We start from the raw sequence: 144,179 nt of genomic DNA, 5'->3' as shown, positions 1-144,179 counted from the left end.
GTTCTGTCATTTCATTGATATTAAGCATTGAGTTTACAAAAAGTGAGATGTCCATCGTTACAAAAAGATATGGAATCGAAGAGTCCGAAGGAGCCCTAGTTAAACGCCTCAGTACCAGCAGCATCCTGGTTGTGCCGACCCGCCTCCTCGGCCCCATCAGCCGTCTCACCTTCACGAGGTGGGGAATCAAGATGAATGACTGAATCGTTCGGCTGGGGCTCAGCGTCAGCAGTGGCTATGGAAGGTACCACAGTTGACGATTGAGGAGCGGTCAGAGTCAGAGCGGTAGGAGGAGCTGTGATGATCCTTGAGGAAGCAATGTCCTGGCACTCATCGAATATGCGCTCCGCTTCGGTGGGTTCTGGGTCGACATAGACCCCCAGAGGTTCAATCCCTAGATCCTTGTCGACCTCATCTGGAGTGGAACTGGTCTGTCCCTCATCCGGAACTCGGTCGGCGAAACCTTCCCGGAATCCTTGAGCATATCTAAGAGCACCGACCTTTGAGAACCGAGCGTGAAGAGCCAGCATCCCACCGCTCACTCTGCTGATCGCATCGATCAGAGCGGTACGCTCGTCCAGAGCTCTCTTCTCAAAAGCCATCCGAGCAGACTGTTCATCAGCCAGAAGGTGCTGGAGTTCTGCCCTTTCGTCTCTGATTGAGTCACGCTCAGTCTGCCAGACGCACTTTTCAAGCTGGAGGGCATCCTTCTCATCCTGAAGAGAGTCATTCTCCTTCTTCAGGACATCTCTCTCTTGTTCAGTTTTTTCAAGCCGAGCCAGTACCTCGGTATTCTTCATGGCGAGAAGGTCGTTTTCTTTATTAGCCACCTCTAGGCTATCAGAAAACTTACGAGCCCTGGCGTTCCCCATCTCCACCTGCTTCTGCATAGCCATCATTCCGAACAATGTCTGCATAGGTGGACATTAAGAACGGTTAAATCAATAGTCAGGTCGGGCGAAGGCAAGACCAAATAATATGAGAGAATTCATGAGTTGGAAAATAAAAGTCACCTCCATAGCAGATTGGGGGAAGCGGCTGAACACATCCTTCTGGGATAGGCCCTTTGCCGCCTCATAAGAAGGACCCGGGTCTCCGGGCCAACCAGAACGCGTCTCCCCAAACATCCTGACAGTGAAGTCGATCCTGAGGAGGAGCCTCTCATAAGAAGGACCCGGGTCTCCGGGCCGGGTGCTCTCTTGCACCGTGCGATCAGAGCTCCTGCTCCCTCTGGGCCTACTGCAGCTGGTGGCTCCGCTTCTGCTTCAGGCCCCCCTTCTATCCCCACCTTACCGCCATGGGCCCCTCGGTACACCCGAACGGATGGGACGTTCGTGAAACCAAACGAGACCATGCTGAAGGATGGCCAGACCGCCATGGCCTACTATAGGAGCATGTGGACTCCAAAGGACCTTGAGGCGGCGAAGGGCCTATCCCAGAAGGATGTGTTCAGCCGCTTTCCCCAATCTGCTATGGAGGTGACTTTTATTTTCCAACTCATGAATTCTCTCATATTATTTGGTCTTGCCTTCGCCCGACCTGACTATTGGCTTAACCGTTTTTAATGTGCACCTATGCAGACATTGTTCGGAATGATGGCCATGCAGAAGCAGGTGGAGATGGGGAACGCCAGGGCTCGTAAGTTTTCTGATAGCCTGGAGGTGGCTAATAAAGAAAACGACCTCCTCGCCATGAAGAATACCGAGGTACTGGCTCGGCTTGACAAAGTTGAACAAGAGAGAGATGTCCTAAAGAAGGAGAATGACTCCCTTCAGGATGGGCAGAACTCCAGCGCCTTCTAGCTGATGAACAGTCTGCTCGGATGGCTTTTGAAAAAAGAGCTCTGGACGAGCGTACCGCTCTGATCGATGCGATCAGCAGAGTGAGTGGTGGGATGCTGGCTCTTCACGCTCGGTTCTCAAGGGTCGGTGCTCTTAGGTATGCTCAAGGATTCCGGGAAGGTTTCGCCGACCGGGTTCCGGATGAGGGACAGACCAGTTCCACTCCGGATGAGGTCGACAAGGATCTGGGGATCGAACCTCTGGGGGTCTATGTCGACCCGGAACCCACCGAAGCGGAGCGCATATTCGATGAGTGCCAGGACATTGCTTCCTCAAGGATCATCACAGCTCCTCCTACCGCTCTGCCTCTGACCGCTCCTCAATCGTCAACCGTGGTACCTTCCATAGCCACTGCTGACGCTGAGCCCCAGCCGAACGATTCAGTCATTCACCTTGATTCCCCACCTCGTGAAGGTGAGACGGCTGATGGGGCCGAGGAGGCGAGTCGGCACGACCAGGATGCTGTTGGTACTGAGGCGTCTAGCTAGGGCTCCTTTGGACTCTTCCATTCCATATCTTTTTGTAATGATGGACATCTCTCTTTTGTAAACTCAATGCTCAATATTAATGAAACGAGAGAACTCTTTTTCCCTATGTGTTGTGCTCTATTCAACTTATTTTCAATACATACATATCTTTTCTCTCTTTTTCTTTTATATTAGTTTTGCCGTGTGTTTGTTTATGGCAAGTGCCTGGCGCTCGGCTAGAATGCCACTTGCCACTTGGCTTTAAATTTTTAGCAAGTGTCTGGCGTTCGGCTCATGGTGCCAGCTGCCACTTGTCTTGCTTAAGTGCCTGGCGCTCGGCTAGAATGCCACTTGCCACTTGGCTTTAAATTTTTAGCAAGTGTCTGGCGTTCGGCTTATAGTGCCAGCTGCCACTTATCTTGCTTAAGTGCCTGGCGCTCGGCTAGAATGCCACTTGCCACTTGGCTTTAAGTTTTTAGCAAGTGTCTGGCGTTCGGCTCATGGTGCCAGCTGCCACTTGTCTTGCTTAAGTGCCTGGCGCTCGGCTAGAATGCCACTTGCCACTTGGCTTTAAATTTTTAGCAAGTGTCTGGCGTTCGGCTTATAGTGCCAGCTGCCACTTATCTTGCTTAAGTGCCTGGCGCTCGGCTAGAATGCCACTTGCCACTTGGCTTTAAGTTTTTAGTAAGTGTCTGGCGTTCGGCTTATGGTGCCAGCTGCCACTTGTCTTGCTTAAGTGCCTGGCGCTCGGCTAGAATGCCACTTGCCACTTGGCTTTAAATTTTTAGCAAGTGTCTGGCGTTCGGCTTATAGTGCCAGCTGCCACTTATCTTGCTTAAGTGCCTGGCGCTCGGCTAGAATGCCACTTGCCACTTGGCTTTAGGTTTTTAGCAAGTGTCTGGCGTCCGGCTTATAGTGCCAGCTGCCACTTATCTTGCTTAAGTGCCTGGCGCTCGGCTAGAATGCCACTTGCCACTTGGCTTTAAATTTTTATAGTAGGCCGTTGGAAAAGAAAGTTATTTTTTGTAAATTTCAGTAACTTGCTCATTCATACGTATTTGATTGACAACAAACAACATCCAATTAACGCCGGAACTTAGCTTTTATTGGTAGTACCTCTTCAGAGACGTGGCATTCCAGGGCTTGCTGACCAACCTTCCCGCCATGGTTTCCAACGTATATGCCCCCTTGCCAATGACTTCTGCAATTCTGTATGGGCCTTCCCATGGTGGCATCATTTTTTTGACCGTCCCCACCTTTCTTTTCAGAACCAGATCGCCAGGGGCAAAATCCCTGTGTTTTACTCTCTTGTTGTGACTATTCGCCAACACTTGCTGATACGATGCTAACCTTATAGCCGCTGCGTCCCTCCTTTCGTCTATCATATCGAGGTTCAATCTTAACATCTTGTCGTTCTGATCTCGACTCCATGCTAAGCTTCTGATAGTGGGGACTAAATGCTCAACCGGTATAACTGCCTCGGTACCATACGCCATTGCGAACGGGCTCTCCCCAGTCGGCCGCCTTGGGGTGGTTCTGTAAGCCCATAGAACGTTCGGGAGTTCATCCAACCACTTCCCTTTATGATCTTCCAGCTTCTTCTTAATGCAGGCGAAAATGGTTCTGTTTGTGATTTCTGCTTGTCCGTTGGCCTGAGGATGACTTACTGCAGCCAACTTCTGGTTGATTCCATACTCCTCCAGCAGCTTTCTTACTTGCCTGCTGTCGAGGTTTGTGCCATTGTCCATGACTATTGATCTGGGAACACCGAAACGGCAGATAATATTGTTCCAAATAAATCGTCTCACATGAGTCTGAGTCACGCTAGGATATGGTTCTGCTTCTACCCATTTAGTGAAGTAATCCGTGGCCAGTAACACATACTTGTTCTGAGCTCTTGCAGTTGGCAGAGGACCGACCACATCCATCCCCCATTGCGCGAAAGGCCATGGCGAGGCCATTACGTGCAATTCCTCAGGTGGTTGGTGGATCAATGGTCCATATCGTTGGCATTTATCGCACCTTCGAGAGAACTCCTCCGCATCTCTTGACATGTTTGGCCAGAAATACCCTTGTGTCATTGCTTTATGCGCTAACGATCGCCCCCCAGAATGATTGCCACACACACCCTCATGAATAGCTCGCAATACCTGCTGCGACTCCGCGGGGGTGACACATTTCAAGTATGGGCCAGAGTAGGACCTTCTGTACAGCTGGTTACGCACGATGGCGTACTTTGCAGCATTCTTTTTGAGTCTCCTAGCTTCATCCCTTTGCATAGGCAAAACGCCATCTCGAATATAGGTAATGATGGGGTCAATCCAACTCGGTTCATACGGTATGACGTTGACTTGCCAAGGGTCAGAGTCCAACGGTTCTTCGAAAATAGATGGCTGGGTCAATATTCCTACTGGAATCACCCTCGCCAATGTTTCACCGCAACTCGAAGCACTACATGCTAACCGGTCTGCATCTGCATTCTGTTCCCTCGGCAGCTGTATGAATTCAATCTTTGCAAAGTCCTTGGCTTTATGCAGAACGGCAGAACGATATGCCCCCATCGTGTCATCCTTGGTCGCGTACTCACCATTTACCTGCCGAACAATCAGCTGCGAGTCACTATACACTGTCAAACTTTTGATCTGTAGCTCTCTGGCCAACTTTAATCCATTTAGCAACGCCTCGTATTCCGCTTCATTATTGGTGGCTCGGAACTCAAGTCTGAGTGCTTGGCTCAAGGAAGTACCCTCTGGGGTTTGCAGTTTGATCCCAATTCCAGCCCCCATCTGGTTAGAGGAGCCATCCACAAAAAGTTTCCAAGAGCCGCATCTAAGGTCTTCTTCCGTATCTTCGGCGTCACATTCTAGCAGGAAATCGGCCACCGCTTGCCCTTTAACAGCTGTTCTCGGCTCATACGTTATGTCAAATGAACTCAACTCTATGGCCCACTTTGTCATTCTGCCCAAGAGCTCTGGCTTGTGCATAAGCGTTCTGATTGGGAAAGTTGTTAGAACAGCTATGGGGTGGGATTCGAAATAATGCCTCAACTTTCTTTTTGCATTTACAAGTGCAAGTACCACCCGTTCGGCCTTTGAATATCTTTTTTCTGCCTCCGTCAGTGTTTTGCTTACATAAAATACCGGGTATTGCACCCCTTCCTTGCAACGAATCAGAACGGCACTCGTCGCGACACCAGATACCCCAAGATATAGAAATAACTTTTCTTCCGGATCTGGGGCTGACAGGACTGGTGGATTCTGCATATATTCCTTCAAATGAGTCAATGCTTGTCGTTGCTCATCCCCCCAGACCTGCCTTCCATGGCTCCGAATCGTGTCAAAGAACGGTTTGCAGTGATCTGACAATTTTGAAATAAATCGACTTAATGCAGCTATTCGTCCTGTGAGGGTTTGCACCTCTCTGATCGTCTTTGGCTCGGCATTCTTTAATCAAAGCCTCTGCTTGAGCGGGGCTAACTTCGATGCCTCTGCGGTTGACCACGTGTCCCAGAAACTGTCCGTAACTCACACCGAACGAGCACTTGGTTGGATTGAGCCTCATCCCATATCGCTTTAGTACATCAAATACATCTTGCAGATGCTTCAGATGATCATCCTTCTTCCTACTCTTTACCACCATATCATCAATATAGGCTTCCACAATCTTACCCATTTGATTCTTAAAAACTTTGCTAACAAGTCTTTGATAAGTTGCTCCCGCATTCTTTAGTCCGAAAGGCATAACTTTGTAGCAGTATGTTCCTCGCTCGGTGACAAAAGAAGTTTTTTCTTCATCTGCGGGGTCCATAGGAATCTTATTATAACCTGAATAAGCGTCCAGAAAGGTTAAACGCTCATACCCAGTGGTGGCATCCACCATTTGATCAATCTTAGGCAGCGGGAAGCTGTCCTTCGGACAGGCTTTGTTCAAATTAGTGAAATCAATGCATACTCGCCATTTCCCATTCTTCTTCTGCACAACAACGACGTTGGACAACCAATCAGGGTAGTGCACTTCTCTGATAAATCCCGCATCAAGCAGCCTATCGACTTCTTCCGCTATGATCTGATTACGTTCTGGAGCAAATCTTCGCTGCTTCTGTTTCACTGGTTTGAAATTGGGATTGACATTTAGGGAATGACAGGATACGGAGGGACTAATTCCAGGCATGTCTAGGTGACTCCATGCAAATACGTCGGCATTGTGGGACAAGAAATCCACTAGCTCTTGCTGCTCTTCTCTGGTCAGTCTTATACCTACTCTGGTAGTTCGTTCTGGCCTGGACTGATCGATCTGCACATCCAGAAGGGGCTCCTCGGTCAAGTCGACTGACTCCTCCACCCTATTCTGCTCGGGCGGAGGTTCCTGTAATTGCTATCTGGGGCTTGCCGAACGGACGGGCGCCTTTCCTTTCCCAGCATGCTTTAGTGTGACGGAATAACACTCTTTGGCTGCAACCTGATCCCCCCGAATGTCTATCACTTTATCTCCATCGGGTCCGAGGCACCTCATGACCTGTTGCAGAGTTGATGGTACACCTTGGACTCTGTGAATCCATCCTCTTCCCATCAGGAGATTATACGAGGGGTGAATTTCCACAACCACAAAAGTTTCCATAAGAGCTCGTTCTGCAGCTTGAACTTCCACTTCCACCATCCCGACGGGCTCCACCCTCTTCCCATCGAACCCTAACAAGGGATTTCCAGTGGGCTTGAGCCTCTCTGGTTTAATCTCGAGCCTGTCAAATGTGTCCCTCGGCATGACATTCGCGCTGCTCCCAGGATCGATCAGAACTCTGCGCACCAAGCAGTCTGCCACTGTCAAACTGACTACCAACGGGTCTTCATGAGGCAGTTGAACACGCTGCAGGTCTGTCCAGTCGAACTTTATCTGCATCGACGGGCTCTGCTGGTGTAGAGTATTCATACTGCCGACCCTTTTCTTCATCTGCGCCTGCCGCAGGCGCGCCCGGAGCAGTTCATCTGACTCTTCACTAGGCTCGGGTCGACCATGGATAGCATTGATTATACGAACTGGTTGTGAATTGTGGGAGCTTTGTTTATGACTCCTTTTTATTTGTTCCACCGGTCGATTCTGCTCCATCGTCGAACCTTGAACATAACTCGCGAACTCCCCTCTAGCTATCAACATCTCCACTTGCCTCCTCAGGTTCCTGCATTCGTTAGTCTGATGACCGAAATCAGAACGAAAAGCACAATGTTTAGTTTGATCCCTCTGTTCGAGGGGTTGCCTAATTGGCAGTGGTGGATGAAACTTATCTTTGTTCTCCTGATACAGCCTCGCCAGAGTGACCTTCAGCGGAGTAATCAGCTCTTCCTCCCTGGACCTTTTTTCTGCCTTCCAAGAGGTCTGACGTTGCGGCTGAGCCTGCTTCTGCCTGATCTTTGCCTTGGACTTTTCCTCGGTCGACACAAGCGACGTTGTCCGAGCATTAGCTGCCTCCTCTTCTTCTAGGCGCACAAAGCCATCGGCTCTTTCATTGAGTTCATCCATAGTAGTCGGCGTGTTCACTACCAGACTGGTGTGAAACGGAGTTCCGCGTGTCATGGCTAACTTGAAGGCTTGAACTGCTGTAGAAGGGTGGCATTCGATCACCATACTCTTAGTGAGATTAAACCTGGTAAGAAAAGCCTGGAGACGTTCATCCTTGTGCTGCCTCATCGTGAATAGGCTCGAGATGTCCTTCGGCGGGCGCTTGTTCCCATAGTACTGGCTTATGAACCGATCGCACAGGTTTCTGAAGCTACCAATGGAGCTCCTAGGCAAGTTTTTGAACCAGCTGAGCGCCGGTCCGGCTAGGCTTGTAGGGAAACATTTGCACATTAAAGAGTCGTTTTTCGTATTCAGGGCCATTTTCAACTGGATATGATACACATGATCGATCGGATCGGTCGTTCCGTCGAACAGAATAAAGACTGGCATAGTAAACTTCCTTGGATGCGGGGCATTCAAGATTTCGTCGGTGAATGGTGAATCCACCATCCGAGCTGCGGATCGGAGAGCTTCATTCTCTCTCTGGAGTCCAGCAGTAGCTCTGTGAGTTACGGTTCTGCCCTCCGAACCGCGATGAGTGATAGTAACCATGGAGGGCCGGTAAGACGGATCGAACGACCGTTCCTCTATGAACTCTCTTTGCCAAGGCGACGCTACTCGACGGCGATCAACCTCTATCACTTCCTCTCGATCGAACCTTTCCCGATGCGGATCAACGTGATTCGATCCTTCGTGATCTTCAACCCGACGAACATTTGGCGGCAAATTGTCCATCATCCTTTCATCACGGTGGTGAGTTGACTGATTGTTCTCGTCCTGTTCGCCTTGACGCGCGATATTAGATTGAACACCTCCTTCACCGACCGGAAGTGGATGCGAAACCGTAGGTATTTGCCGATGTTGCATTCCAGCTTTCAATTCTGCATTCTCTTTTTTGAGAGCTTCAATCAAGTTCATCAACTCCTCAAGCTTCGCTTGCTGGACAGCCTCCATCGGATTGGAGCTTTCACCTATCATTATTCCTGAACGGAGTAAAGGCATTAATCTCAAGTTCGCGAGTAGATCCGAGCTTCGTGAGTGGGAATTTTTCAGATCTGGCTTCGAATTCTCCGAATTATGCTCACTGTTTACGAGATCTGAATTGCCTGAACTCGAAATCCGTCAGATCCTGCCACAATCGAACAACTCGTTGTTGCGTAGATCTGAAGCCACTCCTGCCAAAGCTTCAAGAATTGTAATTCCTCCAGAGTAGGTCACAATCGCTCAGATCTGGATCCAAATCCCAAAGATCGAGTCTCGATCAACCGAATCGGTTTGAATCCACTCGATATTTCTCATTGATCAACCAAACTTCCATGCGCTTCCCACAGACGGCGCCAATTGAAGATGCAAGAAATTTGTTCCCCTCTTTCTCTCTCTAGAATTCTTACACTTCAACCAAAAAGATCCCCCTTCCCTTTCATTCATTCCCTTATTTATAGATATTTACAAGATATTTACAAATATTGACTGATTGCTGGATCTGGGCCTATTCCTCCATAAGTCCTGGTCACCTTTGATGGGCTTACTCGCATTCGGCCCATATGGCAGTGTCTTTATATGGGCCGACCCAGCTGTACGGACCGAATGTAATGCTTGCAAGTCGGATCCGGCCCATGTCGTCCTGCGCCTCCTCAATCTATTGAGTCGTCTTTTCTTTCTTTTTCTCCTCCCCCACCCAACATGACAGTCGCACAAACACACCCTTATGTAATTGTTAATTCCTTTCCCGATGACTCCTTCAAACTCCTATAGAACAAGATTATATGCTATTCCTGGACCCATCTTATCAGGATGAGGACAAGTTTGGTCCAGCCTCAGTCCTCCATCTCAAATGGTCCTGGCTGAGCGATCTGATATCATGAGATGAACTCAGCACTATGCATCTTTTTTATAAATTCTGTTTTCAAATATTCTTGACACGCAATATATTGAAAATTTACAAAAATGTGATTAATATCTAATGTCGTGTGACATTTAAAATTTACATTAATTTCATGCATATGGCATTATTTTGGTTCACTGGCCAACTTGTTTGGTCAATTCTGCATGCTGTAACATTTCCTACCTGTATCTGCCCTTTGTCAGATGAGTCAAATAGTACGTACTTTAGTTGCTTAATTTCTCACTTTAATTCATTCTTCTCCGAAAAAATTGTTTATTGGTAAGAAGAATAGGATGCAATGGAACATGTTTATATTGTTGGGGCGCAGAGGCATGATTTCTAAGCTATGGCTTCTCTGTGGTGAGCCCAGGAAGCTCCATCTGAGGTGAGAATGCAATGTCCAAGTCACGACAGCCTTTCTTTGATAAACAGGCCTCTATAATTCTGGTGATGTTTTGAGGTTTATTTCCTTTGCCACATTAACATATTCTCTAAAAACTATAGAGACTGAAATGCACATTTTTGTGATCTGTTGTGCCTCTTTTGTAATTCCAATAATGTCTTGAACCAAACATTATTCAATGCTGTATTATTTTGAGATATATGAATATGACAGGGAACAAGATGGAAAGGGCATCGACTGTTTAACTTGGAAAAAGAACTGCGAGAACAATCCTAGATTCCCATGGATTAATAAATTAAGTGCCTTCTGCTCTTTAGGGTTTAAATTTTCTGTAGGACAAAACCGGAAAGGCGAGCTTGGGGGACTCGAGTGATATTTACTAGACCAGACAATTCATTCTTTGATATCACACATCAGCCTGTAATCTTATAAAATTAATTGTATTTATCTGACTGGTTCAACTTTTTATCATTACTTTTTATTTTTGTTATTTATTTATAGAAATAATATTTTTATTAATTTTATGACATTGCAACATTTTGGGTCAAAGACCAAAAGGCTTTAGCCTAATGGTTACTGGCAAAAAAGTGTGTGTTTGTTTTAGCAACCAAAAAAAAAAAAAAAATTATTTATTGTGACTAACTCCTCCTGCATGTTGAATGAGATTAGGTAGTCTGGAACCAATAAGTATGATGAAATCGAAATTTAATCTACCTATATATTGTTGTCACTTGTTCCCTTTTAAAACTTTTCTCTGGTTATCAAAGTCATAAAATTCGAATCTTGATATTAAATAATCCTATGATTTGATTTGATGATAAGTTATTTAAATCTGTGCCTAGTGAAGTATTGGTTTAATGTCGACTCTTTTTAAATATAAAATAATTCTTTGACTTACATGAAAGGAGTGATATTTTATACTATGCTTCGGGATTAGTAAGGCAAAGTCCCAAATACCCCTTACCCATTTTATTAGGAAAAGAAAGATAGCATGTCAAATATGTATGTTTAGGACCTGGTCCTTGAGAGTTAACGTAGCGTGAGTGATAAGAGATTTGGGCTTTCTTTTTCTTTCTTTAATAACCCCATTTGCATGCATAATCCTTGACTTTATAGAATAAACAAAATCATAACAATTCAATTAGGTTGATAATTGGCCGTTGACTTAATTATTAAGCAATTTCATCAAAACACAATCCTAATTGCTTTGAAGGATCTTCAAATATTAATGATTAATGGGAATAATCTGGAATGGCGGGCTCACACCCAAAACGTTTGTTTCATATATTATTCACATCATAACCATCACTTACAAAACTCTAACATTATACAAAATAACTTAAATACCTACCCTTTGACTTGTCAAAGAGATCTTTTAACCTAAGTAATTACTATAGATTAAAAGTCTAAAATATCTTAAATACTTTACAAATTTGTAATTTTATTTTATACACATATATATATATATATATATATATATATATATATATATATTATATTCTTATTATACTATATTCATACGTCGCAAGAGAATTACCGCTGTCGGAGATGACAAAGTTTTCCAATCATACTCCGACAGAGCAAGCCTCAAAACAGCCCAATAAATATAGCGATTTTGTTATTCTACACAATCTAAATCTGATGGTGAAATTTTTTTTATTTGAGATTGAGTTTTGTGAATTATGAGTGTATATATACAAATATATAGACTCCTTGACCACCGGCGAGAATCTCTGAACCTCAAGCAAGAACTGTAAGGAGCTTTCGATGAAGAATTCATCAAAGGCAACAAGTGTAGTTGCAGCTTCAGGCAATGCGATTATTGTTGTTGTTGGGGTTCCTGGCTTAGGTTTTGAAGGTAAGGGTGAGATGGGTAGAGAGCTTGGGCTTACGATGGGTTGTATTAGGGTTTCATGGTTGCAATCATTCAGACGTCAGGTAATTGAGGAAATTAACATCTGCAATTATCTGTAATTTTTAAGTGACAATATAAAAACATGGGGAAATTAACCAATATTTTACTAACATTATTCTTTACATTTTTGTCTGTCCCAAAATAATTGACCACTTTCCTTTTTCAAATAATACATTTCACATCATTCCAAAAATATTCTTTGAGTTTAAATTTCAAAGTTCAATATTTAAAACTTAAAAGGGCAACATAGTAATTACAACTAAAAATTACTACTCCCATAAGTGACACTTATATTGGGACGGAAGGAGTATCATTTTCACGCTCCGTGCACGTTCTCGCTCAAATTCTTACTATTTATAATATAATTTTACCGCTTTTACACTCTCACTTGACGTGACTTAAAACTTACCCATTCAACAAAAATAAATAATAATTATCATTATTGAATAGATCTTTAAAAAATAAGATTTATATTTAGTAGGACCGTAGAGCATTACAATTGTATCAAAACAAAATACAGTCTAGTCTACCAGTGCTGTCACTTACCCAATTTCAAGACTTTTCTTTGGTTGCCCAATCACCATGCATATCAAATCAATTACTTGAAAGAAATATCAATTCGTGGAATTTAAATTTTAATGGACTATAGACTCAGAAAGTTGTGTAGGGACGAAGATAAAAGTAAATTTTTATTTATAATTTCAAGGGGCAACATAAAATTTTCATAAATATATAATTAAAAAAATAAAAAATGAGTGGTATATAATAGTTCAAAAAAATAAAATAAAATAAAATAAAATTCAGTTGGACTCCTACTGAGTATAAACAAGTGATTGCTTACAAATAAATAAATATGGAGTAATAATAAATTCACAAGGGACAGACTCAATGTATACTCAGTAGGAGTCCAACTGAATTTTATTTTATTTTATTTTATTTTTTTGAACTATTATATATCACTCATTTTTTATTTTTTTAATTATATATTTATGAAAATTCTAATAAACAATTGAGATATTGAATTACATTTGTCAAATCAACTGCCTTAGTTATGATCATGTGATTTTTTTCTATATGCACAAATTAAAATCATTGACTGTAGAATAGTAAACAAATAAAAAGAAGCCCAAATCCCTTTTATCATTTACGTTAATTCTTTATTGTATTACTGTAGAATTGTTGACCGTAGAATAATTATGATCATGTAATTTTTTTCTTTTGGTCTATGTATCTCTTCATTGGCAGAACTTCTCTTGTCCCTCACGATCCCATTCCCATAATATATAAATTTTTGTACTCTTTATATGTCTCTCTCTTTTAATTTTATTTTAAAGTATTTTGGGTTTCTTTTATTTTCATTTAAAAAAAAAATAAGATCATTTGGACAATTATTAACAATAATATAATATAATAAGAGATTTTGAACCAAAATAATAAATAGCAAAACAAGGTCGTCCAAATTTTGATTCATTGCCGATGGTTAATAACTCAGTGGATTAGTGTAGACACATATCTATTATGTACCCGCTGGGGGCAATTCCCCCACTGATTTTTTTTTCTTTTTTGGTAGTATTATACCCTAATATTTTTAGAATTTTAATATATATACTTATAAAATTATACTATAGACCCCCGAAATTAGTAAAAAATTTCACATTGCCCCCCGAAATTATGTTTCTGAGTTCGTCCCGTGAATCTTGGAGTATTACGCTTCGACTATTTGCATCTACTAATCAACATCTAACACTTTTTCCTAAAAAAAAAAAAAATAAAAAAAAAAAAAATAAAAGAAGAAGATTATATTCGTTAAAATTTTGTTGTACCACCCAAATTGGAAATACATCTTCTTCTCAAAGAATTGAAACTACTATGTAGTAAACTAGTGTAGTGAATTAAAAAGTGAGGGGTCTTCTTGAATTTTGAAATTTTTTAAAGAATTATTTGTTAAGGCTGCTAATATTCACACTCCACAAAAATTCTAGGACTTTACTATTATCTTAAAATCAAATTACAAAAACATCCCTGGACGGAAAAAGTATGTTCTAATATTATGTTTTCCCTCCTGTATATATTGGTTCGGGATTCATTTCCTCTAGTCCCATCTCACGTTCTCTCTCTCCCTGACCACATCTTATTATATGAAAAAGAGAGATATAGGACTCCAAAACATTCCTATGATCTCTAACTTGTCGCTAAAAATGTATGGAATACTTGCAATCTGACCAGACTAATCAAAACTGATATTTGCAATAAAAAGTTAAATAAATGTTCTAATTCTATCTCTCCAACCCATATAAACACTTCATTCTTCACTTCTTTGGTAATCCACAAATATTTCAATCATAACCTTCAGTCTTACAATTTTTTTTTGTCCAAGTAATCTCGTGGTGGTAATTATTTTGATTAAGATATGTATGTATATATAATATATACATCTCTTCAAAGCCAACTCGAGAACTTGGTCGGTGGTTTCTCGAAAGCCACGGCCGCCGGTGGGAATTGGGAGAGTAAGAATTCTGGCTAACTTGTCAGAGCACTTTGAAGGATACATATCTTGTTCCGCTTCGGTGTCCTGCCAGTGATTTCTTCGATTTGATTCTGGATCCAAATCCAATTTTCCTATTCTTCTCACACATCAATTCTTGCAAATTGTTGATATTAATTTTTTTTTTTTTTTTTTTTTTTTTTTTTTTTTTATTTTATTTTAATTTCAGATCATACCATCAACTAAAGAATTTAAAGTGGTTTAAGATCGATCATAACACTCTTTGTGAATTTTCTCTTTCTCCACTCTCTTAGGCCTGTTTGAGCATTGTTCTACCATGTTCTACTCCCTTCCCTGCAGTGCAAAATTCTACTGTTATGGCACAAAACATGTTTGACATGGCTTGTATTGTTTTAAACAGTGCTGGAACATTTGGCAAAAATGGGCCAATTGTTGGAACAAAAAATAGATGTTCTTGCTTGTTCCCAAACTGTATCGGCCCACACAATACTGTAGCGGGAAGAACAAACACCAAAACTGTTGGGATTTATATGCCCTGGCATAGCAAATTCCTGTTTGGATTAAAGTGACATATGTTCCTAACGTTTCTGAAATATTTATGTTTTGTACAATTGGTGAATTCAATGTATTATGTTTCGATTCATTATAGAATTGATAGTGTCCTCTTGATTACAAGAAATATTTATATATGTATGTGATGGCGATCAATACATTAATATAAATAGTAATCATAAATTGTTTATAGTCGGTAATTATGAATGGAATCATAATTAATTAAGACTTGAACTGAATCCGCGTTAGGTTGAGATATATTGCGAGAGCCGTCGTATGCAATTGCTTCCTATCACCGTCATGGCATTTGACTCTTAAGCATGAGAAAATTATAGACTCTTTTTTTAATTAATAATGACTTTGAGTTGTTCGGCGGATTCTTCGGGATCCTTAGACCGACACTTTGGGTAGTTATGTAATTAATAGTTAGAGGGTTATATTTTCAATATTTGCATCATTGCTAGTTGTATTTATTTTGTATTGATTATGGTTGATCATAAAGTAAATTCGAAGGCCTTCGTATGTTTTTAGACAAAATGATTTATTATATATTTATTTATTTAAATTATTATTTTTGTCAAACAAATATTTTATTGTGATCGAGCCAGAAATAATCAAAGGTACCAAAATAAATATATTAATTAAGTAGTCGGATTGATGGCATTATTTATCCGATAACTAATTATGTATAGAGGGGTCAAAGTACAACATTGACTTAGAGGTTATTTATTATTTAATTGGAGTTCAATTAATTTCTTTTAGTGGAGTAGAAATTAATTAATGAATTAATTTAATTGGGTCCATGGATCGGGCCAATTATTAATTCATTGTAACTAATAAAAATAATAAGCCCAAAGGATTCTCATTCATAGCCCAACTTGATATTGGAATCATATTAAATCTGAGATATGTGAAGTAGAGATTGAGAAGGATTTATAGTTTCCTTTTCCAAATCTTTATGTTGCCTATATATATACATGGTCTATGTATATTTTGGGTGTGATTTTTTATGAGAAGGAAAAATGAATATATTTTCTCTCTCTAGAAAATTAGGGTTAGTATTTTCATCTAATAGAGGCTTCCACAAGCCTAATTTTTCAAGGTCATTCATGGAGGCTTATGAGTGATTCCTAAAGGCAAGACCATTACCAAGAAGATGAAGATCCATGGAAAAGGTGTCTAACCAAAAGGATCTACAATAAGTGAGAACATTCACTTTAGATGAGTGATTTAAGATTTACTCAAACCTTGATGTAAGTATTCAATCTTTTAATTGAATGATACATCATGTTTTATTTTTTATTTTTGCATAAAACTTGTCTCTGTGTAATGAATCAAGATCTATGAATTTAAATCCCTCGAAAAGTTTTTAAAATTAACACGTTTCCTAACAGTGGTATCAGAGCATGGTTTGATTCATTACTAGAGATCATGTTTTTATTAAAAATTCATCATTCATGGATCCAATTTTGATATGCATATATATTTATTTATTAATGTATGTTGATGTATGAATTAATATATTGATATATAATGATGTATGTATAATTGTGAATGAATGATGATGTGTGTTTGGGCCATGGATGAAGCTTATAGGATAATTGAATGTAATTTTATCTTTGGATGAATGTAATTAAGGCTTTGATTTAGCTGTTTGAAAATTCAATGATATAATTTAATTTTTTCCATTGTATTTCAAGTTGTAAATATTTTTAAAGTCATGTAATATTCATCAAAGGTTACTATGAAGCTTCAAGAAGGTCCAAGAGGGTTAAATTAGGCTTCAAGAATTTTCTGGAATTTTTTCAGAATTTTTCGAAATTTTTCTAGAATTTTTGGGGCTTAATTTATAGTTTTTGGAATTTTTAAATGATTTTCTGGAAAAATCGGCGATTTTCCGGCAACCGGAGTCTCGCCGGCGGCAAAAAGAGGCATCAGAAGAGGCTGGGATCAAGTGTATCTCACCAAGGGTGAGCCTGGCGCGTGAGGAATACGCGCCAGGAGATGGAGGCCTTGAGGAGATGCTGGCGCGTGAGATGCACGCGCCAGCACTAACATATGTTCTCCACACGCGTGAAGGCGCGTGGAGGTACTTCCATTGGTGTGCCACACGCCACAACGCGCCCCAGGCGCGTGCCAGCGCGTGGGGGCGCGTGCCTTGACCTGCAAGCTTCCCTAGGCGCGTGGGAGCGCGTGGGGGGTCCTTCGGGCTTGTTCCAAGCTGCGTTTTGCTTCTCCTAATGCGTACAAGTTTCCTATAGGTGTTTACAGACTGTTAAAGGACGCCCGTACAGCAAGAATAGTATTTAAATGTTAAAAGCTGAATCCATTGACCATTTAAATTACTTTTGTCTGTTATTTATTTATTTGTTTGATACATGAAATAGATAATTGTTTATTAATTATTATTCATGCATTGGATCCATGATATTTAATTAAATGACTTGATTTATATTAATTAAATTATGAAAATTAATTGGATTTGATTACTAATTAATTTGAGGGGCACTTATTGGGAAACGAAAAATTATTTTTGTAAGTTATTTTTAAAGTGTGCTTCAAATTAAATATTAATGAATCATTTAAAGTCCAAATATTTTCTAAATTTAATTGGATTAAAATTAAGGCGTTTTGCATGTATTATATCATGTAAATGAATAAATTCAAAACCCTAATTTTTAATAATTAAAAATTAAGTGGGAGCGGGAATTTTTATACATTGCCCCATGGCCTTCGTTATTAAAACCATTGTAATTAGGTCTTCAAAAATAAGGCCCCAAGCATGATTTGAACAGTCTTAATATTACAAGAATGGTTGCCTCATGAAAATTAAAATATTAAATGTTTATTGTAATTAGATCTTTAAAAATAAGGCCCTACGCATGATTTAAAGAGTCTAGATTATAATGACAAGATATTTAATATTTTATTTTTCATTAGAGCATTAATAACGTTATACACTTAATCTAAAATCAATAGTGTTAGCTCCCCAACGGAGTGGTCTACACTAGGTGATTTTAGAAAGGCTAAACATAATCGGGAATCATTTCATATAGATAGACAAGGCATTGTTTTAAGAAATATGGAAATGATGAGATTTGCCCGCCAATAGTAATAATGAATTTCGCCAATCGAATAAGTTATTGGCGTATTGGTTATCCGATTTTTCATGTAGTGGTTAAGGGACCCACATACTATTTTAATGGAAGTGCTCGCCTAATAGCAAATGAATCTCAACAATAGTAATAATGAACTCCTCCAACAGGATAAGTTATTGACATATTGATTGGTTGATTTATTGTGCTACAGGGTTGAGGGACCCGCATTAATTATAAGCGATTGTTTACCAATAATGATAATGATCTCTTGTTCGATTGAGATTTATTATATTATGTGGTTAACAAACTCATTTTAATTTTAAATATGCATGACAGTATTAATAATTCACCTTGCATATTGTATGAATGCATTTTTATTCAGATTAATTATGTCTAATCCATGTTATCTGTCTGCTAACATATTCAATGTATGTGGATCTCATTTATAATAACTGGAAAAGGAACTTAGATATTTTATTTACAACATAAGGATACAAAATGTATTTAATACTCCTATACCTAATTCCTTTACTTTAAGATATTTAATGAGATGTTCTAGTGAGATTAGATAGAGAGTATGCCAAAGTACTATGTCAGACTTGAATACCATCAAGATAGTCTAAGGAACTCCAGTATGAGATCAAATTTTGGAAAATGATTGTTTATTATTTAAAAATTAGCTGGAGATCAATAGGGCTGACTTGGGTGGTAAGTTTCAAATTGACATGATTATTGCCTTGTTACCAAACTCGTTCGATTATGTTAGAGTGAACTAAATAAGGAATCAGTTTGAGTTCACACTCGCTGATATTCTTATAGAATTGGTAACAGATGAAAGGATGATCAAGAGTATGGGCGTTCCTATCAATCTAACCTAGTCTATACCATCTTCTTCTAGGCCCAAGTGGACGGGCAAAGCAAAGAAGAAGGATGATAATAGGACTAGGCTAGCACAAAACATGGGTATCCAAAAGGTTAAAGGGAATAAGGCAGTGTATGTTAAGGGCAAATTAAATTGTTTCTTTTGCTGCTAACGAAGACACTAAAGGACGAACTGTCTAAGCAATGACGTGGCATAGGAAAATATATATTTAATCATTGAGCCATGTTATGTGGTTGTTTTCATTAATTCCTGATGGATAGATTCTGGAGCCACTAAACATTTTTGTAATTCGTTGCAAGGATTTCAGGAATCCAGAAGCCTCGATGATATAGAATATATTTGTACTTGACCTGATGTCAAAGTTGTAGCTAAGTCAGTGGGAGTATTACATCTGAAATTAGAGAGTATAAGGATATTAGTATTAGAGAACTATCTTTATGCACAGAAGTTAGACGCTATCTAATTCTTGTTTCACTTGTGGTTTATAAAAACTGTGTTGTTATTTTGTAAAACTGGTTTTATAAAATTGAATAGATATGTGATTGTTTCTGGTGCATTGAAAGATGGTTAATATACTATAATCACAAGCTCTTAAAATTTGTAGGATGTAGATACTAATGTTGCATTTTCTAAGATTGAATGTTAAGAGAAAATTTTTTATTCCTGACTCATTGTATTTTTAGTGTCTATTTTTGGGTTGTAATCAGTCAAAATGAGATTCAAAGATTGGTCAAAGAAAGTTTATTACCTAGTGAGGCAGAGGAGCCTAATCCAAACTTGTGAATCCTGTTTTGAAGGATAGATAACTCTAAGGGCTTAATCAGACAGATGAAATAGACATAAAGGACAATTGGAGTCGGTACACACTGACACGTGTGGTCTTATGAACATCCAAGTAAGATTACTCACGTTTTGGATAAGTTTATCTGATGCAACACAAGTCTTAAACTATTGGTATATTCTGAGAAGGTCAAGACTGATGTGGAGCACAGATTAGGTAAACTTATCAAGATACTTCGATCTGATCGAGGAAATGAGTATTTCTTGGGATAGTGCAAAGACTATATGGTCAATGAGGGTGTTGTGTACCAGTTTTCCGCAATTGACGCTAAATGCATTTAGGTGTCAAATAGGAATAACAGAATTCCACTTAACATGGTTAGATCTATGATCAGTTATGCCACATTATCTCTTTCATTTAAGAGTTTAGCGTTAATGACATTGATGCGCATTATGAACTGCATTCCATCTTAGTCTGTCTCAAGGATACCGTTTGAGCTATGTTTTTGACTAAATATTAGTTTGAATCACATGCACATATATGGTAGTCTTGCACATGTGCGCTTGATATGGACAAGTAAGTTGGAAGCAGATTATAGGCATGCTAGATTTGATAGCTACTCTAAAGTCACTAGGATGGATTATTTTATGATCTTAAAGATAAAAGTTGATTGTTTTTACTCACTGTTTATCTATAGGAGAATCATATTATGAATTACATACCTAGTAGCATAATGTTAGAGAATTTGGTATGAGTACCAGATGTACCACATGTGAACACACTTATTATAGAGATTGAGAATAATATATTCCCTATTGATGCGTTAGCATCATCTAGTACACAGATTCTTGCATCGGTACATTGATGTAGTGGGGGGATTATCATTCAATCCGACAGAATCATGTTTTTAAGTGAGACCATTATGGACATCCCTGTTAAACATGAGTTGGACCCAGTAAGCTATACGGAAGCGTAAATCGATATGGATACAGATCGTTTTAGCGAGTTACTATGAAATCAGAGTTGGAATCTATGTATTCTAATAAATTCTGGGATCTTGTAGAACTTTCTAGTAGGGTGATTCCTATGGAAGACAAGTTAATCTACAAAAAGATATCAGAAGATTTCTTAGTGAATAAATTATGAGTGTATAAGGGAATGTCATTATTTTTTCTTAATTCTATATATTTATGACATCCTACTCATTTATAACGACGTGGAAGTTTTGTCATCAATAAAAAGGTAGTTGTTCAATTACTTTTAAATGAAGGATCTTCAAGATATAAGCTATATTTCTAGGATCAAGCTTTTGCAAGATCAGGTTAAAAGGAAAATAGGCTTATCTTAATAATCCTACATTAATAAAGTTTTGACCAGGTTTGGTATGCATAACTTAAAGAATGAGTTCTTACTTTATTGATATGGATTGCTCTCTCTAGTAAGTAGTTTTCCAAGACTAGCAGAGGAGATTGAGCAAATGAGACTGGAACTAAATGCTTTAGCATATGGGAGTCTCATATATGCCATGGTCTATACCAAACAGGACATCCGCTACATGGTAGGGATAGTCAGATGATATCAGTCCAATCCTGGACTTTATAACTGGTCTGTTGTGAAAAATATCATTAAGTACCTAAGGAGAACCAATGATATCATACTCATTTATGGATGTGATGATATGGTCCTAGTCAGGTATGCTAGTTCTGATTTTCAATCAGAAGTAGATACCATGAGGTTCATGACTTAGTGTATGTTCACTTAATGGAAAGGAAGTCAGTTGGTAGATTGTTAAGCAGATTTCAACTGCTGACTCAAACCTGCAGGTGGAGTACATTGCAGCCTTAAAGGCGGCAAAGGAAGCCTATTGGTTTGATCTCACTGATTTAGAGGTTGTGGAGTATACTAGCCTGCCTATTGAGCTATGTTGCGACAATAGTGCAGAAGTAGTCCAAACCAATGACCTAAGGTTCCATAGAGGAACAAGATACACTGAGAGGAAGTATCATGTTCTACATGATATTGTCCGGCAAGAAAATGTACTTGTAGCTAGAACATTGCATTGGAACACAACTTTATTGATTAATTATCAAAGGTGTCATTGATCAATAGTTTTGATCAACACCTGGATAACATTGGAGTTAGATGCAATTTGAATTAGCTATGAGGGCAAGTGGGAGTTGTTGGGATTTATATGCCCTGGCATAGCAAATTCCTGTTTGGATTAAAGTGACATATGTTCCTAACGTTTCTGAAATATTTATGTTTTGTACAATTGGTGAATTCAATGTATTATGTTTCGATTCATTATAGAATTGATAGTGTCCTCTTGATTACAAGAAATATTTATATATGTATGTGATGGCGATCAATACATTAATATAAATAGTAATCATAAATTGTTTATAGTCGGTAATTATGGATGGAATCATAATTAATTAAGACTTGAACTGAATCCGCGTTAGGTTGAGATATATTGCGAGAGCCGTCGTATGCAATTGCTCCCTATCACTGTCATGGCATTTGACTCTTAAGCATGAGAAAATTATAGACTCTTTTATTAATTAATAATGACTTTGAGTTGTTCGGCGGATTCTTTGGGATCCTTAGACCGACACTTTGGGTAGTTATGTAATTAATAGATAGAGGGTTATATTTTCAATATTTGCATCATTGCTACTTGTATTTATTTTGTATTGATTATGGTTGATCATAAAGTAAATTCGAAGGCCTTCGTATGTTTTTAGACAAAATGATTTATTATATATTTATTTATTTAAATTATTATTTTTGTCAAACAAATATTTTATTGTGATCGAGCCAGAAATAATCAAATGTACCAAAATAAATATATTAATTAAGTAGTCGGATTGATGACATTATTTATCCGATAACTAATTATGCATAGAGGGGTCAAAGTACAACATTGACTTAGAGGTTATTTATTATTTAATTGGAGTTCAATTAATTTCTTTTAGTGGAGTAGAAATTAATTAATGAATTAATTTAATTGGGTCCATGGACCTGGCCAATTATTAATTCATTGTAGCCAATAAAAATAATAAGCCCAAAGGATTCTCACTCATAGCCCAACTTGATATTGGAATCATATTAGATCTGAGATATGTGAAGTAGAGATTGAGAAGGATTTATAGTTTCCTTTTCCTTATCTTTATGTTGCCTATATATATACATGGTCTATGTATATTTTGGGTGTGATTTTTTATGAGAAGGAAAAATGAATATATTTTCTCTCTCTAGAAAATTAGGGTTAGTATTTTCATCTAATGGAGGCTCCAACAAGCCTAATTTTCCAAGGTCATTCATGGAGGCTTATGAGTGATTTCTAAAGGCAAGACCATTACCAAGAAGATGGAGATCCATGGAAAAGGTGTCTAACCAAAGGGATCTACAATAAGTGAGAACATTCACTTTAGAGGAGCGATTTAAGGTTTACTCAAATCTTGATGTAAGTATTCAATCTTTTAATTGAATGATACATCATGTTTTATTTTTTATTTTTTGCATAAAACTTGTCTCTATGTGATGAATCAAGATCTATGAATTTAAATCCCTCGAAAAGTTTTTAAAATTAACACGTTTCCTAACAAAAACTTGTACTCACTTTTGACCTCAACTATAAAAAATCGCAGAACACTTTCTAGGGTATTATTAAATTTATTTTGAAAATTATTAAATTGGTATTATTATTTTCTTTCATCAGTTTTCCTATTTTAAAAAATATGGAGTGATTATTAAGCATTTGTCTATACTCTGTCTATCTTTTGGTTTCTAATTTTTTTGGAAAAATGTGCCTTTTCTAATTACCAAGTTATCTATTGAGAATTATATAGATATATATGAAAAGAGAAAGCCAAAAAGACAGAGTTAAAAAAAAAAAAGTGTAATAATCACACAAACAGGAAATTATAAACTCTCCTAAATTTGAAGGGTGAGAACAAAAGAAAATAATCACAAACTTGTTTCCGTGTTCCATAAATCTAAATTTATAAATTTAAAATTCCTAAAACTATACAGTTTGAATATATCAAATCATTTTAATAGTCAAAACTTCCCTAATTACTTATTTTAACAAAACAAATACACTAGTATCTATATATCTCTTATATATTGCGATTTAAGATTTTGGTAATGGGGAAGATGGAGAGTTTTAGATGTCCAGCTTGGGAGGTATACATTTTTCTTGGAATTAAATTTTTTTTTTTTAACTACATGTGTGTGTCACAAGTGTACTCTAATAATATACAAGTCTTTGTCTGATTTAGTCACATGCTCGTGCATTTATATGGGTGGATAATATGCACCAACATCTGCAAGTGGGTGGTCTTGTGGAGGAAGAGTTGGAGGATGTAATTGCTGTTATGCAAGCTCAACAAAATCGGCAAAATTACATTATCTATGGTTGTTGTTGTTGTCTTACTATAACTATATTCTAGGTTGCTTATTTCTCATGTTGTTGTTGTTGATTATTGTGGCTGTTGCATGTTGACAAATGATGTAATATTTATGAAACTAATGTCTGTAATATATACAATTTTATGTAATGTGTAATATATTGAAAGTTTATTTCAGTTCGATATTGAAATAATGCTGTCAAAATAATATGCAACATTAGTAGATTTTAAAATTTAGAATATATTTTATTGGTTTTTATAATAAATTAAGATAAAATTTTAACAATATATATATATATATATATATATATATATATTAAATGTTATATTAATTGTATATTAAAATAATACAATAATTAATTTTTACTTTATATTTAACAAAGTTATAAAAAATGTATTGATTAAAACATTATTTAAAAACACTCTTTATCAGACATATTTAATAATATTTTTTTATTAATTTTGGTTATACTTTCACTTTGTCAAACATATTTTGTTCTCATAATTCTTAGAACGAAACACATTACCAAACATGCTCTACCATATTTTTGTTCCAAAATTCTCAAAGCAATTGTAACGCGCCAAACATGTTTTGTTCTCATTTCAGAACACCACACTACAAAACACTTGTTCTGTTCTAAGCTAGAGCACTACATCACACCACACTACAAACTCCAAACAGGCCCTTAATGTGTCTCTATTTCCATGTTAGATGCAAATCACGTGAGCGATCGGGTCTGGGAGAGATTATGTGAATAGCAAAGGACAATTATGAGATTAAAAAATATAGAACTTTTGTGGAGCGCCAACATCATAGCCTTTGTTAATTTTAAAAAGTGTAATTGTGGAACAATTATAACTATTTATTTATTTATTTGTATAAAAATATAATTAAATGAAATGTCGAGTGGGGCCGTAATCGACCTATATGTATATATATAGCCATATTGGAAAATTACATATACGTGAACATTGGGGAAGTCAAAACTCTGAAAATTTCAAATAGATAAAAATTTCAAATTGATGATAAATAATGTGAATGAAAAAATACTGCATTTTAAACTGATGTCCTAAAGCTCTAAAGGACGTAATTACAATTTATGTGGACCTACATAATATTAATTTTGCCATCAGGTACGATATCACCTTACGTCCAAATCATCTTGAAGGTACTTTTAATATAGTGAGTGTTACTTTTAATATGTTTCACTGGGAAAAGAGATTTAAAAATTTATTCAGTCTAAGTACTAATTTTGTTCATATAAATACAACTTATGTCCTTAGTAGAATCTTTTGTACATAGTATATTTTGACAAACTCAATTTAAAAGGATAGTTTGGACATCACCTTAAAATGTTATTTAATTTTTCATGTCTACGCACATGCATCATCATTTTTAAGAATTATATCTAGCTATTTGAAAATTAAAAACTTGTATTTCATGTGCCCTTTGCATTACATTTTGGTATATATAGGAGATCATAGCTAGTAATATTCACAGAAATTAGCAAAAGAGGGCAATAGGGAAGAGGAGAGAAACCAAAAAAAATGGAAGCAGTTGCAGTTGTTGTTTCTGTAGTATTGTTAATGTTTTGCAGTATTTGCTTGTTTCTGTATAACCTTATGTGGGTTAAGCCTCAAAGGCTTCGGTCAAAGCTTAGTAGGCAAGGGATCAATGGTCCTTCACCTTCCTTTCCACTAGGTAACGTCGTGGAGATGATGAGGATGGCAACCGAGCAGCAGAGCAAGACTCCGTCCACAACAACAGGTGCTGACAATATTTCACATGATATCCTTCAATCTCTCTTCCCATACCTCAAGCACTGGACTCATCAATATGGTACGTATACATATACATATACATATATATATATAAAGATAGAGAGTGAATTTTGTTTAGCTAGGATGCAAGAGATTTATGAAGTTTTAAGCCGATTCATATATATATGTGAGTGGTTAATTTGTTGTGTAACGTACAGGACGGAACATCATGTTATCATTGGCAAATTTTCAAGTATTGTATGTGACAGATCCATATCTGGCTAAGGAGATGAGCCTCTGCACATCAGCAAACTTAGGAAGGCAGGATTTTCAAAGGAAAGTATTGAGACCGTTACTTGGAGAGGGCATTCTTAACTCAGACGGCCCCTTGTGGGCTCACCAGAGAAGAACCATAGCTCCTCAGTTTTACATGGATAATATTAAGGTACGTATAGGTATAACTTAATTAATAAAGAAGGTTTTTCCCACCGTGTACTCCTACATATTTTAGTTAGCTTGCACACTCATTAGTTGTATTACAACTCATATCAATTAAATTTGGAAAAATGATTAAAAAAAATGGACTTTGGGAGGTTTTATTACTCATAGATGGAGTCAAAGTCAACACTTTTTAAATTTATGGATTTTAACCAAAATCTTATGTGAACATGAAAAAATACTGTTCATTTGCCCAAATTACCCTTAGTATCTTTGGACACTACTTTTGTGTACAGAGGTATCGCTCTTGTACACACAGGTTCTATTTTTGTGCAAATCAAGTAATCAAAATTCTCTGCACAAAAAGTGATACCTTTGTGCACAAAAGTGGTATATACTTGCATGCACAAACGTGGCACCTCTGTACAAAAGTGGCACTTACCTAAATAAAAATGGTACCTCTGATCACAAGAGTGATATCTTTGATCACAAAAGCAGTACTTACATGCACAAAATTGTTACTTGAAGATATTAAGAGTAGTTTGGGCAAATGAATAGTGTTTTTTCATATCCACAGATTTTGGTCAGAGTTAATGAATTTGAAAAGTGTTGACTTTGACTCCATCTCCAAATAATAAAACCTTCCAAAGTCCCCTTTTTTTTTGTTTGTTTTTTTTTTTTTTTTTTAAAAAAAAAAAATTTCCCATTAAATATTGTAAGAGATATGAAAACGTACTTTTTTTTTTCTTTTTTTTCTTTTTGTTAACTAAGTTTTGAAAAAAAAATTCTTACAAACAGTCAACCAAACAGATTTTTGTATAATTTTTTAATTTTCATATATCAGAAAATAAAAACTTTTCTCCAAAAACTGAACCAAGCAAGGCTAGTCTAGAACTCCATTGAACGGGTGGTATCGCTAATTAGTTGTTGAGATGTAGTGATAAAACTTACTGAAATATATATATTTAATTTTACTTACATGATATAACCTAACTGTTTGATATATGGTTGCATGTAGGGCAAGGTGGAGCTAATGGTGGAGGCTGCAACCAAATTGGTATTGACATGGCAAACTGAAATAGAAAGACAAGGGGGAGTAGCAGAGATAAACCCTAATGAAGACATGAAAACCTTTTCTTCATCCATCATCGCAAAATCCTTACTTGGAAAAAGCCATTTTGAGGGGGCGGAGATTTTTCTTAAGTTTAGGGACATTCAAAAGACCTTTGCGGACCAAAGTTGGTTGAAAGCAATTGTTGGGTTATCGTATGTTGTTATTAACAATGTTATTGTTGTTTTTCTTTTTTAATTTTCTCATGCCCTAATTATGTTTGTCATCTCCTAAAAATAACATAAATATTAATTCCATCATTATGTTAATTAATTAGGAAATTTCCATCCAAGAACAACAGATGGAGGTGGAGATTAGAGGAGGAGTTACATTCAATGATTTTAAAGATTGCAAAGGACCATATGGCAGATTCATCTGAGACCGACATTTTACATAAGATTATTGAAGGAGCTAGAAATGATGCAGATGCAGAAGCAGAAGAGAAGTTTATAGTGGACAACTGCAAGAATGTGTATTTTGCAGGGTATGAGAGCACTGCAGTTTCAGCACTTTGGACATTGATGCTGTTGGCATTGCATCCAGAATGGCAAGCTCATGCTCGTGCTGAAGTGTTAAAACTTTTTGGACAAGATAACGGCAGTGTCCCTGATTTCAATATGCTTGGCCAAATGAAAGTGGTATGTGTGTGTGTGTGTGTGTGTACTGTGTATACATATATATATATATATATATATGTGCTAAGACTAATTAACTGATCTAGTTCTAATATTGCATGAATGCAGTTGACAATGATAGTCCAAGAGGTTCTACGTCTGTACCCTCCGGGAAATTTTATTCCGAGGAAAGCATCGGAAGATATGAAGTTCGGAAACATTACGATCCCGAAAGATGTGAATATATGGATTTCAGCAATGGCATTGCACCAAGATCCTGAAATATGGGGAGGTGATGCAAAGATGTTCAATCCTGAGAGATTTGCCAATGGTGTCCTTAGTGCATGCAAGGTTCCTCAAGTGTATATGCCATTCGGTGTTGGGCAGCATATTTGTGTTGGACAACATTTTGCTTTGCTAGAATTGAAGGTTGTTCTATCCCTCATTCTATCCAACTTCTCTTTCGCTCTCTCTCCTAATTATGTCCACTCCCCCGTGTTTGAGACTATCGTCAAACCTCAACATGGAATCAACCTCATTGTAAAGAGGTTGTAAACCAAATAATTATGCATGCATTTTTATCTTTGAGTGTGTGTCAGCGTGTGTTATCATACATAGTATTGTCTAAATCTACTTCAAACTGACGATATTTTTTTAATGTAAGAGAAAGAAAGTTGACTTTGTCATCCTCCCATTGTGCCATGTTAGTAATGTGGAGGAGGTTGTTACTCTGACGTGGTGGTAATATTTTTTTAATGTAAGAGAAAGAAAGTTGACTTTGTCACCCTACCATTGTGCCATATTAGTAATGTGGAGGAGGTTGTTCCTCTGACGTGGTGGTAAGTATTGATCGAAAAATACTTTTAATAATATAGTGTGATTTATGGGTGCCACTCCCCTGCGCCTGCGTGCTTTGTATTATTATTCATGTTGTTCTTGATTGTAGAAAAAATAATGAAACTTTTTTGTTGTTTTGTGATTCATATATACTTGTTCATCTCTTAAATGTATTTGGCTTTGATTTGGCATTGGCACGGTAATGAAACTTTTTGTAGATGATAATAATAGATAAATAAATAGCTTTACTTAGTATTTGTCCGATAATTTTGTATTCCAATCTGATTAAAGTTTCTCTAAAGTCCAAACCTTCTATTGGAATCTTTTTTAAATTATTATTATTATTTTTTTTGGATGGTCTCTATTGGAATCTTTAAATTAGCGTTCCCCGGTACGGTGATTCTTAGGTTTAAAAGATAAAAAGGTAAAAGAAATTTACATTTAATTTTAGTAAAAATTACATATACATGAACTTTAATTTAGAAAGTTATTGACTACTTCGTATTTTTTAAAGCTTGAAATACTATTTATTTTAAGGTGATACTCAAATACTTTTGACTATTTTGAAAACTGACCCATCTCATTGGTATGATGCACAAAAAATAATAATTTTATAGATAAAACAAAACGTGATACCTACCTATACGTATAACAAAACGTGATACCTACCTATACCTACATGGATAAAATTAGCACTAGACAAAAACAAATGTATGGAGGTCATAAAATTGTTCTTTTATTAAAAAAAAGGTATAATAATAATAATAATAGGAAATAACAATATCAAAGTAGTAAAAAACAATAATAATAGGATGTCGATATCAAATAAGAGGACAAAAGAAAAGAAAAGAAAAAAAAAAGCAAAACAAAACAAAAGATTCTCAAAGAATGATTCTAACTTCTCATTTCTTTTTATTAGAATTAGTCCACGCTTGCATTTTATATTTTTATCTATAACTGTGAGTTTTGATATAATAATAATGCGTTTGAAAATCATACTTCTCACAAGCCTGGTCTCACCTATATATATATTTACATCTACATCGGCAAGAATTACAATTCACAAACTCAATCTTGTATTTTTTTAATTGAAAATATAAAACTTGAGGAAATTAACTAATATTTTACTAACATTATTCTTTACAGGTAGTACCTATTCAAATGACTGAATAGATAGCTTACCCATTCAACAAAAAATAATAATAATTGAATAGATTTTATTTTTATATATAAAAAAAAATAGGTTTTATATTTAGTAGGGCCGTAGAGCACTATAATTGTATCAAAACAAAATACAGAGTCTAGTCTGCCCAGTGCTGTCACTTGCCCAATTTCAAGACTTTTCTTTGGTCGCACAATCACCATGCATATTAGGAGGAAACATAAAATTTTCATAAATATATAATTTAAAAAATATAAAATGAGTGGTATATAATAGTAAAGAATAAAAACTCAGTTGGACTACGTATTTATTTATCAGTGGTATGTGTGAGAGTGATACCTGTTAAGGAAGATTGTGTGACTCAGTATGGATGTCATAAAATTGTTCTTTTATAAAATAAAAATAAAAAAAAGTATTGGCAACCGGGAGCATTAGAGCAGCAAAATTAAGCCATAAGTAATGAGAATTTGAACTAGAACACACGCGGAGCATGAGGGTAGGAGCGCGCTCGGAGCGTGAGAGCGAGACCTGTTAAGAAGAATTATGTGACTCAGTATGAAGGTCATAAAATTATTCTTTTATAAAAATAAAAAAAAAAAGTATTGGCAATATCAAAGTAGTAAAAAATAATAATAGTAGGTAGGATGTTGACATCAAAGAAGAGGAAAAAAAAAAAAAAAAAAACAGATTCTCAAAGAACAAAATATGGATGAATCTAACTTATTCAGATTTGCATCCTAATTCTCATTTATTTTTATTAGAATTAGTCCACGCTTGCATTTTATATTTTTATCTATAACTATGAGTTTTGATATAATAATGTGTTTGAAAATCATACTTTCTCACAAGCCTGGTCTCACCTATAGGCTATATATATATATATATATATATGAAGTATACATATATATATATTATTTACATCTACATCGGCAAGAATTACAATTCACACCCTCAAGCTTGAATTCTTCCGCTTATAGTCCGGATATGGAGGAGACTTATTATTATTATTATTATTATTATTATTATTATTATTATTTCAGACAGTGAGAAAGAAAAGTAAGACAAGAAAGAAAGATGAAGATGGAAAGAGCATGTGGGGGCAACAGTCCCAGTAAAAATTTGAATAAATGTTTGTGACCCATTAGCAGACGAACGAGGGGCCCAAAAAAGCTTGAAATCATCAGAATGGACCTTCAAGATGATGGACAGCAGAGGGCTCATTTGTTGGGGAGAGATTGGTGAGCCACGCTGATAATAAATGTGATTGGTTCATTGGACTTGGGGTCCAGTCTAAGGCCCAAACCAATCAAAACGGAGGACACACAGGACACACATGCCCACTTACATTTTATATTTTTATCTATAACTATGAGTTTTGATATAATAATACGTTTGAAAATCATACTTTCTCACAAGCCTGGTCTCATATATATATATATATATATATACACATACATACATCTACATCTACATCTACATCTGCATTGGCAAGAATTACCATTCACACACTCAAGCTTGAATTCTTCCTCTCATAGTCCGGATATGGAGAATTATTATTATTATTATTATTATTATTTCTGAGAGTGAGAGAAAAGTAAGACGGGAAAGAAATATGAATATATATATATATATATACACATCTACATCTACATCTGCATTGGCAAGAATTACAATTCACACACTCAAGCTTGAATTCTTCCTCTCATAGTCCGGATATGGAGAATTATTATTATTATTATTATTTCTGAGAGTGAGAGAAAAGTAAGACGGGAAAGAAATATGAAGATGGAAGGGCATGTGGGGCAACAGTCCCACTAAAAATTTGAATAAATGTTTCTTACAGCCTATTAGCAGAGGAACGAGGGGCCCAAAATAGGTTGAAATCATCAGGATGGGCCTTGAAGATGATCGACAGCAGAGGGGTCATTTGTTGGAGAGAGATGAGCCACGTTGATAATACAAGTGATTGGACTTGGGTCCAGTCTAAGGCCCAAACCAATCAAAACAGAGGACACACATGCCCACATACATTTTCATAGGTGAGCTATAAGTCACAGTAAATCGTGACTCTCAAGTCTCTGATCCGCATTTGGTGACAACAATTGGTTTCATGTCATCATTAGCTGCCCGAGTTTTTGTGCTAAGGTATTAGAAAACAGACTAAGGGTTAATTTGCCAAAGTTGGTTGACAGCAATTGTTGGGTTGGGTTATGGTATGTTGTTATTAATGTTATTGTTTGTTATTTGTGTCATGCATCTATCTTTAATTTTCACCGCCTAAAAATAATAGGGTGAAGTGCAAAAAAACACCCTTTAAGCATGTTTATAGTGCATATCACACCCTTTCCGTACAAAAAATACTCCTCAAGTTTCAATTTGGTGCAATCAAGTCCCTCTTGCAAATTTAAAATCAAATTTGACTAAAGTACCCTTAGTCAATAATTTTATAAAATATATAAAAATACAAAAGTTTGTAAAAAAACCAAAAAGGACAATAAACAGCCTCTGCCTCTCACGCGACAGCCGGCACCGGCAAGCAAGGAGAAGACGGGCTCCGCCATCGTTGCACAGCCATCAGTCCAGCCGAGCTTCATCACAGCCGAAGCCACTGCCGAACCGAAACCATCTCACCGGCCGTCCATCTCCGCCGGTCCACTGATCCAAAGCTCACTACGGCACTCCATCCTAAGTCGCCTTTTCAGCCATCTAGTCTGCTTCTGTCATTGCCGAAGAGGTTGTGATTTTTGTCGGCATTGTGAATCTGGCCGTAAAGAAGAAGCTCGGTGGATGGAGAAGAACCCACCGGCGACTATTGATCCACGGATGGGCGGGCGGCCAACGAGATCTCATAGAGGTTATGAGCAAGGGGCAGTGGAATCGGCTGGACTGAACTCAGCCGTGATGAAAACGGTGGCTCGCGGCGTGATGGCAGTGATGATTAATATTGATGGCGATGATGGATGTGCACGGCTAGAAAGGTGATATTGTGAAATAGGGTTTGAATTGGGTTAATGGGATCGACGTATAACAGAGAACCCATCATCAATTGCTTCGTCGCTGACGACAGTGGCAAAACAGTGGAAGAAAACCCTATCTTAGCAGACCTAAAATCAGAGATTGCAATTGAGCATTTCTTTGGAAGCTTTGATGCCCACAGGCGAACTTCGATACCCATCGTTGTCGTCACTGCCACCGGTGCTTTCTCTCCACCCTCCTCTACGACCTTGTCCCCGACGCCTCTTTTCCTGTGACATTGCCCTCCGCTTTGCTACCGTCGCCGACCTTCCAAATCATCCATACTGTCTGTTAACTTCAGAACCTTTAATCTTGCGCCAAACCAAGAAGTGGTAAGTGTAACTAATACTCGAAAGAATAATGATTTAAGGAGGAATTCGGAATTTGGAGTCCAAGTATATCTAATGCTCCTCTTTGTTGGTACAAGTCTAAAATATGGAGATCTGGGATTGTAAGACCGGGTAGATGCAAAGAATGTTAGAACTTTTCCTGCTTTTAGCTGTGTAATTATTTGTATATTTTAGCTTTTAATTTCATGTTTTAGCTTTTAATTGGATGTCTATTGATTCGGTGATGATGATGAAGAAGAAGAGTGAAAGTAAAATTGGGTGTAGAAGAAGACAGTGGTGGGAGGAACTGGCGGCAGAGAGTAGAGAGAGAAGGAGGGGTATTTTGGGAAGACTAAAAGGGCAAAATGGATATTACAGCAATAATTTAGGGGTGTTTATTGCACAGAGGGGTAATTTTGCACAATTTCAAAAGACTACGGATGTTTATTGCACACTTTTTCAATTAGGGAGTAAAAATGCTACAAAAAGTATACTTCAAGGGTGTTTCTGCACTTCCCCCAAAATAATATAATTAATTGATCTTGATTTATGTTAAATAGGAAATATCCAACCAAGAACAATATATAGATGGAAGTGGAGATTAGAGGAGGAGTTAGGTTCAATCATTTTAAACATTGCAAAGGACCATATGGCTAGCTGCAAATTCATCTGAAACGACATTTTACATAAGATCATTGAAGTCGGCCACTACACAAGTCAAAACCATATTTAATTATTCAGTCATCAAACAACTCAAATTATTTGAGTATATTACAATTATTATGAAAGCCGGTGAGAGTAGAGAAAGAAAACGAAAAAAAGGCCAAAGATTAATGAATTGATGTCGAACAACACAACAAGGACCACAGTACCAATATCTTCTTTCCATCATTGATGTCAATCACTTGCTTTACTGCATAGTGCACAAAATCATGTACGATAAAAATATTATAAATTTGTCAAAATAGGTACCCTGATTACTTGATATTATAAATTTAAGTTCTGATGAGGGTACATGAGTGAGAACCCAACACCAGTTAAGACAGGTACCCTGATGATATGATCCCAATAAAGCTCTTTGAATTTCTCGGAAGCTCAAACTCTCAGATCTATATATTTGGATTGTAGGTTCACAATCGATGATAGAAAATCGACGCTCAATCAAAACTTAATCATCAATCCACGCTCAATCGTTTAGGGTTTTCTAGTGAAGAAGGCTGTGGAGTTATCTTTTGAAGTGATTTTCTTTCACAAGTCTTTTGAAGGAAAAAACATGAATCATGTTCGTTATAAATTTAATTTAAACTAGGAAATTAGACATTACTTAAACACGTTAATTAAACGCAGTAAATAAGAAAGAAAATGTGGTAAACCATAACATAGAATAGGCATCATATATATATTTTTGAATGAGTCATGACAACGAACTTGGATCCCATTTTGTTGCATCATCCTGTAATGGCTTCGATCGCCTAGCATTTCAATATATATATATATATATACACAAACTACTTCAGAAGAGTGCTCGATCGATCAAGTAAATCATTAACAAACATTTCTGCTTTCCTTTCATCCTTTGACAAATTCTTGAACAGCCGGCACCCAACTTCATCTCTGCCATCTCTTCTGTTTTTTTCCCGAGATGAACCCTAGAAGATCAACAAGTCTACTTATTATCTTTTCATCTATAGAGCTTGCAACTTCATCAGTAATGTTTCTGAATAGCTTTTTAACTTCTTCAGATAGACAGCTCACCAAGATTTTCAGCAAACTACTGACAATCTTCTGCTTGATTTCGTGCATCCAACGAGAAACCAGCCTCTTGATCGAGTACAACAATGCCACTATTTTTCGTATTCCAGCTTCAATCACATTTTTTAAATATAAAACAGTTTGCTTCACCTTCTCCAACAAGTAATTAAAGAAGCGCTTTGCAAGATCAACTAATTCATTGATCTTCTTGAACAGAAAATCTAGTAAAGAAGAAGCCATAAGCTTTTATTTTTGGTACTAACTTATGTTGCTTTAAATCCTTATTCCACACATATATATATAGGAGTTGTTATTGGTGTATATGAAGTCTGAAGATCAGTAAGTTGGAGAATTTGATGAGTCGATCTGATTTGGACAATTCCCAGATTCATTGCTTATTGGATTTTGTAGCTACATGTACGCATACATTGCACACGAATTTGTTTGGAAAACGTACAGTGTACCTTTAAGATTGATACATTCATACATACATATACCAGCATTCTCGTGATTGATGCATGGGGGTGTTTTAAGAAGAGCGTGAGAATGCAAAACGGTTCTGCATAGGTAGGCAAATCTAGGCTGTCCAAGTTGGAACTAAAATGCGTAGTGTCAACAATAATACCTCTGCTATGACTCTGGTGTAAACTAAATTTCCTCTCCAAACTCAAATCATAAGTAATTCGGTGATTCTAAATACCACATTAAACCAAATCAAGGTAACTCCTTTTTGAACAATGCTCCGGTCCATCTCAGGTAGTCAGGTTGGATGAACTTCATCTAACTTGCTAATGTGGTTCAATAAAAATAAAATTGGGACAAAGGTTAACATTAAATATAAAATTAAATTGGACATTGCTTAACTTTTACTTTTGGACATGTGTTTAAATCTTAACTTTTATTTTTGAACACTTGTTTTAGATCTATCCAATTCATCCACCCTGAATTGGATCTAACTATTGTTAAGTCCCAGTCTCCACACGGTATATTGTACACCGAACTTAGGTAACCCCCCAAATCATCCACCCTGAATTGAATCTAACTATTGTTAAGTCCCAGTCTCCACACGGTATATTGTACACCGAACTTAGGTAACCCTCCAAATCACGCAAGTAAATCCAGCCGCCTACCCATCCTCCTCTCTCCAGTGTCGCCCTCCCACAAATCACGCAAGTAAATCCAGCCGTTGGAAAAATCCAACGGTCGTCCCCAGCAGGCCTTCTATTTTGGCCCTCCCCAACGTCTATTTCTATTGATCACTTTCCGCTATCAACGGTCACATTTATCTCTCCACAAGCATTTTTTTATTTTGAAAAATAGACCCCTCTCTCATCTCAGTCTTAATATCCGTTGCCGCATACCACACACCGACCCAGATCAGCAAACAATAATTACATGACAACGCGGTCTAAATTCTAATAATAGACAGGCCAATCCAAATGCCAGAAGACGGCTCTTAAAGCCGGCCCCCACTCCGTCAGCATTGGGGATCCCATGCCACAACTCCCCTCTTTCTCTCTCTATATATATCTCTACTCTCTCTGTCTAGAAGAATACACCTCTATTTAGTATCCAATTCACTTTCCAAGTTTATCTCAACAAAACCCACCACAAAACCTTCATTAGTGCCAACTGCCAACCCATCTTGTTGAGGATTGTCCTTCTTTACAACCTCCTAACTAAATACAATCCTCCTCAATTTGGCCCCCAAATAGCTTATTAATTAGAACCCACCTCCCTCCTTCCCTTCTTGGCTCCAACCCCCCCAACGCACCACTCCCTCCTCCTCCACCTCCAGTATCAATTTATTTTATAAAGTACCATCTTCGAACCCTGGGTATTAGAATGGACTCCGACCAGCTACAACGCGTCTTCCAAATGTTTGATCACAATGGGGATGGCAGGATCACCAAGGAGGAGCTCAATGACTCATTGGAGAAGATGGGTATCTTTATTGCTGACACAGAGCTAATCCAGATGATCGAGAAGATTGATGTTAATGGGGATGGCTGTGTGGACATCGATGAGTTTGGAGCATTGTACCAAACGGTAATGGACCAGCAGGACGCGGAGGAGGAAGACGAGGACATGAAGGAGGCTTTCAAGGTGTTTGATCAAAATGGGGATGGCTTTATCACGGTGGAGGAGTTGAGGTCTGTTCTGGCATCCCTTGGGCTTAATCAGGGAAGGAGTGTGGAGGAGTGCAGGAGGATGATAATAAGGGTGGATATAGATGGAGATGGGATGGTCAGTTTCAGTGAGTTTAAGGAAATGATGAAAGGGGGTGGTTTTGCTGCATTGGGTTGATCTAAATGGACCTCGGGGTGTTTCCGTTTGTTCATAATTGATTGTAAATAGTTTTATTATTAATTGATATATTTCTTTAAATAGTTTCATTATTAATTGATATATATCTTTAAATAGTTTTATTATTAATTGATATATTTCCTTAAATGGGTTATACATTTTCAACAATTTTTAGAATGATTTACCATGCAAATTAGCTCACCCCACACACACGCAAAGACTTCATGCAACTCGGTTTTAGCCATCAAGGTGAACCCAATCAAATACATTGAGCAAGTCAACAATTTGTTTCTAGAAAATGATAAATGGATTTATAATAAGGGCGAGAGACAGAGGAAAAGAAAGTGAGATAGAGAGAGATGCTATGATACAAGCTGCACTTAACTCTATTATCCACTGTCTGAATCCTCCTCTGATTGTTCCTCAACTTCTTGTATGCTCTTAACTATATCAGCAACTTTTCTTGATATATGTTCTGTGTGTTTCTCCAAATCCATCAGAATCATATTCAACTGTTCTTCATATGCAGAACACCGTCGTTTACATTTTTGCCTCTCATTGTACAGCTCAAGTGATAATTCTCGAATTCTTTTATCCTTCTCATCCTGCAATAAATGAATACATAGGTCAATAATGTACTAAAGAACTAACTAAATAATTAAAAGAAACTGAGACTCAATATTATATGATGGATATACAACATCAAATTCTTAAAAAAGGAGAAATCACATTAGGGATGATATAGACTTTGCTACCCATAAAACATACAGCCACCAGCAAGCGCTAAATCACACACTTTGGCATTCCATGAGCCAAATAATTAGATCCCAGTCTTGTGAACTATTTGCTGACTAGAGCAGACTATTAGACATACCAAATATACTAGCAACATTTTAGATCGCATTTGAAGTATTCAATCCAAAATCAAATAATATGGAAAAGGGAGGAAAAGTGCAGGACAAAGTAAAAAAGTTAAGTTTTACCCACATCACAAACATAAATATCAGTTTGAGGATCAAATCAACTTTTATCTAATGTAAACAAAATGCAGATGTCAAAAGAGAAAAGTGGGGGAAAAAAAAGAAAGAAATAATTCAAAGGACATTATGTAAATGTTCATTACTTGCATGCATTGGCAGTAAATTATAGTAATACTCATAACTAATTATGAGGACATATTTAGAGATACAAGGTGAGAACACTATCCTTGCCTTTTCAAGACCAGTTGGTACATGCTACACTATCAAGGGGAAGATCCTTGCTCTCTTTAAAGGGTTGCATGACAGCCAAGGTGCTTTCTTAGTTTTGATTGAAGGAGAATTTTGGGTTGCATGAAGACAGGATGCCCTGTGTCTTGGGGAACTCTTAAAGGCTGTTATTATTCTCATAAAACTGGTTCTTGGTCTTCAGGTTTGTTTCCTTTTTGTTCTTGGTGTCGGAAGTAAACACTGTAGCTGGGGCTATGCCTATGTTATGCCATGTCAAATTTACACAAGGCATGACCAAGATTGTTAAAATTCAATCACATAGCCATAATGGTAAAACAATTTCACTTTTTGCAAAAAATGTATAAGCTCGTTAGCTGCAATAAGATTGTAACAAAACGGATTTAAAGACCATGGTATATTTTTAAAAAGAAAAAGAAAAAATAATTACCTCACTGATTAAGTGCTTCCCGGATCCGCGCCACGGAACTTTACTGGGAGACATAAGTTTATGACTGTGCTCGTTAATGAATTTGGTTACAACCCACTTCTCTCCATCTCTAAGAGCTAGCCTTATCATTGCTTGACATCCTTCTCTAGTAACTGGGGGTGGAGGAAGAATTCTGTCTTTTCTATAGACATACTTCTTTGCACGAAAACCTTCTTTTGAACAGACAAAATCCTGACCAATAACCTGATTGTTCACTCGGGAACGACGATTGTGGTGTATACGGACGGTGAAACCAGTACGCCTACCATAGGCAACATAAAATTCTCTAGCTTCGTCTCTAGAGTTGAACTCCATGCCAATGTATGGTTCCAAAGCCTCCATATTTGAGGGCAGCTCTCCAAAAGATTGATCTATCATATTATCATCTTTCCCCGCATAGAAATCCAATTTCTTTGAAAGCTCATCTCCTGGGATCTCATGTTCTCCAAAACTTTCAGATTGCATATCTAGGTCACTTTCGTCTGAATCAAAACCTTGACCAGATGTGCTATCCATTAAGCCTCTACAGAGAAAGTAGACAAATCATTCTTCACATTGTATTGTGTCTCATGATACCCACACAAAGGAAACTGCTAAAGTCAAATACACTCAATGCAAAGCCTAGGAGGCCAATTACTTTTGAAATAGATCTTTAGGGGTAAATCGATTTCATGTCTAGTATAAAAAATTGTATTCTTAGCTGAGAGAAAATGTAGACTTAAAGTAATTTTTGACAGAATGGTCATTTTGAGTGGTATTTAGATGATGCTTCCATGAGCAATTCTATATTATGTAAAGCATGAAAAACAAATGCCAAAGAGAAGAAACTAACAATATAGGTGAAATGCTAACAACAACATATGGCTCAACGGTTTACTCGTTGGACTTTGGAGCTTAGCAAGCCCAAGGTCTGGGGTTCGAGTCCCACTGGGTGTTCTTTGTGGCAAGCATCCACTGTCCCTATAGTAACTTACCCGGCCCGGGTAGGGAGGCACTCTTCTGGGTCCTCGGGGATTAATCGGATTGTTGAGGGGTCCTAAGGGTTCGTGCCATCCCGGATATCCCGGTTAATGAAAAAAAAACATAGCAATAACAAAAAGTAAGCTTGTGAAACAAAAGAGGAAGAAACATGTGAGCTTGAAGGAAACCCGGTAATGAAACAATACGCATTTAAAATAATAATTCAAAAAACGAAAAGATTCCATGAACGGTGCAAAGGAAGATGTCTCAAACCTTTGTTTGAGATAAGGCTCTTTTGGGTGCCTCTGAGGAGCTACTTATCTAAAGATAACATTTCAATAATTTATTAAATATAAATTGATCAACTACAAGTATGCTAAATATCCTTTATGGGTTGATTTACCATATGCATCAATTACATGAACTTGTATCTCGACTAAATGCACCTTTTTTTTTTTTTTTTTCCTATTTCCAGAACAATATCATACTGAGGTGCATTAAGTCGTGTTCATTCTCAGAAGTTCAAATTGACCATATTAAATACCATGTACTAACATAAGATTAACGTATCAGTCGCTATATAACATAAGCCTTTGTAGTAAACACAATAACCTACGATTTTCATACTATATAGTTCTCATGGATAATGTTGTAGCTAGTTGTAACAATATCAACAAATCACAATGACAATTTGTTTATTTAATTTTTTTTTTTTTAAAAAAAAGGGAAAAAATTTCAGTGAATAAGAAGGAAAAAAATAAAAAGTTCCAATCTAACTTAAAGTTTACACAGTAACACAAATATTCAGAATTTCAGTAAGATAAATTTTAGGGAGATGGATGAATGGAGGCTTGGGATTTGATAAACTTACCAGTGGGAAAAGGGTGGTAAGAAGCGACGGTTTCAGAATTCAAATTGGAAAACCTAGATCGATCTTTGAAGGTTTCATTTGGATACTTTTTATTCTGTTGAATTGAAGAGATGTACAGCCAAAGGAAGTGGTGCATAGTAAGTGGGTCTGGCAAGATGGTTTACCATTGCTGTGAGCTGCACAGCCCAACAGGCGGCGATTCTCGCGTTTGGTTACAAATGATAGAGGAAGAGAGGAAAGGAGGAGGGAGAGTTATTGCATGAGGGGGAGGATTTGATAGGAAGGAAAAAGAGTGTAAAAGGTGTTACTATGGTCCATTTACCTTCTTAATTTTCATTTTTATTTTTTACAATCCCTACAATAAACTAAAAATTCCATTTTGGCAACATTTTTGTTTTGTGTTTTTGTTATTAAAATATAAACAAAAATAAATTGTGAAAACATGTTTACTTTCTTTTCAACAGTTGTAGGAAGATTTTTTTAAATAAAACAATATAATGTAAAAACTATTTATTTTTAATAATCTTCCAAATATATATATATATATATATAACACAAAAGAGAAAACGGTTATTGAATGAGACCTTGCCCTTTTTCTTTTAGTAATTCATAAATTAGTGCATTACATTCGCTCTTAGACGAACCAATTTTGTCAATTTTACTGTACTACAACTATAAGTTACAGACCAATGTTAGTAAATAATATTATTCTTTCTTTTTTTCTTGTATTCATACAAAAGTAATGTTAAAAAAAAGCACAAATTTATTGCATTTATACCACAAATGTCTCACTTTCCCAAAATGGACCTTTTTTTATTTTTTTATTTTATAGATAACGTATCGTTGAGTCACTCATTAGTATTTTATAGTCTTTAAGTGCAAAAGAATGACTAGGAGGTAATTTTCTTTTTCTTTTTCTTTTTTCTCTCTTTTTCTTTTTAAAATTTTTTATTTAAATTATGTGAACTTTTAGTCTTTGTATTTTTTGTTTATGATTTTTCTTGTTTGCAATATTTTTTAAGTGATGACATATTATTAAAATATTATTATTACACCGTCGCTGCATTTTTTTTTTTCGGTTGATTGTGTTGCTACTTGCTACATTATGAAGTGAATATATATATATATATATATATATATATATGTATATATATTTTTATCATGTTCATCAAAAAGGAATGTGAATTTCAATATTTAATTTTATAACCTATCTCTATTCAACTCCTTTAACATCAATTTCCGAACAATATTTATAGCACTTCAATAATAGATTGAATTAACTTTAAAATAAGTTTTTATTTGATTTTTTTATTTTGTTTGGGATAAACATCATAAACTGTCTACTTAAACAAATAGCAATTATTATATGGTTTCTAATATTACAACAATTGTTAAGATTTTAGTTTGGTTAGATGGAAAAAAGTAAGAATAGAAAATAAATGAATAATTACTTTTTAGTATGTATTTGGTTAGCATAAAAAATTATTTAAGAAAATATAATTTGTTATTTTGAATAGCATGAAATTGGTATGTTCTATGATTTCAAATACTAATAAATAAATGAAATTGTATTTGATGTTGTCTATTTTTAACAAAGAAATAGTAAAATGATGGATTATTAAATTTAATAATATAATTATTTATATTTAAAATAAGATTTCATTATACTTTCTTAGGTAGAAATAAAACTAATTATTAGTTTAAGAGAAACAAATAAAAAAAAAAAAAAAAAAAAGCAATGACAATACATGATGACAAATACTAAATTTGTGAGAGATTTGGTTGTATCTTGTTGTTGCCGGCCAATTATATTTGAATTTGTGGAAAAACAAGAAAGAGTTGTTTGCAAATAAATCACCAATTTAAAACCAAATAAAAAAGGAAGTTGTTTTGCATTGATGAGTAAAATAGAAATGTAAAATAAAAAAAAATTGCAAAAATATTTTTTCGTATTTTGTATATGAAATTTTTTGAGAGAAAATAAACAAGTATGAAAACTAATTTTTTTTATTAAGGATGTATATATATGCCTTCAATTTTTTCATTTCTAATACCGTAAATTATCAATTCATCCATGTTCCATTTAAATGCGAATAAGAGCATCTCTAGTCTATTAAAGTTAAAATACTAAGTTATGTGGGTCCTGACATGACACATGGTTGATTGTCATTGAGAGATATATTTTTACACAAAAGATATAAAAGATCCGTTGGAATTAAAATTAAATAATTAAATTTTTTTATTTAAATTCATTGTGACAAATCAAATTTACACAAAAAAAAAAAAATATATATATATATATATATATATACATACACACACAACGGTTTAGATAATTAATATCACCGTATCACCGGACTGGTCTAGAAAAAATTCCCTTTCACATAAGGAAAAATAAAAAATACAAAATATTTTGTTCATATAAGATCCGTGCACAATACGCACTCGGCTTATTTTAAAGCTTTCAAATACCCCAAGTTCAGCGCCACCGGCTTTCAGCTTTCGTCAAGAGTTGCACTTTCGTTTCCCCAAGCTATCGTCTATGTATTTCTCTCCTCAAAGATCAGAACTCTCTCTCTTCAATTTCCAAACTCCAAAATCACGAACCACATAAAACTTCATAAAACTTCATTTCCATTACTTTCTACTATTCAAGGATTAATTTAGATCTCTTATGGTTCTCAATTTACGATTGGTACTCTGTTGATGTATATAGATGATTGTTTGATTAATAGCCACTGTAATAAGGATGGGGCATAGCTCCAAGAAGAAGAAGCGCAGTGGAGGCGGACGGCGGAGCAAGGGCAGGGCTCCGTCAAAAGATCACACTTCTCACAGCGGCGATGGCGGCGAAGTTCTCTCCGAGGAGCTAACAGCATTGTAAATAATTCTTTAGTTCGTGTATAAGTATTGCATAGCCCATCTGTATATCATATATAATATATCGAAACCCAAATGCACAGTTCTTTGTATTTTAATCGAAAATCACAGAGAGGGTATTTCATGTGATGTTTAGGTGCGCAATATTTCAGGAAGATTGCAAAGTTATCTCAGAGTCACCTCCTCAAATTAATATCAAGATCAGGTATTGAATTTTCACGAGTAATTATTGAATTCATTCAATGGCCTTAATTAATTATCTATTCAACTGAGTTTTCTGTGAAAAAAAATGAACAGTCCATACTCAAAAGATACGGGTTATGAGGCTTCAGATGTTTCTGCTATTCTCTCAGTAAGGTTAGTGGGTGGTTGTTAGTTCTGCTGTCATTTTGTGTTTAGTATACTGTCAGCATGACTCTTTCAGATTGCTCACTCCTTCATCAGGTGTTTAACTGGGTATCCTTACAAATGCCCAAAGCTGCAAATAACTCCAGAGGAAGGTTTATCACAAGCTGATGCTGATAAACTTCTGTCGTTGCTTCGTGACCAGGTAGGGGTGACTACTACTTTCTTAATATTCTATCTTGATGAATTTGTGGTAATAGGAAATGCTTTATAATGATGCTGTATATTCCATCCTAAGCCCTAAAAGTTGCTACCTTTTTAATGCTTCTTCAACTTTAGGAGCAGCCAGTTTGTACAAATATGGACAATGGTTATGTTTGTATCTAAATAACCTCCCTGAATTCCTAGATCCTAAGCTCTAAAAGTCGCTTACTTCAATCCAACAATTTTGTTCCCAGCACACAGGTTCCGAATCCTGTTTTGTCAGTCTTCTTTCTTTAGGTATCAATTAGCCTTTTCCATACATGGAGGTTATGAGTATCTCAATCATCAGTCAAATTCAAAAACAATTATGAAAGAAAAAAAAAGGGTTATGAGAATCTCATAGCTTAGCCAATTATGCACTAAAGCTATGTTTGGGATTACTAAGTCGGCGTGTTGTAATTGGAATTGAAGGGAAAATTAGTTCTAAACATTTTCCTCCACTTCCAATTCTAAATGCTGATTTGGTTATTCCAAGCACAACATAACTAGAAATTGCTCTGATATGAAGGTGTGATTATCCAGAAATTTGCATATCGCTGATGACCATTTGTAAAATGCACCTTCAAAACAAATTGGACACCAAATGCTGTCTCTGAGGGAAACAAGTTTTTTTTTGTTTGTTTGTTTGTACTCAATCAGGTTGGGTAATATAATTTAAGAGAGAACAACCCACACTACTGGGAGCCCGGCTTCTCTAATTTCATCATTACCCAATATAAAATTATTAAGCCATTCAGGGAGGTCCATCGGTCGGTAGATTAAATTCCAAGCTTGTTCGCTTCTATAAGCAGGACCACAAAAAACTATACCTTGCCATGCTATGTAGGCCTGATAATATTAGTGTAATGACATCACATCAATCATCCCCTTTAAATTTGTTGTTTTAAACATTTCGAACATCAAATTATTTCATTTTCTTAAAAATAGTAGCTATTCAAAAAATACCTTTCCCGAAGACTGCAATCATTTGGAAGGTTACTTGATGCTTTTTCCCTTCCCACAGCTTATTCCCATTCTCTTTGAATTGTCAATATCACTAACCTAGTAAATATGTGTTTGATTCCTCAGTTGGTTTTATTTCCAGGGTTCTTTGTCTTTGTAATTTGCACTCACAAGTATTCTTTTAACTCTTCTCTCTTCGTTATCAAAAATAAATCTTTCTACATCTTCTCTGTTCTCTTAAGAATTGATGAAGGGACTTAAAACTGGGATAGGTAGCTATGGGGTACTTATCTAATGATTGACTATTATAAGCTAGCTTATCACTAACAATTTAAAGTCTTAGAGGCTCACCTTAGGCCTATTAAAGCGTTCGAGTGTGCAATATTGAAGCTTAGTAGTGAATGCATTATGCTGGGCATCACAAAAGACCATTTGTCATCGATGAATTGTCAATTTCCTGGTGGTTGATCGTACCTAAAAAATAAAATTAGAATTTTTATGGAGGTCTCATTCAACTAAGCCTTCCACCAGTTCCTCTCTCATGCACGCCAGTGATTAAATTAAAGTTTCAACATTGCTACAGGATGGTGTTGTACAGTAAGGGTTTCTTTGTTTTATTATGGACTATGCTCCACACGAAGATGTTGGACAGATTATGATATGCATTTCATATGCATGTAGAGTTTAATCCTTTTCATTTTTCTTTTTATTTTCTTATTCTTATTCATTTCTGAATGAGCTTTCTATTGATAACTGTTCCAGGCAAATTCTAATGCTCGAGAAGGACGTGTAATGATATACAATTTGGTTGAGGCTGCTCAGGAGTTCTTGTCTGAAGTTGTTCCACTGGAACAATCAAGTGATTCTCTAAGTTCTGCAGCTGATCAGGTTTTTTATTTTTCCGTCAAAATTTTATTTTATTTATTTATTTTTTTGATAAGTTTAATTTTCCGTCAATTTGTTGAGATATCAATTGATATATTTAATTTTGAGCTGCGTGGGGCCTTTGACAAATATTTCAAGTGAACTTTCTTATTCTTCTGTTTCATTTATTATTATTATTATTATTATTAAAAGAAATTTTCAGAACATCCATATGGGGGGTTATTTACTGATTCATTGAGATCTAGGGGTTGCAACTTGCTGTTAGACCCATTGTTTATGAGTCTGTGACTGCAATAGTACCATAAGTCCTCCCTGTGAGGTGGAGATGACGACTGTGAGAGCCTCATCATTATGAAATATCTTCACAGATTTAACATATAGCCAACCCCAAAAAGTTGGGATAAACTTTTCGATTTTTATATTACATGTCACAGTGTGAAATATTAAGTCGCACTGATACTTTTCCTCACCATATATTTTTAATTTAAATTTTCGTCTTTGATGTTGTACAATCTACTTCTTCACAATATTTTTCCCTCTTATTGTTGGTGGTCTCTATAACACAACTTTTCGTTACCAAAGTTTTATTCTTCTAGCTTTGGCTTCCCACTTTTCATACATGTTTGCCTTACACACAAGCACATAATTGTCTTAAGTGTAGTCTTTAGTTTGTTCCATGTTATCTTGTTTTAGATTCACATAAGACCACACCGGATGCATATATGCACGTGCACATGTGAGTATAAATTTAGGCTTATTATGTGTTATCATGTGTTGGATTCATTCAATGTATATTCTTCGGATATTTTTGTTTTGATAAGTTGTCCATCATTCAGAAAATTAACATTATTTTTTATAAAGAACTAGGTATTGAATCTATCTGCTAGTCACTGAGTTGATGATTCTGTATTTGTCATTGCTTCATAGAAGATTCAAAGGGCTTTGGCTCTTTTCACTGCCTTCTGTTTTAGATTGGTCAACATGCTAACTGTCTGGAAACTGAATTTATTTTTCCTGTTAAAGGATTGAGTATTTTAGATTCTGCTTGCTTTTGGATGATTTGTTGATTGTTTTATTTCTTTCTGGAAGGTTTCCTCCCAGGCAAGAGATAGGAGCAGTCAGTTCCAAAAGGATATAACAGTTTCAGGTGACAGAACTTGGTATTCTATGGGACCTTTTGTTTATGGTTTTGTGGATCTTTTCAGTGGCTCTGGGGAGTCATGGCATTGGGGTCTTGAGGTGGAGGATAATGGTGGGATGAACTTGTCATTACGTTCCAATAAATTGGATAATTCTAGACACGGATATGAGGTTCAAGAGAAGATAATGGACCAGAATGTGAAACCATTGGTATTTCAGGATACAAAGCAAGGTCCTCTACTAACACCTGTAAAACTAGATACTCTTGAGGAAGAGAGCGAAGATGAGAGTAAGAACTTATCTGCTACTGATTCAAGTAGATCGCTGTCAGGGGAATCAACAGTAAAGGTAATGTAGGAACTGCTTTTGTTTTTGATTGAAATTTGATTGCAAAAATATGCATGGATAAGTAAACTGGTCGTTCCTTTACTATTCAAGATATTATTTACTGAGAACGTTTTGTCCTTTTCCATCATATCATGATGCAGATATTATATTTGCGGTCACATATATAGTTCAGGGTCATAAATAGTCTCTAATTTTGAGTTCAAGTTACCTATATGTCCAAGCTGCTTTATGTAATTGTTTCATGTCAACAATGCTTATTTTCTATTCTTGGAAATACCCTTTTTCTTTAATCTTTTTACTGTTCGGCCCTCTCTGTGCTTCATGAAGTACATGAAGCAGTGTAATTAGGTATGGTGGTAATATACAAAGGAGTTTTTGGTTAGAGGACCGTAATCTAGATTTTACGAATACCTAACACCACCTCAGGAAGCTCGATGCCGGTAGCATACAAGGATAGAATTGGACGGATTGTTACCAATACACACACACACACACACACACTACAGATAAACTCTATACTTTAGAAGCAGCAGGACTATGGATATAACATCACAGGTGACAGAATCAACAGGGTTGGTGATTGCTGCATTCTGCAATGGAGATCACCTTTTGCCAATGAAAGCTTAATTGGAAACCCTTGCTGCATACATTAATTTCTGTATTTTTGAAGTAATGACCTAGAAAGAGTTTCTACTGATTGAATGGATTTGGTTATCAAAAGTTCACCCAGAAATTGTCCAAAATACCAGTCTGTACTCTTTAAGCATATTCTGAGTGTGGCCTGATTGCAGATTGTCCTGCTGAGAGAAGTTCTAGATCTCTTCTCATGGTAAATTGTGATTATGAGAGAGATTATTGCGCCGACACAATCGTCAATTTAGTACCATTCTTGACTGGTCTTTTCATCAGAGTTATTTATTGAGCTGGGGTCAAAATGATGTGAGTATCACAATTAAAGATACATGTTTCTTAATGACAAATGGAACTTAATATTTGGTTTGAATATTTACTGGGGAGATCAAATCAATCTTGGTAACTATATATAAATAAGAAACAAATACAGGAATTATAAGAAGTATGATTGGCATAAAAATCACAAAAAACTAAAATAAGGTTGGAGAAGTATAAATGATCTTCCGAATATTAGTATGGACATGTCAGTCCAAAAACCGAGGACCTAAGATTTCTCATTCTTCAATGACCACCTTCTGTAATTATGAAGGATAAAAGTACAAAATGGAAAAAGTAAAGAGGACCTTAGTCTAATATAGATGCATTGCAAGTAGTTGAACAAAAAAATAAACCAAAAAAAAATGGGAAGTAAATTGAAGGATGGGCAGCAAACCCCAAAAGTTTCAAAGAGATTCTGCTAATCTTCTGTCACAGATCATTGTAGACTTTTTGTTTGTTGGGCTTCTGGAATTGTTTATGATGTTTGCTATCATATGCTCCGACTTCTGGAATTGTTTATATTCTTTCTTATCACATTATGATTGAAATATTTCACAGGAATTTTTTGTGGGACGAGATCTAGCAGAAACTGATGTTGGTGATATAGATAGTGACCCTTCAGAATCAATGACTGCTGCGTCAATGATTGATGATCAGTTATCTCACACTGTGGAAAGAGATTTGATTCTGGTAATTTTCTCTGCCTCATTTGTTCTGTTCTTGTAGAATTTAATTGTAGACATGGGATTTGTTTTGCTTTCTAGGCTCATCTGCTTCGCCTTGCTTGCACTTCTAAGGAACAACTCGCGGATGCTTTGCCAGAAATAACATCAGAGCTTTACAATTTAGGGGTATGTAATTCATGAGTTTCTGCAAGTTAAAAGACTGTCCTTTTTTTTTTATTCTTTTTCTGCCTTTTGTTTCTCCAATTTGATCCTTTATGAACTTTTGTTGCTGAATGGTGATGTGGTTCAGATCATTCCAGAAAGTGTGCGGGATCTAGTTACCAAACCATCTCCACTATTTGACAAAACTTTTAATCATGTCTTTGGACAGCATATGGTCGGTCACTCTTTCCTATCTTTTATCATCCACTAGAATCTAACCTCCATTTAATTGACAGTCTATATTCCCCTAATTCTGTTAAATAGGTTTCATCTAAAATCTCTCAATTCTGGAAAACCGCTTCTGATTCCGGACGGCAGAATACTTCATCTATCCCCAGTTCTCGATATCTCAATGACTTTGAGGAGCTCCAACCCCTTGGTTAGAGAAATTCCTTTTGTGTTACTACAACTGTTTCACTTGTATTATATTTCTCAATAGAACTTTTATATGTTGAAATCAAGTAAACCATAATCTAGTTAGTTTCTCATAATCTATTTGCATGCTGCTATGGTATTCTGGGGGTGTAGACAAATAAGCACAAAGATTTGAGATCCTCATTTTGGACAGCCTCTAAAATTTCTGCTGACGTATTAAAATTTCCTTGAGCGTTTATGAAATTGAGTTTTTAAAGAGGAAAAAGAGATTTTTTTCTAGCACTAGGAAAAATACCTTGTGATTCTTGTAGTCTGCTAACCCAATTACAGTGTACCACAACCAATTACATTGATCTGTCAAAAAAAATATCATGATGCCCCTTCTCATTTAGGCATTTCCTTTTAAATTGTTTACTTTATTTGTTAGCTGAAAAGGAAAAATATATATTCTTGCCATGGTTGACAACATGGCTCTTCGATATTACAAATGAACTCCTTGTAGTAGTCTTAAACTTCTAAAGCTACTTAGCCTACTTGATTTTAAGCCTTCAAAACTTCAGGTAGTTTTTTAAACTTTTAACTCTCAATGGAGGCTGTTCAAATCTCTTTGGATTCCAGCGGAAAAAGAGCAAGCAAATTAAATTTAGGACTCGATATGTATCTTATGATTTTTCATAAACTTTACTTACCTACTCACCCTCCCTTTAAAAAAAAGAAGAAGGAATGTGTCATATGGTTTTTCATAATTAGTGGTATTTTAGTACTTCTACACATTTTGATGACTTGCTTTCCATGTTAGCGGGCTTTAGAAATGGATTTTATCTAGTCTTATTCGTCTGAGGGACTAGTTAACTTCCATTTGATGTATAGAAATTTCTTATTTGCTAGACTTTCCTATTTGAATTTTGTTTCTTGAGTTAGAGGCATTTAGTAATATGCCTCTGCGAGAATGTTTGCATATCCTTAACTTCTATTGGTGATGATAATCCGATTTATTTTTTCTCAGTGAACTTGCAAGTAGTAAAATTCCATTCATTTCTTTCCTTCTCTTTCTATCTCCTTAGAAGTCTCCATACTACTTAGGGATGTGTGTGTTATTTCCTTTTCAGTGTAAGATGGCTTCCTATTTGGGGGTGCAACATTCTGTTTTGCTGGTAAAACTTAGTGGGCTCTTACTTTCTTTTTTAGTTTTTATGTGCATGTGTGTGTTAATGCTCAAGTTTTTGATACATGCTGACAGGTCATGGTGGATTTGGTCACGTAGTACTGTGCAAGAATAAGTTAGATGGAAGGCATTATGCTGTGAAGAAGATTCGTTTGAAGGACAAAAGTCCACCTGACCGAATATTGAGGTAGTAAGTCTGCTTGGTGTAGAACATTATTATCGTATGTTAGATTTTTAAGCTCTAATTCTATTAACATATTTCTTTTTTGGTTTTGATGGTCATTTATTGTTTTATTAATAAATTGCTTATCCAGTAGTATTTTGCAGAAATAATTGCAAAATCCAAATTTATTGAAAGGCATTATGCTGATGTGGCCCAAACCATTCAAGTCCCAACTTTATTTTCTAATTACAACTTGATTTAAGGGAGTAGGCTATGGCTTAAAGTTGGTTTCAAGTTGTAATTAAATGGTTGGATCAAAAGCTTTACAAGAAAGCTGGAAAATTAGTGATCTCTGGTAATTGATAAATCATCTCAGTTGGATCTGATGTCTTTTATTTGACGCCTTGCCTTTTTCTTGTTTCACATTAATCCTGAAGTGGTGGGGTCAAGTTTGGTCCATAACTTGTTGGGTCAAAATGTATCGAACCTGAACGTTGACCATGTATATAATATGGGTTTGATGTGTATTTGGAAAAATCGTTCTAATAAATCCCCTTTAACCTGGATCCAACCTATTCATCATCATCCTTGCCTTAATTCCACATGCATGGAGTCGGCCACATGAATTCTCTCTCCAATTTTTTCTATTACATGCCGTTTCACTTACTATATTTAACTTGTTAAAGTCATTTTAATAACCTCATCCCAATCCTGGATCCAACTTAGCAATACTGGATATTTTTCAGTCTCTATGCTGGCATTTTCTTGTATTTGGCTAAAAATTGAAGCAAAATGTCAAAAAAGCCATTGAACCTGTTTTTTACACACTTAATTTAAAATGATAATAAAATAAATTATAAAAAAACTTTGCTTTGCAAATGGAAAGATATGTGGTTTTGGCACTTCGTTTTTTGTAATTTTCTATTTCACTTAATATTTTTAATAACTGGAATGACACAAATGCCCCTTAAAAATGGACTGCAAAAGTGCTTTTTAGGATAACTGTGGAGTATGAGAGTGTTTTTGAAGGACATCTGTGTCTTTTAAAAAAAAAATGGAAGTGTAGTGTTAAAGTACCAAAATGGGAGTGCAGACGTCATTTCCTAATTGAAAAAAATGGCCTTCAAGCTTTGATGTATGAGTTATTGTTCATATTGGATTTTCTTTGTCAGTTTAGTGTTTGTTGATTCCCTCTCGATTTTTCCTGCTTCTCCCTTTCGGTTTACTTGGATATTGAAATTTAATATTTTAAATTAAATTTCTTGTTTCTTATCAGTCATAAGTTTTGTAAAGAAATAAAATTTATTGATAAGTTCTAGCAAATATTGTCGTGGTTACTTTCCTTAGTTTCTAGGTTGCAGTTTTACATCTCATTGTGTGCATGCATAAGATTTGTCCTTTTTGTATAACAATAGTTGTACAGACTAGCTTTGCAACTCATACATAGTGCGAATGGTCCAGTTATTGATACTTTATTATAATAATCTGCAGAAAAAGACTGTCGCTCATAATTTTATTTTTAACATGGAAACTTGTGTTTCAACTATTCTAGGATTTCGTAAGATTTTAATTTTAACATTTAGATGGTTAAAATTTAATTTGAAAATCAAGAATGCCTTTCTAAAAGGTTTTTCATCTTGTGATCTGTCATGTCAGTATTATAGATTGTTCATATTGGTAGTTTGCTTTTCTGTTATGGACTTCAATTTGAATTTTAATGCTGAAGAATGGTTCTTAATCATTGGATTGGGGGCAAAATGCTCTTGTTTATTGGATTATGTCCTATCTCTTGATGGGTTTCAGTTCCCTATATGAGATTGTATATTTGGTAAGTGTGATACTGATGAATTGTCTCCATAGGAAGAGGTTTTTGTTGCAAAATATGTTTTCACAATGATATTATTAGCCATATAATTTTTTATTTATTATCTCAACCTTTTCAGTAAATCTTTATTATTATTATATTTCATGTTGAATAGGACTACTTTGGGAAAGAAGTCATGATTGGGAAACTATTCCTGGCTGGCATGTGTCTTCCACTGTTTGCTTACTTGGTTCTTGGTGATGCTAGCCAAAGGTCTCCTCAATGGCCAGCAGGAGGACTCGGTTGGAGCCTTCCTCCTTGTCAGATGTATCTATAAAAACACCTTCCTCCTCTTTCTTCAGAGAATATGGATGACAAGCTCTCTCAAGGTCCATTTGCTCCAATGACACCATGGGATCCTTTGACTCCCATCCATTATGTTATTCCTTGGAAGCCATTAACTGTAGAAGCGGATGTTGATAATTTGGATGTGTTTCACATGATTCTTTTACAATATACTAAGTTGGACGGGAGGTCATCTTTGGTTATCCTAGGGGTTTGACTTTTTATGGCTGGTCAAAAGTAACCACTTATACAACATGAAGGAGCTAGACGGGGAGAAAATAGGTGGCACTCATTACCCATGTGTGGAAAATCCAACTGACCCAACTGGGCCTTGATGCTTATAAGGGTGCAAAGGAGAAGCTTCCTAACTGGATATTTTGCGTTGACTACTAACTTTTAAGAGACAATTTAGCTGCTTAAAACTGAACTTATTTTTTATTGTTACACTTTCTTTTGTTAGCTCCATGCATCCCGTCTATATTAGAGTTTTGAAGATTGACGCTCTCATTAGTTTTTACTTTCTTAAATTTTGAGACATTTTATAGTAAATTGGGTCACCATCAGCATTTGTTCTGTACATGGCATATTTATTTTTTATTATTATTATTTGGATTCACAAAGTGTGCTCATCATTATTCTTTTATTGTTCTTATTATTGGTTATCATCTTTTACATTCGTTAACGCATCCAATATTACGTGGTTCGTAGGGAAGTAGCCACACTTTCACGGTTGCAGCACCAACATGTTGTGCGTTACTATCAGGTATGAGCTTTAAAAATTGTTTTGTCTTTCCATTACATTTTCTACAGTCTATCAAATCTCCTTTACTTTGCTTTGTGATCATCATAATAGTTTACCTTGCTGTATGTCCATGGAGAATATGAACTGTTGTTGCAATTCCTAATTGCTTTAAGTTGTATCTCATTTGACATAAAGTTTAACTTTTGGCAAAAATCTACTCTGGAAAATTATTATTTGAAATTTTAGAAAATTCGACTAATCATGATGTTTGGGCTAAATTGCTCTAATTTTTTATTCTCAAAAATAATTTCAGGCATGGTTTGAAGCAGGAGTTGCTGGTTGCTATGGTGATACCACATGGGGATCGTGGACTGCAGCAAGTTCCAATTTCAGTTACAAGGGTGCAAGTTCTGCAGATATTACTGGCCAAGAGAATAAGATTGAATCAACTTATCTGTACATTCAAATGGAATATTGCCCAAGGTAAAACTTCCATTTCCTTTCCTTAAGTAACTCACTTTTTAAATTCTCTTATCATATTTTATAAGGTAACTGTTCATATTATTATATTATTCTCCCCAAATTTATTTCAGTAATTTTTTAATTACATAGTTATCTCTCTCTTAGCATTTAATTTTATTGTTACTGATTAATATTTTGACTCGTGATTTTGAAGGACTCTTCGGCAGATGTTTGATTCATACAGTCATTTTGACAAGGAATTAGCCTGGCATTTGTTTCGCCAAATTGTAGAAGGCTTGGTACACATACATGGACAGGGAATCATCCATCGTGACTTGACCCCTAATAACATCTTCTTTGGTGCTCGGAATGATATCAAGATTGGAGATTTTGGTCTTGGTATGATGCAATCTTTTTAATTTGATAAAGACAACACTACAATATCCCCACCATCCAAATCAGGCAACCGCCACATAGAAACTACATTATTACCGACCATAACTGCCACATGGAACTATTTTGTCACCCGTCTATCAAATCCATCACCAATCTGAAATCCGTACCAGATTCTCTACAGGACCTCTAATGAAATGCACCAACCACCATCTAATCACTTGACCTACCACCACTTTCAGGAAAAAGAGAGGGGGTTTTCCCACTGATATTTATTTTGAAAAGAAATTTATGAGCCTGACTACAAATACAGGATAGTTGGTGAACTGACACATTTGAAAGTGACTTTGTTGAGACAAATCGCTGTTGATGTGTGTCTATTTACATGATCTAAATTGATCAACCTCTCTTAAAAATGTATTCTGAGGTACTCTGTGTTCAATAAATTGCAATTACCTTACTACATAAATCTTATAAATTCATACTCCGATCTTAATTTCCTACATTATAAAATATATTTCGGTAACTGCTGGAGAATTTTATGGATAATTAGAGCCATCTACGAGTCCAACACAGACACATCCTATTTCTCTTAGAAATTCTCAGTTTCTGAATTGAAGTTTCTAATTTAATGTGTAATTATTTATTAGATTCTTTCAAGAAATAACTCTTTTTTTCAAAAAAAATATTTTGTGTTTCTTTTGCACTCAGTGACTGCATATTCAAATGTTGAAATGGGTGTGTGGCAAGATAAATAAAGGATAGATTTAGAGATGAATACATTGGTTTGATGGTTGAAATGGCATCTGTTTGGAGATAAAGTGAAAGAAAATCGATTGAGATGGCTTGGAAATGTGCAAAAGAGACCATTAGTTGCACCAATTAGGAAGAGTGGCACTAGCATGCTCCGCATTTGGGTAACTCTAGGGGAATGGGTCGACCAAAATTAGAGCATTCGGGTGGTGCACGTTTATGCATATTAGATGAGGCTGAATAAGCAAGACATATAAAAGGCATACAAAGTATCAGACTTATGTGTGCTTATTTTCTCTCCTCTGTTATGTTTCAGCCAAGTTCTTGAAGCTTGAGCAACTGGACCAGGATCCTGATCCTGCAGAAGCTGCTGGAGTTTCAGTTGATGGTACTGGCCAAGTTGGTACATATTTTTATACTGCACCAGAAATTGAGCAAGGGTGGCCAAAAATCGATGAAAAGGTAAATTGATATATCCTTCTTTTGGCTGTCCTTACTCCAGCCAGTATGGCTTCTACCTGATCTGCTTCATTGTTGCATCATCTTGGATGACAGGCTGACATGTACAGCTTGGGAGTTGTGTTCTTTGAGCTATGGCATCCCTTCAGTACCCAAATGGAGAGACACATAGTTCTTTCTGAACTTAAACAAAAGCGAGAACTTCCTTCTGATTGGGTTAAGGAATTTTCAGAACAGGCATCCTTACTACAGCGCTTGATGTCCCAAAGTCCATCTGATCGTCCATCGGCCACAGAACTTCTCCAACATGCTTTTCCTCCACGGATGGAATATGAAATGTTAGATAGTAAGTAATAAGATGTATCTTTGTTTGTATTTTATGTATCAGTATGTTCTTCTATACTAGGAGAACCCAGAAGTTCATTTGTGGCTTTAAAGAAATTTTCCAACAAATATGTTATTTATGGATTGTGTCAAGCAATTAAAAAATTAGCTGTGAAGCCTTTGATGCTTATAGGAACCTAGGTGGGAGTCTAGCAGTCTTTTCTACTTCTTCTCTATACTTTTGCTGTTCATTTGGCTTTATAACCCCTTGCCAAACTTTTACAGCCCCTTTTTCTATATTCAAAATCTTATATGACTAAGTTAATCCTTTCATCTTTCAAGAGTTCTATCTTAACAGCCTAATGCCTAAAAATGAAATAAATCTGCCCTTATTACTGCTCATGGAACTATTCAAAGCCCAGAGTGCCCGTGCCCGAAAGTCTGTTCGTCTACGCCTCAATCCTGCCCTTTGTTACTGCTCACAGGCACTGTTGACAGCCTTAGAAGAGTCCAATTTTTTTTTCCTCCCATGCCTACTTGTACCTCAAACGTTCACCCCTTCTTTGATTTTGTGAACCTCGAAACTCCATATTTCACTGATGTTTTACCATATAAAAAGCTTTCTTAATGCTGTCATATGTCAATCCTTTGATTATAGTAGAGAATGATTTCTTTCCAATTAACCACATCATATTCCTAATCTCTCATGTAAAGTTTCTCAATAGTTGTTTCAAAAGGAAAAGAAAAAAAAAAAGCTGAAGAAAAGCACTGCTAAAGTTCGAGAATTTAGTGCCACAAATGATCAAAAATTGGAACCAGTGCCACTGCTGGAATCATTATTGAACCTGCATTAACCTTTATGTTTCATATGTCAGCTAGGTTTTTGAAACAACTTAGTGTACACTGTGTCATGTACTTGAAATATATTTGCAATTGAAACAATTATAAACAATGTTGTTGGGCATGTAATTTTGAAAATGTTGACGATGTATGCTCCACGTCTTTATCCATCAATAGATAGTTCATAGTTCACATCCTGCAACATCTTTTAGAATATATTTTTATCCTTTTTGACATTTGATATATTTTCTTGCCAAATTTCCTGTATGTTTTTATTCAAGGAGTTCCTATATTTTTGCAAGAATCTATTATTACAACATATTGTTTATAATCATTACAAGATGAAGATGATGCTGTTGTGATGTTATTTTGTATCTTTCATTTCTTATAGTTATCATGGTTGATATGTAGCTAATCATCTGTGCCTTTGTGTGAATATTATGTCCACCTAATATGCTAATTAAAATAGAATTGAAAAGTCTCATGGGGCATTAATTTCTATTCTCGCTTATTGTTCCCTTGGCCTTCTTTTTGGTGATTTTTTTTGGCATATTTTTAAATTCAGCCTGTCCGTGGTGGGTGGCTAAAATCTTTGCTGTGTTATATTTGTTTTCTAATTCGTGCAACCTGAGATCTATTGTGTTTTCTATTTTTAAAGTTAAGTATGGAGATATGCAATGCTTAAACAACACATACTTATTTGACACATACATACTTGTCTTTATATTGTGTTGCCGTATAATATATGAGATATAGTTGTTCATTGTGATAATTTATTTAGAAAGAAATTGCAGCCTACTTCTGTAACTAAGTGTGGCAAGCACAGATGTTTTTTTCCCCTTTAAGTCGATTACCTCAAACTTAATTGATGCTCAATCTTATGTTTCAAAGTAAGGTTCTGCCCTATTGAGGCTCAAATCTTAAAGCAGAGTTAATTTTAGCCAACAGTTATATACAGTTAGTCCTTCAACTTGTTATGCCTTTGCCTCGCTACTAATGGTTAGACAGAAAGAAAGTGGAGGTGCGGGTAGCCCTCACTGCCTCCTTTTAGTCGATTGTTTGTTATAGTGGGTTTAAACTTGAAATTATCATTTCATGTTGTTTGTCCTTAAGGGCGTGTCTCGTCTGAATGCCTTGTGATCTATCTAGTTCATATTCAGTTTTCTTGCAAAATTGATCCAAGAATATTTGTTGTATCAATTTAGGTGCCTTTCCTCTGTGAGAAATGGTGCAAGTTGTGCAATCCTCAATTCTGTATACTGATGTTAACTTCGTTGATTTGGTTCATTTTTGAGCTTATGGCTTCCCTTTAGTGAAGAGTAGCGGTGAAAAGATGTCTTGTATTCCATTTCTCGCTCATTTTCACATGGCTAGGAACCAGTGTAGGCATGCATTTTCCACTTTTAGTTAGAATCCTCCTTAGGCCTAGATAATCAAAATCTTGATTGTAACTACTGATTCCCTTGTTTTTTATGATTCTTCAATTTCATTTGTCACAAGTGCAATTGTTTGCAATATTCATTATTTAACCTTCTCTTTTCTGTCATTTTCAGGGTCTAGTTATTTCTTTATTTGTTCTCTTGTTCTTTTGGCCTTTTGGTTATATGTATGTTCAGGTTCAGTCTAAATGATTTATTTGAAATTTTGACGGTGGATCTGATACATGTGGGTGTTTAGTTTGATGTATGGAACTGAAGATTCTGTGTGAGGTTATAAGGTACGGCTAGTTGTTCAGAGTCCACTTCAATTGATATGGCCTTGGCTAACAGCCGGGATGGCTTTGAATCTTTCGTTCTCTGGTAATTTGGGGTTCAACAGACAAATTTTTTCTTCTTCGTAGTCAGATAGGCCTGTTAAATTTTGGAGGGGAAAATCATTAAGATAACCTTATCCCATTAAATAGTACAGAGCCTAATGTGGGATATTCAAAACCTTCTCTTTTTGCTTGCCTATCCAAATTTGTGTGGCTGTGAAATTATTTGTTTGACTGAGATTAGCTAGTGTTAAGTTCACTGTTCTAGAAGCTGGACTTTGACTTCTTGATCTAGACCATTGATTAGTTAGCTTGAGCAAACTGTTACTCATATATGTGCAGGTATACTACGAACAATGCATACTTCAGAAGACACCAGTATTTATGATAAAGTTGTGAATGCTATCTTTGATGAGGAGTTATCAAGCACCAAAGACCACCATGAGCATGTTGAAAGATTGAGGTTGCTCAGAAACGATACTTCGTCTATCCAGTACACAGATTCAGAGACTGAAGCCCGTGATCTGGTTGTGGAGTTCACAACAGAAGTGTTCAGACAACATTGTGCAAAGCGTTTGGAAATAATACCCTTGCGACTGCTGGGTAATTGTCCAGAGCTCAATAGGTTTTGCTCCTAATCAAACTTCTTCTTGTCATTTTTTGAGTAGATTTAATACCCAAAATGTTTCTTGATACGTGCTTGAGCTGGCCGCTTTGGTTTATTGTGTGAAGGAATACCGTTAAACTTTTGACCCGCAGTGGAGACAAGATTGAGCTTTGCCGTGAGCTGCGCTCTCCCTTTGTTAATTGGGTTATTGCAAACCAGGTATTTAACATTAATTTTTTTTTATCCCATTATCGATCAAATTTATGACATTATCTAGCCAATTTTCTTAGCCTGTATCTTGCTTCTTCTGATGAAAAAATTGATTTTCTTTTTAAAATTTATTTGAGCCACACTTCTTATATTGTGGCTTGCCATTTTTCTTTTGTTGTTTTTCCTTTGGCTAGTTGCCATGCCTATGCTATGTATTTTTGGGTGTTGGGAGCCCAAGTTTTTTTCTTATATATTGTTTCTTTCTCACTAAAAGTCCTGCTATTTCACCGCCTGTTGGAATTTGTTTCCTTTTTTTTGTTGGGTGGCAAAATTTACCTTAACCTAAAGTGTGTATAATTAGATTCCTTCTGAGTTTTTGATATCAAAATCTTAACTGCCTGCTATCTTCGATCGATCTTCATCAAACTCAGGCAATCCTCAACCAACAGTATCTTGATATTCTCCCGAAGTGAAACTCACACAATCACGGATCATAGTAAAGAAATTACAACTCGATCAAACTTTTGGTTTTTGACACAATTTGCCAACTAAAATACACTAAATCCAAACACCTATGAGTGATCAATCTTGCAAGGACCATCTTTCTGCTAATAAGTCTTGCCATGAGCAGCTCCTCTCTATAGATAAACATAACATGATTCAAACTAGGGCTGCGAATGAACCGAGCCGAGCTTTAGTATCTAGGGCTTGGCTTGTTTGTTTGTGGGTTCAACTCGGGATCGTGACCAGATATAAAAGCTGAGTTCAAGCTCGGCTCGTCATTTTTTTTGAAAAGTTCGGGCTCGGTTGTTTAATAAAAAAAGGCCAACGTTGATATCATGTTCAGGCTCAGTTTGAGCTCTATTTAAGATCGCTTTGACTCATTCAGGAAGCTTATGTTCATAAACATATGCTCATAGTCTACGTTTGTGAAGCTATATAAGCCTACACAAGCCTATGTTCGTGAACACATATGAGCCTACACTAGCCTAGTGTTCATGAGTCTACCTGAGTTAAGCTTAACAATGTTCGGGGTCGGCTTGTTTACTAAATGAGCTCAAAAACCGACCCTCGAGCTTGCCTTGTTTACTTAATAAACAAGTTTGAGTGATGCTTTAAATGAGCCAATTTTGAGGTGATTCTGATTATGACTTGCTGAGAGAAGGCGGCCTCTCTCGGGAAACATGGCCCAATTTCTCTGATTTCGGGTTTCTTTCTTTTTTTCCGGGGCCCAGAACGCTTGAAAGGGGAAAGGGGGGGGGGGGGGGGGGGGGGGGTGTTAGAGACAGTATTGTATGGAGCTTGAGAGACCATGTGGTAACTTTTGACAGCTGCAAGGGAACTATCTTTACCTGGCATTTGACATAAAACACCTACCAAGCCAATCACAATTAGGATACCTCATTTCTGGAAAATACTTCACGTTCACTCTCATTACACAATTGTCACTCTTTCAGAAATTAACTCAAACTTGAGGGATAATACATCTTTATTACCGCCCCACTCTTTTCCTTGAAGTTTTCTTGCGGAAGTTTCCGCCCAAGTTAGTTTACCTTGGACACATCATATTGCAAGTAGCTCTTCCTTCATACACATCCACACTACGAACCCACAATGGGCTGTTGCAGCTCCAAGACGTTTGGAATTAACTCAACAATTGAGTTGAAGTGTATTTTTCACTAAATGTATGTAGTTCCAGTTTGGTAGAGGCGTGCATTTTCATTCTTTGTTATACATTGCAACTTTTTATTATATTTCTGCAATCAATATTTCATTTCTAATCATGCATGTATTTCCCTTGCAAAGAAAAATTATCAGTTTTCAGCACATTGAGTTTTTACTACAAGAGTATTTTTCATTCACTTAACTAAGAGAGATTTCTTCTATTTATTATTGCATTAAAAAATCAAGTATAGTTCCTAGGTTGCCCTCTTTTATAGGCTTTTTTTTTTTTTCAAAATTATGGGCATTCAGTGGAGCTGCTTCTGTATTTATATCTTGATATCCCAGCCCTGTTAGTGATTCTAAACATATTAAGTAGTGTTAGGATTTATTGGAGTTTTCATACTTATCAAAATTTACTCATTATGGGCAGAAATCATCCTTCAAACGGTTTGAAATATCATACGTTTATCGGAAAGCAATTGGTCATTCACCACCAAATCGTTACCTTCAGGTTTACATCTCATGTTACTTTTTAATATTCTGTTCCTTGATCTCTCAACTGAGTCAATGGTTTCTTCTTCTTCTTTTTTTGATAAGTAAAGATTGAATAAAAAGACAATTGTTTTTTGTAAGCTTGATAGACACTCTTGATGTGTATAGAAGGCCTCTTAACAATATAATTCTTGTCTATAGGGAGATTTTGATATTATTGGAGGTGCACCAGCACTGACAGAGGCAGAGGTCATCAAGGTATTCTTTTTATTTTTATTTTTTTTATCTGCATCTTTACTCTCCCTCTCTCTTGGACCCTTGGTAGATGCGTACACAATTATTAGTTAGACTTCTGGTTTTATAAAATACTTTGCCAAAGGCTGCATCATACTATATGTTTGGTCACATTTTGTTTGCAATTCTATCTGCAAGAACTTTTGATAATAAAATACGCACTGTTACTTTGGTTTTTTGATGGATGTTGGATGGAATCACATGACGTCTAGTGTTTTATGGATGTTAGGTAGTGCAGTTGGTATTACCATGTCCTCTCTTGGATGGTTGATTACTCTTTGTGTAATCATTAGCCAGGTTTCTTGATTTGATGAACTCTATAATAATAGGTGTTGTTAACATCAATTAGTTTTCTGAATTTTAAAGATCTACTTCTCAAGCTTAGATGCTCATCAGACTGCATCTATATTTCTTTCATTTGTTTCTATACTTGTTATTTCTTTGCTAATATTTTTATTTTGATATAATTATTTTGGAATTTATTGGTGTTGTTTAGAGTAATTACGTGATCGAGTCAAGCTTACTCCAATGTGTTGTTTTTGCTACTTGCATGGCATTTTCTTCTTAACATTGCCCCAGATCCTACTTTTGTAGTGCTGAGACTAAGCCTGACAAAGTTTATCACCCTCATCATGTGGATGCATTTCCTGCCAGTATCCACATGGCTGGAAAGATTTGCTCTGGTCAGGATTATATGAACTTAAAGAACAAGAAGAATGTCTTGAGACTTGAGATGAGATTACAGCCTTTTAGGGAACTTCTAGGAAAAACAGGAAAATCTTGTTGAGCTTGGGTTTGTAGTAAACTTACATAGGAACGAGGGTTCTACGTTGAGTGAGAAGTGGACACTGGCCTAGATCCAGCTGTTGAAGGATCAGTTTTACAGTTTGAGGCCAATTATGGCACCTAAAGTAAGCAGAGGAAGGGTGGTGCTCTATCAATAGGGAATAGGTGTTCCTTCAGATTATGTACCTTAATGTTTGTTGGTACTGGATACCACTTTGTGACACGGGTTAGCTGGTTGAAGAACTGCCTTTTGAGATTGTGCTGTTGCCTGAAGGATATTGTGAAGGACCAGTTAATCTTCATAATCTTATTTTGGGAGCAATATGAATAAAAGGCATTTTAGAATCATCAATGGGGTTTGGTATTTTTGAGTCGGTGGAGGTGTGAAGATTTTGTAGAATATTTTTCTTGAGTTGATGTATAGCAGGTTATTGGATTGGGAAAAAGGCTTGGTGGTAGTTGTAGTTTTATATTTGGAGTTAGAAAGTTTCATAAAGCTTTATGCAAAAATCCCAGCTAGATTTCCCTTTGGAAGTTGTTTGTATAATTTTAATTCAAATAACAATTTGTAGTATTTTATTTAAATTGTGTTGTATATGCTAACTACCATGTCTTTGTTGGCAGTGGTGCCAATATAATCAAGCTATATTTTTTGCCTTGTTCTCGTGGAAATGGAATGCCTATTCACTCATTTGAGCAAATGGATGGCTAATCCCACATTTGAGAAAATAGCCATTGGGTGCTTGGAGAAGGCCATTCCAAACTTTGTTTCCACATCAATCATGGAAATTGAATGATTTCAAGGATGGTCGTTTTGTCCCAAAATCCTATTTTGCAAACAATAGTATTCCTCCTTGGTTATATTGCAGTACTACGAAACATTTCTCAGCAAATGTGGAAGTAACGGCAGCTGGCAGCCCGACCGTCTGTGATTACTCTTCTGATAAGAGAGTCATTACCTAGTGTGATCCCCATTAATCTAGGATGCTAGGAGGAGTGGACTGGATACAGACCTAACCTCATCATTTGCACAAAGTGACTGCGCTCAAAATTTGGACCTGCGTTCTTACATTTGAGAGCCCGGGCAGTTTACTAGTGAAGTTTACTATTCTTACATATATATAGATATATTCCTATATAATGATACTTGGTTGACAACTGCACTCATTCTAGTTGCAACAAAAGTAATAAAAGATGGTGGTGAGAAGACATTGTGTAATTTATTGTCCCTTCAGTCTCATCTTTTGGCGCAATATGTATGTTTGATCTTGTCAATTATTTGTGCACAATAAATTTTCTGACTGCATAACTAAGGTGAACATATATATTGCAGTAGTGAGTCGAACTCATCTGTTGCTCCATTTGCAGGCTGCAACGGACGTTGTGACTCACTTTTTTCATTCAGAATCATGTGATATTCATCTAAATCATGGGGACCTATTGGAAGCAATTTGGTCATGGATAGGAATCAAGGCAGATCACAGACAGAAAGTCGCAGAGGTGTAGTTACTAATTAACATTTCAAAAGATGCTTAATATTTAGTTTGTGAACTGTGACCTTACAAATGCTTCTATTTTAAAAATGAAGCTTCTCTCTCTTTTGGGCTCTTTGCGTCCTCAATCCCCCGAAAGAAAATCAAAGTGGGTGGTAATAAGACGACAACTTCGACAGGTTTGAAAAAAATTATTAAACTAGCAGACATTTTATAAAGCATTACAAGTATTATTTGGTGGCACATTAACATCTGCAGTTCTAACTCTTTTCCATTCTTGGTGTTGTATTTATATTGAATCTTGATCAATTATAGCATGTGTTCCTATTAATCCCCATAAGAAGTGCAACACCCAATATTTTGTAAGGAGATCACATTGATTGAACAAAATCTATGATCCATCAAAAATATAACTAACAACAATACTACAACACTGTTTAATCCTCTCAAAATATATCAAGAAGAAGAACCATTTGTGTGTTTTAACCTTGGGGCTTCATTGTTTGCAGAAATTGAATTATGTACATGATTGTCTGCACATTTATGTGTGTTATAATATCAGAGAAATAACTTGTGCAGCTGGAGTTATGTCATTTTTTGTTCCTGGTTTAGTTGGAAAAATTTATAGATACGAACCATATAGTACACAAATCCTCAAGGGCATATCCTTGGCAAAACAAGAGCCATAGCCAAAAGCATACAGACTATAAAAAAAGAGAACCCTAACAAAGCAAAAATCATAAGCGTGAGGCTCACACACAATGATAAAAGCACTAGATATGTTTTTTTATCTTGCAGGTAATATGTTTCTGGTTGCTGATGTTCCAAGATTGTTTTGTGCCACTGATTATTTAGCACAATTAGTTATATGTTGTATATTTTTGTAACTCTTAGGAGAAAGACGTCTTTTGTTACCAACAGGCCAGTGGCTTAGCGGTACCAGACCCTTACTTCCCAAAGGGAGGTCAGGGGTTCAAGCCTCAGTGGAGGCATGTGTGTGTTGAGTGTTGTTGTTTTATTGTGATTCAAGTTGAACTATTTTGTCCCTTTGAATTATATTCCAGGAACTTAATCTTCCGGAAGCTGCTGTAAATAGGTTGCAGACTGTAGGACTAAGGTTTTGCGGAGTTGCAGATCAAGCCCTTCCTAGACTGAGAGGTGCACTTCCTGCTGGTATGTCGCAATATATAATTTATTTTGGATCATTCATGGGATTCATGTGAAGGAAATATATCTTATCTGGTAGATTCGGGATAATGCAGATAAACCTACACGCAAGGCACTTGATGAATTGTCAGAGCTCTTTAGCTATTTAAGAATTTGGAGAATTGATAAACATGTCTTCATAGATGCCCTTATGCCACCAACTGAGCATTATCACAGGGGTTTGTTTTTTCAGGTATCTGAACTTGTTTGTCTTTCTATTTTTATGGTACATCACATGAATCAATCTGATTCCTCTCACTTTGATATTAATACAGATGTCAGTAGGATGGTGAATGCTTGAATTCATCACTTAAAGCCTTCTCATCACTATTATATAGTAAAGCCATCCTAGGATGAAGCAGTATTTTGAATTCAATTCTACATGATGACAGAGTCATTCATGAGCAATCGTTAAGAACGAGAAGGAATTTGTCTATCAAGACTGCATAGTTTGGATAAGATTCCACACCGTGTAAATATATTATCTTATGAGCAAGTATTGGCGTAATGGTAAAGTTAGTTCCATTGTGACCTAGAGGTCACGAATTTGAGACAAGGAAACAACCTCTCTACATGTGGAGGAAAGGCTGCATACATCTTGCCCTCCCCAAACCCTGTAATGGCTGGAGCCTCGTGCACTTGGCTAGCCGCATTTTAATTTTAAATGTTTTCTAGATAGCTAGTTTGGGCCCTCCAAGCAAAAAATCTGGATTCGGGCCTGATGGAGATTTTTTATTGGCACTGGTGCGTAGGTTCTATTTGCGAAGTAGAAACTAAAATTGTTATTACACGCACTAGTTTGAAGGTTCTATTTGCGAAGTAGAAACTAAAAGAGGCAGCATGCTTGTGGTGATATATTATTGAAGATCAACTTTATGAGGCCGGCCAACCTTGTATAAACATGTGGACTAAAGATGAAGTCATTTGTAACTAGATATTCAAAAAATTAACATCTAATTTTAGTAAATTCTGAGAAAAAGGAAAACAAAAAAACAAAAAAGTATACAGAGAAAGATCAAGACTTGTTTTGCCAAGGAAAAGGAACAGTAAATGCATGGCTATTGTACTTGGGATAAAAAAAAAACTTTTTCATTGTAAAACCTTTTGTCCTGGGAGAGAAAGAAGTTACTCCTCTACCAAGAAAAGTGCCTGTGTGTAGGTCCTGTGGATTAGTCGGGGCAAAGCCCCGGACACCCGAGTTATCGGAAGAAAAGTGCCTGTGTGTTCTCGAGAAACTATTACAATGAGATTCTTTTTTCTCTAATAGATTGTTTATTGAGTTAAGAGGATGGTGTGCAGGTAGAGGTTTGTCCTTTATATGGAGGAAGCAGGTAGGAGCATATTCAAGAGTTTATATCCAAATACGAATTTCTATTACATGTTGCAACAACCTGTATCTGTGGTATTCATTGGGCATATTACATATTTGTAAACCAGGAATAATTTCTCATTTTATATCTCTATATCACATCAGTAGGTTTTTTTTTTTTTTTTTATCTTTTTCTTTTTTCCTTCTTTCTTTAGAGAAGTTCCCAGAAGGAATATCCCTTCAAAAGTAGGCGTATGCCGCATAAAGTGGCAAGCACACAGTATTCTTTGGTAATAGGCGAAAGAATAGTTGGCTTTGTGCTCACCACACGGTTCCGTATCATATTAATAAGTGCTTACGATATAGAATCAGAACTAAAATTGGTTTATGATCAAGTTGTCGTTCTCTTGACACAGATATATTTAAGGAAGGAGAATAATCCCGGTTCACTTATGGAAGGATCATTGCTTGCTGTTGGAGGTCGCTATGACTATCTGCTTAATCATATATGGGATTGTGAGTATGTAAGTTACACTTCTGTAACTCAGTTTACTGTTTTTAATATATCCTATGTGTACATCATATAAAGGCACAATCATCAGGCATGTGTAATTGCGAAATCTGGATTTTGAATATTATTGCCATGGTGGGTGTTCAAATTCATGAGAGAGAGAGAGAGAGAGAGAGAGAGAGAGAATTCTGTATCTCTATATATTGTATATTATCCTTAAGCCAAAATGAGGCTTATATAAAGGAAAAAAGTTATAACCTAATTACACAATGTTACTTAATTACACAATAATCCTAATTACTATGAGTAATTACATAATGACCCAACATAAATATATATATACATAAACATTCTAACACTCCCCCTCAAGCTGGAGAATATATATCAAATAATCCCAGCTTGAAAAAGATAGTCCTTAACCGGTTATGACCCAGTGCTTTGGTAAACATATCAACTAGTTGATCTTCAGACTTCACAAATGGAGTAGAGATGCTCCCACTTAATATTTTTTCTCGAATGAAGCGACAATCAACCTCAATATGTTTGGTCCTTATGAAATACAGGATTTGATGCAATGTGAACAGCTGTTTGATTATCACAGAACAACGGAGTAGGAGCTTTAACTGTCAACCCAATTTCTTTTAGAAAATGTTGTATCTATGTCAACTCACTAGTGGTATGGGCCATTGCCTTGTACTCAGCTTCAGCACTAGATTGAGTTACCATTGTTTGCTTTTTACTTTTCCATGTAACAAGATTTCCTCCTACAAATGTACAGTAGCCTGTAGTAGATCTCCTATCTGAAGGAGAACCAGCCGAGTCGGTATCTGTAAAACCTTTCACCCTGAGATGACCATTTGATTTGTATAGTAACCCAAAACCTGGAGATTGCTTGAGATATCGGATAATCCGAAGAACAACAATCCAATGTGGCATTCTAGGAGCTCCCATGAACTGACTTACAACACTAACTGCATATGAAATATCAGGTCGAGTGATAGTGAGATAAATTAATTTCCCAACAAGGCGACGAAATTTGCCCGGGTCATTAAATAGATTACCCTCATCAGACACAAGTTTTGTATTTGAATCCATAGGAGCATCAACCAGACGACCACCTAACATACCCGTTTCTTTTAGCAAGTCCAACACATATTTTCGTTGAGATAAACTTACACCCTCCTTGGATCTAGCAACTTCAATACCCAAGAAGTACCTAAGTTTACCCAAGTCTTTAGTGTGGAATCGATTTTGCAGAAACAACTTCGACTTAGCAATGTCTTCAGAATCATCACCTGTGATCACAATATCGTCTACATACACCACAAGAAAAATGAAGCCAACTTTAGTGCGCAGGTGAAATACCGAATGATCGATCTTGCATCTGCTAAGATCAAATTCTAATGCCGCCTCAGAGAAGTTTCCAAAGAGATTGTTTCAATCCATACAGGGCCTTTTTAAGGTGACAAATAGTGTGACGATACTCCCCCTGAGCAACAAACCCAGGTGGTTGCTTCATATAAACTTCTTCAACCAAGTCACCATGTAAGAAGGCATTTTTGACATCCAATTGAAACAACGGCCGGTTACAATTGGCAGCAATGGAAATAAGAACCCGAATAGAAGAAATCTTAGCAACAGGGGAAAAAGTCTCATCATAATCAACACCATAAGTAACAGGGGAAAAAGTCTCATCATAATCAACACCATAAGTCTGAGTGTACCCCTTTGCCACCAGACGAGCCTTTAACCGCTCAATAGACCCACTATGAAGGTATTTAACTGTGTAGATCCATTTACAACCAACCGTTTTGGAGCCTGGAGGTAAGGGAACAAGATCCCATGTTCGATTACGGTGAAGGGCATCCATTTCATCTACCATGCTTGTTGCCAACTTGAATCAGAGAGAGTATCTTGCAAAGTCTTGGGAACAAAAGTAGCAGACACTTCGGATAAAAACAAGATAAAGAGGATGAAATATGATGGTAGGAGACAAAGTTAGAAATGGGATGTGCAGTAACACACGACCGAATACCTTTAGAGAGAGCAATAGGCAAATCATCAGGTAAAGGCGTTGGATCAGAAGACTCTGAAGGAGATGGAGGGAGCGGAGTAGGCAGTTGAGGTCGTCGAGTATAAACCTGCAATGGGACAATGGAGCGAGGAGGTGCGGAAGCAGGAAACGGAGAGGGAACCGAGGGCATAGGTGGCTCAGAAGTAACATCGAGAGGAGTAGTAGAATTAGAAAAATATGGGAGAGACTCAAAAAATGTGACATCAGCACCAGTGAAATAGCGTTGAAAATGAGGACTGTAACAACGATAGCCTTTCTGAGTGCGAGAATACCCAAGAAAAACACACCTAGTGGCACGAGGGTCGAGTTTATCAAGACCGGGTCCAAGGTTATGGACATAACACACACATCCAAAGACCTGCGGAGTAAGATTAAACGATGCGGAGTCGGAAAATAGAATAGAATGAGGAGATTTACCTTTTAACACTGACGAGGACATCCGATGAATAAGATGACATGCCGTAAGAATAGCATCACTCCAAAACCGTTTGGGAACATGCATATGAAATAATAGGGCACGACAGACTTCCAGGAGATGACGATTTTTACGTTCAGCTAATCCGTTTTGTTGCGGAGTATAAGTATAAGATGATTGATGAATGATGGCTTTAGCATAAAAATAAGTCTCAAAAGTGTCTGAGAAATATTTTTTGGCATTGTCAGAACGTAAAACTTTAATTGAACACCCAAATTGAGTTTTGATTTCTTTGCGAAATATTTGGAAAATAGAGAACAACTCAGAACGATTTTTCATTAAAAACAACCAAGTCATCCGAGAATGATCGTCCACAAAAGTCACAAAATAACAAAATCCATTAATAGAAATATGTTTTATTGGTCCCCATACATCTGAATGAACTCACTGAAAAGGACTAGGAACACGATTATTAGCTCTCGGTTTGAAAGATACACGACAATGCTTACTAAGCTGACATGTTTCATAAGACATGGACTCAATACAACTAAGACCGGGGACTTGACGCTGCAAAACTAATAATGATGGGTGGCCGAGACAACAGTGCCACCGGAAAGAAGACAAAGATGATTGAAGAGCCGTGGGAGATGGTGCAAGATCGAAGTAATATAAGCCACCTACTTCATGTCCCGTACCAATCCTCTTCTTCGCCTTGAGATCCTGAAAAAGACATCATGTGGGATAAAATGTAACGGAACAGTTAAAGGATTTAGTAATTTTACTAATGGACAACAAATTAAAAGGAAATTGAAGAACATATAACACAGAGGAAAGGGACATAGAAGAGGTAAGATGAATAGTTCCCAAACCCAAAACTTTAGTTGATGATCCATTAGCAAGAGTAACACTTTGAGAGGAAGGAACAAATTGAAAATCAGATAAGAGAAGAGAACTACCAGTCATGTGATCGGATGTGGCAGAGTCAAGAATCCAGGGACTTTGACTAGAGGACAAAAGACATGCAGGGGCACTACTTGATTGGGCAAAGGACCCCATGGAAGATGAGGTGGAAGGCCGTTGTTGAGACAGAAACTGAGCATACTCATCGTGGGGAATCGTGACCATAGCAGTCTCAACAGCCACATGTGGAGCAGTGGGTGTGGCAGAGAAAGAAGAATCCCCGTCATTAGAAGTCACTTGATGTGCATAGGAAGAAGGTGACGGTTTCCCATGAAGATCCCAACAGTAATTGACAGTGTGATTAGTAAGACCGTAGTGAGTGCAAAGTTTTTAGTCTCTGCCTCTACCACGACCACGACCACGGCCACGACCACGAGTAAAACGATCACTACCCCCACGAGAAGACTGAAAGCCACCCTGGTTCACAACTAAGGTAGAACGTTCACTGCTAGGAGGAGCAATGACACTACTTGAAGCACTCCCTGAAGCGCCACTAGATAAAGTAGCATGATGGAGCCTGGATAACATATCAGGAAGAGAGGGAAGTGCAGGGCTACCCAAAATCTGTGCTTGAACAGGTTCATACTCTTGTGACAATCCTGTGAGAACCCGAACAACATTAAAATCCTCATGTTGTTGTTGCATGCTTTTCACATCAGAGGTGATGGGTTGATACAAGTTCATTTCTTCATAAAGTCCCATTGCCCGTGAGAGGTATTCTTTAAAACTGAGTCCCTTGCTGGAGGTCAAAAAATTGTCTACACACCTCATAAATTCGGGTTATATTACCAGTACTTGAATATAACTATTGGAGTCGGGTCCATATCTCCTTGGCAGTGTCCAGATATAACAAGTTGGAGCTAATATGAGGTTCAATACAATTCAACATTAAGGAGATGATCTGAGCATCCCTTTGTTCCTATGAACTGAAATCAGCATCATTGTCTTTGGGTTTATCCTTAACCAAATGAGTGCCAAAGCTTTTGGCTTTCAGGAAAATGGCTACTGACTTGGCCCATAAAATGTAATTTTTGCCATTAAGCTTGACTGAAGTCATGGGAGGATTGAAGGAGGTAAAAGATAACAGGTCTGAACTGGTAGTCATGGAGAAGATAACAAAAAACGAACTTGGGAAAAAATTGCAGAATCTGTAGTCAGGCCGGATCTGGGCAGTCAGGCCGGATCTGGGCAACCGGGTCGGATCTGGGCAGTCAGGCCAGATCTGGGCAACCGGGTCGGATTTGGGCAGCCAGGCCGGAACTGGGCTGGATCAAAATTAGGTCTCTGCTATCCCGGTTTTAGTAAACCAGGGTTGGAATAGCATAACCTCCTAGCCAAACACGGCTGTTCTTCTTCACAACCCTATTGATAGACGCCGGCAAGCACGCAGCGGTGACGGCAACCCAATCACAAGCAGCGGCCGACTCAATAATCAGCAACACCACACCGAATCAGAACCTTTGCAACTTCCGACCAAGAGAAAAGACGAATTGATGAAGCCTCACCTCTGCAAATGACGACGGTGGATGTCAGAGAGCTTGCTGACAACCAAAGCGGCAACAACACGAGCAGCCAAAGGGGCTTCAGATCTGACGATGACGACGACGAATGAGGCTCTCAACCTGCTGGCGACCAAAACTTCTGGCAACGACACCAACAACACACTCGCGATTCCGATCGCGATTCTAATTTCATACAAGAACAACACAATTGTCGTTTCCGACACCCATGAATTCATATAGCGCTGATACCATGTTCAAATTCATGAGAGAGAGAGAGAGAGAGAGAATTCTGTATCTCTATATATTGTATATTATCCTTAAGCCAAAATGAGGCTTATATAAAGGAAAAAAGTTATAACCTAATTACACAATGTTACTTAATTACACAATAATCCTAACTACTATGGGTAATTACATAATGACCCAACGTAAATACATATATACATAAACATTCTAATAGTGGGTTAATATTACCGTACCTGGAAAATTTTACAGTGCTGCTATCTCCACATGGGGTTTCTAGCTATTTCGATTTTGGTGGAGCATATAAATCTCAGCTACAAGCATTGCAGAAATTATATTCTTCGATATATTTTATAGAGTTGATACATCACTTGCGAGCCATTGCTTATGGTAAAAGTTTAAACTGCAAATATGAGAATGTGGGTTCAATTCTGAGAGAAGATGCTGCATAAAATAATACCATAGGTTTAAGACTTATATCCCTCCCAAACCCCAAAAAAATAAATAAATAAACAAATAAAAAATAAAAACCAATGCTAAGGTTGAAGTGATAATTTATGAAGAGGAAGGATATTTAAATAAAGAGGCAGATGTCTATGCAGAATTGAACACGTATATGATGGATGTATCATGGATCTCTCCCTCCCTCTCTCTCTTTTCTTTTCCTTTTGGTATGTAAGCAACTCACACACTTTTTGCCCCAAGTGAGGCTTCAACCCTCAACCTCCTCTTTGGGGAGGTGTAGGAGATACTATCCAAGCTAGGGGATTAGTGGTGGCAAAGAAAGAAGTTGCTAATATAATTGGCTTGCATCTCGCATAGGATATATTGTTAATGCAGACAGTGTTTTAGTTCATGGAATAATTCAAAATAAATTAATTAGAGAAATGGAATCATGAATATTAACTGTGAAGACACCCTAGAACAAGTAGGGGATATTGGAGGGACAAAGTAGCAAGGTGCTTTTGGTGCCCTAGTTTGGTGGCTATGGCAGAAGCTCCATCCTACGGCATATGCTGAAAGATAGACCATGTGTACTGTTATTCTTATGTGTTTCCAAATTATAACACGAATGTGTTGCAGTTCACAGTTGGAATTTTTTGAGAGAAGATCACTTTTTTCGGGTTTCTAGGATGCAGACGATTTTCTTGGATTTTTATGATTGAAGATATCCTTCGAGGGGATTTCTTATATTTTTACCAAATGTATTTGTGTGCAATCATAGTAATAACGATGTGCAGTGGAACAAATACGCCATATAGTTATATCATTTATGTGCTTTCTTCATCAATTCCTGGACCACTGACATGTCTCTTCCCATTTACCAACATGTGTAGGAAGTTCAAATGCGACATTTGCTGACATGTTTCTGCCCATCTACTTGTATGCTTTATAATCTGTGGACATCATGTTATTGCACCTGTGTAATTCTAGTGACCATCTCTACTTTGATTTTACCAGAAATCAAATCCTCCAGGTGCTGTTGGGACTAGCCTTGCTCTAGAGACAATAATTTCACATTCTTCTCTAGATATCAAACCTTTTAGGTGCAATATTTTTTGCATATTTTGCTTTCCCTTTTTTATTTAAAAGCTGCGAAAACTTGGCCATTATTTTTTCATTCTAAATCATTTCCATGTTGCCACAATTAATGCAGAAATGATATTAGCATTAATGTTCTTGTTTGTTCAAGAGGAGGGGGTGGCTTATTGAAAGAGCGCATGGAACTAGTTGCTGAGTTATGGGATGAGAGCATCAAGGTTTGTGACTGATTTTCTATGAATTTGGGCTGCAATATTAGAGTGACTAAGAATCCAACATACTTACATGCTCACTTAATATCTAACAGGCTGAGTTCGTCCCCACGTCTGATCCAAGCTTTACAGAACAGTATGAATATGCAAATGAGCATGACATTAAGTGTCTTGTCATCATAACAGACACCGGTGTGTCTCAAAAAGATTCTGTTAAGGTATTAATACTAATTCTAGAAGTTTCTATCTTTTACTTCTGTGCTGTTTGTGAACTTCACCAAAATGACCATAATAGGTTGCTTGTGAATTTTTAAAGGAACTCCGTATATCTTATTCATCTATGTTGTGTGTCAATCCTGTCTTCTAATGGTCCTAAATCAAAATCCTTTAAACTTAGCATTCTGATGCGTGTCTTTTTTCTTTTTTCATTTCTTTCTGTTGAAAAAGAGATATTTGGTTTTAATAAGACCATATTTTAGGGGATATGATAGGCGTGTAAATATAGATAGTCAATGACCAGATTTTAGGGGATATTTTAGTGTATAACCTATAGCTTCTATTAGTGCACAGCCTGTAGCTTCTGTTAGTATACAGCCTGTAATTACAGCCTGTAGTTTGCTGTCACAGCTTGTAGTCAGCTTGTAGTTTCCTTTTTTTAGCCCCTTGTATGTCCTATTTAACTAAAGCATTGTAAACCATTCAAAGAAAGGCAATATACAGATTTTCTTTCAATCTTGAAATCGCCTATTTGGTATCAGAGCATCTTACCGATTCTTCTGGAAAAAAAACCCCTAGCTGTTCCTTTTTTTTTTTCTCTTCCAAACAACTCTAATCACCATGTCTGATGACATACCTGAGTCCAAGACCAAGACCTTTGAGTCCCAAGTCCAAAACTCTCAGACACACTCGGTCCAGATTACCACAATTCGGCTAAATGGTGAGAACTTCCTTTGCTGGTCCCAGTCTGTGCGGATGTATATCCGAGGCAGAGGCCAAATCAGCTACCTAACAGGAGAAAAGAAGGAACCAAAACCTGAAGATCCATCCTACTCGACCTGGGATGCAGAGAATTCGATGGTGATGACCTGGTTGGTGAATTCTATGGAGGAGGACATCAGTTCTAATTATATGTGTTACCACACAGCAAAAGAACTTTGGGACAATGTCAACCAAATGTATTCAGACCTAGGAAATCAGTCTCAAGTCTATGAACTAACGCTGAAACCCGGAGAGATCCGTCAAGGAGATAACAGTGTTACAAAATATTTCAACTCTCTGAAACGTTTATGGCAGGACCTTGATTTGTTCAGCGATTATGAGTGGAAATCGCCTGAAGATTGCAACCATTACAAAAAGAAGGTGGAAGACAACCGCATCTTCAAGTTTCTCATTGGACTCAATGTCGAGTTTGATGAAGTGAGAGGCAGAATAATTGGACGACAACCCTTGCCTTTAATCGGTGAAGTCTTCTCCGAGGTTCGAAGAGAGGAAAGTCGCAGGCTGGTCATGCTTGGAAAAAAGTTATCAAATGGTGCTATTGAGACCTCTGCCTTGGTCGCATCTGAAGCGAATATTGGCAGGAAACATAATGAAAAGCCCCGTCTTTGGTGTGACCACTGCAACAAGCCTCACCATACCCGTGAAACCTGCTGGAAAATTCATGGTAAACCAGCGAATTGGAAGAGTAAGCAGGAAGGCAGATTCAACCAGGAAGGCAGATTCAACCGAGCCCCATCAGCTCATGAAGCCGAGGCACTTCCCTTTAGCAAAGAACAGATGGATCATCTTCTAAAATTGCTGAAATTCAATTCCTCATCTGGTACTCCTAATGTTTCTCTTGCTCAAACAGGTAACAACCCGAAGGCCTTATCTTGTCGTTCAAATTCCAGTGTTACCCCATGGATCATTGATTCAGGGGCTTCTGACCATATGACAAGTTGTTCTCATTTATTTCAAACTTATTCACCCTGTTCTGGCTCTGAAAAAAAAATCAGAATAGCTGATGGTTCTTATTCTCCTATTGCAGGCAAAGGTTTAGTGAAACTTTCAAAAATTATTGATCTTAAGTCTGTCCTTCATGTCCCTAAGCTTGCTTGTAACCTTTTATCAGTTAGTAAATTGTCCAAAGACTCTAATTGTCGTGTTATCTTTTTTGAATCCTATTGTGAATTTCAGGACCCGAGCTTGGGGAAGACGATTGGCAGTGCTAAGATGATAGATGGTCTCTACTATTTTGAAGATGATATTTCAAGTAATAAAAAGGCTCAAGGTTTGAGTAGTTTTCGTTCTATCCCTGTTAGAGAACAAATAATGCTATGGCATTTTAGACTAGGGCATCCTAGTTTCCCTTATCTTAAAAAATTATTTCCTTCTTTGTTTAAAGGATTGGATTGTTCATCTTTTTATTGTGAGAATTGTTTTTTATCAAAGAGTCATCGTACTACGTATTCTCCTAAACCTTACCAAACATCAAAACCATTTTATTTAATCCATAGCGATGTTTGGGGCCCTTCTAGGATCACAACTCTTTCTGGAAAAAAATGGTTTGTGACTTTTATTGATGATCATACACGTTTGTGTTGGGTGTATATAATGAATGAAAAATCTGAAGTTGAAAAATTATTCAAGGATTTTTATATGATGATTGAAAATCAATTTCAAACAAAAATTGGCATTCTTCATACTGATAACGGCACCGAATACTTTAATGAAGTTTTAGGAAGTTTTTTAACAGAAAAAGGAATTTTTCACCAATCCACTTGTGTTGACACACCCCAACAAAACGGAATTGCTGAAAGAAAGAATAAACATTTACTTGAAGTTTCTCGTGCCATCATGTTTTCAATGAATGTTCCTAAGTATTTGTGGGGTGAAGCCGTTTTAACAGCAACATATTTGATTAACAGGATGCCTACTCGTGTTCTTAACTATTTTACACCCCTTGAAAGCCTTAAAAAATCTTTTCCTGAAACTCGGATTTATTCAAACCTGCCTTTGAAAGTATTTGGGTGCACTGTCTTTGTCCATTTACCTAGTAGACTTCGATCTAAATTGGATCCTCGGGCTGAAAAATGTGTATTTGTTGGGTATGCCCCGAATAAAAAAGGGTACAAATGCTTCAATCCGACAAAAAAAAAAATGTTTATCAGTATGGATGTTTTTTTTCTAGAAAATCATCCTTATTTTCAGAAAACTTTTCTTCAGGGGGAGAAAGAGAGTGAAGAAAATTTTTGGGAGATTTCTACTAATATTCCCTTACCTAAAACTATTGTCTCACACTCTACTCCAAACACTGATCTTTTTAAACAAGAAAATGTGTTCTAGAATCAGGAAACCCGGGGCCTCCTAGTCCTAATCTGCCGAGCCTTACTGTATCTCCAACAGGGGGAGAAATTCTACCAACGGTTCCAAAAAAACCGAATCCTGAGCTTCTGGTTTATAACAAAAAAAAGACTCATCAAAAGAGTAGAGAGCCTACTATTGTACCTGAGCAAGGCCAATCAGAGGTCCCGAGCAATGACTCCCTAAACACTCAAGGTACTCTAAATCCTAACTTGTCTGCAGTTGTCCCTACTATTTCTAATCGTACAGAGACACCTAGCCAAGTTCCTGTAGATCTTGATATCCCTATAGCTGTTAGAAAAGGAATCCGAACCTGTACCCAGCATCCCATTGCCAAATACTTGTCTTATGATAAACTTTCCCATAAACATAGGGCCTTTACTTCAAATATTTCTCACTTGTTTGTTCCAAGAAACATTCAGGAAGCACTAGATGATCCGAATTGGAAATCAGCAGTGTTAGAGGAGATGAATGCTCTTAAAAGGAGTGGAACGTGGGAGATAGTTGACTTACCCAAAGGAAAGAAAACTGTTGGGTGTAAATGGGTTTTCACTATTAAGTGTAAAGCTGATGGTAGTGTGGAAAGGTACAAGGCAAGACTTGTGGCGAAAGGTTTTACGCAAACGTACGGCATTGATTACCAAGAGACGTTTGCTCCTGTAGCAAAAATAAATTCTATCCGAGTCTTATTATCGTTGGCAGTCAATTCTAATTGGCCATTACATCAATTGGACATAAAAAATGCCTTTTTAAATGGAGACTTGGAAGAAGAAGTGTTTATGAGCTTGCCACCTGGGTTCGAAGGAAAACACAGTCAGAGCAAAGTCTGTAAACTCAAAAAATCCCTGTACGGTTTGAAACAGTCTCCAAGAGCGTGGTTTGAACGTTTTGGAAAGGCTGTGAAGAGTCATGGGTATCATCAGAGTCAGGCAGACCATACCATGGTCTTCAAACACGGTGAGGAAGGGAAAATTGCCATTTTAATTGTGTATGTGGATGATATAATTTTGACAGGTGATGACATTGAAGAGTTGACCAGACTGAAGAAGAAACTTGCTAAAGATTTTGAAGTCAAAGATCTGGGAGCATTAAAATACTTCCTTGGAATGGAATTTGCCAAGTCAAGAGAAGGAATTTTCGTGAATCAACGAAAATATGTACTTGATTTGCTTAATGAGACAGGACTACTCGGGTGTAAAGCTGCTGACACTCCAATTGAAGTCAACCTGAAGTTAGAAGCTGCCGAACCCGAGAATATGGTTGATCGTGAAAGATATCAGAGATTGGTGGGAAGACTAATTTACTTATCTCACACACGCCCAGATATAGCATTTGCAGTCAGTATGGTGAGTCAGTTCATGCACTCTCCTGGACAGGAACACTTTGAAGCAGTGTACAGGATTCTGAGGTACTTAAAGGGCTCACCAGGTAAAGGACTTATGTTCAAGAAACAAGGTCATTTACAAGTGGAGGTGTACACAGATGCTGATTGGGCAGGCAGTATAGTTGATAGACGATCTACCTTAGGATATTGCACCTTCGTTGGAGGAAACTTAGTCACGTGGCGAAGCAAGAAACAAAATGTAGTAGCGAGGAGTAGTGCAGAAGCCGAGTTCAGAGCACTCGCCCATGGGATTTGCGAAGCTATATGGTTAAAAAGACTCCTTGAAGATTTGAAGGTTATTGTTTCTCCTCCAATGAGAGTCTACTGTGACAACAAAGCTGCCATTTCAATTGATCATAATCCAGTCCTCCATGACAGAACCAAACATGTGGAAGTTGACAAACACTTTATCAAGGAAAAGCTTGACTGTGGTATGATTTGCATTCCTTATGTCTCTACTACTGAACAAGCTGCAGACATCCTTACCAAAGGACTACACAAGAAACAGTTTGAAGTTTTAAGAAGCAAGCTAGCTATGGAAGACATCTACAAGCCAGCTTGAGGGGGAGTGTTGAAAAAGAGATATTTGGTTTTAATAAGACCATATTTTAGGGGATATGATAGGCGTGTAAATATAGATAGTCAATGACCAGATTTTAGGGGATATTTTAGTGTATAACCTATAGCTTCTATTAGTGCACAGCCTGTTGCTTCTGTTAGTATACAGCTTGTAATTACAGCCTGTAGTTTGCTGTCACAGCTTGTAGTCAGCTTGGAGTTTCCTTTTTTTAGCCCCTTGTATGTCCTATTTAACTAAAGCATTGTAAACCATTCAAAGAAAGGCAATATACAGATTTTCTTTCAATCTTGAAATCGCCTATTCTTTCAATCTTTCCTCTACTTTATTTTTTTTATTTTTTATTTTTCTTTAGGTTGCATGGAGGGTACAACTTATTTTTATTTTATTTTATATCATGTTTTCAAGGTTCACCTTAATAATAAAAGGAATATAATATAGAATCATATCATCTTTGAAGAAAGATAATCAAGTATGATATATGACAACTCTGTGCCTAGTCATGGTAGCTGGATGTGGTTCTGTTCTAGAAGACGAGATGTAATATTTCATGCTCCATTGACTCCAGGTTTAAGGATTTTTGAGCTTTTGAGAAATTCAATGAGATGAGCATGAAAATGCATTAACTGATATATATATATATATAGTATTAGAATGCTCAAGATTAACTGTTATTTAACTCAAGAAACCCTTTGTTTTACTGCTTGTTCTCGCTGTAAGAATCCTTTTTCTCTACTCATCAAAAAAAAAAAAAAAAAAATAGAAATCATTTTTCTCCATTCAGCTTTATCTAGAGTAATTTCTTTTACACGTCTTTTCATAACTATACCAAGATGTAATGACACTAGTATTCTAAAATGTTATACACCTAGTGATTGTGTACACTTATTTAATGCATTAATTCCAAAATGTTATTTTTTAATTTTGATAGGTAAAAGGCAACGCTGAGAATTGGTGCAAAATCAAGTAAATTTTTTGGATGATAGATGCAAAATAACTTATTAACCTGGAAAGATAATAAAAATAATGAAAAGGAGCAAAAGAGGCATGTGTGACATCATTAGATTAGAGTTCACTTGGTATGAATGAATAATTTAAGCTCCTTATTTCACTTTTCACACAAGTTTTATAAACCTTTTCAACAACATTGGCAGAATGCACGGTGTCTTCTTATTTTGTTTAGTTTTACTGGTTACCAAATTAGATATAAACGGAATATTAAACATTGAAAGTTGAATATTTGAGATATGGCCAATGCTTGATGCATTTCGAAAATTTCAGTGTCAACTGCGGAAATGCGGGTCTGAGTCTCTAGCAGAGACTTGATGTGTATATAAGCGGAAGCCAGTCTACCCTTACCAGCAGAGTAGTATATGGCATTTTATATTTGCAATATACCTTATCTTTGAATTTGAAGGAAGATTGACTATTGGGCTTGCCTTTGTGGTGGCACCTCCTACCAAGTAGCAAATTTTTTGGTTTAAATTTCATCTAGATGTAATGACTTTCTAGCTTCTTGATAATTATGTCTTTGCATTTCTGAATCTTTCATGACGTGTGACAGGATGCATATATTTTGTATTTCATACTATACAGAAAAAAGTGTTTTCAAATTGCACGGTATAATTCAACTAGCTGTTCTTTCCTATAAAATGATTATAGTTGGGAATTATAGTGAACGCCAGATTACTGGAATGATGCTGCAATTGAACTTGGTGTGCAACTCATGTCCTCTATGTATGCGGATGGACTGGAATTTAGGGTCTCACATAAGAGTTTGAGAAAATTATTTTGGAATTACATTCTTATAATTAGACAATGATCATCATTGTCTTTTCTTTACTGGCTCACTCTATATGTGCATTAGGCGGATCTTTTGAAATTGTAATTCTAATTCTAATTATTGGCTCTATAGGTCCGTCATCTTGAGCTCAAGAAGGAGAAAGAAATCGAGAGACAAGACCTTGTCAAATTTCTCTTAGAGGCGATGGCAAAACAATTTCGAGACCCATCCATTTGGAACTAGGCCTGTTTGCTTTAAAAGGCACTCTTCTTCAGGTTTGCTTTAGCAACTACTACATGATCCATCAAATCTTTGTGAAATAGAAGAATGTATTTATTGATTTTAGTGAAGAGTGAAGCCTACATTGGAGATTAGTTATATATGAAGTGGAGATAAAGGGCTTTCTTTGAATCTGGCTCTACTTGCAAAACTTAGTCACAACCCTAGTTTTGCAGAAGGCCCTTTCACTCTGAATTATCTGCATTGCAGAGAAAAAGGATGCCATGTTGACTGTGCTAATAATCCACTTACCAGTGTAACATATTTTATTACTATTCATTCACTCGAACATTTGAGAAGCATTTGTTTATTTCCATTAAGTTTCTCACTGTTGGGTATTATGTTACAGATTAATGATTATGGTCCTTTTCGACTGCTCCCCCTCAAGCCGAAGAAAGTCAAACTTGACAATAAGATGGAACAAGCATCTTCCAGGAAGGGGAAAGAAAGTCCAGCAGTAATTCTTGCTATACTTCATTTTTTTCTTATTTGTATATAATTTAGTTGTAGTTGTGAACAGTTTTGGTACCGTGCGTTAATGATGTACATAGAGGGATAGTCGATTCATTTGGTAGAAAATAAATCAGTCAAAAGGCTCTACATTCTTCTTTTTTATAGAGGATGATTTGTATATAACAATTTTTTAAATAATAATAATAATATAAGAAATGTGTCCCTTATGTTGCCCGAAAATCTACTTTTTTTGTCTAAATTTTGTTTATGTTTGTGGAAATCCATACTGTATGAGAAGATCAATCACAGAAATGGCAATCCTTCATGATACGTTTTTGAGACATTCAAACATGTCCCCGTAAATATGCTTGCAGCTTTTAAAACTCGCCAGTAAAATTATTCATGATTCCAGAGCACAAATTCTGCATTTAATTGATTTTGCTTCTCTCTCCCTTTTCTGTTTTTTTTTTTTTTTGTATATATATGTGTGTGTGTGTGTGTGTGTAATGGTTATCGTTTGTAGCACATCATTTGCATTGGGATAAGAATTAAATTTAAAGTAGAGGTAACACAAATCATCATTCATGGCCGTTAGGCTACAAACCATACTGTTGAAGTATTGGTAACTACAATAGCTAAAAGAAGCGGCCAAATGAAAATTTAAGAAGTCTTTAAAGTTGGGATCAAAACGATGCTGGGTACTTCACTAACTGAAATTCATGTTTCTCAAAGAACTACATCTTAAATTAAAATTGATAAATTTTATGCAAATTAATCAACACCAAATGCCTTCCTTTGACTTAATTGAGGTTCACAAGCATTAGTTTGTATTCATGTAAATATAATTGAGATTGAATTCAAGTCAATGATGCAGGAGGTGGGAGAGTGACAAAATTAATTACGTAAAATAAAGTGAGGACGAGAGCAAAATTAGTTACGTAAAATAAAGTGAGGTAAGAGCGCGTGCAGAGCAAAAGACGAAACCGATGCCAACACTTTTGATGATTAAATGACCTTTGAAAACTTCTAATTAAAAGCGCAATGTCATCGAGCCCTTATAGCTCAGTGGTAGAGCGTCAGTCTTGTAAACTGAAGGTCCGCAGTTCGATCCTGCGTGAGGGCATTTTTTTTATTCTTTTCATATGCTAACATTTTGACAAAAATGCATCCTAAACTTCTGGTTCAAACTATCCACACTCCACTTGGGTGACTTTCTTTTCTGGGCTGACACAACTTTGAGCTTCCTTTTGCTCTTCAATCAGGTGTCATGACTGAATCGTACTAGATTAAAATGAATCTAAAATTCGATGCTAATCGAATCGATTTTAAAAACAACCAAATTAAACCTCGCAAAATGGTGTCCTGGGTACAAAAGAGCATCCAGCCCACATACATACAAATAATAGTCATCGAACACATCCGGAGCTCGTATAAAGAAGCAAATAAATTTCTAAGTACAAAATCTAATTATATAGAGAGTTGGAGACTAATCTTCCTGAAAGGTAAAAGAGCAAATTGTTACACTTAATTGATTGCACAAGAAAAATGAGCTCAAAGTCACACCAACAAAGCATTTGTGGCGGTAGAAATGGTGGTGGCAACTGGCAATAGAAAATTACATCCTTCCCATTTTTCCCTTTACATTTCTTCATCCAAGAAACTAAATACCCACCAATAATTTCGTCATTTCTTCTTCAAAATCTAATTTTGTGCTGTACGTACATGTTTTCTTGAGGAGAAGCAGGTCCAATCTCTTCTTCCAAACTTCTCAACCCATTCCCAACACTTCCAGTACCATTGCCCACATTTCTGGCTTCCAAGTTCTTCCCTTCGATGTCTGCCTCAGAAGCCGAGGACTTCCTCCTCTGTGAAGAAGAAGCAACGCTTGGAAAAGTGATCCACGAAGGAGCTCGAAACTCCAACCTTTGATCCTCACTTTCTAAGACATCGGTGGTTTCTGAGACTGACTGATTGGAAGATCTTTGAGAGGGCTTCTTATGCAATCTACTGCTTCCCAAAACCACCTCAGTTGGCAAAATTGGTTGCTCATCGCTTGGACCACCCATCAATTGTGCAAGTGCTCGCTCCAAAGCTGTCGTCACTATATCCATCGATGGCCTATCCTTTCCTCTCATTCTTACACATTTACAAGCCACATTTGCAATCCTTTTCAAAGCTTCAAGATCAGATGGGGGTTTCAAGACTGGATCCAGAATCGCTTGTATATCTCCGGCCTTGATCAAAGGAACTGCCCATTCAACTATATTTCCTTCTTCAAATTGCATATCAATGGCTTTCCTACCACTCACAATTTCTAGAAGTAAAACGCCAAAACTGTACACATCAGATTTGGTTGTAAGGTAGTGAAGCCTATAGTACTCAGGGTCAAGATATCCAAGAGTCCCTGCAGGTAGCTCGGCCAATGGGGAGCTACTGTTGGCAGGTCCCAACAAAGATAGACCAAAATCAGCTACTCTGGCATTTCGTTCTTCATCAATCAGAATGTTTGAAGACTTTATGTCTCGGTGAATCACAGGTGGGCAAGCATAACCATGCAAGTATTCAATTCCCCGAGCTGCTTGGACTGCAATGGTAACTCTCCTTACCCAATCTAATTGCTCCTTTAAGGCCATGTTCTTCCCATGGAGGTGTTGATGCAAAGAGCCATGAGCCATAAACTCGTAAACCAGAAGCCTCTCTCCACCTTCTTCGCAATAGCCAAGTAAATTGAGCAAATGGGCATGATTTAATCTAGAGAGTAGATCTAGCTCAGTGTGGAACTCATTTGAATTCTTCTTCATATCAGGAAACATTATAGCCCTTTTAACCGCAACAACTGTCCCATCCTTCAAGATCCCTTTGAAGACGCATGAAAAACTTCCCTTTCCCACTTGGGATTCTTCCTTAAACCCATCAGTGGCCTTTTCAAGTTCCTTGTAAGTAAACATATGAGCTCTCCTAATCTTAAGTTCATCCAAGTCAGACCAAGTTTTCCCACCATCTTTTTGGAAAGAACCATTCCCAGAATTAATTTTCTTGGATTTCATGTTTTTGGCTGAGCATCTACAGTTCCTTAACTTGTAGTGGACGTATAAAATTGCAGTCAAAGACACAACACTCACCAAGAAAACAACAAAGGCGATTTCTGCTATAATGACTGGCAATTGAAGTGACCCAAACCTTTGATTACTCTTTCCAGCCAATGCATTGGAATAAGAACAATTTGAGAAGCATTCAGCTGAGGCACAAATGGAACAGTTGAATTCACAGTGTCTATCTGCTGTTGAAGTGCATTCGGCTTTTTGGTACATTTCAGCAGGGCAACCACTGGTGCATGGCAAGCAAATGTGAGATCCAGGAGACTTGCAATATGCACTTCCATTGTTAAATTCATAGAAATGGGGCGCACAAGTACTGGGCTTGCAGAGACCAGGAGAAACGGCTATCGGTAGGGAGGAGGGAAACCCATCACCCCAACAAACAGGCAGGAGAGATTTCTCAGCAAGAACTCCACAAGTGAAGTAATCCCCAGCTGCAATCTCATAGAGCTTAATTCCATTGGGAGGTGGGGTACTTCTCTCAAATATAAAACCCCAACAAACCACCCCACGATCATAGCTCTTTATTCCACAAGCATGGAATCTACCTCCAACAACTGAAAGCATGGACACATTCGGAGCCAAGTCCACATTAACTTGACCAGAATGCACCACGGAGATCTCTTCTTCACAGTCCATGCTCCTTCCCCAACAAAACACCCTAGAATTCACCCCCTCTAAAATTCCACAAACATGAAACCCACCAGCTGCAATCTTTTGAAATCTCATTTCCTTGGGAATTAAGCTGATTACTCGGCTACTAGTCTCGTCACCCCAACAGAAAACACTTCTATTCTGAGAAAACAATCCACAGTTGAACTCAGAACCAGCTGAGATAGACTGGACCTGCCCATCAAACACATTGTTTGCAGTCATGTTATAACCCCAACAGTCGATGACAGAAGTGTTTCTGCGGCTTCCAATTAAGGGTTTTCTCAAACCACATAAATGGTGATCCCCAGCACTGATTTCCAAGTATTCAGACCCTCTAACCATGGGTTGAGGAACACCTATTTGAATAAAATCACTATTTCCCCAACAATAAGGTTGGTTTGAGTCCATTAAGAGGCCACAAACGAAGCCATTGCCGGCAGTTAGACCCTTAAAAGTATTATGAGCTGGAGTTGCATAGTTTATAACTGAATTTGATCCATAACAATTCACTAGATGTGACCCATCTGGTCTCAGACCACATAAAGCAGGACCATTCTCACCATATGAAATGGCAATGGAAGACATGGAACCTAGACCTAAAACCAACCCCCATAACTCAAAAAACGCTGCAAATATTATGGGAAGTTGTACAAGAAATCTAGGCTTCCCTCTGTCGATTTTCAGGATCCCAATAACAAAATCTCTTACCCAAAACCTCCAAATGTCCATTACACGAGAAAACCAAACCAACTATTCAAAATAAACCACAATGCCCACCAAAATCACTGAACAACAATGTGTGCTTGTACCTTGAATTTTCAGCAAGAAAATACTATTGCAAAATTAACATAAATAAACTTCCATGGCCAAACAGCACTATTGGAGGAACTTACCAAGACAAGAATCAAAAGGTTTCAACTTGAATAGGAACTAATTTCTGCAATATCAACCAAAATAAGATAAAACCCATGTGTCCGCTGTTTGTTTCTTCAATTCCCATGTCAGAAATTCAAGCTTCCCGGGCTCCTCCCACTGTTCAAAACAGAGCCTTCGTCTTCCACCCAAGAAACAGAGTTGGAAATCATCTGCAGACATTGAATCAAACAACGCACTAAGGATCGAACTTAATTGGTTCCTTTTAAGTTGATCATGGTACAGTACGGTCAGTACCTATTCACGGAAAAGGTTGTTTCTTTTATTTATTTCCTCTATGCTTTGGTTTGCAGAGTGTTGGTGGGCAAGTGAAGTGTTTTGGGTTGGGAAGGATTCATGGTTGGTTGGTTGGTTGCAGAGTTTTGCTATTTGCAGACTATGAATGAATGAATGGGTGATAACGGTGAATGCCGTCTATGAGAGAGCGAGAGCGAGAGAGGGGTCATTCATTAAATGCAATAAAACTAAAGGTTCTCACTACTACTTGCAAAGGGTAGGTGAATGCATTGAATTGGAAGTTAATGCATACTCACCTTTTCATGCCTGCATTTCTGCGCACATTTCCATTATTTCCATTTCCTTTTCGAGGAGTGCTAAACACAGTCTGCATATATGATTAGTTAAAAAATAAATTATAATTACTGTCTCTTTCTTAATTTTTTGAAATTTTAAAATTCTTAATTTTTTGAAATTTTAAAATTTTAACTTTAAGACCAAATTATTCTTTTAAATTATTTCTTATTTCTTTATACTTAATAAATTTCCTTCTTTCCTTTGTTATATATATTTAACTTTATAGTTTTCTTTTATTTTTAACAATTGTCTTCTTTTTTTTCTTTCTTTCCTGATTAGATATATATGGCTATACTTCATTATTTACTTTCTTTCTTTTTTTGCTCACTTGTCTTTTATATATATATATATTCCACCTTGATGGATTTTTTATTAGATTTTATGTAATTTAATTGAAATAACGGTATGAGATTGAATTTTAATTAAAGTAATATTATAAAATTTGAGTTTGAGTTAATACATGAAATAAGAAAAGTATGGTTTCCAATCTATTCATATATGGTTAACTACTATATATATATATATGAAATGAAAAAATTGAAAAAAGAAAAAGAAAAGGAAAGAAGCAATTAATTCACATAAATTTTTTACAGTGAGTAACCATTCACATGGTGAGCATATATCTATATATAGTTAAAAACAATTGAAAATAGAGAAAGAGATAAAAGAATACGGTAGGTAAGTAAAGAAGAATGAAGGTTATATATATGTGCATACGTACAAGTAGGATAGAATATATATATATATATATATATAAAAGGATAATTTGGTCTTAAAAGTTAAAGTTTTATAATTTAAAAAGAAAAAAAAAGAAGCATTAATTATAACTTCTATAATTAGGTTTTTCAACCAATTAGATGTGCGACTGTGAATGCACAGTCGCACAATGTTTAGCATTCCTCTTCCTTTTTATGCATTTTTTTTTTTTTTCCTAACTTGTTACCTTTTCCTTTCACCTAATTTTCTTTCCTCTGTTCAATTTTCTTAAATGTTTTTTTTTTTTTCTTTTATAAATAACTCAGGCATATATTTTGTGATGCTTGAATTCTCAAATTTTATTTTAAAAAATATAGAGACAGTTTTTTAATTACATTATTAAAATATATAAACTTTAAATTATCTTACTTTTAAATAGAGCTTCGAAATAGGCTTATATAGGCCCGTTTGGTAATTGTTTTTATTTATTATTTATCATTTAAGTTTAAATATAATGAGTGTTTATGTGTAATTTTGTTTATCGTTGAGTAATTGTTTTTGTTTATTGTTTATCATTTAAACTTAAATATAATGAGTGTTTATGTGTAGCTTTTGTTTATCAATAAACAGATATATTGTTTAGTAACGTAAAAATGTTTGTCTTATTTTAAAAACAATAAACAGAAAAACATGTTTGTTAACTTTAATCTATTTTTTTTTTTTTTTTAATTCAACATCAATTTCAAAATAATAATAAAAATTTCTATGAAGTGCTCAATTATTTTATTTATAATGGCTTTTAGGTAACAAATTGCTATTCCAATCAAAAAAAAAAAAAAAAAAAAAAAAAATTAGAAGGTACTCATAACTTAGGTAATATTTTAAGATATCCATTATAAAGACGAGTAATGATCTCTTACTCCCCATGAAACAAGAAAATTCATCTCCACTTTCTATAGTGACCATTAGATTTAATTTAACGGTCATTATAGAAACCTGTTTACATCATTTTCTTTTAATATAAAACCATTGTTACTATTTCTAATTTCTAAATTTAATATTTACCAATACTACTAATTACAATAATAAAAGGTAATTATCCCAAAAAAATTGAAACCTTCGGAAATCACATCTCTCAACCAAAAAATTACAAGAGACAAAAAATAATAATAATAATAATAAAATAATTAAAAAATAATATTTTAATCCATTAAATTTTATGCAGGTGAAGTGTTGTGTAGAAAAAAAATAAATTTTATTTTTATTTATATATATTTTTGAGTTGATGTTTCATATGTCATTAGTTTAATTTTCCTAATTTGAATAGGTATAATATGTATGATTATGACTATAATTTATTATTAAAATTGTTAAACAAACTTAGTGAATGGTTTGTGGCACTTTTGTAAGAATCTGAACTTATGATTAAAAGGAGACAAAGAAGATAAAGAACTTGCAAATTCAATTTGTATGGAGAAAGAGAAAATTCTCTTGTTGGTCATCTGTATGGAGAAAGAGAAAATACTATTGTAGGTTTTTGAAAGAGACTTATTTTCAAAGGTGAAGAGAAATCTATATATATATTTTTGAGTGATTACCTTTTATTGTTATAGTTAGTGGTTTGATAAATTTTAAATTTGGAAACTAAAAATAATATTGGTGGTTTTGTATTAAAAGGAAAGAATATAGGTGAGTTTCTATAGAGACCGTTCGATTAGATCTAATGGTCTCAATAAAAAGTGCGGATAAATTTTCTTACTCCACGGGGAGCAAGATATCACTACTCTTATAAAGACCTACCAAAATAATCTAAGAATGAAGCTTTGGATTTATTCTTATTATTCCGCTTGATATACAAATATAAGTTAATTGTTTGACTCACTTCCTTTCCGGCTAATATAAACCCTTTATATCTATGGTTAATTTCATTGACACTTTTTCAGTTTTGGCTAAATATCACATTAAAACAACTCTAAAAAATAACTATCACTTGATCCAATTTTACTCTTACTTTAAAATCGACAATTTTACTTTTATTTTTAAATTTATTTTAATCCAAAATATAAGTAAACTTAAAAAGACAAAATTGCTATTTCCATGACCAAAAAAAAATAATAATAATAATAAAAAAAATTAAACAACCAAACCCTACTTTGGACCGAGTCTTGCAGGTGCCTATTGTCAATACTACGGGCCTGTCTTAAAATATAACAACATCTTTTTAAGGAAGCAGCTATCTTTTCGTTCTCTACTAAAATAATATTTCCTATTCATTTCTTGCTTTTGTTCATTGTGTCTTGCTTGTTCCTTTACTTCTTCTCGTCTCGTGCATGTCAAAGAACCATCATATGAACGAAATAACTATAAAATTTGTGAAAGAAACAACTATATCAAGAAATATAGATCCTAGTTTACATTATATTTTATTCTCTTCTTTTTTGTATGGATTATTTTCTTCATATATATATATATATATATATATATATATATGTATATATATATATTTTCATAATGAAACAAGATGGGTTTTAAGCAGTAAAATTGAAAGATGACTTTGCTCTCTATATTTCCTTTCTCTTCTTGAAATTTTTATTTTTTTAAGAAATATATGAACAATAAAATTGAAAGATTGGTTTGCTTTCTGTACCACAAATAATGAAAAGCAATCAAGATTTGCTTAGAGTAGGACGAATAATAAAGCTTAAGAAATAAAAGGTTGAAAAACAAAATTATTAACAAAAATCATATATGCTCGAGAAATGTAATGAAAAGTCTTCATATTTCAATGTTAAATATAAAGTTATCAAATATCAAATAAAACAAAACATAAGCTTAAATAATAGAGAGCAACCAAGATTTGCTTAGAGTAGGACAAATAATAAGGTTAAGAGATAAAAGGTTGAAAAGCAAAATTATTAACAAAAAGCCCAGTAATGGGTATGATGCCCAGTAATTGACTACGGCCTTTTGTCAGCATGTGAATTTAAAAAGCCCACTTTGTTATAAAAGACAAATCTCAAAAACAAACGTTACAGAGGACCAATAATTGAATACATCTAATGTAGGAGACTGACTTTGCCTCTAACACTCTTCCTGTTGTTCAGTTGCTTATCAGCCTAATTTTTTAGCTAAAATCTACTAACATTAAGGTTGAAAATTAGTATTTGCAATTTGTGAGGGGCGGTCTAGCTGTATAAGGAATTAACTCTGTTGATTTATTATTTATATTTGTTATATAATAGTTAATTGTTTGTTGGTCCCATCAGTCAAATAAAAACTAATTAAAAATTATTTGATTAGGCAATTCACTGTATGTAAGTATCACTACCAGTTGGTAAATAAATAAATAAATAAATATATATATATATATATATATATATATAATTTGTGGGGCCACCCCATTAATGCATATCATGGGTCCTTCCATAAAATAAAAATAAAAATAAAAAATTATTTTAATTGTTAAGAGCAATTTCAAAATTATAAAAGTACTACTTAAACACTATTTTTTTTCTCCCTTATCTTTCCATTTTTGGAGAGATATAAAATGAGGGATAAGGAGTGATATTTATCCATCCCTATCTCTCTCTATCCTTTCTTTTTTTCTCTTTTTAAACCACCCAAACACAAATCATATTTTTTTTTTTTTTTTTTTTTTTTTTTTTTTTTTCTGCCCCTCCAAATCATTCCATCCAAAAGCACTCTCAAGGATTAGATTGTTGGAAAGTCCAACACAATGTTACAAGAATAACCAGATAATTTTTATGTGAAGACATATTAAGCTTTGAAAACTCACTTATCACTGGTTAACTAGTAACAATGTCTCGAATGGAATCACCCAAATAGGAGAAAGCCCAAGTGCATTACGTCTCAAAAACTGTTCAATCCTCATCCCAATTCCCACAATATAAAGCTGGTCTCAATTTGGTCAACCCAAATTATTATGAGCATGCATTTTGATATTTCCACAAGACACTTCTTATGAAGAATCAACAAAACTAAATTTATCAATGCACTTTTAGCTCAAATCAGATATCAGTATGCATGTGCAATGTCTCAAAAGCATGCTATATGATTCCTTCCAAACTCAATCAAAAAGTTGCTGTGTCTCATACTCCATGAGAACATTGAACAATAACTGCTCTCTACAAATGAAATGCTAGCTTACAAGAATGCCAAGTTTCTTTGAGTACCATGATAAAATAAAAGCAAATAAATTCACCAATTCTAAAATAAAATTAAGCTTGACAATGATTCAATTTTACTAAATACAATTCCTTGATACTGACTATGAGTAATTTCGACAGTAGTATGTGTGTAAGACTTGATGTTTCTTCGCATAGGAAAAAAAATAAAAAATTGCTCATCAACTGGAGGTGATCCTGTGGATTTTGCTCGACGAGAGCATTTCTACCATATTCAGCTTTTGCTGACCCCAAGTAGTTGGAAAACAGCTTTGTTGAGTTTCGGTTTCATTTCATATTTTTTATACTTGTATTCATGGTAAGGGCTTCTCATACCCTCCTCTTCTTCCAAAGGCTTTGTTGAGTTGCAATCTCAATTCAGATATTGAAGTACTTGTATCCAAAGTCAGGGCTTGTCATCCCCTCTTCCCAATCACCCATGCGGCGACCGCCAAAAACTACCTGTTGAATGCCCACATATCTGACAACAAAAGGAAAATTAAACCAAGCTAATATTCTGAATTAATGATAGATTTCCATGTTTCAGTGACTGTTAAGAAGTCTGTATGGGAAGTCTTACTCTGAGCTCAATACAGTTAGACAGTTGAGGAGTACATCGATGGCAAAGAAATCAGACGTACCAAGATCCACCCTGTCACATGGTATCCTTATTAGTATGCTCTTCTGTGAACAAAATATAGCAATAAAGAATGTGATACGATATTCACTACCACAGAGAAATGCGAAAACACATACCAAACCCGGCCCCAGTTGTCCTGAAACTCAACGTTACTAATATCATGGAATGATGATGGCATCACTTTAAAACCCTTATCTGCATCATAGAGAGGATCGTACTCCATTGATGAATTCGCCAACTGCAAAGCACACAATATTAGCTTTTCCATTGTTACTGCTATAAGTAGAACGAAAACCATAATTACAATGACAAGAGAAAGCATGAAATTTCCATTTCTAAACAATTCCATCAAGCCGGAAGGATGCCACAATATGGAAACTGCTCTAACATCAGACATAAGGGAATACATGACTACTTAAAAATAAATTCAATCCAGTTTTTTTTGTGTTCTAATCTTTAGACATAACGTGTCACCCACAGCCTGTTAATCATTAAGATGGAACTCTTTATAAACAATTATATTATAAATTGAAATTTACTAATACTGTGAATCTACAATACAAGTCCATCTGTTGGTAAAACTATTGTACATAAAAAGGGTAAAGAATAAAAATATCTTTCTTTGATTCATCATGACATGTTGAAATTTTATATGAGAAGGATGGAGGACAACAGAAAGAAAAAGCATAATATCATGATCTCCTTCTCCTCTTCATTTCCTCCCAATTTCTTGGCAACCAAACAGAGCATTGGGAAATATGCAAGGGCAGTTTGTTAAAAATTTAAGATTGTACTCATTACTAGTTTAACGAAGATTAATTTCCTTACTCTCTTCTTATTCAAATGACTTGAATTATATTTCACTAGAGCAAGAAAGTGGCCAGTACCCAGTGCCAATCTTGCCTAAGCGGGGTGCTACGAGGGGAAAATGAAGACAGGCCTATAGTAAGAGAATCAGGTGAATATTATACATAATTCTCTCATCAAGCATATGTAACCACAAATAATCTCACTTGATTCAGCTATTCATAAATTATTCTAAATATAGCTAATATTACAAATAATTTCTGACTAACAAACTCTCTAAATTGTTCCCAATAATTTAGGGCCAATACATGCTTCTCATGCTTTACCTTCTCCTACTCCATCCACGAAAATATCCCACAATATACCAGAATTCAAGGCAGAAGTACCTTTTTAATTCTTTTACGAATACCAAATTTGTTAGGAAGAGGCAAGACGACTGGAGGCACAAGTCAAGAACACATAAAATAACAAAACTGGCAGCAACAAGAAACAACTGACTATAAACACGACTCTATCAAGAGATTTTACAAGACGATATCCTTTTGTCGATCCCCTAATACAGATCCAGCTTCAAGAGACAACATTTGCCCCCACAATCATCTAGCAAGACCACAATGCTTCTCCATCAAAGACTTTTTATTTATTTACTATTGTTTCCTAAGGTTCTCCAAAATATATATATATATATATATGACCCATTTTCTCTTGCGGGTTGTGGAGCCTATTTAGTACTCTCTTGTAGCCCGATATATAAGAGCGCTTTGGGTTTGGAGTGGGACAACGAGAGAACACTGAAATCACAGGAACGAGAGTGAGAGTGAGAGTGAGAGCAAGAGCGAGAGCTAGGGTTTGGGGGCTGAAACTTGTAATCTCATGTTTTTCGCATAATGAAATCTTTCGCCGGATCTTCACCATGGACATAGCTCAGCTTTTGGGTGAACCACGCAAATCTTTGTGTTTTTTGTGTGGGGCGTGTTTGTTTTTCTGTCATGATTTGTTCTTGTTTCGCTGCGTTCGTCATAATATCATCGCTGGCAGAAAGTTCGTCTACCATCCTTTTCCCAACTTTTTTTATTTTTATTTTTCAGTTACTTCCTAAAATTCCAATGCTTTACCAGAGCTAATATTTCCTCAAACCTAAATTTGTGGATAGTCCACAATGCATGCTTAAGTATTCTTGTTTCTAAGAAATTAAGTGCTTTCCTTTACTCCACAATTGCAAATTTAGGTATAACCGACTGCGAAAGCAGAAAACAGATGCTGCTTGTTGTTGACTTTCAGCAGTCTATTCGGCTCTATGAAACTGAATTCTTCTCACAGGACTTTCTGCTGGAAAATCCTAAGGGTTGAAAGAAAACAGCGGTCACTGTAACTCAAGAGATTTTGGAGTGTATGAAATATCCATAGAAGACTAGCATGCAGGTCTCATAGCAAGCCTTGAATTTGAGCTCCATATATCCACTTCCTAATTTTTATCTTTACAGATAGGTAGGTTGAATCTCTTCCATTCTCCCTCTATTTATCCTTTACTAAGTTCATCCTTGGGGAAAAACGTTGCTTTAATTCCCTCTCGGTGAATAGTCTTAATTTCCTCTCTTCCCTCCTGTGGAGCCCCTACAGACATAAAGGTTCTAAAGGCTCCACTTGACTGGCTCTAAGTCAATGAATATCTCCTTCCCTCCCACTTTCATGTTCAAGGGTTGTAAGTATAGATAAATTTCCTAGAGGTAAGTAAAGGATTTGCTTCTGGCCTTCTGCTCTAGTAGAAAAGTTAATCTTCTCTTTCCTTTACTAGGAATAGACAAGTCTCACTCTTTTTTTTTTTTGATAAGTAAAAAATTTTATAAAAAAAAAACGCTCAAAAGGGGAGCGGAACCCAAGAAAATACAAAAGACCACAAAGGCCTCAAGCCTTCAAAGAGGCTAAAAAATCAACTACTTCCTCCAAAGAACTATGATCTCTTCCTGAAACCCAACAAAAAAGAGTAGAAATAATCGAGAATTTAAGCACCGAAATCGACAAAGCCTTTCCTTCAAAGAATCTCCTATTCCTTTCAAGCCATAAACACCACCACACACAAAGCGGCGTAGCCCTCCACGCATCCTGACTGAGAGCCCCCACAGGGCAACCTCTCCACGCCTCAATCAACCCTCTAGCAGATCCAGGCATAACCCAAGAAACACCAAAAAAGCCAAGCATCAAAACCCAACACTGTCTAGCCAAAGGGCAATGAATAAGAAGGTGATTCACAGACTCCTCATCACTAAGACACATAGAGCAAGGTCTCACTCTTGCCCTTAATAGGAATCCAGAAGCAGAGGTCAGCTTGTTTTAAGACTCACTAGACAGAAGGCAACACAAAAGTTGATTGCTAAAATAACAATGCACGAAACAATTATGATCAAACTAGAAGTTGAAGAATCAAGTTACCCAAAAAAATTTATGCAAAAATAACAACATGACAAACTTATTGTGACAATTAAACAAAATAATACACAATAATTTATGAACAAACCTGCAGATTTGAAGAATTGAAGGCACCCAAACGGCCCATGACATACCATGACTGAATAACCTGATGTGTAAGAAACTAAAATTGTGTAAATGTAACAAATATTACCAGCCATACAAAGGAAAAAATGCTGAACATTTTTTCACATCTAAATTTTGATAAATGAAACAATAAAAACAAGAACTCATAACTGGTAGCAAGAACCAGAAAATCTACATACACTACCAATAAGGTCAACATCTTGATCAGATGGTGATCCATATAACTCAAACCATATGTAGGAATCGACAGGATTGAAGCTGTAAAGAAACAAACATCAGCAACAACAAATGCTTCATATCTCCAGCAGATAAATGAGGCCTTAACCCAATAAGAGAGATATTTATACAAGTATAACACACACATACACGCACAGAGGGGGATAGAGATAGAGAGGGAACAAATAAATGTGAGGTTAATTACTCTCTAAAGCTGACTTTGAAAGCAAGAACAGAGCCTGTTTTAGACTTGCGAAAATCTCGACCCTTCGTTCGAACCCTTTCTTCAACCTATGAAAAGTCCAACAAACATATTATAGATCTTCCACACAACATAGTTCAAAGATAGGATGCGCTGCAATATTATAGGAAACTTTTTACAATTTATGGCCATTTCTTAAATTATTGACTTCAATATAGTGTAATCCTATTGTTCTTATGCTTCCAATAAAATTGTAGTGTATCAGGATAAAATAAAAGCATCACTATTCACCATCTGGAAAGAGGGTTACCATCTTTGAACATGACCGCAATGTTTTAGGAAAGATTTTATGAGTTACAGCAGCTTCTTAAATTCTTTGACTTAAATACAGTTTAATCTTACGTCTATACAGACCGCCAACAAAATTGCAGTGTATCGGCATAAAATAAAAAGCATCATGATTTACCATCTGGCATCTACTAAGACTATCTGGTATGTGAATTTTATAAAAATCAATATGTTTATTAGGTTTCAAGCATCCAAGATGTCATTTAACAAAATATTCCCAAAATTTTGACCATCCAGCATGTCCGTCCTTTTCTGCTTGAAATAAATGATGATATTGTCAAAGCCAATTTCTTGCACACTTGATCTACTAAGATATACCCAACATATTGTACTCAATTTTGTTAGTATTGCCATGAACAATACATGCTAAGGATGTGAAAGCTAAGCTTTAAAGTTTAAACTTAATTTGTGGACACTTAGATGATCTGACAAGGGGTGCGTCCAATTATCTAGCAGATCAGTAACTTGAATTCATTCCGAGAGATTATTTGATGGCTGTTAGACCAAGAATATATTAGGCAATATGTTAAGTTTCACTATTTGAAAGATTTACCAAACTTCACTAAATAGAGCTTTCATTTAGGTAACATATTAGTTGATTCAAACAACTTAGAGTGGGGCCTTGATCATCATCCAGCAACTCAAATTCTTCTTGTGTTTTAACTTGATAACAATTTAAGATGATAAAATATGGTCAAAAAGTAGCCATCTAACAACTATTGGAAGAGAGAAGTGCTAAGAAGAAGAAAAAAAAAACTATATGTGGCATCATTATAAGGAAATAGCAATTTGCTTTAATAGAATGGAAATTATTCAGTAAAGTTCAACCACATGGATTTGGTCTAATCCACTTGGTAATCACTTGATCTGAACTGATATAATAGGGTCATCATACAATATGATCACAAAAAGTATTCAGTTGAGTTATTCTTCTATTACTAATTACAGATAATGTTTACATCCAGAAACTCCCCACTGCAAAGTAGCTAATCTGGTACCTAGATGTTAATTTCTGGCAGAAAAGTAGCTAATCTGGCAGGTGTCACTGGCTTATTTTTTCTATTTGTAATTGATTGTAACCAATCATGCTTCTTTCAGCCTTGAATATTTCTCATATAACCTACTTATCATAATACATCTCATAAAACCCCACTGCAAAAAGTAAATGGTCTTCATCATTGAAATTGCTAAGTTATTGAATTCAAAATGATGCATAAACCAATTAAAGAATCATAATGAAATTATAAATTTAAGTTCTGTTTGCTGAGGCTCATTTCCCAATGCACCCTTAACTAAACAAGATTAAAAGAAGTACAAGAAGCATGATAGGTTCTGCCGATAATGATACTATACGAAAGGGGATGCAGTGAACGGTGCATTACCCTTTTCCTCATTAGCTCAGGATTCCCAATGCTATCACCAAGAACAGCCCGGAGTTCAGCATCATTTTTGCAAGCATCTTCCAGGACTCTGCATGCAATTCAATCCACATAAAGAAAATGAAAATTGCTCCAGGATGAAAATTAATAGTCAAGATGTAATTGAACAATCATTTAAACGGTAATAGAGAGAGAGGGAGAGAGACTTGGCCCAAGTAGGATAATTGTGAAGACGGTCATATTCACGTTTTCTCTTCTCCTCTCGAATCTTGAGCAATCTTCGTCCCCTGGCAGTCGTACCGGACCCTTTGGCAGCTTTTCCATTCAAAATTCCACAGCTGCTGGTACTAGTGATGGTATCAATGTCTTTACCAAAATCATCATTGTTATCATTAGATGGTGATAATGCTGCTACGAGGAGTAGTTTATTCCGTGAGGACTTCATACTGAATGCCCCGTAATAACTGGTAGAAATCATATTGTTTTGGGGGGATATTGCCAGAAACTGCGCTGCTAATAGAGGACAAGAGACCAAGGGCTTCCATAGCAGGGCCTCCATAGCATTGAGAGCTTCACTAATCTCCAAATCTTTGACAAAAGACAAAAAGAAACAGACTTTTTGAATTCTGTGAGGGAAGAAGATAGATCCTTATCCCACTAAATCCCTAAGGATAGCAATAAATCCTAATTAATGTGACATGAGATTGAGAGATATTTCAGACTGTAAACCCTCTTTGTGTACCTAGAGATGAAAACAAGAATGCAAGCCCAGACTAAAAGAAGCAATTTGATAGTAGTTCGCTGTGATGCTATGTTTGGAAGCACCAAATCAGCGCCTTGGAATTGGAAGAAATTCAGTAAACTGAATTACAAAGACTTGAAAGCCAGCCCATCTCTGCCTTTTTTTTAAATGAGTAAAAGACAGCCCTCTCTATCTAGTTGATTATATGACAGTTTGAGCCAATCATTTTCCCATTCTCAATTCTTATCTAAGCGAAAAGATACTAATAGAAAGTTATATTCAAGACCCAAAAACACTGTACAAGAAATTCCTAAAAAAAATGTTTCTAAGAAGGCTAAGAAGCCAACCAATTTAGTGACACAAGGCTGAGTTGATTGATTCAGCATAACAAATGCCATAATAAACAAATCCTCACACACAAAACACAGTCATCAAAATACCGAAGGAAGCAACTTTCAACATAAAAGTAAACGCACAGAACAAATAAATCGAGCTCATTACCTGCTTCAACACATAGTAGCTAAACGAGATAAAAACCCAATTAAACCCAGTCCGCTCAAGCTCTCTGTGTTCAAGCTCAGTGAACACAGACACGCACAGAGAGAGAAGGGCGTAAAGTAGGTAGTGAAATGCGCTGCGAGATTGATAGCTTGAGTTGAGAGTCCTTCGAGAGCCAGCTTGCTTGGGAGTTCAGGAGAGAGAAAGAGGGGGTGTAACAGGATAGACTGTGTTTTTCCTTTACAATTCCTTTGGAAGCGAAAGAAAAGGAGGGAGAGAAGTGAGTTGGAGAACGAAAAAGGAAATGGATTATTAACCCTCCAGTTTGTCTTTTGATTTCCTCGTAAAAACCAAAAAAAAATATATATATATATAAGAGAAAAAAAAACAAAGAAAAAAGAAAAGAAAAAAAAAAAGAGATAATTTATAATGTTTTTCTTCAATATTATACTACACAAAAAAGATAAATAACTAAAATTTTAGTACTTCGTAAAACTGCGAAGGTTGGTTGGGTCCAGGTGAAGGATTGTTAACCCGACCCGTTATCCGGGGTCTACTGCACTGAAACCCAATTATCCCTCTCGATTCTTGGGGTTTATGCGTCTCTTCCAAAATTCACTCAAATCGACCGACGACGACTCCTTCATTCAACTATTGACAACTTTCCGGCGGAGATCACAACCAGGTATTCTAAGTATTCAACTTTCATTTACCACATCTATCACTATCACTATCACTATCATTCATTCGGAGTATTCAATATCTTCGCCTTTCTCATCCCTTACTATCTCTATATACGCACACGTTCGTTTAAGTTTATCTACCACTACCTACATACATACATACATATATATATATATATATAGACACACACACACACACACACAGGCATGTCAAAGTTTTTGTTTGTTAAAGATTATATTAAAACACCATTCTAGCTAATTCAGTCTTACAAATTTAACTTTCTCAATTTGAATACAAACTAGAAAGTGTGTTTCAAAAGATGATGGACTATGATACAAAATGGTCTAATATCTAGTGGATTTTTTTTTTCTTTCAAATTCCAGTGTTTTACTTCTTTTTTTATTTTAAAAATTTTTCGTATTCACTTTTTTATGTATATGCATTAGTGCTGTTATTGTATCAGCTCATGTTAGGAACTATAAGCCTCGAAGAGGAGATCCACGGGGACCCGTTGATCAATTAATAGCATATAGATCCGTTTATTCAACACAGTTCTTATATATCCAGTTTTACTTTGATAAAGTGCATAAGAAATAGCCTAATTTGCCTTAGAAGAGAAGGTATATCAGTTTACCTTTTCTGTCCGTAGCTTACCAATTTGTGTGGTGCGTTCAGTTATCCATTTTTTTTTTTTTTGTGGCTTAACATTTGAGTTTTACATTCATACAAGGATATTTAGCTTTAATCCGGTTCTACTAGGCTTTGATATCATGGTATGCAAGTGAACATGTTTTTTGTTTGATTCAGCTTTGACAAACTTGATTGTATTTGGAACCCCCAATATTTTTCTGGAGCTCTTATTCTCTGTTTTTATGTGATTGATCACCGTAAAAAATAATGAAATCAATCACAGCATACGGAAACAGTGTCTTCTGGCCCTTTTTTAAAAGCAAAGAAAAAAAAAAAAAGTATGAAGACGTTTGGTTTTGGAGGGAAATAAAGACCCAATTAGGCAGCAAAATTATTTGTATTGAGACGATGGTTGTAAAGCACATTTCCATTCTTTAAGAAAGCCATGTAGGAAATTTGGCTAATCTAAGAATATTAGTTCACAATAAGATGCATATAAGAAACTTTGTTGTGTTACTCAATTTGCTTCCATGCGTCAACAAGACGGTCTCTCCGGAAGTAGTTGCTTGAGGCGAAGGTGGTGGTCCACGATGGTGTTCATCGTAAGGGCATATGTCATCCAGGATCAGATGGTGCTTCTCTCACTTTAAGTCAGGTCGAGGTGTGTATAAATCCCGAGGAAAAGTCACCTCCACATATTTTGGTTTTAGTCACCAAGTGTCTCCTTGAATATCAGAGGACTGTGACACATCTGCATACTCTAGATGAACTTCAATGGTAGCCACAGAAGGCTATGAGCGATCCACAGCCTCACATCGAGATGCGGAAGCCCCCTGAGTTCTGCTTCCAATTCAGATAGTTCTCAAAGTATATCAGAATACTTTCAATCTTCAAGTGAGGCTTATATGAGGAAAAGAGGCATGTCTTCAAAGATGCATGTACAGGCAGTAAGGCTTATTTGAGAAGTAGAGATCCTCGTGGTAGGACTTATCTACGGACAATAGGAACTTACCAGCGGCAAGGCTTATATGAGAACAAGATGTTTTTGTAATGTAAATGTTGGGCCCTATTAGAGATAAAAAGTGTACGTGAAGAATATTGCATGATCTGTCTGCACTTTGTTAGCTATCCCCGCATAAATACTACGTAATAAATAAGAAGACAGGGGACCTTATGTAGAGAGAGATACAAATTGCATGGCCGGAGAAACATGCAATAAAGTCGCATTAGAGGCTCTGTGTTTGCCAACTATTATAAGCTTGTATAGGCTATAGAGACTGAGAATGCTTAAGTTAATATACATAGAGGGCAAGATAAGCCTATTGGAGATGAGTTTGCAAAGGATAAGGTTACTTGGGAGCCATAAGATAAGCCAGCCGAGAATAATCCATATAATATGTCTACTGAAAATAATAAGCCTGTTGAGGGACGGATTGTGTGATGCCGCAAGGCAAGGTAGAGGTCGTGAGATAGAACTCTCGAGGCAGAGGTCTTCGATGTAAAGTTCCTCGAGGTCTCCACAAAGCGCCCTTACAATGATGTGTAAAGTCAATCATGTCAAGTCATTGCTTACATGGCGTTGGCGTGTCAACAAAGGAGTGCCTGATACCCACACTCTCTATGCTTATTTATCCTGTAATAGTTTGTTAGTTTCTGACTAAACTTTGACTCTTACATTCAGATATGGATATATACAGGTTCAATCCTATTCCACTAAGCTTTCGATCATGATGTGTGGGTTTCATATACTCCGCCTCTATCCACTAGATTTTATTTCTTGTGTTTTTTATGGCCTTCAGTGTACTTTTATGCTATTCAGATCATGATTTGTCAGTTATAGTAGTCGTGAATTTTTCTTGACACCAGATGTGTTGACTTGGCCAATTCCTGGGGTCATGGACATTCATTATGACTCGGCTGATACACAGCGACTAGGCTGATACATAGAACTATGATTCAGATATCAGGAAAAAGTTGCTTTTTTCCTTTTATCGTTGACACTCTCTACCTTAACCAAACATAACATAAACCATATCAACAATTTTCTACCGTATTAGGTTTCCATCTAAATAAGGGATTATAAAAAATTTGGACCGAAATAACATTTGGATATTTATCGTGAATTCCTTCTTTTTGAAGGATTTGGAGGGCTCAGATTCTCACCTGGAGAGAAAGGGGGATTGGTGGGAGCTCTCATTCCACAATCTGAAATTGCAAAAGGAATTGGCTTGCTGCACATGGCCCATTGGTGACACACCCACCGTGACATAACATTGCCACTGCCCTTAACCGTCAATATCATCGTATGCTCCGCCACCACCACTTGCACCAGAAGCGTTGCTACAGCCACCATTGTGCTTCCTTCATGGCCATTGTTGGAACCACCACTGCACTAATACTACCACCACAGTGCTGCTGTATCTGCCATCACCATTGCCTCTATTGCCACCATCCCACCATCATGCCATTGTTCCCCACAAATTTATTGGTACTTTATATATTCATCCAAATTGTATAACTTAATCCAAGGGGAATCATTTCAAATTCCTTATTTTCTTCTCCCTAAGGGGCTTCTAAGTTGAGCTTAAAATTTAACGAAATCAATAAATTGTTGAAGATATTCTTATTGCTATTTTACATGGTTCAAGTTGGTTCCTTGTCAAAAAAAAAGGATTTGCTTCGATTGTTATTCAAAAATTTATTTAATTTATATTTGTTACTAATTACATGAGTGTCATGTTTTATTGTGTATGTAACATCCATAAAATTTGATACCAATTGTTTTATTGTGTATGTAACATCCATAAAGTTGAAGATATTCTTATTGCTATTTTACATGGTTCAAGTTGGTTCCTTGTCAAAAAAAAAGGATTTGCTTCGATTGTTATTCAAAAATTTATTTAATTTATATTTGTTACTAATTACATTATGTAATTTATATTTGTTACTAATTACATGAGTGTCATGTTTTATTGTGTATGTAACATCCATAAAATTTGAACTTTTTGCCAATAAATTTTTTTCTCATAAACACAGTTCTCTATGCACTCTATATATATATATATATTTAATGCACTCTATTTTCTAGTTAAGTGTGTTACCTGGTAAAGTTTATATTTCCTAGTTAAGGTGTTTCGGTTAAAGTTTCATGAGTCCCAAGCTAGTGATTTCCGGTTAACTAGTATTGCACTTTATTTTCTAATTAAGTTACTACGGGTTAAAGTTTCATAATTTCTACTGGGAGTGCAAACGTGAAAACAAGACGAACTTCCAACAAGTAGCTTGGCTCGCCTTGTAATATATTTTTATTAAATAAATAAACCAATTCCAATCACAATTTCTAAACTTGTTTGTTAAACAATTTAGAGCTAAAATATTTATACTTGCAACGCTAATTAATAACTTAAAATTTTAGATTAATGAGCAAAATTCCACCCGTTACAATTGGTATCAAATTAGACTAAATTTAATTTTTGATTAGTAAAGTTGTGACCTTGCGCTTGAATCCAATGCCAATAAATCCAAAATGGGACCCAATTAAAGAGAATCACACAAAAAGCCTGATAGGAGTCCAGCTTCAGCCACAATTGAAAGAGTTGCACCAGAATAAGATTGAGCACACTGGCAAGTGTAATTTCAAGCTCTTTAACCATTGTAAATAAAGAGTATTATTATGTAGTTTCGGTCGAAAATATTTAAGCTTTTATTTTTTTAGTTATCTAACGGTGATTGACCAGGACAATTTAAAATAGTTGCAGCTGATTAAAAATATAACATGATCACAATTTTAAAAAAAAAACCAACAACAACGAGAATCAAAATTTATAATCAAAACATGTTTTGGAGCACGGAAGGAGAATCAAGATTTGCTTAGAGTAGGACGAATAATAAGCTTGAGAAATAAATGGTTGAAAAGCAAAATTATTAACAAAAATCATATGTGCTGGAGAAATTTAATGAAAAGTCTTCATATTTCAATATTAAATATAAAGTTATCAAAATAAAGCAAAACATAAGTGATAAATTTGTGTAAAAACTTAAAAGAAAATATTAATTCTGGATACAGTGAAGGACGGAAGTACAATTTGATTGTGTATTGGTATCTGAGGAGGGCATCGCACATTTCCTAGAGAAAGTTGAAGGCTTTAATCAATCTAATTAATATTTGGATTCAGTTGGAGACTGCCGTCATACACTGGGTTTATTCTTAATGATGTTTTGAAGAATGCAGCAGCAGCTGCATCTTACTCAGGACATATCATATCTATCTTCATGCAGGCTGCTTGCTCTTTATTTTGGGTTTTGGGATTTCTTCTTTTGCATGCACTGCTACCAAATTATGAAGCACTTCACCTAATTCTGAACAAGTGATTAATTGGTAACCGTTAATTTCTCAAGGCCACCTCCTCTGTATCTAATAATATTCTTCTAACTTAGAAATCATGATCTACCGCTACCTATATATCTAACTATATATATATATATATATATATATATATTCATAGAGAAAGGGGAAGCAGAACAAAAGTGAGAATGAACAGAAGTAACGCGGAAGTCATATAACGAAAGACACTTCTAAGGAGACTTGAACCTGGAGTGCTCTGATACCAACTGTGATAACCCCAGATTCCCGAATGCGGGTTGGCCAGGCTCACGCCCGAATACCCGAGTATATCAAAACAAATTGATAATAAATGAACATAGAGTACAAAAGAATAAAGAAGAATAAATAAAATGCTGACAAGAAACTAAAATGATAATCTAATAATAAACCTCAGAATATATTTCCATTAATTAATAAACTCTTCTGATACAACTGATCCTCTAAAATACAACTCGGGAATCCATACTATGTGGACTCCTAGAAAATCCAAACTAAACAAATGACAGCAATAACTGTCTAAATCAGGAAACTGAATTATAAAGGAACTCCTATGTAGCATCGGAAGAATGAAGTAGACTGATCCCTGCTCAGTACGAACAACCTCTACTCCTGACGAACACCTGAAAAATAATAGTGGGTCAGGCCCACAAACAAGTTCTACTCTACTACAGTCCAAGCAGAGATCCGATACACGTATACATCCTAGTCAATCCAACAGTAACTAGTAGTCCGTATATATATATATATATATATATACACTAAAGGAACCTCACTAGACTATAGGGTTGTCTCAACCTGAATAGTAGACAACATGCAAAACGCACATATAGTGGGCATGAATACCTAGACCTACCAGGGTACACAACTACATTATATCTAGCTACACATCCCTGGCGATACACGCACCCTAACCACTGATCCTGAGACTCACGCTCATATCATGGCACCATACTTATATATATATAATTTAGTAACCATCTTATCCAGTATAAATTAATCATCTATAAGTCATTCAACTTGTTCAGCTGACCTGACTTGAATATAAGTAGGACTTAACATTTTAGTTAATCCATTCCCTTATATAATAAATTAATCCTCCATAAGTCATTCAACTTGTTCAGCTGACCTGACTTGAATATAAGCAGGACTTAACATTTTAGTTAATCCATTCCCTTATATAAAATAGGTAGGACTTAACTGATACGTTAATCCGTCCCTAGAATACCACCGCCCCATACCGGTGCATTAAATCACACAATTCAACAATTGATGTAACGATTAAGGAAATACATCAAACAATCCAGAAATAAATATAATAATATGATATCAAGTTATCACAAAATAGGAATGACTTATTATTTATTTAAGTTTCCTATATCACATGTCCTACATAAACTGAATCTTATACATATGATGATATTTTATTATACCGTCAAATAAGCATTCTCCATATCCAATTCATCCTACGCATTTAATCTCAATTGTTAAAACATATTAAAAGATTAAATTCATTCGTTTGTTTAAAACATTCAAATAGCAAGCATCATTATGATTGAGTCTATTTAAATTTATTTAAACCCAAACTTAGTTCCTATTTAATGTTTAGGAATTCTAGGCATGTTTCTACGTTCCATCATTCCACAGATATGAAATATACATAATTTAAACATGTAAAAATTCACACCGAAAATCAAATCAAAATCATGCATTTATCAATTCATAACACAAGAACAGATATGAACCAAATTCATAAAACATATGTTCTAATTTAATTAAACATTCATAATTATTTAATTTTATATGTTTAATAAATCCTGAAATTTCCTAGGCATGTATAGAAATACGAATTAAAGGGAAAGATATAGAAGAATAACTTGCCTTAAACTTTCGGATCGAAAGTTAAACTTCTTCTTCCTTGATCTTCTCTCTACAGAGTTTTTTTCATCCTTCCCTTTCTAACTCTCTCTCTCTCTAGAATATATTACGTGAATATTTCTAACCCCCTTTTACAACCTATAGCTATATATTTATAGGCTAAATAAAATAACCCTAACCCTTTTTCCAATCCAAGTCAACTTAAAAAATATATATATTAAAATATTAAAAAAATAAGTAAAATATGTTACGTATATAATTTATATATATGTTTATTAAATAAATAAATTATACACATTCCATTATTTATTAATGGATTATCAAATAATACTTAAGTTACCGTAACATTATAAAGTAACTTAAAACATAACACGTATCAAATCTATATATATTTTTATTATTTAAATATAAAACATATACATCAGATTAAATATTACTACCCAAGTTACCATATAAGTAATTAATAAATTACTTTCCCTTTTATATATATATTAAAAAGGTAAGTAAAATATGTTACGTATATAATTTATGTATATGTTTATTAAATAAATAAATTATACACATTCCATTATTTATTAATGGATTATCCAATAATACTTAAGTTACCATAATATTATAAAGTAAGTTAAAACATAACACGTCTCAAATCTATGTATATTTTTATTATTTAAATATAAAACATATACATCAGATTAAATATTACTACCCAAGTTACCATAAAAGTACTTAATAAATTACTTTTCTTTTTATATATGTATATAACATATATCTATATATATACATACACAACTATCCATGGGTAATAATCCATACACATCTAACCTCCTATCCAAGTAGTCAATGGGACCCAATTGGTTGGCCCATTACTACTAACCATAACCATAAAAGAAAAATAAAATAAAATAATAAAAGAAAAGAAAATATTTAATTTACAATTAATCAAAATACCATTTAAGCACATAACCTAATTAAACAATTAACACATAGACAAATACAAATAATACATAGACACATAATCAAATAATTAAGTAATACCTAATTCAATTAAACACATAAACAATTAGTCAAATAATCAATTAAATAATTAAAAATATAATTAAAATAAATAAATAAATACCGAGACTATCCTTTTAAAATTAGAGGTATTACATTCTTCCCCTCTAATAAAAGGAATTCCGTCCTCGGAATTCACCCTTACTTTCTTCCATTATGCTTGGAAACTATAAGCGAAAAATATCCTCTTATTCCCAAGTAGACGCAACCTCACTATAAGGGCTCCACTTAACTTCCAATATACCAAGTGGTATACAGGGTTCCTATATTTTAAGAAACACAATAATCATACGATGCGTAGGTTGTATCAAATAACAACGTAATCCTCCCATGTCGACAGGGGCATGATCTACATACCTCCAAGTGCCATAGAATATACGCACAAACTCCTATGCACCCAACGCTAATAATTTGGTAATGCCAATTCAGAGGCGACTGCCTCAATTACGAAACACAATCCTCTAAAAGTCAATATAATAAGTAAAATTGACCTTTCTCCAAAAATCGCCTTTCTTCCTACATGGAAAACAGAACGAGCAAACTACTCCCCAATAGAAAAACTCTAGTATACGAGTTCAACTATTTACAACATCCTACTGTTGCCTCCCAACCGCGCGCAGTTAAATACAAAGGGAAGTATCTCTTTCCGACATATTTTTAAATGAAGTCGAGGTTTGATTGTACAACCCTTACTTCCATTTCCAACCAACAAATGAGAGGTATGCATTGTGAAAGATACAAAACCTCCAAAGTTGTCACACTAACCTCCTTGTGCCAACAATATCACAGACAAAATTCCGACAAGTGAAGTAAACACTTCCAACTGTCCATGAAAATCTAGGATATACGCCTCAAACATATCCTTCGTAGTCTAATTTAATCTCTTGATTAATTCCTCCGTCTATAGATATGAAGTAGAGCTGCTGCTCCAAAATCTTCATAAAGCTCCTTCGAAATAGCACTTTGCATCCACTAATATAGACATCCACATGTTATACTACCACTATCACTGAACTATAGAACTATTATGAAGTTCTAAAATAAGCATCACTCAAATTTATGTTCTCAAGCGATCTTTCTCAATCCACCACTCGGATTCCATATGGAAAATTGAAATTCCAAATCAATGTCGATCCTTCCCACCGACCGTCACTCCTATTTAATTCAACTTCCATATTTGTTATAGGAAGTGGCTAAAGATTCCTATGATATCCGATGATCAACTTTCCACCTTTGTAACAGGTTTTACACTCAGGGCAATTATATATGCGTCCTTATCCGTATCTGTTCACCAAAACCGACATTTGATGTCATGATGTACCATTTAATCGTTTAAGCACACCGAGAAAAATTATAAACTTTCCAGCTTAATCGCCCGACCGTCATATCATTATTTACGGAAACTACTAAATCCTCCTCGAGTACCTTAAACTCCATCTGAGTAAGGTAACACCGTCTCCAAGGTCAGCTCCAATATTTAAAATTGACCTTCTCAACTACCGTAGTAATAACAAGTGTTATTATTACACCTGCTATACGTTCAACTGATAACTCATCAACCAACCGAAAAATATAAATATCTTATCGATTGTTAAGAGCATCCACTTCCATAATTGCTTCCACCAGACGGAACTTGATATAAAGTGTGAATCACCACTTCTATCTATTTAAACCGTCTCGTGTTCCATTCTATTCGTATGAACTAAAGTCTTACCAGTTCGAAATAGATAAGAACTAAGCTGACCTAACTTATCAGTCAACCAATATCCCATCCAGAATCATAACCCTTGTGCGAAGTCAGCAATCCCTCAACTAAATCTGTGAAAAATGCTCTCTCATTTCCACTTCAATATAGGGAATAGCTATAAATGATCTAGTGATCTCTGATGGTCTATCTCGACTATCTAATAAAAATTACAATGGGAGACAAAATCACTATGTCCCCCTTCCTGCCTGTCCTCCAAACGTCTGCTTCATACCGTGAAGCATCATGTTTCCACTAGGATAAATAAAGAATTAAGAGTTGTGAAACTCAGTCCTTGCATCCTCCATCCAATTTGTCTGCAGAAAGTACTGTTAATTCGGTACCACCAGCTTTCGTCTGTACCCATTGTTTAAATTGGAGCATCTTCAAAAGCGAATTTTGCAACTAAATCTATCCACCACTGATCTGTGACAAACTTACCGATATTGAAAGTCAATCGGTAATTCCATTTATCAATAGTCAACTATGACTTTAACTCAAGAAAAGTCAACAAAATACGACATTTCCATACATACCATGCACCTCATCTTTATATAAGTATTTGGTCTCACCATCTTGTCTTTGACACACCCTACTTATTTAAGACAAGTTAATGACAATCCAACTTCTTTGTCTAATTTCAAAAGAATATGAAATATTTCCATCCTCTACATAAGTCATCAATTTCCTTGCAACAGCTAATTGTTGCAAATTGTGACTAAAAAAATAATTCCATATTATTTATGGAAATGAAGAGACTTAGATTCCTCCTCCATGTGCAACACCGGCAAATTCCTCCTAATGACTCACCCTCTTTAATAAATTCTTGATTAAGAATTTACTGATGAATATTTATTCAGTCTCCTATCCTCACTCGGTGTCATTCCAATAAGTACTTAATCCAGTACTAAATCCTCCTTTCGACTTGGTAACAACCTCTGAAATTTTCAAAAAGATGTTCAGCAAATTCAGCACCTCTGATATATCATCATGGCGTTATAGTGATCTTTATTTACCACTACCTCATGCATACCGAAACAGTAACAACCACCAATATCATGGCGTTGTAATATGATACAAATTCATACCTAACGTAAAGTATATCAAACTAATCATTCTAAATTGTTTGGCTCATAGTGATGGTTTAATTAACCCATCCCAAAACACACCATAATGACACATGTCTAGGTCCAATAGATTGGCTAGATTTATGTGTATCTACCAAATCCTACGACCGTATGCTCATAAATCTAGCATAAATAGCGTTATTACTCCATATTATTAAAACAATAGTTGGCTGATCACATACTTGTGTCCCCAACTAAACCACATACCAAATCCCGAGTAATTAACAAAAAAAAATTAATAATAAAACACGTATGATAAACACAACAAAACAAAATATACTCTTACTTAGGACATCGTTCTTTCTAGAAAAGAAAGTCTCATTTGAAATCAACCTTACTAAATTGTTTCAAATTTCCTTTTATAATTTCGTAAATAATCATCCAACCTCGAAACATATCCTTTAAAATATAGCTTAAAAATACAAATGTTTGCCTCAGCAAATACCAAGGGCTTAACCCTCATCCTTCTTATATGCGGAATGTAAACTGTCTAACTTGGCTTTATAAAGCGAATTAGAACGTCACAACATAATACCAATACCTTCCTGAATGTGAAACAAAATCATACGTTTCGTTCTGATAAGAACTCCATCTAATCCCCAATCTTCTGAAAAATATTTCTTATATATCTTTTTTAGAGATGATAAGACAGTTTAATTATTTGTAGATTGATCAACCCCAATTCTACTAATAACATTCGCTATACCACTAGCAATTCAGATCACCTCGCGCGATCATCCATCTTCAAGATTTAGTACCCTCTCTAATGGATGCACATAAATCTCCTCTATTAGGATCCTCTTCGGTTCCTACTCTTCGCTTGTTTCCTTTTTGAGATCAACTGAAGTCGTGTTGGCCCCGATATGCGGTGACCTATCACGTACACCTAAATTCTTCCTTGGCTTATACTTTTAAAGTAACGCCAAACGAACCTAAACCATCGATCCCTAACTCTGCCTTCTGGCAATGAAATCGATAACATACTCCTTTACTCATTTGGGTCTTTATCGCTTTTGCATTGAACCCATCCTTTTCCTAGTGCCAACCATTCTATGACTACAGAATATAATTGACATCAGCTCTTCATAACAAATCGTAAATAGAGTACAACGAATCCGAATACGGGCTCTAAGTTTTAAGAGACGCAACGCGGAAGTCATATAACGAAAGACACTTTTAAGGATACTTGAACCTGGAGTGCTCTGATACCAACTGTGATACCCCCAGATTCCCGAATACGGGTTGGCCAGGCTCACGCCCGAATACCCGAGGATATCAAAACAAATTGATAATAAACGAACATAGAGTACAAAAGAATAAAGAAGAATAAATAAAATGCTGACAAGAAACTAAAATGATAATCTAATAATAAACCTCAGAATATATTTCCATTAATTAATAAACTCTTCTGATACAACTGATCCTCTAAAATACAACTCGGGAATCCATACTGTGTGGACCCCTAGAAAATCCAAACTAAACAAATGACAGCAATAACTGTCTAAATCAAAAAACTGAATCATAAAGGAACTCCTATGTAGCATCGGAAGAATGAAGTAGACTGATCCCTGCTCAGCACGAACAACCTCTACTCCTGACGAACACCTGAAAAATAATGGTGGGTCAGGCCCACAAACAAGTTCTACTCTACTACAGTCCAAGCAGAGATCCGATACACGTATACATCTTAGTCAATCCAACAGTAACTAGTAGTCCGTATATATATATATATATAAACACACTAAATGAACCTCACTAGACTATAGGGTTATCTCAACCTAAATAGTAGGCAACATGCAAAACGCACATATAGTGGGCATGAATACCTAGACCTACCAGGGTACACAACTACATTATATCTAACTACACATCCCTGGCGATACACGCACTCTAACCACTGATCCTGAGACTCAAACTCATATCATGGCACCATACTTATATATATATATAATCTAGTAACCATCCTATCCAGTATAAATTAATCCTCCATAAGTCATTCAACTTGTTCAGCTGACCTGACTTGAATATAAGTAGGACTTAACATTTTAGTTAATCTATTCCCTTATATAATAAATCAATCCTCCATAAGTCATTCAACTTGTTCAGCTGACCTGACTTGAATATAAGCAGGACTTAACATTTTAGTTAATCCATTCCCTTATATAAAATAGATAGGACTTAACTGATACGTTAATCCATCCCTAGAATGCCACCGTCCCATACCAGTGCATTAAATCACACAATTCAACAATTAATGTAACGATTAAGGAAATACATCAAACAATCCAGAAATAACTATGATAATATGATATCAAGTTATCACAAAATAGGAATGACTTATTATTTATTTAAGTTTCCTATATCACATGTCCTACATAAACTGAATCTTATACATATGATGATATTTTATTATACCGTCAAATAAGCATTCTCCATATCCAATTCATCCTACACATTTAATCTCAATTGTTAAAACATATTAAAAGATTAAATTCATTCGTTTGTTTAAAACATTCAAATAGCAAGCATCATTATGATTGAGTCTATTTAAATTTATTTAAACCCAAACTTAGTTCCTATTTAATGTTTAGGAATTCTAGGCATGTTTCTACGTTCCATCATTCCACAGATATGAAATATACATAATTTAAACATGTAAAAATTCACACCGGAAATCAAATCAAAATCATGCATTTATCAATTCATAACACCAGAACAGATATGAACCAAATTCATAAAACCTATATTCTAATTTAATTAAACATGCATAATTATTTAATTTTATGTGTTTAATAAATCCTGAAATTTTCTAGGCATGTATAGAAATACGAATTAAAGGGAAAGAGATAGAAGAATAACTTGCCTTAAACTTTCGGATCGAAAGTTAAACTTCTTCTTCCTTGATCTTCTCTCTATAGGGTTTTTTTCATCCTTCCCTCTCTAACTCTCTCTCTCTAGAATATATCACGTGAATATTTCTAACCCCCTTTTACAACCTATAACTATATATTTATAGGCTAAATAAAATAACCCTAACCCTTTTTCCAATCCAAGTCAACTTAAAAAATATATATATTAAAATATTAAAAAGGTAAGTAAAATATGTTACGTATATAATTTATATATATGTTTATTAAATAAATAAATTATACACATTCCATTATTTATTAATGGATTATCCAATAATACTTAAGTTACCGTAATATTATAAAGTAACTTAAAATATAACACGTATCAAATCTATATATATTTTTATTATTTAAATATAAAACATATACATTAGATTAAATATTACTACCCAAGTTACCATATAAGTAATTAATAAATTACTTTCCCTTTTATATATATATTAAAAAGGTAAGTAAAATATGTTACATATATAATTTATGTATATGTTTATTAAATAAATAAATTATACACATTCCATTATTTATTAATGGATTATCCAATAATACTTAAGTTACCATAATATTATAAAGTAAGTTAAAATATAACACGTCTCAAATCTATGTCTATTTTTATTATTTAAATATAAAACATACACATCAGATTAAATATTACTACCCAAGTTACCATAAAAGTACTTAATAAATTACTTTTCTTTTTATATATGTATATAATATATATCTATATATATATACATACACAACTATCCATGGGTAATAATCCATACACATCCAACCTCCTATCTAAGTAGTCAATGGGACCCAATTGGTTGGCCCATTACTACTAACCATAACCATAAAAGAAAAATAAAATAAAATAATAAAAGAAAAGAAAATATTTAATTTACAATTAATCAAAATACCATTTAAGCACATAACCTAATTAAACAATTAACACATAGACAAATACAAATAATACATAGACACATAATCAAATAATTAAGTAATACCTAATTCAATTAAACACATAAGCAATTAGTCAAATATAATTAAAACAAATAAATAAATACCGAGACTATCCTTTTAAAATTAGGGATATTACACATACCTTCTCTGCACTCTCCCCATCATCACCGGCGACCCCATAGGCCAAGCTTACATGGGACTCAATTACCATCCCAAGACAATGTAAACTACCCCACCTTGGATAGCAAAGCAATGTCGAAAGTTGAACCAAAAATTTGCCTACTCTGCTCTTCAAAACCAAAATCTCACTTTCACCTCTTCCTTGAATGCGACTTTATCAAGCCTTTATGGAGATTCATACAGGATAAATGCAGATTTTACACCGGAATCATCAATTGGCCCCAATTTGTACACTGGATCAACAATTGCCCTACAATCCGTCTCTGCAAGCTTCCTCTCACAGTATTGATTGTTAGGAAACTACTACTATTAAGTCTATTTTAGGAATGTTGTTTCTTTCCAATTATTATTTGCTATGTTAGGAAGTCTGCTATTTCTATTTTTCATATATATATATATATGATGCTCGTGTAATGGAATTAGGGTTTTTATGAATAAAAACTTAATATTTTTGGTGGCTAATCTCGAATTCAAAGGATTATCTTTAGGTTTAGTACCCTATCATTCATCTACATTATTTGGGGTTTAGAACCCTATCATTCATCTACATTATTTGGAGCGAAAGGAATAATCAATTATATAGGAACTCACCTTCATCGCAACAGGCAGTCCTACAGCAAAAATCGATGGAGAGAGAAAATGAAGGCGCCACCACCGCTGCCCCACCACCACCGATTCCTCCACCGTCAAAACACTCTTCCTCCACCGATCCCCTTCTCTCCAAGGGTCGCGACGCCTCCAATTCATCAAACCACCAATCGACCGCCTCATCCCCGAATTCCTGGACTGTGCTGTCAAACCCATCACCCAATTTTCGCGTCACTGGCAGAAGCTTGCTCAAATCGGGGCAATGTTGGTCTGGGCTTCGCGCTGATCTCCGCAGCCTCTCCTCTAGCCGTATTTCTAGTCGTCTCTGTCGGTGGCGACGTTGGTCTGGGCATATGGCGGCGACGTCAAACCCATCGAGTATCACTAGCAAATGCTTGCTCAAATCGTGGCGGCGTTGGTATGGGCATATGGCAGCGTTGGTGGCGTTTATTTAGGGTTTGGAGAAAACATGAAGGGGGAGGAGAGTGGGAAACGGCGTCATTTAACTTAAGGGGAAAACGGCGTCAATTTTAGTACTATTCTACTGTGTCATTTACCTTAAGGGCAAAATGGCGTCATTTAAGTTAATTATATATCCATACATATATATATACACATATATATCCAAATTAAGAAAGCGATGAGAGAAAGGACACTATGATCGATATACATACAGTAAAGCAACCAGGGTTCGTTGTTGTAGACATCCATGTCAATCACTGCATTAGATGACAATTCTTCCCCCTTAACTTTCTTCTCCAAGTAATAACGAATGAGTTCTTCGTTCGTTGGCTTAAACCTATACCCCTTTAGCAATGACATAGTGCCTGAACACCAAAAAAAAAATAAATGATACTCTTTCTCTTTCTCTATGTATGTGCTGAGTTTCTTTTGTGGAAAGTGAAATAGAAACTAATACCATATATATATATATATATATATATATATATATATATATATAACTTGGATACCAAGTTTAATGAATACAATATCACCGCCTCAAGCTCCCAATTATCCACTTTGCTCCAAAATCTGACATCCCTGACAGCAGTGTGTGTACTGCTTATCATCATTCCGATCTGCTTATCAAATATTATTGTTGTTATTAGTAATAGAATTAATATTTTTTGGTGCTCGAAGAATGAGATTTTTTGTAAACATTAATTCCATGAATATTTCCAAACTAATTTAGAGAGAATTAATGTAATCTGTAAAGGGGCATTGGGTGCTAGGCTAAATTTATTTTATCCTTAAAAGGGGCAGAGGGTGCCAGGCCAAATTTACTCCAGAAACTGATCATATCTATTGCAAAATTTCTACTTCTACTAAATTTTTCAAAAATAAATTTAGTTCTAATTTCTGGTCCAGATTTATTACTTATGGATAAAGATTACATTTTTATTCAATATTATTGTTATCTATTTGTTCCAACTACAGGAAAAAGCTCCATATGTAGCAAAGGCAGAGAAAAGGAAGACTGAATATATATTAAAAAAAAACTCCAGGCTTACAGCAAGAAAATGGTATTGCTTTTTAGTTGTATTTGTTCATCATTTGATTCGTAGAGTTTTGTTTGCTCTGAATTATTTCTTTCAATTTGTAGTCCACAAAGTTATTGTTCAGAAGACTAAAAAAATTATATTTATTTTATTTTTATGGGTTAATCATATTATCAGTACTATTGTTTTGTTTTCTCTTAAGCTATTGCTCAGAACAGCTAGATAAGAATTAATATAGAATGCAAATACTTTTGTTTTAATCCCTTCTTTGTTTTTGGGGATAAGAAGTGAATGAAAATGCTTGTAAATATTTAGTTAGACTTTTCAAAAATTTCAGAAGTTCCCCAACACATTTATTTATTTATTTTCTATAGGTTACCTCTTCCAAAGGGTGAAAGCTAAATGGGATAAGTAGTATCGGAAAAAAAGTAAGTTGTCGTGTGTTCATTTTTTTTTTTTTTTTTCATTTTTTATTTAAACAAGGTGAAGTGCTTAGTTTCTTAGAAACAAGAATACTTGAGCGTGCATTGTAGACTATCAAAAAAATTAGGTTTGAGGAATTATTAGCTCTGGTAAAGCATTGGAATTTTTAAAAGTACCTGAATAATAATAATAACAATTTAGAGAGTTTTGTTAATCAGAAATTATTTGCAAAAGGATAATTTATGAATTGTAGAATCAAGTGAGATTATTTGTGTTTACATATGGTTTCATGATGAGAGAATTATGTACAACTCTGGATATGCTCATATAATATTCAACTGATTCTCTTATTATAGGTATGTCTTCGTTCCTTCCTAGCATCCGTCTACGCAAAAAATCACACCGGTGTCAGTCAAAGTTCACCGATTTTCTTCTCTCCTCTTTGTAGGAAAATTGTGTTGTCCCGGGTCGTGTTGATTTCCGTTTCAACAGTTGGTTGTTGTGAGTGTCTGTCTATCGGCGGGTACGCTATTTGGGAATGGATTTTCCGTTTCTTATGGTGCTTCGTTTTCTTTACCTTGCATGCCGGTGTTTCTCTCGCTTCCACAAGCACCGCGTTTCGGGCTTTTGCGAGTTGAACGAGTTCTTGCAGCAGGTTTGGTGCTCATTTCTCTTACTCTGATCAAAGCTGCCTCTCCTCTGGCCGCCATTGACTATGGGTTGTGGCTAGGTGTAGCCGGAAAGATTTGTCAGGCTAGAAAACATCCAGTGCATGGGTTTTCTGTTGCTCGTTGTGTCTCGGTGGTGTTTTTTTGTTATAGACGAGGCTCACAATGATGGTGGTTTGTTGGTGACTGGTCACTTCCCTTCGTTTGGTCTTCGTGCACGCAAAGGTCATCCTCGTTTCTCACATTGTATAGTGTGGGGTCCGCTTTTGGCTCCTAGGTCAAAGCCTCTTTTTGTTGATGCGTGGGGAAAACACAAGGACCGTATATTCTAGAACGTTAGGCCAACACCTTATAGATCAGGTACCTAATTGAAATGGTGGGTATGTTAAATGGGGCTAATGTTTAGTTTGGTCCAGCTTTAAGCCCAAATTTGTGGCCTGCAATTAAAAATGACCAATTGACTATGGGTCTTAGTTGTGGCTGGGAAGTGGAATGCTTTTATGGCTATGTCTTCGTGTCCATATCTTATATTATGGTGGCTTTGTTTGGTATTTGTCCAGTGACTTTGTGTAGTATTGTTTTGTTTGGTTGTGCTTTGTAATTGCCGTATGACTGTTTCATGTAGCGAAAAAAAAAAAAAAACTTTTGTCAATGAATTTTTTTAACTCATAATCTATGCACTCTATTTTTTATACTCCCCTGTCCCATTTCTTCATATGCGGACTAGACTCATAGGTCGCTCTTTTGTTATTGATGTAGATATAAGTCAAGAACTCCATAATTATAATCAAACAACATTGAATGAGAAAATTTGTGATTGTCTCTCTCTTTTGTTTGTTCTCTCTCTTCCCTTGTTACAATTTAATTTTGCAAAACTCGAGACATGCACCAAACTAAATAAGAAAACCAATTTTCGTTTAGGATAACCAAGCTTAACAAAAGTAGGGCTTCAGCCAGACATTATTCATGCGGCTATGATCAGAGCCCTTGAGTGTGCAATAACCACTATCACTAGATGTTTTGACAACATAGGGCCCTCCTAATTAGGTGAGAACTTAGGGGCTGAGAGACCTCTCATAATGTGTGGGGCAGCTTTAAGAACGAGCTCGCCTGGTTTGAACTGTCGAGGTTGGACATGCTTGTTGTATGCTCACGCTATGTTGTGCTGGTATTGCTGGAAATGCTACAGGGCTGCCTCGCATCAGTCATTGAGGGCTTCCAACTCATTATCTCGAGACATGGGAATCCCGCTTCGCGAGGCGAGCTGTGCCGCGGGGATTGCAATATCGATGGGCAAGACAGCCTCAGTTCCATAGACAAGGAAGAACGGCATTTGACTAGTAGAGCACTTGGTGGAAGTGCGATAAGCCTAGAGCGCTAGGGGCAATTGTTCCACCCATGTGGTAAGGTTTTCTTTGAGGGTTCGACTTAAGATTCGGATAAGGTTTTTGTTTGAGGCCTCTGCCTGGCCATTGCCTTGCGGGTAGTATAGCGAGGAACGTTTATGCTGGACATTATACTACATGAGCAGTCGTTTGACTTTATAGTTGATGAGCACTGAAAAGTGCGCATTTAAACCCGTTAAGCTTAAGCATTCTAGTACCTTTATCTATCTTACTTTGCCGTTTTAGACTTATTACGTGTTATTTATATTTTCAGGCACTAATCCAAAAATTGAGCTAACTCAGCCAAATAAGAGCTTAATTGAAGCAATCCTGAGATAAACCAAAGGAGGGAGCAAAGTGGAGAAAGAAAGGAGCAAAAAGGAATCAAAGTTGTGCAGCTGAAAAGTTCGATCGATCCAACTTAGAGTTCGATCGATCGAACATCTATGATCGATCACAGTACTTCTCGATAGATCCAACCTTGGCCTTTGCTGAAATTTCAAGTTCGATCGATCGAACCATATTTTGTCCTATTCAAATGATTGATCTTATCCACAGCTGTACGCCTACCAACCACTTTTGTCCTTATGCCCATAAATATCTTCGAAATATCTCAGCCTTGTCCTTATCCGGAGGAGTCAGACCACTTCGATCGATCCAAGATGCAGTTCGATCGATCGAACCCATCTTCGATCGATCCAAGTTAAGGTTCGATCGATCGAATTTCCTCCAGTGAGAAAAACTTAAAGTCCAGCTCATTTATTCCGTCCTTCATCCAATCATTGGAGAATATGCCTTGCACGACCACAGCTCATCATGGGGTGTATTTGACCTACCTATATAAGGAATTTGATACATTTTTTGAGAGGAGGCTCTTGTCACACATTGAAAATCATCTTGGAGGCTATTCTTGGAGCGGAAGAAGGGAGGAAGCTAGAGCAACCTTTGGAGGAGACCTTCATCATCAAGGAGCAGATTTTCACCATGGATTTAGCCCTTGATGGTTGGAGCTTTATCATCATGAGTGGCTAGACATCCTCTTGGGGCTAGAGTTAGCCCCAAACATGCTTTCTTTACCTAATCTTGTGTAATTTTGAGGGATTTGTGTTGTAATGCATATTTTGATTCTTGAACTTATGAAGATCTTGATTAGTCATTGAGTTCTATGGATTAATGCTTCTAATTGATCATTTTCTCTATCTACATGTCTATGTATGCTAGAGTAGATGCTCACCTCTAGATTTAATGTTATTGATGCATGTCTATGTGTATTAATGCCTTTAATCTTGAGATTACCAAAATATGAAGTTCTTAATGTAATGCTCTTGTTATGTCAATAGATGGTTCATACTTATTCCTTGATGGATTGTGCTTTTCTTTTAAGTAGTGTAGTGTTAGTTGGGGAAACAATTCATGCTTGTTCTTTGATGTTCCATGCTTTTGAATGCAAGAAGCATATGCTCTAATATTGTGGTGTAATGGAATTTTGAGCTTAATGAAGGATTAATGACTAGTTATGATATGTTGTATCTTTCACATGTGTTTAGACAATTTATTCCTCTCCCAATAGATATTTTGTACCTCTCACATGATGTTTAGATAATGCATGTTTAACTAAGTCATCCTTATGGATTGCTTGGACTATGAGCTTAATGAAAGGTTCAATGACTTGAATTGTTATTTTGTTATCTTCACATGATGTTTAGACAATATATTCCTCTACCAATAGATGTATTGTGGCCTCACACATGTTGATTGAGACAATTTGCACTTGTTGAGTCACCCTTACCAATTGAATGTCTTTTACACACACAACATTGTTGCAACACATTCATTTCCCTCATTAGTCACTTGATTATGGTTTGGAATAGTATTGTTTGGTGGTGATCTCTACACCCCAAGACCTTTCCTTCTTACTTACTCTTTATCTTATTGCATTGCTTTGTTATAGTTTAGCTCATTTAGTATAATCAACCAATCAATCAACAATTGTGTGATCATTCGACTTACTAACCCTAATTATCATAGTTTCACAATTCGATACACCATCTAATCCCTTGGGACGATCCCTACTCGCCCTATCTATATTTTATATAGAGAAAGGTAGTTGTGACTTTCTATAAATGTAAAACTTGGCCACCTCCTAAATTCTCACACAACTTTCAAGCTTTGTTGGTTGTGGCGACTCCATCAAGGAAACCAACAACAAGTTTTTGGCGCCGTTGCCGGGGATTTTAAATTGGCAACGTCGAATTGTGAAATTCAATTAGGATTAGTGCTCTTTTGATCGTGTCTTTACTTTCTTTTTATTTTATGTTTTTGATTACTTATTAAGTTTGTTCTTCATTAACAAGGTGCATTGAGTAAGGAGCTAGCAAAGAACTTCAAAGCTAAGGAGTAAAGCAAGCAAAAAGGAAAAAAAAAAAAAAAAAAATGCTAAAAATGAAGAGTTACTAAAAAAAAAAAAAAAAAAATTTGCTAAGCTAAGCTTTTAAATTTGGAGTTGAAGTGCTAAAGGACCATTGTGAGACTTTCTTACTCAATCTCCTTAGTTAAATCGGGGGCCCACGTGGTGGCATTGCATATCATTGAAAGCATGGGAGTGTGGGAATTATTGTATATGGAGGAAGTTGTTGATATTTGACTTGTTGTGGAGGAGAAGTGTTTGTTTGATTGCTTTGTTGTGATTTGTAGTCTTTACTTGATCATTCACTCTAGGCATTCACATGGAAAACCTAGAGGGTAGTCTTGGCTACCTAGACCCGCATTTCATGCAAAACCTCCCTCCCGATCAATACGGTCTCGGAGCTCAAGCTCCAATGCCTCCAATGGTACTTCGTGACTATTATGATCTCCATGCATACCATGCACCTTCTTGTATCATGTTGCCTAATTTCGAGACAAATCAATATGAAATCAAGCCCGAAATTATTCAATTGTGTCCACTTTTCTATGGTCTAAATGATGAGGAGCCTTATAAGCATCTAAATGAATTCTTTGAAATATGTTCCACCATTAGATACATGAATGTTCCGGAGGAAGTGATTAGACTACTCCTTTTTCCCTTTCACACTCAAAAGCAAGGCAAAGCATTGGTTCAATACTGTGGAAGCAAATTCTATAACTTCTTGGATGCAAATGTAAAATGAATTTTTAAAAAAGTTTTATCCCATGAGTTTGACCAATGCTATGCGTACTTCAATTATAACTTTTTCTCAAAAAGAAGGGGAGTTATTACATGAGGCTTGGGAAAGATTGAATGACTTGCTAGGGAAATGCCCACATCATGGCATTCCAAAATGGCAAGTGGTTCAATACTTCTATGAGAGCCTATCCGACATTCATAAAGACATTGTTGATACATCATGTGGAGGATCATATTTTGGGAAACATGAGGATGACATTTGGCAACTCTTTGAGAAGATGAGCGAAAACTCTTTACAAAAATTTTATACTTCTCAAATTGACCATAAAATAAAAGAGAAGAAGAAAAATTCTCAAGTTTGTCAAATAGAGAGTTCAATGGGAATTGAAGCCGAGATTAAAACTCTTTCTCAAAAGTTTGACCAATTCTTGTTAAATCAAAAACCGGCTAACAATTCATATCCTCATCATCATACCTCTTAAATATACGAGCCTTGTATGACATGTTCAAGTGTTTTGCACACTACTTTTGATTGTCCCCACGGACATGCTTATAATGAACACTATGAACAAGTCAATGCTACATTTGCTCATCCCTATTCCAATGCTTATGTTCCAAGGTGGAATGAACATCCAAATTCTTTTCAAGCTCAGAATTTTCAAAACAAGTACATTCCACCTCACAAGAGAAATGAAAGTTTTCAAGTGTTCACTCCTTCATATCATCAAAGAATGAATAATTCTTCACATCCTCAAATGTATGAATTCCAAACGGAGCATCATTCTCCTCATGCACTTCATAATAATTCTACATTTGGATAAGGTTTTAATGGCTTTGGATAGCCTAGAGAAGAACACAAATTTGTTGCATTCACACTCTCAATCTATATCAAAGCTAGAGTCCCAAATCGGGATCATAGTTAATGCATTGAATGCAAGGGAAGTGGGTAAGTTACCTAGTCAACCCGAGAGGAACCCAAAAGCTCAATTTTGTGTGGAGGCAAACTCTACATCGGAGAATGCCTCACAAGTTCAAACACAAGCAATCACTACTTTGAGAAGTGGTAAGCAAGTTGACAATAAGGTTGAGTTGCCAAAGGAGGATAGTGAATCGGTGCAACCAAATGTTGTCACTCATCAAAATTCCAATTCCATACCTATCTCTTTGGATGAGAATGTTCCAAATCGGAATACTCAATCTTCATCATCTTCTCAAGTGCCAAAATGTCATGAGCCAAAAGCTCCTTTCCCTTATGCTTCGAGAGAAACCCCACCTCAAGAGAGGCAAGATGGGAAAATACTTGACATGATGGATGTTTTCAAGCAAGTGAACATAAATCTTCCCCTTTTAGATGCAATTAGGCAAATGCAGCCTTATGCCAAATTCTTGAAAGATCTTTGCACACAAAAGAGGAGGAACAAAGGACAAGGTCCTAAGAAAGTGTTCATTACGGAGTAAGTGAGCTCCATTCTTCAACAAATTACTCCACTCAAATACAAAGACCCCGGTGCTCCAACCATTTCATGTGTAATTGGAAATCACGAGATCCGTAGAGCTCTTCTTGACTTAGGTTCAAGTGTTAACCTGATTCCTTATTCTGTGTATGTCCAATTGGGGTTAAATGAGTTAAAGCCAACCTCGGTGGTGCTTCAAATGGCCGATAGATCCGTCAAAACACCTAGGGGTATGGTTGAGGACATCCTTGTCAAAGTAGATAAATTCTACTTTCCGGTTGATTTTGTAGTGTTAGATACCGAACCGGTTGCTAATTCCACTACGCAAATCCCAATCATCTTGGGAAGACCATTCCTTGCCACCGCCAATGCCACTATCAATTGTAGGTCCGGAATCATGGATCTTTCTTTTGGCAACATGTTGGCCAAACTTAATGTTTTCAATGCAAGTCGACATCCCATAGATGAAGATGAGTGTTATGTTATTGATGTGTTAGATGAGGTTGTTGAGGAATCAATTCCCACAATGATCATGAAACAACCGCTTGAGGATGATCTCTCATCTCTTTTATCCGATGATCCTCTTGCCTCATGTCTTCTAGAAATGTATGAGAGTTGTGGGTTTGATAATGAAAATTCAATCAATGAAGTAAGCAATATAATGGAATCCGTAGTAAGTTTGAATTGTCCACCATGGAAAACTCCAATTGAGCCTCTTCCTTCACTTTCTAGTATTCCTCCATTTTCATCTTTGGTATCTCCACCAACTCTTGAGCTAAAAATTTCGCCTTATAATCTTAAGTATGCATTTCTAGGTCCTCACGACACTCTTCCGGTTATCATCTCTTCAAGCCTAGATGAGGACCAAGAAAATGCTCTACTTAATGTACTTAAAGAAAATAAATAAGCTATAGGGTGGAGTGTGGCGGACCTTAAGGGAATTGATCCTTCCATTTGTATGCATCGTATACTCATGGAAGAGGATACAAAACCCTTTAGGGATGCCCAAAGGAGATTGAATCCTAACATGAAAGAGGTAGTTAAGAAAGAAGTAGTGAAGCTTTTGGATGCCGGAATCATCTACCCAATCTCCGATAGCAAATGGGTGAGTCCTACACAAGTAGTTCCCAAAAAGTCGGGAATTACCGTGGTTGAAAATGCTAAAGGTGAGGAAATCTCTAAGCGCACCGCCAACTCATGGCGTGTGTGCATTGATTACCGAAAATTGAATGCCGCCACTAGAAAGGATCATTTCCCTTTACCCTTCATTGATCAAATCTTAGAGAGATTGGCGGGGCAACAATACTATTGCTTCCTAGATGGATATTCCGGTTACAACCAAGTGGCCCTTGACCCATTAGACCAAGAGAAAACCACTTTTACATGTCCATTTGGCACATTTGCTTATAGACGGATGCCTTTTGGTTTATGCAATGCTCCTGCTACATTCCAAAGGTGTATGGTGTCTATCTTTTCGAATATGGTGGAAGAGTATCTTGAGGTCTTCATGGACAATTTTTCTGTTTTTGGGTCTTCCTTTGATGCTTGCCTCAAAAATTTGGACTTAGTGCTTAAAAGATGCCGTGAAACAAACCTTATTCTTAGTTAGGAAAAGAGCCATTCCATGGTTCAAGAGGGAATTGTTTTGAGTCACGTCATATCTAGAAGAGGAATTGAGGTAGATAAGGTGAAAGTTGAACTCATCTCTGAACTACCCCCACCTTCAACGGTGAGGGAAGTTCGCTCTTTTCTAGGTCATGCCGGCTTCTATCGTCGCTTCATCAAGGACTTTAGCAAAATCGCTAGACCTTTGTGCAATCTTCTTGCCAAGGATACTTCTTTCGTCTTTGATCAAGCATGTCTAGACGTCTTTCATAAATTGCGTACTTCATTGTCATCTGCTCCTATCATGCAACCTCCTAATTGGTCTTTACCCTTTGAAATTATGTGTGATGCTTCTGACTATACCATGGGGGCAGTTTTGGGCCAACGAGTAGGTAAGTTCCCTTGTGCCATATACTATGCAAGCAAAACCTTCTCAGGAGTTCAATTGAATTACTCCACTACCGAGAAGGAATTACTTGCTGTAGTATATGCTCTTGATAAGTTCCGCTCTTATTTGCTAGGATCTAAGGTTGTTGTTTACTCTGATCATGCTGCATTGAGACATCTTTTAACAAAGAGGGAAACAAAACCTAGATTGATTAGATGGATTTTACTCCTCCAGGAATTCGATTTTGAAATCAAGGACAAAAAGGGCACCGAAAATGTGGTTGCTGATCATCTTTCTAGATTACAAATAGAGCCTTTCCCTAGTCCTCTAATTCATGATTCCTTCCCGGATGAACAACTTTTTCAAGTCTCAAATGGAATAATGCCTTGGTTCGCTGATATTGTGAATTATTTGGCAATAGGCAAGCTTCCAACCTCTTGGTCAAAGAACGACAAAAATCGTTTCTTTGCCAACATCCGGAATTACTATTGGGAAGACCCTGTTTTATACCGCTATTGTCCCGATCAAATTGTGAGAAGATGCATTCCGAAGAGTGAAATCCCAGGTGTCCTAGTGTTTTGCCACACACTTGCATGTGGTGGGCATTTTAGTGCAAAGAAGACCGCCCTAAAAGTTCTTCAAAGTGGGCTCTTTTGGCCCACTATTCATAGAGATGCCTACAACTTTTGCAAGTCGTGTGAGAGGTGTCAAAAGATGGGAACAATGTCTAAAAGAGATATAATGCCATTAACCAATATATTGGTTGTTGAAATTTTTGATATTTGGGGCATTGATTTCATGGGTCCATTTCCTATGTCATATGGTTATCAATACATTCTTCTTGCCGTTGATTATGTTTCTAAGTGGGTTGAGACTTGTGCTACCAAAACGAATGATCACTCCGTGGTCATTCAATTCATTAAATCCAATATCTTTGCTCGTTTTGGTATGCCAAGGGCTATGATAAGTGATGGAGGAAAGCATTTTTGCAATCAATTCTTGAGGCAATTATTTCTTAAGTACTCCGTCACTCACAAAGTAGCCACTCCCTACCATCCTCAAACAAGTGGACAAGTGGAAGTGTCTAACCGGGAAATTAAGCATATCCTTGAGAAAACGGTTAACACCACCCGGAAAGATTGGTCAAGAAAGCTAAATGATGCTTTGTGGGCTTACCGGACGGCATATAAGACTCCCATTGGCATGTCCCCTTATAGAATTGTTTATGGGAAGCCTTGCCATATTCCGGTTGAGCTAGAACACAAAGCCTTTTGGGCAGTTAAAAAGCTCAATTTTGACCTAGCCAAAGCCGGAGAGGATATGCTACTTCAATTGAGTGAATTGGAAGAGCTAAGGCACAATGCTTATGATAATGCCAAGCTCTACAAAGAAAGAACCAAAGCCTTCCATGATAAGCATATTGTGAAGAAGTCCTTAGAACCCGGTCAAAAAGCTTGGCTTTTCAACTCTAGGTTAAAACTCTTTCCCGGCAAATTGAGAACCAAGTGGGAAGATCCCTATGAAATTATCTCGGTTGCACCACATGGAGCGGTAGAGATACAAGACTTGAAGAAGGGGAACATCTTCAAGGTGAATGGGCAAAGATTGAAACCATACATAGAGGGTCAAGTCTTTCAAAGACATTTAGAGGCTGCAAATCTTATTGACCCGGTGTATGAACATATTGATGAAGATTTTGATAAGAACTTAAAAACATCTTTTGAGTTAAATCCAACAAGTTCTTCCAAGAACCATTTGTTGGGTGGAACTCAAAACATTTCTCACCCCAAAAAGGAGGGGATGCATTGCAAGATCTTTGATCCGAGTTAAAAGAACCCTAGGGTCTTGCTAGAGACGTTAAAGACTAGCACCGAAATTCGTAGGATGTCAAAACCCTATTCCTCCCTCATTTCTATCTTGCATTTTGATTCTTACGAAGTCTAGATACTGTTTTTGTGGTTCATATACATTGGAAGGAACCGAGTAAGGGATTGCATGAGCATTTTGTGGTTCATGTATGCTCTCGGGACTTTTCAAAATTTTTCATGTTCGATCGATCGAATTCCAAGTTCGATCGATTCAAGGTTCCAACACGTGTCAACTCTTGAGCCCTTAAACTTGTACATTCTTTATCCTCTTCGATCGATCGAAATCTTTCTTCGATCGATCGAAATTTGCATCTCATTAATTTAATTTCCTTTGATTTTTTAAATTTTAAAATTCAAAAAAAAAAAAATAGTTGGGAGAGCAAATAGTTCGATCGATCCAAGTTCGGATTCGATCGATCGAACTATTTGAGGATTTTAAAATGCCGTAGCAGCCATGCGAGCCGACATCACTGCCCACCGAGCTGAGTTCACCTCTTTCAGGGCGGATGTCATGGCTTGCTTTGCCAATCTCTCCAGCCGACTCCCTGCACCTGCACCCGCACCTGCACCTCCAGCCACTGCAGATCTTCACGATCAGGCCTCCTGAGACCCCACTTCCAGTTGTTCTATGCTTTCATTTCTTTTATTCTGGATCTGTATTATACTGTCACTGTTACTGTATTATACTTTGCGGCCGGTCTGTCGGCTTTATTATTTTATTGATATACCTGCACTTTATATTCTCTATATATTGCTTTTTGATTATAGATGTCTCTTAGTATCTCATATTTGTATGTTTGACTTCATCAGGTACACCACAGTGACTTCAGTGAGAGAGTGCTGCCCAATTTTTCAGGACCACTCTTACACCTCTCTCTCTATTCTCTATTTATCACATTTTACACTTGCATGTCCACTATGCACTGATTATCCTATTTTGTTATCTAATGAGTTTATCCGAGTGCAAACTTTTCAGGACCACAGTTTATCCCAAGTTTGGGGGGGCCATGCCACCCACTTTGGATACTTCTATCCCGATTATTCATGTCTAAAGCACGGGTATACTCTTTCATTTGTTCTCTTCACACATTGAGGACAATGTGCAGTTTAAGTTTGGGGGTATTGGTGTATGTTTCAGTATTACTTTAAAATTCAAATTTTGAGCATGTCTTGTGTATTTGAGGGATATTTCTATACTTGGTCCATTTCTAGCTATGATTTTGATCTTTTGAGGACTATATTGCTTAAAATTTAAAAATTGCTTGACTTGAGAGTCCAATACTCCTTGTATGCCTTGAGGATGCCATTTAGGAGTAAATTTTTCAAAAGATTGATATCTTACTTGCATTTGTGGTCCACATCATCCTGAATTTGTGATTGTTTTGAGATTCATTCTAGGATTCTACACTAGCACCGGTGCACACTAGCATTCATTTGTGGGGTACATGCTTTGTTGATTATTGAATTGGTTATATCCCAATTGGGCTAGTAGTGCATTGAAAGCTTTCATTCTTGATAAAGGTGGATAACAACCCCTTTTCATTGAGTAGCCGGGATTCTTGCCTCATTAAGCAGTGAACTTCTCGCGCCGAAAGGTGGAGGGCCCAAACTCTAGGTTAATAATTGATTATTAAAAATAAAAAAAAAAAAAGTTGCAAAAGTAATAAAAGTGAGGATTTCTCCCAAAAGGTGAGAAGTAGGAAATGATTAGATGGTTGTTGTCTTGATTTGTAGTCTAGTTGATTTGAGTTTGTAAGTCCGTAGGGGTGTCTTAACACCTAATGCCCTAAAGCCATCTGGTTTGGGAGTCATTGACCTAACGCTCGCTACATGAATCTTCTAGAAAGCTTAAGAGATCAACACATTGCACAATATTTTCATCTTTGATCCTCAAATAAAAAATAAAAAATAAAAAATAAAAAATAAAAAAAGAAAAAGAGTGAAAAGAATAAGCGCACCTAGAACAATAAATCTTTAATAAAAGGTCCACTCTTTTATCTTGATGATCAGTACTAGATTTGTGTGCCGGTTTGAGGGTGAGGATGTGATTACTTCTCTAGTTGGCTAAGATAGTAACACACTTGATGCCGGACCTCTCACATGGATTTTAGACTTGTTTCGATTTTCATGATCATTTTCTTGATATGTGGAGGACCATACTTGCTTGCTTGATATTGAAATTTTGGGAGATTGCTTAGAAACGGTTGAAAAATTGCATACTTGAGGTAGTTTTCTCCCAATGCTTGTTTGCAATATTGGTGCCTCTTTTGAAAGAATGAGCTTAATGTTTGTGGGTGCCATTTCGGGAAACCCTCATGAGACTTTACTCGTCCACTAGAGGTAACCTAGGGGTTTAAAAGGCTTGTTGCATAAGCTAATTGCAATCGTGTTCCCTACAAAAATGGTGTTATCATTTTACTTGCTTTCCAGTTTATACTTGTATAGTTGTTTATTTCATTCCTTTACTTCTTAGTTCATTGCTAGGGACTAGCAATATTTAAGTTTGCGGGTGTGATGAGCACTGAAAAGTGCGCATTTAAACCCGTTAAGCTTAAGCATTCTAGTACCTTTATCTATCTTACTTTGCCGTTTTAGACTTATTACGTGTTATTTATATTTTCAGGCACTAATCCCAAAATTGAGCTAACTCAGCCAAATAAGAGCTTAATTGAAGCAATCCTGAGATAAACCAAAGGAGGGAGCAAAGTGGAGAAAGAAAGGAGCAAAAAGGAATCAAAGTTGTGCAGCTGAAAAGTTCGATCGATCCAACTTAGAGTTCGATCGATCGAACATCTATGATCGATCACAGTACTTCTCGATAGATCCAACCTTGGCCTTTGCTGAAATTCCAAGTTCGATCGATCGAACATCACCTTCGATCGATCGAACACTATTTTGTCCTATTCAAATGATTGATCTTATCCACAGCTGTACGCCTACCAACCACTTTTGTCCTTTTTCCCATAAATATCTTCGAAATATCTCAGCCTTGTCCTTATCCGGAGGAGTCAGACCACTTCGATCGATCCAAGATGCAGTTCGATCGATCGAACCCATCTTCGATCGATCCAAGTTAAGGTTCGATCGATCGAACTTCCTCCAGCGAGAAAAAGTTAAAGTCCAGCTCATTTATTCCGTCCTTCATCTAATCATTGGAGAATATGCCTTGCACGACCACAGCTCATCATGGGGTGTATTTGACCTACCTATATAAGGAATATGATACACTTTTTGAGAGGAGGCTCTTGTCACACATTGAAAATCATCTTGGAGGCTATTCTTGGAGAGGAAGAAGGGAGGAAGCTAGAGCAACCTTTGGAGGAGACCTTCATTATCAAGGAGCAGATTTTCACCATGGATTTAGCCCTTGATGGTTGGAGCTTTATCATCATGAGTGGCTAGACATCCTCTTGGGGCTAGAGTTAGCCCCAAACATGCTTTCTTTACCTAATCTTGTGTAATTTTGAGGGATTTGTGTTGTAATGCATATTTTGATTCTTGAACTTATGAAGATCTTGATTAGTCATTGAGTTCTATGGATTAATGCTTCTAATTGATCATTTTCTCTATCTACATGTCTATGTATGCTAGAGTAGATGCTCACCTCTAGATTTAATGTTATTGATGCATGTCTATGTGTATTAATGCCTTTAATCTTGAGATTGCCAAAATATGAAGTTCTTAATGTAATATTCTTGTTATGTCTCTAGATGGTTCATACTTATTCCTTGATGGATTGTGCTTCTCTTTTAAGTAGTGTAGTGTTAGTTGGGGAAACAATTCATGCTTGTTCTTTGATGTTCCATGCTTTTGAATGCAAGAAGCATATGCTCTAATATTGTGGTGTAATGGAATTTTGAGCTTAATGAAGGATTAATGACTAGTTATGATATGTTGTATCTTTCACATGTGTTTAGACAATTTATTCCTCTCCCAATAGATATTTTGTACCTCTCACATGATGTTTAGATAATGCATGTTTAACTAAGTCATCCTTATGGATTGCTTGGACTATGAGCTTAATAAAAGGTTCAATGACTTGAATTGTTATTTTGTTATCTTCACATGATGTTTAGACAATAAATTCCTCTACCAATAGATGTATTGTGGCCTCACACATGTTGATTGAGACAATTTGCACTTGTTGAGTCACCCTTACCAATTGAATGTCTTTTACACACACAACATTGTTGCAACACATTCATTTCCCTCATTAGTCACTTGATTATGGTTTGGAATAGTATTGTTTGGTGGTGATCTCTACACCCCAAGACCTTTCCTTCTTACTTACTCTTTATCTTATTGCATTGCTTTATTATAGTTTAGCTCATTTAGTATAATCAACCAATCAATCAACAATTGTGTGATCATTCGACCTACTAACCCTAATTATCATAGTTTCACAATTCGATACACCATCTAATCCCTTGGGACGATCCCTACTCACCCTATCTATATTTTATATAGAGAAAGGTAGTAGTGGCTTTCTATAAATGTAAAACTTGGCCACCTCCTAAATTCTCACACAACTTTCAAGCTTTGTTGGTTGTGGCGACTCCATCAAGGAAACCAACAACAAAAGTCGCGACGGCCCCACCGGTGGCATGCTTGAGGGGGACCGCCTCAATCCACTTAGTGAAGAATTCTGTTGCAACAAGGATCCACATATAACCTCGCACCGGTGGATGGAATGGTCCAATAAGATCTAGTCCCCGTGTGTGAAATGGCCAAGGGACTTCAATAGGGTGGAGGGGCATAACCGGAGTATGGATCTGATGATGGTGATGTTGGCAAGGCCTGCACTTTTGTATATGAGACTTGGCATCGCTCTCCATAGTGGGCCAATAAACTCCCTTTTTCAACAAGTACGCAAAGAGCTTGCGCAAGCCTTAATGCTCCAATTGGTGAGCCTCCTTGAGAGCTTCCATGGCGTCGCTGCGAGACAAGCATCGCAAATACGTACCATTGAGGGTACGGCGAAAGAGTTCACCCTCCCGAAGCTCGAATCATGCGGACTTCCTCTTTATCCTTGCAGCAGTTTGTTTATCGTCTGGAAGGGTGCCATGCAAGAGGAATTCAATGAACGGGCGAAGCCAAACAACCACCTCGAGAATATAAGACTCTGTCTCATCCATCTTGGCTTGACATTGCGGGCAGGTGCGCTGCAGGGTATTAGCCTGTACTGCCATATCTGGCCAATAATAACCCTGGCGTTGGAGTCGTCGATATAACGCCAGAGGTGTAGCACAATGCTGCTCGTAAGTCACTGTGAGAGCTGTTTCGGCATCGCGAGGGCCCAAACACCTGGCTAACGTTCCACATGGTAGGTGGAAGTATAGCAAACCCTGCAAAAGTTGGAATGATTTCAATTGCATGAAAGGCATTGGTCCTGTCCGTTGCTTGAGTTGACTAATGATTGGGGCTCGCCAGTCATTGTCCAGAATAGTTTAGGCTGGGAAAAGCTCAGTGATGGTAGCTGGACCAATGCGCTTGGTGATGTGGATCTGAGTCATGTCATCTGCAATTATTAGTTTAGAGGCTAACGTTGCAAGTGCATCTGGGTACCTATTATTGGAACGAGGTACATGCAGGAACCGAACGGAGGAGAATCTAGCGAGGAGCCTTTGAATAATGGTACGATAAGATGCGAGCGAAGGCTCGCGGATGGCGTACTTGCCCGTCACCTGCTTAACAACTAGTTTGGAGTCTCCACATATGCATAATCTCGAGATGCCCTTGTCAAAGGCTACGAGGAGGCCAAGAATAAGTGCTTCATACTCGGCTTCGTTGTTAGAACAGCGAAAAGCAAGTTTGAAGGCCGCTGTGATGTGTTGAGTTGGAGAGGTGAGGATGATACCTGCCCCTCCTCCCTTGCTAGTGGAAGACACATCAAAAGCAAGTTGCCACTCACTGTGACTGTCTTGGATGGTAGCAACCTGGAGTTCATCAAGGGGCAATGCGTCATCGAGGGGCTCGTGCCTCTGTTTAGGGAACTGTGCGAGCAAATCTGCTAAAGCTTGGCTCTTAATACCCCGTGGTGCAAAGCATGTAAAATCGAACTCTGAGAGAGCTAAAAACCATCGCGACGCTTTTCCTGAGATGATTGGCTTAGAGAGGAGGTGCCTATACGGGTCACACTTTGTGATCAAATGGACGCGATGAGCCATGAAATAGTGTCTAAATTTCTGTGCTGCAAATACAAGTGCGAGGCAATGGCGCTCGATGGCTGAGTAGCGAGCCTCAGTCTCTCGTACAAGGCGACTGAGATAATAGACTGGTCGTTCTTGCCCTTCGACTGTTTGCGCAAAAAGAGCCCCAATAAACTTGTCAGTCGAGGTAAGATAGAGAAGTAAAGGCTGCTCCCTGGTGGGTGTATTGTGGTCGAGGAGGTAAGAATTGCCTTGATACTATAGTCATTTAATGAAAAATAGGCAAAAAATAGGCAAAAAAAATTGATACTGTAGTCATTTAATGAAAAATAGTTAAGGTAATGACAGTATTATTTGCGAATTTGAATATAGTTCATATGAGTTTTTTGCACTTTATTCTAAAATTTAATTACAAAAAAGTACTCCTATTAATTTGATTATTTTACTCATATTAATTAAGTTAAGCACACCAAGGATGAACATGGATCTAATCGGATTAGGGTCAAATGTAATCTACTTCGGTCCAACTGATTGGTGAAATTTCAATTTAATTCTATTTGTGGGAGTACTTAATCTAATTTGGTTAATTTGATTTGGGAACCATCAAATTGGCTTTTTTTCAAATGACCCAATTTAATTAATTTTTAATTATGACTAGTAGATAAACTGTAACCAATTTATGGGGTAACACTCCTTCAACAGCCTACTGCCAACCTATCATTAAAATTTAAAATAATGGAATATATGTTATTAACACAAGTGTACAATAGTCTACAGCCTCATTAAAACATTAACATAGGCACCAAACAACCTAAACACAACAACCCATCAAGTGTAAAAAAGGCTAGTCCTCAGGTATATCGATTGAGGGGTCACTCAAGTGTAAAAAAACGCTAATCTAATAATACACCAAGTCAAAATCACAACTCAACTCCCACAACCACCTACTAATAGATTTTAGTAGGTGCCGCAATGCGTAATATAACCTCAACTAAAGATTGAGAAGCAGCATCTCTGTTTTTTATGTTTTTTTGAATTACAACATTATAACAGCAATATCTAAAGATATACTATATAAGTAAATGTCTTAACCCTAACCTAAAACCAAACTAACTAGTACCTAAGAAATAAAGAACTGCATTCATTTTGAAAATTAAGTTGAGAAAATAACTCAGCCAGTTCAATATTTGAATACTAATTCTAAATGTAACTTATAAAAATATGGGAATAAAAGTTTACATGCAGTACATGAACGTTTAGTCAATGAGCTTCATTGATTCCGACGAATTCCGAGCTAACAAAGACTAAATCGGTGAAGCTACGGAGACTTAGTAGTGACTTTTACATTTGTGAAGACAGACCCAGCTGTGAGTTCCATTAACTCTGATGCGCTGTGACCAGCAAAGCTCCATTGATTCCGACAAGCTCTGAGCTAACAACGACCAAACTTTAGTGACCAAACTGAACAATTTCAACATCCCAACCCGTTGAGTTACAATCAACAAACCAGCGAAGAGGTACAATCATCCAACCGCATAGCTTCATTGAAGACCTATTTTAAGAGTTACTTGTTGTATATTTTATATTATTTAGTAAATGTTTTACATTACTGCAATTATCATTTTACTTTTTTTAAGTTCAAGTTTTACAATATTCACTAAATGTTTTACATTACTGCAATTATCATTATCATTTTAATTATAGTTGTTTTTGAAATGATAATATCAATTAAGTAACCCTAAAAATGGGAGGATGCATATAATAAGGCACTATAAGAGTAAGTTTGTCTTTGAAAATTCATGTTGTTTTAATGGACATATTAGTGGGACCATTTAATTGCCATATAATTTATTTTTTTATTTTTTATTTTTTGGTGCGCCATGTACATTCTGCCTAACAAATCGGTCTAATCTTTCTGTCTGATTATCATGAATCATTTTTTTTTTTCTAGTTCTTTTCATCCTGCAATTAAACACGTACCGGAACAACTGATTTGTATACATATGATGGGGTTCTTCTATTTGTTTTACTAATTTAGGTAAAGATTGAGATTTTAAATGATTCAAAACTAGTTCACCAGTGATGCAATTGTTGAAGTTCAAGAACAGTTTGCAATTGCGAATTTTAGGGCTAGAAAGAAAACTTGATCTGACATGTAATGTTTTCGCATATGTACATGAAAATGCAAGAAAAAAACCCCTCTATATTAGGAAAGGATTTTCCCGTACTCCAAACAAACCTACTTCTCCTTCTTTTTTATAGAAGTTTTCATTTACCCTAAAACTTTTATCTTGGTTCCCAAGTTTGGGCACTTCTAGGCTGGGTCTACTCCTCAGGCCATACTAGATTGGAGGCCTGCTCATAAACCTGATGAAGTTGGGCCTGACAACGGCCCGACAACGACCCAGGCTTGAACGACCGGGCCGAACGTACCCCAGTAGATCTTCTCCCCTTTCCCCTGCCCCTAATCTCTCTATAATTTATTAGAGTGAGATTAACTAGGGACATGACATAATGATGTGACGGCTCGATGTGATGACGTAGGGATGCGGACATTTTAATGATAATTAACTAGGCACTATAGTTCATCCAATTTGATTTTCTGCCATCAAAATTAAACAATAAAAAGAACAAAGGATTGAAAGTAGAGGCGATGTTTGGCCAAACTGTTTATCCAAGTCATGAGAAAAGTGGTATAATTCATTCGAAAAGGTGTGAGATTTAATATAAGATTTGTGAGGAGGGAAAATTTGTAAATGAAGTAATATGAGAGTTGCAAAAATGGTCCAGTATAATACTTCTTACAAGTCAAAGCATGGTTCCAAATATCATGAAGAATTGCACATATAACGTGATTGTGGGAATCATGAAAACCAACTACTAGTTTCCTCTTTCTTTTTTTTCTGAGACCCAAACAAAACAAAACAAAATAAAAAACAGAAGATAAAGAAGAAGGAAGAAATTGAACCTAGTCAATCATTATAGAACCATATCCTTTGGATTCCCCTTTTCAAGCCTTCGTGCAATTTGAGCAGATTTTTTTGGCGTTGCTTGAACTGGAAAGCAAATTTTTGGCACTCTAATCTATGTTAATTATATTATTCATTCTTTTTGCTTCATCCTATGCCACTACAATCCCAATTTGCTTAAACTAAGTGCTCATGCATTAACGAACAAATGAAATCCATTTTTCCAGGATATATAAGGAGATCGGACCACTAATTGACATATGTATTGATTAAGAAGGTTAATTTGTGGATTGGTTTCAAATATATTAAGTAATCATTATTGGTGTCATCACCATCATCATCATTATCATCAGTTTTGGTATGCAAAAAGCAATATATAAACTTCATTTTCAAAAGAATCAAGAACTAGTTAAAAAGATTTTCATAAAGGATATAAAACGTGTTAGGGGCTAACAAATGAGATGAGCTGGGCCAGCTAAAACTAGTGTTTAATTAAGTTCAGCTCAGTGAAACTGATGTTCAAGCTTGAATTGAGCTCAAACAAGCTCAAGCTTGGTTCGTCAATCAGCAAACAAAACAAGGGCTTCACTTCACTTGCCACACATGAAGTAACCAGTCGAGCTTGGATCAACTCCTTTCATGCTCGATTTCATACAGGCTTCATTAGGTTGAAGCTTATTCTCCATTCAAACACTTATGAACTAGTATTTTCAACTTCAAATAGAAGGAAAAGCTGGTGGAGTATCAAAAACTCGCAACTATTTGCTAATGTATGGTAGGTTGACTTTATTTATAGATACCTTCCAAGAAAATTCAGTTAAAGAAATTTCCAAGTCCCAATTAAAGTTCAACCAAGGAAGAAGTTAAAATTCCTAAAAAACCAACCAAATTAAACCAGCACCAACATATGAAAAGCACTAAGGTGTTGTTTGATAACCCAATTTATAAAGTGTTTATTCAGTTACATACGTATGTTCGATATCACAGCATAGATATCACTTACAAGAGTAAATGTCACTTAAAAGAAATTTTTATTAATTCAAAAAAGTATCAAAGAAAATTTTATTTTATAATAAGACTGACAATTTTAGTTCTAAAAATTTTCAGTACTTAAACGACACCTAAGTCGTTTGGAGGGAAAGGGGAAGACAGAGAGAGACCTAAAGGATATACACCTCACATGCTAGAATTCAGGGCAACATGCAAAATCACATATTGGTCAAAATATAACATTAAAATGTCATGTGAAGCACACACGACTTTTTTCATCCATTTTCTAATGAAAAGTAAAAGTCAGGGTGGTTGAAGGTTTTTTATAAACTATAGAGGCAGATATTGAAAAATTGATATATCAGGGGGATTATTTGCAAATATGGGAATGTTCAAGGGGGCTTCCTGCATTTTCCTCTAGAATTTATATATCTTTACCTTTTTCACGTCACGAGATTCCCACAGGTCATGTGCCTCCATATCCGAGGGCCTTTGACTTGTGTCTTTTCGTGCTTGGCAGCTAAGGATTATGCTTCATGAAACTGCTCAATTACTTCTATTTTAAAATTAATAAGTTTAGATCATGCTTAACTAAAGGGAAAACAACAATTAAATGGCAAAAGTTGGCAAGAGGAAAAATATTAAAATATAATTATATTACATGGATTTAGGTACGTGTATTAGGTGCTTAAGATTCCTAAAGGCCGTGAATTTTGTTTGTACAATTGAGTAAATGTGTACTAGTTAATTTTTATTACCCATTTTTTTACTATACATATAAGAAGTTTGAAGGCGGCTTACTGCTCATGTCAAAGTTGGTATGTTCGGTTTAGCCTTCAAAGTATCGGGAGTTTTCCATTACCCAAAGTAAAGAAGCTCTAAACCCGTATCAAATATCCCAGGTAAGGTCATGGTTACAAGGTCACATAGCAAGAATACGGATATAAGCTCCTTAAGTCGTTCAAATTTTAGTCCTTTATGGGTAATGGTCTGGTAATGGACATAAAGTCCATTTCTGAGAAGGTTGTGACAATGAATGATAAATCAGTACAGTCAGTCCTTGGTCATCTTAATATTTCTTTAATGAAAATACTATTACACATAGGGAACTACAAATAAGAATCGCTATCACCTAGATCTATGACAGCAAAACAACTGATTCATCAAAGATTATAGAACAAACAGTAAAATGATGTCATTTATTAATGATCCATCTAATAAGTATATGGCATTTCCTAATCCAGTTCAGATCCCACGCACAACGCTTTAAAAACTTAAAACCACCATACATTGAAGTAGAATTGTTGGCAAAAATTAATTTCTCTCCGACAAAAATGCAATACTATTAAGGAGAAAAATAAATCAATTATACCTGCCAGAGCCCAGCCAAACCTGAGATGCTCCACCTCCATTACAACGATAACGATAAATGTAATCTCCCTCGTCTTTTCTTCTCTTCCTCAGCTCCATAAGTCTGCCACATTAAACTATCTAGATCATTTTCCTTATTCTTGGGATCCATTCTGACCTGTATGAAACCAGCCAAGGGAAGAAAAAAAACTCAAAATGCTATAGTCGCAAGGGAATCCACTAAGCCATGGCCAAGAAAACATGTAAGCAGTTTATAGGGTGTTGCACCAATCCAAGAGATAAAGTGCTATAGTCATGGCCTAAAAAAACTCAAAATGCTATAGTCAGGGCCTTCTCAAGTGCAACCTGCCCGGCCTGTCGTATGTTGCACCAATCCAAGAGATAAAATAGCAAGCCTCTTTTAATCTTTGGATTTTCAAACAAGCAATCTATTTGGCTTACACTGACAGTCAATAAATGTGCCCAAACAGCAGCTACCAGTTCCCTGGATAAGGGACCAACAGTAATTTATGATGTTTCAGTGAAATCAAATGACGGTGACAGGAAATTTGACACTCTAAATATATTATCAGTTTCCAGTCAATTGATTGAACTGTAGATAGTCAACCTGCACGGGTGGGCAAGCTGGCCAAGGAAACAGCTCAAGAACCGGGATGCCTCAGGTTCAACTCCTTCCAGACCACTTACCCGACAGACACAATTTGCAGGATTAGTCTGAGTCTAATAGGTTAGGGACAGCCAGGCATTAAAAAAAAATACCTGCACTGCAACAGCTGTCCAACATAATTGTTTCTAATAATGCCCCTTACCCTACCATCCATTTCATCACCTAGAGCTATCATCTATCCACTGTCCTCTAGGACTGTGATCTAAATCCAAATCTGAAAGGCACCATTACATGGTTGTAAGATGATATGCAAGACAAGCACTTTCATTAAAAAGTTTAAGAATAGGCCAAACAATGTGCATCAACCGCTCACACCCAACTTCACATGCGACACCCTCTTCACATTGCAGAGATAGACAGACATATATTCAACATGGGGTGCAAATTTAACAAATAGAGTGTGTGAATAGACTTGAACAAATAGACTTGGAAGACTAGAACCCAAAATCTTTCAGAATTGAAGCTCTAATACCATAAGATAACTAGTTGTCTCTAAACCTAAATTTTTTAGGAAATGTACCAATTACCAAAAAATATATATCAAGCTCTGTAAGGATCTACCACAATAGTTGTGACATAGTTTTCTAAGCTGCACAGTTAAACATACAAAACTTCCCTAACTATGAATAGCCCTAACACTCCTAGTACATGAAATTACTGTTCTCAAATATATATACAAGATAGTCAAGTCGGTGCAAAAAACTCAAAGACAGCTATTTGAAAATGCCAACTGCATCCAGTATGATAACTGAAATTTTTTAAAACAATATTCAGAAGAAGCTTACAGGAAAAGCATTGTACACAATGTGATGCTCAATATCAAGGGATTCTCCTTTCTACAGACATGAGGGCCTGTGAGATGGGAAACCAACTCTCAGAAACTCTTCTGATTTGTGTGATTCCATTAGTGTACCTGTAGCCTCCATCACCATTGAAACCAGTGAGGATTATATTAACTTCAAGAGGGACTTGGAATGGAATAAAGAAGGAAGAATAAAATGTCATGAAATAAAGAAGAAATCTGAGTGATAATTCATACATACAATAAACATAACTCGGCGCGAGAGTGGAGCATATGACAAACATCTGATTCAACGATATCTTTGACGTATTGGAAAGCGCCAATGATGCCACTGAGGGTGTCCCGGATCTCTCCGAAAGGCTTGAGGTGCTGAGTCTGACTGCAGTACACACTTGCATTCATGGCTTTCCAGTTTAGTAAAATCCCTCTGCGTAGGTGTGTGCAGTGTGTCTGTATGTATGTATATCTATATAAATATATAATTATATATATGTTTACATATAAGCATAATTGATGGCGAAGACAGCCATTGCTTGGATTTAAGATTCACTCAAACCTGTAGCTGTACACTTGTACCAGAAAGTTATAGCAAAAGCAAATGGTAGACGCACAAAATCTTATATTTCACTAAAACCTTTCCTTCAAACCAGTAATTCAATACATCCTTACACAAAGTTTCACACACCAAAATTACTAAGCAAACATATAACAAGAAAAGGCTTAACAAGTTTCATACACAAAAAGTACTAGACCAGCGTCAGTAAAGAGAAAGAGCCCAGTTACTAAAGTACACAACTGTAATCCCAGAATACGTAACAGTTCACAACTCGGGCAATTTGGCAGGAATAAGGCAGGTGGTAATTGCCTGAACTATACTTGACGTGTTGAGGATGTCAATCACTTCTGAACCATCTAGCCTGAACAACCTGTTTCTTCCCAGCACCCAAAACTCATCGTCCAGAAGCCGCACAGGTGTAATCAGATACCCCACATTCAATGTGAACTGCTTCCAAGGAATGATCTCTTGTGCTGCTTCGAACACCAAATATAAATCCAGGAAACCTTCTCCAACAACTGATAAGCACAGGTTTCTGCTAACTGAACCAACTCGAGATTTCCATATTTATATTGTGGAATTGAAAATTCGGAACATCTACTTTCGATCAAGTCAAAGCAGAAAATGACTTTCGTTGCTCTGTTCTCAGCTAACCAGTAGAGCGAATGCTTATGCAAAATTGCCAATGGAGATTTTAATATACAGCTGTGTGGATAAGATCCTACTAATTGCCAAGAATCACAGGATAGATTAAACATTTGGACAGCATCCAGGTTAGACATCATTAGAATGAACTTATAGTCACCGTTGGCAAGTCATATGAACTTTTTTGATCTTCGACAACAATGACCCCTTCACATGCTCCTACAATCCTTGAGACATTGAACTCCAGCTTAATCTTTCCTAAAGTAAGAGTCCTATCTTCAAGCACATAGAGCAACTCTTCTTGTAGCAGGATCATTTGTTCATCCTGAACGAAGACAAAAATTCAATTAAACTATTGACCGCATGAACAAGCATACATGAACACATATTTTGCTGAAATGAACCATTCAAGCACCAGGGACAAATTATTCTAATTAGCAAATTATAAAGAATTAAAAAATAAAAATCTTATAACCATATATAGCATTTTTGACAATACTCCTGCCAAGTGACACCATACATATCCAATTACGTATACAACTTACATGCATATATAATGTCAGTGCACAGCCAAGGATGACAAAAACATGAACCAGGATCAACAGCTTTGCCATTGATTATTGGTGACAGCTCAAGGGAAATTATTTTGTTTTACTCACAAGTCAAATTACAGAGGAAATACATTGCCAATTATTATGCAGTTTGGAAACAAATAAAAACAACATATGGACAATACATGCATGAACAAAACTCATCCTGTGGCTTTGTTGCATTGTTCAACTAGTTGAGTGACAGAATACTCTCAAGTGACAAAAAAAAACTGAGAAATGGAAATTTATCAAACCCCACATAATTATCTACATAACTGCTAAATCTAAGCCAAGGATACCTTGCTAGGGGACACTGGACAGAAGCACTTTCTCTACCATTTTGTCCAAATTCAAGTAAGAAGAGACTCCACTAGGACTAGTGGCTTCTTCAGCTTTCTTCTTCAACTCCATCACCTTCTTCTTCATCTCCTTACGCTTCTCTCACTCCTTTAACTCTCTCACTACCCTCTCCACCTTCTCTCTTCACATCATTATCAATCTCAATTCCAAATATATGGATGGACGGTTGGATATAATTGTTATGTTTTTTTTGGTAATTATCTCTTTTACATTTAAATCTTTTTTTTTTTGGTAATTATCAATAGAAACCGGGGAAAAACCAATACAGAATTAAAATAATACTAAAGTAATTAAAATAA

General features: G+C 36.2%; 6 protein-coding genes, 1 long non-coding RNA gene and 2 other non-coding genes across 17 annotated transcripts in view; 3 read left to right on the top strand and 6 right to left on the bottom strand.

Annotated features, from left to right (window-relative positions):
• The first annotated feature begins 36,701 nt into the window (after window positions 1-36,701).
• Window positions 36,702-37,751, top strand: LOC132275433 (calmodulin-like protein 3). Its single transcript, XM_059776926.1, has one exon. It carries the CDS (start codon window positions 37,161-37,163, stop codon window positions 37,620-37,622), a length of 462 nt encoding a protein of 153 aa, XP_059632909.1. The 5' UTR covers window positions 36,702-37,160; the 3' UTR covers window positions 37,623-37,751.
• Window positions 37,752-37,886: 135 nt separating this feature from the next.
• On the bottom strand, window positions 37,887-41,431 carry LOC132275432 (protein FAR1-RELATED SEQUENCE 5-like). Its single transcript, XM_059776925.1, has 3 exons — window positions 41,149-41,431; window positions 39,279-39,840; window positions 37,887-38,227 (listed from the first exon to the last, which is right to left on the bottom strand). Exons 2-3 carry the CDS (start codon window positions 39,831-39,833, stop codon window positions 38,012-38,014), a joined length of 771 nt encoding a protein of 256 aa, XP_059632908.1. The 5' UTR covers window positions 39,834-39,840; window positions 41,149-41,431; the 3' UTR covers window positions 37,887-38,011.
• A 2,166-nt stretch (window positions 41,432-43,597) lies between these two features.
• Window positions 43,598-82,250, top strand: LOC132275430 (eIF-2-alpha kinase GCN2). Of its 7 annotated transcripts, XM_059776922.1 has the most exons (30): window positions 43,600-44,028; window positions 44,165-44,233; window positions 44,326-44,385; window positions 44,473-44,578; window positions 46,342-46,467; window positions 47,554-47,952; window positions 49,462-49,593; window positions 49,668-49,754; window positions 49,879-49,965; window positions 50,055-50,169; window positions 51,406-51,517; window positions 54,351-54,405; window positions 54,698-54,867; window positions 55,061-55,245; window positions 56,309-56,454; window positions 56,548-56,797; window positions 59,711-59,993; window positions 60,101-60,194; window positions 62,281-62,361; window positions 62,544-62,600; window positions 64,791-64,922; window positions 65,011-65,094; window positions 65,980-66,088; window positions 66,178-66,314; window positions 67,847-67,954; window positions 74,597-74,682; window positions 74,793-74,895; window positions 74,985-75,107; window positions 77,065-77,158; window positions 82,108-82,250. In XM_059776922.1, exons 1-30 carry the CDS (start codon window positions 43,898-43,900, stop codon window positions 82,119-82,121), a joined length of 3,735 nt encoding a protein of 1,244 aa, XP_059632905.1. In that variant the 5' UTR covers window positions 43,600-43,897; the 3' UTR covers window positions 82,122-82,250. The 7 variants fall into 7 exon arrangements, with proteins under 7 accessions (XP_059632902.1, XP_059632901.1, XP_059632903.1 ...); XM_059776919.1 differs by lacking the exon at window positions 82,108-82,250 and having other exon boundaries at window positions 43,598-44,028; window positions 49,701-49,754; window positions 77,065-78,228; XM_059776918.1 differs by lacking the exon at window positions 82,108-82,250 and having other exon boundaries at window positions 43,598-44,028; window positions 77,065-78,228.
• On the bottom strand, window positions 67,648-67,764 carry LOC132275504 (U5 spliceosomal RNA). The gene has a single exon (XR_009470644.1). It is a non-coding gene; the product is annotated as a U5 spliceosomal RNA (small nuclear RNA).
• Window positions 82,251-83,758: 1,508 nt separating the features above from the next.
• TRNAT-UGU (transfer RNA threonine (anticodon UGU)) lies at window positions 83,759-83,830 on the top strand. The gene has a single exon. It is a non-coding gene; the product is annotated as a tRNA-Thr (tRNA).
• Window positions 83,831-84,133: 303 nt separating this feature from the next.
• On the bottom strand, window positions 84,134-87,828 carry LOC132275429 (serine/threonine-protein kinase-like protein ACR4). The gene has a single exon (XM_059776917.1). It carries the CDS (start codon window positions 87,186-87,188, stop codon window positions 84,402-84,404), a length of 2,787 nt encoding a protein of 928 aa, XP_059632900.1. The 5' UTR covers window positions 87,189-87,828; the 3' UTR covers window positions 84,134-84,401.
• A 4,930-nt stretch (window positions 87,829-92,758) lies between these two features.
• LOC132275428 (uncharacterized) lies at window positions 92,759-100,572 on the bottom strand. 3 transcript variants are annotated; one of them, XR_009470620.1, is made up of 9 exons: window positions 100,234-100,572; window positions 99,197-99,578; window positions 98,994-99,081; window positions 97,267-97,352; window positions 97,025-97,103; window positions 96,808-96,867; window positions 93,577-93,723; window positions 93,426-93,497; window positions 92,759-93,326 (listed from the first exon to the last, which is right to left on the bottom strand). XR_009470620.1 is itself a non-coding variant. In XM_059776915.1 (9 exons), exons 2-9 carry the CDS (start codon window positions 99,547-99,549, stop codon window positions 93,224-93,226), a joined length of 963 nt encoding a protein of 320 aa, XP_059632898.1. In that variant the 5' UTR covers window positions 99,550-99,578; window positions 100,234-100,568; the 3' UTR covers window positions 92,759-93,223. The 3 variants fall into 3 exon arrangements, 2 of the variants coding, with proteins under 2 accessions (XP_059632898.1, XP_059632899.1); XM_059776915.1 differs by having other exon boundaries at window positions 93,602-93,723; window positions 100,234-100,568; XM_059776916.1 differs by lacking the exons at window positions 97,025-97,103; window positions 97,267-97,352 and having other exon boundaries at window positions 93,602-93,723; window positions 100,234-100,569.
• A 33,656-nt stretch (window positions 100,573-134,228) lies between these two features.
• LOC132273204 (uncharacterized) lies at window positions 134,229-136,342 on the bottom strand. Its single transcript, XM_059774220.1, has 2 exons — window positions 136,292-136,342; window positions 134,229-135,188 (listed from the first exon to the last, which is right to left on the bottom strand). Exons 1-2 carry the CDS (start codon window positions 136,340-136,342, stop codon window positions 134,229-134,231), a joined length of 1,011 nt encoding a protein of 336 aa, XP_059630203.1.
• Window positions 136,343-142,923: 6,581 nt separating this feature from the next.
• LOC132275427 (uncharacterized) overlaps window positions 142,924-144,179 on the bottom strand; it is a 2,237-nt gene continuing 981 nt past the window's right edge. Inside the window, exon 2 of the long non-coding RNA XR_009470619.1 lies at window positions 142,924-143,255. This is a non-coding gene — a long non-coding RNA (uncharacterized LOC132275427). The remainder of the gene's footprint in view (window positions 143,256-144,179) is intronic.

This window comes from Cornus florida, unplaced genomic scaffold, assembly GCF_030987335.1.
Source record: "Cornus florida cultivar Cherokee Brave unplaced genomic scaffold, ASM3098733v1 CherokeeBrave_3.0.0_Hap2_Chr09, whole genome shotgun sequence".
Classification (NCBI taxonomy): Eukaryota; Viridiplantae; Streptophyta; class Magnoliopsida; order Cornales; family Cornaceae; genus Cornus; species Cornus florida.
Note: the sequence above shows the minus strand (reverse complement) of the source record. Positions and strands in the feature narration are given on the sequence as shown.

Excerpts from the sequence above, each read along its gene's own strand:
- LOC132275433 (XM_059776926.1), top strand. The coding sequence starts at position 37,161 with ATGGACTCCGACCAGCTACAACGCGTCTTCCAAATGTTTGATCACAAT.
- LOC132275432 (XM_059776925.1), bottom strand. The coding sequence starts at position 39,833 with ATGGATAGCACATCTGGTCAAGGTTTTGATTCAGACGAAAGTGACCTA. Across the intron at positions 38,228-39,278 it reads GGAAGCACTTAATCAGTGAG|GATGAGAAGGATAAAAGAAT; the intron begins GTAATTATTTTT and ends CATTTATTGCAG.
- LOC132275430 (XM_059776918.1), top strand. The coding sequence starts at position 43,898 with ATGGGGCATAGCTCCAAGAAGAAGAAGCGCAGTGGAGGCGGACGGCGG. Across the intron at positions 46,468-47,553 it reads TAAGTTCTGCAGCTGATCAG|GTTTCCTCCCAGGCAAGAGA; the intron begins GTTTTTTATTTT and ends TCTTTCTGGAAG. Across the intron at positions 54,406-54,697 it reads ATGTTGTGCGTTACTATCAG|GCATGGTTTGAAGCAGGAGT; the intron begins GTATGAGCTTTA and ends AAATAATTTCAG.
- LOC132275429 (XM_059776917.1), bottom strand. The coding sequence starts at position 87,188 with ATGGACATTTGGAGGTTTTGGGTAAGAGATTTTGTTATTGGGATCCTG.
- LOC132275428 (XM_059776915.1), bottom strand. The coding sequence starts at position 99,549 with ATGGAGGCCCTGCTATGGAAGCCCTTGGTCTCTTGTCCTCTATTAGCA. Across the intron at positions 99,082-99,196 it reads AATTATCCTACTTGGGCCAA|AGTCCTGGAAGATGCTTGCA; the intron begins GTCTCTCTCCCT and ends AATTGCATGCAG. Across the intron at positions 97,353-98,993 it reads CTGAGCTAATGAGGAAAAGG|GTTGAAGAAAGGGTTCGAAC; the intron begins GTAATGCACCGT and ends GACTTTTCATAG.
- LOC132273204 (XM_059774220.1), bottom strand. The coding sequence starts at position 136,342 with ATGGAGCTTTGCTGGTCACAGCGCATCAGAGTTAATGGAACTCACAGC. Across the intron at positions 135,189-136,291 it reads TTAATGGAACTCACAGCTGG|TATCAAGGCAATTCTTACCT; the intron begins GTCTGTCTTCAC and ends AAATGACTATAG.